We start from the raw sequence: 134,346 nt of genomic DNA, 5'->3' as shown, positions 1-134,346 counted from the left end.
AGGCTTGTAACAAACCAAATACAGACCATTTTTCTTTTGCTGTCTTTTCATATCTATTATATTTCAAGATTAATTTGTGAGCGATAATAAACCCCCAAAATCTATATGTATTTTCCAGAGTTATACAAATGTTCAAATGAATTGCTTTCAGACAAAATCAATCACTTTCTGCAATAAAAAAACTAAATCTTTAATTGACAGAATAATTTCTAATTCAGACACAGAACTAACTGTTATTTTCGAAAATATCCTTATTCCTTCGGCTCACGCTAACAATGTATGCATACATAATGTGTGAGGGGATGTTAAACACACAAACAAATTGTTTCAAAAACCTTGGCACGTATGATTGTAATTTGTACAGTGTTTATGAAATGGAGGCCTGTGCGCATGACGTCTAATCCTTGTGGCCGCCTTTCAGATTTATCACAAGGCCGAATATCTGCTTTCCACGTGCCTCTTACATGCGCATTTCTTACGCTGGTCAGCGAATGCGAAAGCAAACACTTTGCACAGGTGTATCGGATGGACACTAGCATCTTGTAATTTATTTCAGAAATTATAGTTTCATATGTTTAGAAAATAATAAGTAGGTATTTGTGTGTGCAGCCCCCATACACATATAATATGAACTATATACAAGACCATGATTAGATAGAATCAAGTAGCCTGTAGTCTGCACACGGATAATTATGTATCTGTTGTATCTGTTCATTGATGCAGAGAGAATTGTTAAACAGTTAAACAGTCTAAATTATGTGATTCAAAGTATAAAAAACATTTGAATAATAAAGCTACATAATTTTGTGGGTACTTCAAATCATTATGGATGTTAAGGTGTGGTCTGCCTCACATGCTATTTGCTTTGTTGCTCAGGCTATTTGTTTCTATAACACAGATGACCCATCGTTATACAAACGACAAAGACGTTCGGTTTACAGCCTTAAATTTCTGTATTTATATTTCATTTGCATATCATATAAATATAAGACTAACAAACATGACATTCCAGTTCTTATGTTGTCCTCACTTTTTCACGTTTTTCCACACAGGACGTCCAGTTGAAGAAACAGCGATTTTGCATGCGGGGACACGTCACACAGGTATACATTTTGTTTTAATGTCTATTGTAATGTATAGGCAGTAGGTCTGTATTTAGGGAAATATTTGTCAACACAACAAACACATACACCAAGGCAATATAGCCGGTGCTATGCATCCCAAAAACTGTTTGGAATTAGAGCGCATTATATTACAGTTTTGCCTTTATGCTTCATTTTATGAACAGACGCCGTTCTCTTTTTTATTTCAACCATATTTAAAGTACGACGTCGTTAGCAATACACTTAACCCACGTGTTAATAAGAGCCTGTTCTTGACAAAGGGCTAATCACTTCATAACATTCTAAAGCACTATCCACTAATAACCTTACAATAATATGTCGATTTTAATATATACAGAGCAATGGGTTTTTAAAAATCGTTTTACGCAGTTATTTTTGCTATTTTGTATACAATCTAAAAACCATAGATCAATTTATGTTTTCGTTTCTTTATAGGATTTGATAGTTTTTACATCGAGGTGTTGTGAGCACATCAATTTGGCTTCCCCATGTGAGCAGAACACCTGAAAAAAAGTCTGAACACTGGCTGGTAGCCCATTAAATATTTTCCTAGCAATTTGTAGAGTTTTATCGCCATTACATCTAGCTAATGCAGAAAGCTGAAAAGACCGCCGAAAACAATCGATAAAACATACATTTTCCAAATTGCATTATAGGCCTTTACACCAAAACTTTAGATCGTCACTTTATTCCTTATGAGTCAAATATATTGGAAGACGCAAATGGTCATGTATGATATTGTCCTAAGCCGATATAAAACAATTTATGACGCTCATTAACTTCATGCTAAATAGGCTACGACATTAAAATTGTTTATCATTTGTATTGCACCTTTGAAAGAAACTCTTTAACCAATTATTGCTATTATAAAATCTAATAATTTTAGTGATCAGATATATATTTGTTTGGCATTTGTTGTTTAAACGAATCACTAAGACAAAGAAAAACTGTTATACACAAAGGATGTAAATGTTAATACAGCTACTAATAATAATAATGAAATTAAAAATAAAAATAGTCGTACATGAATACCATTTAGATTAAAACTAATTCACATTGTATATTTACAGGTGTATAACCCTCAAATGTGATCTTCAATTAGGACACTATTTAGTTAGATCTGTATCATAAAATAATTTAGCAAAATGTGACTCGTGGCAAGTGTGTGTCTGTGCAAGTGTTAGTGAGGCTGTTTGTACATGTAATCAATATCAGCCTGCTGTAACTGTTCATTTAGGGTTGATTCCGGTGTTTTCCTGTGTCATTTAACAATATTCTGGTGCTCTTTGTAAAACAATTAGATAATGAGCCATGTGTAGAGTAAATAAAAGTGTTTGAACTCAACCCGCCATTTTCACAAGCTTGAAAGGCTGTAATAAGTGATAAAACTCTCTCTCTCTCTCTCTCTCTCTCTCTCTCTCTCTCTCTCTCTCTCTCTCTCTCTCTCTCTCTCTCTCTCTCTCTCTCTCTCTCTCTCTCTCTCTCTCTCTCTCTCTCTCTCCTCTCTCTCTCTCTCTCTCTCTCTCTCTCTCTCTCTCTCTCTCTCTCTCTCTCTCTCTCTCTCTCTCTCTCTCTCTCTCTCTCTCTCTCTCTCTCTCTCTTCTTTTTGATTGCAACACCTCTAAGAGTGTATGGGGAGGGGCTTCTCACACACAAAGGCGTTTAATTGGACAAGCTCCTTTTTTATTTGCATAGAATCAACCTAAAATCTTCTGAGAATCAAGAGAGAGACCTCATGATTTTACTAGTGCTGAAAGGCAACACAAAAACAGACTTGGGGAAAAATTGTGAAAAAACTAAACAACCAATGTTACTGTTTTTTCCTTCTCTGTCAACACAGTCAGGGGCTTTTTTCCTTTAAAAATAAATCCCAGCCGTTGCGTGATGTATCTGAAAGCATCTCTCACCCTGGGAAACCGATAAGGCTGAAAATAAGGCAAGACATACCAAGCAAATAACAAACCCCTTGCATCTCTAAAACCAGCTCAGACTGGTTAAACTGCATTAAAAGACCAAATTGTTTTTGACCAAGTCAAGGGAATTGTGGGCATGACCAGTCAGCAGTTAAAAGTTAAACATTAGTACCCTTGAGAATAATAGCATCACTTTTACGTTTTAGGTTTAATTACTGTTTGAAATGAACTAAATACAGTTGACTTTAATTCAGTTCTAATTACAATGTTAATAAAGCATAATTTTTTCAGGTCCCAGTTCAGCGCTGGTTGGGTTCTGCATTTGGAAGAAGAGGATGGGTGACCGGAGGGGTTGGCTGTTATCTTTGGTTATCTAGCTGTATGAGTGTTATACATTCTTCATAAAGCTAGATAACCGAAAGTAACAAGAATCCCATTACACACCTGAAAGGCATCAACCCCATGAGCTGTACTCCCTCTCTCTTTTTCTTCCCAAGTCTGTCTCTCCCCTTCAATCTCTGCATCTTGCAAGAGCAAGCCACAAAATGGCCTCCATCCGTGCTGACAGTGAAGGTAAGCTTACATTTTTAACCGTGTTCTTTTGTGCGACAAACAAGCTGTGTTTTAGCCCTCATCGAAAGCATTAGGCAGCATCGTCTTTCCTCCTAAAGCGCAATTCCTCTAATTATTCCTTCTTATATTGCATGTAAAAATAGCGTTTCCTCTGTGGAATATGGCTAATGTGATTGTAAACCTTTTGAATAAACCACCCTTTACAAAGTCGGTATAAAAAAGGCTCTCTATAGTCTCTCTGCTGTTATTTTAGAGTTCGTTCATATTTGTCATACTGTAGGTTTATAAAAAATTTGATCAACAAAATTGTAAGGCTTCATGTAGAATTATGAAACTCGGCTGGAGAGTCTATAAAAGCAACATCAATATACAATGAAAGGTGTCTAGTTCACTCGATTGTAATATGGCTAACATTAGACAGCTAAATGGGATATTTGATTGATGGCCACTAAGAATCCGGGAAAAAAATGAAGAGTAGACAGAAAAAATAAACATTCATGTCACTAGGCAACAACTTTCATTACAAATAATGCACTGAATTAAAGCAGTTTGCAATACCTGATTGAATGTAAGTTGTTTTGTGGAATAAGAACACAAGCCTTGCATATAAAATACTCTTCCTGTCTGTAGAAAGCAGGATGTTTTCTGTCATATAACAGTGTGAAGACAGAGTTTGGTATGGGTAAGAGATGTTTGAGAGCATGTTGTGCTTTGGTATGTTTGCAAAGCATGGTCAGATGCTGGTCGCTCGTCACTCGAGGGATCTCCCCACTAGCACCCAAACCCCAGACGGCACATAGGGTTAGTCTGCAACAAACACTCATTCATTCGGTACCTTTGTTTAGCAAGGTTAAGACCTCATTGTCTTTTCAAAACTAACCAGCATCATTTGATGCAACTCATGCATTCGAATAATTAATGGTCTGAAGCTTTCCCACGCAAATCTGGCCGCTGCTTCGGATGCATTCGAACCTCAGGCCGTTGCTGAAAAGAAAACATTGATTGTTTCAATGAGAATATGTTAAGTTTCTGCTGAGAGGTGCTTGATTGGATGTGACAGTTGGCTGTGTTATAAATGGGCTCAGTTGGAGCCAGCGCTGGGATGGATGCCTCTAGGTGGAAAAGCTTGTTGTGATGGTCCTGAATACAGATCTGTTCTTCACTGTGCTGCTGAACCTGAACCGTGTTGCCAAGAAAAGCCATTAGCAAGCCTATACCACAATCCTTTTTACTATTAAGGCTGCGATTGGGGCTGGACATCATCCAATCAGATCATTGTACTTTTGGGCATGTTAGGCAATCATTTATCTCATTTGGAAAGAACAGGTTATGTAGGGTTTATACAATTCTGTTAAAACTTTACATTCAAGTTTTTAGATTAGATTTATTTGAACAACTTGCTGTTTTAACTGGCTGAGAATTGCAGATGTTAGCTCTGTGCTCTCCATTAATGTAAATCTAAATGATTAATACGTTTACCGATTCACAATTAATTAGTGAATATCAATGCTCTAATAGGTGAAAGTGTTTGTGTTCTTTATGATAAACACGTTGTGAGGTGCTACCATTCTCTTTATGTAACAAGCCACAGACAGGGCTGCTGCATTGCAGGTGCAGGATTAAACTGAAAGCAAAAGACAAAGAGAGAGTATACCATATCAATGAAAACAGATTGAGTTAAGATGCACATGCTGTTACATGAGCAATGGCTTGATCATGTCTTAATTTCATACAATTCAATAACAAAATCAGAGATACTTATTCCAAATGACTTTTCGCTACATTTCCAAAAGTAAGTTTAGCAACAGATAGAAATAAATTTACTTTTATATTTGTGTGTTTGCCAACTTTTAACAAATCGCTTTTTTTAAATAATAAATCTATTAATAGTATAAAAGTAATTTATCATATTCAAATGATAATGTACATGTATGTCGTAAATCCTGAAAAAAAAGAACAAATATCAAACATAATTGTCTCAGCTAGATTTTGGCTTGATTTTGGCTTTCGCACCAGTCCATCATTACAGTATCTGTGTCTCTCACTGCATCTTTTACACCTACTGAGCAGTGTCTGCCCTTGCCGTGACAGAAGCATATGCTGTCTACACGTTTTGGCCTGGTTACAGCATCCAGTTGGCAAACAAAGTTACAAAATGTCTCCAAAAAATCCTATGTTACAAAAATGTTACAAAAAATCCTATATAAACATGAAAGTGTTTCTGTAGCTCAACTGGTTGATCTTGGTGCTTCCAATGCCAATGTCATGGGTTTGATCCCATGAACACCTAAACGGATAAAATATTAACCCTGAAACCTGCAGCTGTACCTTGAATTTAGGTTAGACGGGTCGAGTTCTCTGTTTGTAGGGACATATGAAACAGAAACGAAATGAGAAAATGGCAGGTTTCTTACTAAGGAGATTCCTACTCAAGTGTCAACTAGAAAAACAGGCACTGTGCAACTAACTTTACCACCATCCTCCCCTCTCCCATCGACTGTACCATCAATAGAGCCAGTCCACTTTTCACAGAGACAATGGATTTCATTACCAACCTTTTGATAGCGTTCCAGTCACATCAACCAGGCTGCTTTTGGTGAGCAGCGCTCTGATTTCTGCCCCCGGCTACGCTTCTCTTTCTTTGGACAGAACTCACCAACCGAGCCCTAAAATGGTTGCACTGTTGGAGAGGAAACTGAGGAATAGACGCTGGATTCTTTGACCCCCTCCTGCCCAAATGTCGCCCCAAAGAATTGCGAATCCCCTTTAGGCTGTTAGAAAAGTCAATGGGCCCACATACACAAAGGGGATTAAACACTCAGCAGTAACAGGTGTAGCCAAATGCCGCCCTGGCCACATGAAAGGCGCATTCATTACACAAGCTATATAGCGACGAGGAGACCACACCGTAATCGTTTAGACATTTAAATTTGGTCTAAAGGAATGAATGGGTAATTGAAAATGGGGTTGTGTTTAATGGGTCTGCAAAGAAATGAATAGGAATATGACATTGTGTTTAACTGATGTAACAGTGGGTTAAGTGAGTTAACTTTAAAAAAACTTTCATTATTTACTCACCATCATGTAATTTCAAACCTGCACGGGTTTCTTTTATTTGCAGAACACAATAGAAGATATTTTGAAGAAAGTTGGTAACCAAACAACATTGGCCCCCATTGACTTCCATTGTATGGTACACAAAACTGATTAAATGTTCATAATATCTTCTTTTGAGTTTTGAGTCATATACTGGTTTTAAATGTCACAAGGGTGAATAAATGATGACAGATATTTTTGGGTGAACTATCCCTTTTAATGCAAACTAAAATTTATGTTTTTCCCTTTTAAATGCATGAGTTGCATCAAATGATGCTGGTTGGTTTTGATAAGACAATGAGGTCTTAACCTTGGGAAGTTAAAAATGCAAAGCTACATGCAGTATAATTCCGATAATATTTTTCTTAATTCTTGCTGACCGTCCACCCTGAGACAGCATTTTATCCCAATAAAAATCAAGCTTTTCCAAAACATTCTTCCAAATAAATAAAGTTTCAGTCACTTAGTGATAAAAAAAGTTTGTTAGTGATTCCGAACCGTTTAAACAACTCTCTCAGTATCAAACAAATAAAGGTTGAATTTAAATGTTTTTCATCAAACACTTTAAGTGGAGCAGTTAAAGAAAACAAATATTCACACGTTGTAAAATCATACATCTGCCTGATTGTCCAATTTTTAATGGGCCATTTTGTCAAAAGCTTGGCACGCTAAACACGTCCTCACTCCACACACTTTTTTCATTGAAGCATCATCTGGATGGCTTTTCACGTGCGGTCCAGTTGCTGCAACATTGTTGTGCTCTCTCTTCAACACACCTACATGTCCAATGAAAGCACACAGTCCCATTGTTACCTCAGCTGTTAATGTCAGAGGCCTTACAATGGTTCCTATTTGCAGTATTTGCATAAGGCACTTTTCCAGCAAGCGTTTGGAGTGGTCTTGAGAGGAGTCCACTTTATTCCAGCCACAGCAAAAAAATGTCAAGTGCCAATTAGGGAAGGTTTGCTGCCTTTCAGCAGATCCCCACCCCTCCAATCCTACTCTTTATATTCCCCAGCCGACTCTCTCACACTCCGGCTCGCTCTCGCCCAGACACCCCGTACATGGCACCTTAAAACAATGACCTCCTCGGCCGGCTATCTCAGAGCAGTGAAGAAAACTTCCCACAGGAGTGGCTTGTTACACTGCGTTGTTGAGAGTCCTTACAATAAATAATCTCCATCTGTGAGCTTCTGAGATGATTAACAGAGGTTCATAGTCTTTGCTGCAGATTCGCCTTAAGATGAAGCGTTCAGAATGTGCACCACATGCATTTGACCTGAATCAGTTTTACCGCTAGGTATTTCGAATGTGGTGTGTAGGTCCTTTGACCCAATGAGAGTTTTTTTAATATTCTCTGTAGTGAGCAGCAAAATCAGGTGCACTACTGTTAGGACAGTTTTGTTAACATGTTCAAATATGTTTTTGAGGTTTGTGTTTTTGTTGATGTAAAATTTGACAATACAGCACTGCTAGCACACAAAAATAAAAGCACTCCTAAAAAATGTGTTCTTAAATGTCCAAATAAGCCATTTTTGTGCTCTCCGGGACACTGTTGTTCCTCCACAAAAACGTTTACTTCTGTTAGTTGCCCCCTGCCACCTGAAAGGATTTATTCTCCACTGTTTGTCTCTTTCATTCAATATCTCGGTGTAGATTTTTTCCCAGCCTTGATTCTCAGATGGTTGGGTCTGATTTGCATGCATTTGCATAATGAAAGTCATTTGCATGCTCAGGGCAGACTTTACCATGAGAACAGACATGAAAAGGTGCGCGTGCGCCGATGTGCGTGCACATGCATGCCCGATTGTGCTTATGCTGTCACATGCTGATGTAGCTGCAAACTTCATTCATTCCTTCTTCCCTTTTATCTCTCCATTTTTCCTCTCTAGCAGCAATCCAACAATCCTGTTCTCCATGATGCCAGGGAAAGGAAATGAAGAAGGGCAGGTCGCTTGTGCGGCTGTCTCCCACTCCGAGTCCTGCTGGCGTTGCTGTTACCCTCCCCTTCGTCGCCCGCCTGCCCCCTTCCTCCCGTCACAAGATGCAGTTCGCACAAAGCCACCATCTTAGAGCATGCGGGCATTAAATGGAAGTGAAAAATAAGCAGGTATGACCTACCATCACTCTTCCGCGCCACACACCCGCCTCTCGCTCCCTCATTTTCTTTATACACAGAGTCCCCTGCTCCCTTCGCTCTGAGGAACTGTTTATTGGAGCAGATGCGTTTGTTACTTGTGAATATCACACGTTCTGGTCGTGATAGCCGCTGAAGGGGGCTGGGAGATGTTTTGTAGTCATTCGCATTAAATCATTCTCCGGCACAATGGTGGAGGCAGAGCTGCATCTGCGGGCATCGGTCTTGAATAGATGGCCATTGGGGATTCCGCTGCCCCGCCGCCACACCATGCCAGCCACTGAGATGGCACGCTGCCATTATTGAGAGGAACAGCAAGACCTCTCTCCTGCTTTCAGCCGTAGTTGTCGTGAGAAGCAAGGGTAAATGTGTAAAACGGATGAGTGTTGTTGGCCCCTTTTGAGTAGTGGAAGTAAAGAATACTTTATGTGACTACCTTAAGTAATAGCAAGGGAGCGTGATGGGGGGTCTCGGTAGGGATGGTCTGCTTTGTACGTCTTGGTTTTCAAAGAGTCACAGCTCAGACAAATCCAGCATTGTTCTCCGTGGTGAGCTTGCTGCGATTCGCTGTTATTGAGGCCAGGAAGCTATAAGTTTAAAACCGCTTAACCAAAACACCAATTAGAGCGGCTGTGCGTGATTAAGTGAGGTAGCAAAATAAACAATACGGGCCATTGTACCGCAACCTCTCGGAGGGACGTCTTTGTTCAGGTCCCATCACCGAAGTCCAGACGATACCTTGATACAGTGAAAGAATAACGTTGCTCGGGGCTTAGTTTTTACTCAAGAAATGAGGAAAGTCTTAGCAAATGAGTACATACTTAGGAAGATTTTTTTGTCTGAGTCAATATCAACCTTGTCGGGTACACACAAAAAATATTGGTAGACCAATTTATAGAATCAGTCACACTGGACTCAGAATCACGTTATTGTTTCCATTTGCCTTAAGAGCAGTAATTTAAGTGTGCCACGGTAAACAGGTGGCAAACTGGAGACGAATCCAACTGAAAGAGACCGCACATTAAATTATGCACAGTAAAAACAAAGGCAAAGCACATCAGATTAACAAAAAAGAGGAATCTGCAGCAGCTTGCGTCTGGGAGTGTGTGTGTGGCTCAGAGGTGGCTGCGGCTCGGGTGAAGGGCCAGACAATCTCCTGTCTGCACACACACATACACAAGGCTCCTCTTTTCTGAGCAGCTGCTCTCGCCTCTCCATGCAGGCACTAGCCTTGGGAACCACCACGGCGAGGCTTCCCCAAAATACGGGCACCAGGGGCCCCCAAGTCTGAGTCTGTCTGTCTCCCCCCCACCCCTCCGTCTCTCCATCCCCCTCCTGATGATGATGCTGGGTGCCTGGGAAGAACTCGGAGTTCATGGTCAGACTGCCTATTGAGCTGACAGCCTGACTGTTTGCTCAATTCAGTCGTCTATTCAGGCAGGACAGGAGGAGGGAGACATAGACACAGTAACACTCCAATGAGTATTCATTTAGAGAAGACAACCGGAGGGAGAGAGGGAAATCACGAAAGAATGAAAGAAAGAAAAGGAGAGGGTGGTGTGGAGAAATAGTTTATTGTTTCACGTTTGGCTCAAAGATAACGGTGCTAAAGAACAAACACATACTGAACGTTTTGACTTGTATTACATTTGTATTACTGTCCTTGTTTTAAAAAGCAAGCTTTCACTTAAACTACTTTGCGTGATCTAAATTTATGACAGTTTAAAAGGAAACCACTTCTGACAAATGAATGTGGAGAATATGGATGTTTGATCAGCTAGCTCTGGCTTCCTTGTGTTCGTAATCACCTGCACACCTCAAGTTGTTTGTCTAAGCTCTAAAGTTGGATCACATGCCTCCTCTTTGCTTTAGTTCCACTTTGTACCAGGCACACATGCACCGTCAACTTCGGCCTCAATCTCTTAACCTGGCACTTGCTGCAGCCTGCATGATTCATGCACGACTGAGGTGTTTGTTTTCTGCAAACATTTTAACAAACTCTCAGTTGTTCAGTTGTATTGCATCCATATGTTCTGGAAAAATATTCAAGAAGACACATTTTCTTTTGTTTATTTACAGCTTTTTAGAGAGGAGTTGAAGATTACGAAATCCGGGAAATAGAGGACGATGGTTCACATACTATACAGAAGCAGCGGCTGATGGAGTCGCACGTCTTTACTATGCATGTTCCCCAGCATCAGATTCAAACAGCACTTTATAACTTTAACTGCAGCAATTTTTAAAACAGTTGTAGTGTATATTATTGAAGGGACCTTATGTTTCTTCAATTAAGTCATTTGTTTCTTAGTTTTACTGCTAGAAACTTGTAAGTTATTGTATGGGTATGGATAAGTGTACTTAACAATTATGCATTAGTATTTCAATTCTAAAAGAGTATAGAGTTCAACAAATGCTGTGTAGAAAACATTCTTGGAAAGCCAATAATTTCAGATGAAAAAGAAAAAATATGAAAACACTTGAAAGATCTAGGGTTTAAATATATTAATCTTTCAAATCAATTTAACCCAACACAATACAATCGAATATGTTTTTACAGATCGCCGAGTACAATCTATAGCATAGTGCACTTTACAAATAAATAAAATGTAGTTTAATAGTTTATATAGTTTCCAACATGAAAGATAAAGTAGCTGTTCTAGACACTGTTAATGTGTGTGTACATCCCCTGACTAATTACTAATTGATATTTAACATGAATTGTTAGAAATAATGTGTGGGGCTCTGTAGATTCTGCATGTATAAATGGGAGAGCCACGGCAGCAGTGAACGATACTGCACTCTGATTGGACAGCTCAGTGTGTTGATGGACAGAGAGCTGTTGTCTTTAATTTCTATGCAATTGCGTTGGGTTTGCAATCACCAGAGAGAGAAGGCAGATCAGAGCAGTTAACACTTAAACTACTATATTTGAGACATTCATTCACACCATACTAAATCTGGTTTAAGGTGATCAGATATTTCAATCCCACTTAAATTGGTTTAATTTTTTCTAGATCTACTTTTAAGGTTATTTTGAAGGCTATTACATTTACATTTATTCATTTGGCAGACGCTAAAAGCAACTTACAAGTAGTTTTATACAGCGGCACATTACTGCAGAGCAATCAGGGGTAAGGTGCCTTGCTCAAGGGCCCTTCAGTCATGACCTGCTGGCACTGAGATTAGAACCGGCAACCTTCTGATCACAAGCCCAACACTCTAACCACTAGGCCACGTGTTATGGTGTTTTAAATGTGACACATCAAATGTGAAGACAATGAACTGATCAAATATAACTTTTTGCTATGCAATTTTATCTATTTCCTTTGTAATTTTGTAGTATGTTATTGTGTTCAGTGGTGTGTGGTGCTGTTTTAACAGCAATTAAAATACGTTAGTTTAATTTCTAGTTATTTTTTATATTTATCTTTACTTTTCAGATAAATGTAAATGTGCCTTTCTTTTTTGAGTGATTTCTGTAATACCACATGTGCCTTTGTAATGATGTCCTGTTATGGATATTAATAAACGTTTACTTTGAAAACAAACATGCGTTATTGTCTGAAACAATTTTGGAAATTCCTCTGAAAACTATTTTGTTATGTGTCTGTTCAAATTCATATACTGCATATGGTCAGAGAGTGATATCTGCTTTGGAATGAGTTTTAGTATTCACTTCTTACACAACTTGTACTTATGTTTAATATCAGCAACTGTAAGTCAAATATCACAACATAAAATGTTGCTTAGAACATAAAACATGTAAATATAGACTCTTATGACAAAAATCTTATAGTAACCCACCGAAATCAAAATAATGGATTATCAACCATTTTCCAGAAAAACCCTGAAAATAAAATATCTTTTTTTAATTTGTTGCTCACAAAAAGTGTATAGCTACTGCAAATAAAATGATAGTGCCAGTTTAATAAAGGTAGTTTACAGGATTAAAATACACAATTTGACACACTGTATTTTAGTGGTTACTCAACAAACCGATCATTGTGATGAAAGCTGGGAAAGCAGAGTTCATGATAACTAGGATATAATTTATCATGCAGAACTTAAATCCTCATGAATCACTATTTCATTCTATCATTGACAGCTCCACTTCAGTCGTGTTCTGCTTCTAACTCGCCGTCGGCCTGCTTTGCAAATCACGTTCAAGTGACAAAGCTGCTTAAGTCACTTGCTAAAACAAAAGAATGTAAATGCAAGATGGAGGATGTGGGAAAGGAATTCTCACCCTGGACTTGCCTCATGGGAAAGCGAACTGTCCAGTGGGCGTGTGCAGTTGGGCGAGGTCACCGCAGCCCGCCATGCTGGTGTGAATGAGGAGGAACCAGAGAGAGGAGTCAATGGAGACAACTCAACAATGAGGGTTTAAGGGTGAGAAGGAGGAAAGAAACAAGATAAAAGACCCAAGGTCAAGTTCAAGGCCATTCTTACTGTCTGGATATTTAAATGAGGGTTAACGCAGACAAACACACACATTCGGATTAACACATTCACACTTTCCCAGCATGAAGCCCACACAACAGACATTCCCAATACATTGAAATTAGTTGATGTTTAAGTATCTGATATTATGATTTAATCTGCATTTTTTCACAGAATATTTTAGCTACAGTAATTAGAAAAAAGTTATTATTGACGTATAGGCCTATGGTGTTTTTTCTTTTGACATCGTCTTTAACATAATTATTACCTCATCCAAAATGGTTACGCTAATTGATGAAAAACATGATACTGGTCATAAAACCACATTAACATTCCATTCTGCATCTTTTCTGTGTGAGACAATTTTAAAGATACAGATTATGTATTTTAATTTCATTCAAATCATTTTTTTATTTGTCTGTGAATCAAAACGGAATAACATAAGTGTCAGAAAAAAGTACTCTAATGGTGAATTTCTGGCAAACTAAAAAAATAAAACACAACGGTACACAATGCCGAATCACATCCTACATTGATTCAAAGCGGCTATCAGAAGGATGGCTGTTATTTTGTTGAAACAATAGAGAGCACATGCTCAGAAACACTCATCCCTATATAAAGCATTATTTATGTACACTTGTGTAATACCAAGTGTAAAAAAGGTGCATTTTTCAATCAACAAAAGATTGTAAAACAGGAATGTTGTTTTTCAATATGATTTAATATGTGTGCTGACAGACAGGACCACACACACAGACACACACACACACACACACTGGTACAGTCTCTCACACACCAGAAGAACGTGCACAGCGTCCCAGTGCTGTTCCACAGCTGCTGTGAGTCGGCTTTGTGCCATGCTCCACCTCTCTCTCTCCCTTTGCCGTCTATCTCTAGCTTTCCTGCTGCCTTCTGGTTGCCTTGGCAACTGATGGCACTGACTCAGAGAGGAGAGAGGTCTGCAGCACACAACAACACTTGCAATCACATACCCCCCTTAAGCACGCAAATATATGCTGGCGCACAAATAAACATAGAACATACAGACGAGAATGCACACATTAGTCCCCACTCACATGTGTATGTTTTTCCAAGGAAGATAGAATGTGTGCTATATGATTCTAAACCAACAATTATATTATAAATGCAATTTCTTGGGATAAAATTAACCTGACTACATTATGTTACATCACCAAAAATAAGGATTTAATAGCAATAGATCATTAAATTAGCAATCAAATACTACCCCTTCTAGCAGTGTGCTAAAAAGCTAAGATTGTATGTGTAATACACATGTTTTCAAAAATCTATATTCTGAAGTTCACCAATAAAAGCTATTTTTAATTAGATCTAACTAATGGAACAATGTTAAAAATGAAGTGGCATATTGTGTACTGTTTATTTCCTCTGATTCTAAACCAAGAATGATTTCAACATTAATTTTAGGAAAACCCAAATTATGGGATCAAATGAAGTATGAACCATTTCTTTTGTCAATCAAATATGAAACAACACTCAATCAGATTTTACAACATGCTACAGTCATTTACTGTACCTCCACCTTCAGAATATGTGCAGCCTTTACATATCAAAGAAGTATCTTCAATACTTGAATAAATAATTTCATAATAACATTACCATTATTACTTTGTTATGCAAAAAAGGTTCTGATTTGTTTCAACAACTGGATGAAGCTAACTGCCATAATTCATTGGGGACTTGAATTAACCTCGGATGTCCAAATTCACACTTTTTCGGGAAGCATTGTATTTTTTAAATGATTAAATACGGTGTTGTCAAAGTTGACACCTTTTCAAACTTTTTATTGGTTAGATATTTGCAAAACCAAGTGACAAACATAAAGGGTTATTAATAAAATACAAATCACAAAATATGGAGAAACAAGGTTTCAAAAGAACATCAGCTACCTACTGGTTAAACATGGACCAAAAGAACATCAGCTACCTACTGGGTAAACATGGACCAAATGGTTAAATAAATGATCAAATAGAACCAAAATTAACAGAAAGAAAACTAGAGAAATTAATTACATTTTAAGTTCTTCTATCACGGTAATAAAACGTTCTTCATTTTAATATGTTTGAGAGGGAATCAAGAATCATAATAAGGGATAACAGAACAGAGAATCGCAGTCTTAAGATTAATATTTGCCAAGAAACAGGCATTATTATAGGAATTTAAGTAATGTAGTCAGAATATAGTGTTAAATGTCTTCTCATGGGAGACCACCCTCGTCATTTCTACAGAAATATCCCAGCAAAATGCCATCCGTGACTGATGTAAGGCTACGTTCGTTAACATGGATTGACGTGACATTTGATGTGAAATTTGATGATTCACAGGATACCACTGTGGCCCTGTGAATCAGTGTGGGTATGGCCCTTAATAGTGACTCTAATATATCACATATGGCCACTGGATTAAGCACAACACAGACACATGAACATACAAGGACTGAGCACTAACTCCACTCCACAATGACACTTTTAGGAGAATGAAACCCTTAATTAAAGTGCAGACGTGAAAAGAGGACGCAGACACTGAGGAGAGCAGAAGAAAAGCAAATGAGATGGACTTCTCCAGACTGTCTGGGAAAGAGTGTGGGAGCGTGTTGCCCCTTGTGCATATGTGCACGTGTTATCCGAATAGGCGGGACCGGGACTGATTTATGTACGAAACGATTTTAGTCTCAGCGTTGACTGAGATTTGGCTTTCCCTGTAATCTGGTTATGCGCACACACTTTATTAGTCGTACGATTTGTAGAATTCCATTTAAACGTACAAGGCTTCAGACTGTTCAGACCCAGCTAAGAACATCACGACTATGCATCGCCTTGTGTATACAAACCAGTTTTCTGTCTGAGAAGCACAAAGAGGAGAGGTGAAAGGTCAAAGAAGTGCACTAGGAAGGGTGGCTTTCTCATGCTAATTGCCATACCCACACACCCCCAGCTCTGTCTGACACAGAGTTCTGAGGCTCCCATGATGGCACCGAGATCTGTCCTCCATGAGCACTCTGGGATGTGGGTGGTGACTGATGGTATGTGATGCTTCAAGGATGGACAAAAGTGAAATATTGTTTAGCCTCATGGGGAAAGGAACAATGACAGGCTGAAAGACATTCGTGAAAGAATTTGTAAAAGCAGGGACGTCTAGACATGGATGAAAGATTATTGTGGAAAAAGTCTGTGTAATCAGATTGTTTGTTTCGTTTAAACAAGATGGCTGTGGCATCACTTTGTCCAAGCTCATTCGGCCCAGAACAAGCTCAGAGGTTTATGTAAGATTTAAGGTACAAAAATATTTATTTACTTTATTATATTTAAATGTTTTATGTACGTCAGAGCAAAGACACTGTTAGAGAACGAACCATAAGAGAAAGTGATTGTCTGACCAATGTAATGGCCAGAAAAGCCAGAAAATAATTTTGGGCCTTCTCCGTTGAGATGATGTGGCAAAATCCCTTCAGAGTGTGCAAGCAACTGCTGTGGAGGACCTTAAGTGTGTGAAGACACTAAAATTTTAAATACTCAAAAAAAAACAGCAGCTATGTTTAAGCATTGTGAAGTCCTGAAACTGAATGACTGCAAGCATCGATGTCACAAATGTACAGTGCAGTCAAATGTATGCGCCTTAAACAAGCGAGCATAGACTCACCATGAACACAGACACAGCCTAAAACATCTTCCTTCGCCCCTGAGCCAACCTGTCATTGCAGGCCAATCATTATCTAATAATGATAGTGGATGTACATTTTTGCTGACTTGGTGCCAACTTGAGAAAAAAAGCAAACCCATTAGCTTAAACTGTGTGGCAATTAAGCTTTAAACTGTTTGGAAAGGTAAACCCGACATTTGCCTAATGTCTCACATTTTCTTATTTCCTTTGTGAATGATATGCTTTCTCTAAACGTGTGGAAAAAGTTTCAACACAAGCTTAATTACTGCCTGTAAACGCATAATTATAGTCGGGAAACATTCAAACCAATAGTCCACGTAACGTCACGAGCAATTTATTAGCAGGTTTAGACGCTTCCATTCACGTGACAATCCGTGAAATTGTGATGAAGCGAATCTGCTTGCAGGCGCGTCTGGGAATCCACAAATCCCGCACGACTCTTATTTCATATCGCGGATGAAAGCGTCAATGCCACCACTTGGCAGACAATAATTTATAGCATGACACAAAAAGTGAGCGACCTCCACACTGCCCTTTAAAGACCACCAGCTAAGCCAGTGGCTTTACTTTTGTAGCACACAAAACTTTAAAATATTTGTGTGAAAGCACAAGCAACTGTTTACTGAACTGTTAATCCGCTAATAAGTTTTGACTATACAAATTTCTGTTTACGTGCATTTATTGGTTGTGCAATAGGTTTAACGATAAATCAAAGTGGGAGCATATTTTATTAATATTCAGAACAGTAGCCGAGAACAACTAGACTCCTAATAAAAACTATAAAACGAAATCTTTTAACAGTTTGTTTAGTTAGGCTTATTCTTGGTTTATTTTTGACATGCTATTATTTTGATTTCAAAGGTATCGTTTAGAATTACTTAAGGTGCATATATTAATTTCTTAAATAAAACTTGGTTTGCGTTGACCAAATTTGGACACAAATGTGTAGCCCTACAGATAGATCACCGTGTGAAGCTCCACGAATTTGTTCAGTCAGAGGGGACCTCGTTAGTGTGCGTGTTAGCGCCCATCTTCATGTTTCTATTATGTGACGTCAGCCTCAATTAACAACACGCAAGGTCAACAGGAGTAAAACGTTCTCACAGCTTTCCTCGCATCAAGGGGGCGCCTTTTGTTTAATACGCCTCTTCATCTGGCATTCTATAGGGATACACTGCAGGACCGGAAATGAAAGCAATGAGATCATTCACCGTCCTGCTGATATTCGTTCCAACCCCTCAGAGTAAGAAAAATAAGTGCCGTGATTTTTTTAAAGGCAACTAACAATTCTGATTGGGAGGGGAATGCGGAGTCATTTCCGAGTAGGACTAATTCAAACGGTAACACCCACTTAAAGGTATTTTCATTATAATATTCGTTTCATTTGGGCGATCCGACCTAGCTCTATTTAGCCATTTTTTATGTTCAGGGAATTTAGTTAGCCTGTTTATGCATTCGTAAATGTGATTTAAATTTCCTTATTTTATTATAGGTGTACAAATTCTAAAGTAAGTTTGTGGTCTGTCAGCAATAAATATTATGCGTCCCAAATCAAATTAACTTAAGCTATTTTAAATATAATATAAAAACATTGTTTATCTATAAAATAGACATATTTATGAAATATTTTATATTGTAATATATTATATAATATATTGTTATTAGTTAAATGTTCATGTTAACTGAAACATTTCTCATAAAAACTCAAAGGAAAACATAAATCCAAGAACATTTATATTTATGCATATGATAAATGAATAATGTAAGAGACTGCATACAAGCAAAGCAGTTACATAGGTGCATCTCTAAATTGTGTATTAATCATCATCACACTGACTCTTGTTTTGGTAAAAAAAACGAATGTTTTATTTCATTTTAGTTCAATCAAACAAACACAACAAAGGCTGTATTGAATAGGTATTATTTAATAGTTATTATTTATCCATGAACAGACCCAAAAGTGAAAAAAGCATTTCTAAAACAATCTGTACCAACAATGGCTACTAAAAGCCCAAGTGTAGTGCCTTGGAAATTCAGTGTTGCGTGGACATGAAACAGTCCTTTTAAAATAATCCAATTTACCTCACAGCCCAACAAAGTTGCATTTGACAGCTTTAATAGTTGTCATCGGTATATTCCAGATATTAAATTTATAACCGTTACATAAACGTTTTGATTTTGGTTCTGAGTCATGCATGTGAACCACTCTGTGCCATTGTGTGTCTGGATCAGACTTGTTTGACATGCACCCGAATTGACAGCCTATTTACACTTTCTCATTCGTTCGACATCCCAGTGCGCTATAGGAAATAATGTGTGGCTGGTTTCAGACATCGCTTGTAATGCAGGACGCTTCGGATTCTAAAGAGCATTTGATTGGACAGGAGACCTGTCGAGGATCTGAAATGCAGAATGATGTCATCAAAAATTTGGATTTTATCAGAAAAAGGAGACTGTAAGTTTTAAACGCTTATGTATTCTAAATTAGAAAATTTACATGGTTTTGAAGCACACACACATATAGATCTCATTAACACACGCATATTCAAAGCCCCAAAAATTTTTGATATTACGGAGGTGTTTTTAGGTTTCATGTTAGATGAAGGGGGGTTAATAAGAGACAACAAGCAAATAATGATGGGACAAGAAGTAATTGTCATGGAATCGTGGGAAATCATAAACAAAAAGCCAGAGGGAGTAGCAAACATCATGTCCCTCCCACTTTTTGGGAAACAATCAGTATGTTATATAAAAGTTTTGAATACCATTGCAGATGGCTTTAAGACCCAGCAGAAGCCTCTACAAAAACCGGTTGCTGCAGAACCACTGAGCAAGCATTTACTGACCTTGCACTCAGTTACCTGATGCCTACAGCAAGAATTGGGCGAAGGTTCTGTCGCCGAATTAATATTCATGAGCTGATAGTGTTTATTTTGTGCCCCCCAAAACACCCCCTCCTACACACACAAACAATCACTTTACAGATACATACTGCGAAAAGCAGCCAATGGCATCTTGATGTTTCTCATCTTTTATAGGCTACTGGTATCAGAGAGCATACTGGAGTCCCAAATAAAGCTTGAAGAATGCCACTAGACATTTTAGAATTTTCATCATTTTCAATGAATGACAAAAAGGACACTCCTAATTTTTCATCACTAAAAACGAGGTTCAGCATTGTTCTGAAAAATGAACCCATTAAAAAGTACAATATTTGGTGTTTATTATTGAATTTTAAAATATAGTGTACGTTTAATTACATTTCACAATTCCATTTTCTATTTTTTATGTTGAAGGATTTGCTTGCATTTGTTTACTGTTGTAATAGGCTAAACAACATGAGCGTACCCTTTTTCATATTTTTGTGATCATAATCAATATGTTAATCAATGATGTTAGTTTAAGCAGAATAATTCATTAAATGCTATAGCTGATTTACATGAATGCTTGGGGAAGCGATGAATGGACTGATATATGAATGTTGGTTTAACCTCACAGTGGGATGGATAGATCCTTAATCAGTCATAAGGTGGATGTTAAACACAAGCAGGGGTCCCTAAGGGCATCCCCTTAGGGCAAATCCCTCCCCTAACACACCCCACTATCCTTGTGACCTGCTTGTCCTAGCCTAACAGGGTCAAGCCTCCAATTAGCCGAGGGTCAGAGGTCAGGGTCCTCTCCTCTCACATATGGGTCGAGAGGCTGATGGCCTGCTCCGAAGTCTTCTAGAACAGGTCAATATCAGTTATACAATGTTATATAAGCAGTTTTACAGATGTGACCTAGTCTGTGAAGAATTATAATTCTGAGATCATCAAAGTTGGATTTCAGTCATCAATTTCACTATGATTTTAATCTTTGCCATGGGTTAAACACTTGATGTTAAAGATATCAAGGTTATATTTTCACATTTTACTTTATGTAGCATCATTTTACATAGAAAACAGCACATCGCAAGAAAATGACTTCTGCTGGGTTTTCACAGACTGGATCACAAATGTAAACTCTCATTTACCCCAAACTGATTATGTTCAATTGGTCCATTGACTTATATTTTTTCATAACAATTTCATTTATTAGCCTGCAGTTTTAAGCGTTTATATATTTAGTATGTGATTATTATTAATGGAATTTTAAATATATAAACCAAAGGGGTTTATGCTGTTCTTAAGCCAGTTCCAGTTAGTAAGTCTAACAATTATTGTTTCATTAAATTCATATAAAGACCCAGCTGGATTTAATCCAGTTCTTCTCTATGTGCTTCGAAAGCAAAACTCGGCTACAAAGATTTTGTGATCAGTGCCTTAGACTAAATTTATTAGAAGGACAGCATCATTGTTTGCAGTATTCAATTTCATACCTTTTTCAAAATAAAAAAAAATATCTATGCAATGGAAGCCCCACTGTTTGTCCTAGGATTAAAACTGCTGCCATTGCCCATCCCACCGTCACAAACAACATAGTTTGTGATATATCCTAGAGAAAAATGTTAACGGGCACAATTGAGCCAGTCATGCATGTTCTGTGTATTCACTCAGCATGGGCGTAATTCTCCAGAACACTTTTCCTTTGATTTCTTTCGGTTTTCACAGTGTCTCTCAAATGCCAATAATAGACTTGTCCATCAGCCTCTCCCTCCCTTGGAGTTAATTGGAGCTGCAGAGATTCAGAGCAAGCTCTGTAGTTTGATTCATCATAGGATCACTATATTATTAGATTAATCCTCTCCAAGATTAATACCCCACCTGGACCCCCTATGCCCCCCTGCCAGGCTGTCCTGCCCCTTCAATGGCCGCAACAGCCCCTGACCTTTGCCTGTTGAGGTTTCACCAGGGCACTCTGAGGTGTGTGCTCATGCCAAAACACCAGGATTGTTGGTTTAATAAAGCTTTGTGCAGATATGAGAATAACACCAAATAACACCATTTACATTACAAAAACTGTATATTAAATCTGTGAAATATATATATACTCTGAATTGTTTAATTGTGTATGTCATGCTGCTGTCAGGACTAAAGTGAAGTTGGACGTCCCTTCACGGCAGAGAACAGCATGGCACAAAGAGTCAGGCTAATGAGCTCTGAGTAGCATTGGCATATACAAAACACTTGTCATCTCTTGGCAAGCTTATCTTTCTATCTTGCCGTTCTCTCTTTCAGCCCTCTCTCTTTCTCTCACCATCGCATTTGCTGGGTCTTTCTGCCAGACCCACGGTTTCTTGGCAGCAATGCCCCTCTCTGTATGCCATCCCGGGAGGCGTCATATAGAGAGCTGGCCCCTGCGGCTGATGGAGCCTTTCAGTCCGGAGAATGGGGACATTGTGAGGGATTGCGGGTCATGGCCGGAGAAGGCGGAGGTTTGCTCATATACAGGCCCCTCACACACTCGCAGGGCGCTTAGAACTGAGAGCCAAAGATAGATCCAACCTCTCAGCCTTCAAATGTCTCCTCAGGAAGTAGCTGTGTGAGGGACTGATGTGGGAGAGAGTGTGTGTGAGGTGCATGATAACATTGGAGGTATGCTTGCAAATGTTTTCTCTTTATGCGATCGCAAGCTTGAAAGAAACAATTTCACAGCATTGTGGGATGCTGGGGTTGTGGATGTTTGCATGTGTGTGTGTCCTGTTTACATATACATGCATTATGTCTGTGAGACAGTGTTGCTAATTATACAGCATTCTTGGAGTCATTTTTTTATTTGCATAGAGCTTTTCACAAAACACATTTGAAGGCGGCTTGAGCTTGAACCACACTGAAATGTTTTGGGATTGTGTGCGTGAGAACAAAACATGTATTTGTCGCTTTGAAAAAAGTGTCACCTAATGAATAAATGTAAATGTAATAAATGAACTAGATATAAAATACAGTAGGTGAACAACTATATGTGACCATACCAGTGAAAACCTTGCAGAAGTCATGTTTTGTTCTACATTATATAAAGAACAATATTAATACAAATACAATCTTGGTATCTTTAATAAGGCCATGTCAAAGATTGAAATCATTCAAATGAATTAAAATCAAACCTACGAGACTTTATACATTTAGTTTTACTATTTGTTCAAAACATATATTAAACAGGACATGTAAAAACAAAGAGGGTTTTTTCATAGCCTATATAAAATAAAATATATGGGTATCATACCTGATTTTTGTTTATTTAGTAGAAAAGGAAAATGAAAGGTTTCATCACTTCAATAATTTACCGTACAATTCACCCAAATGTCTTTATTGTCTAAAATAAAGACAAGCATGTACTACCATTAAATAAAATTTTATAAAAAAATTATAAAAACAAAGGTTAGTCTTTACAATCTGTAGATGTGGAATGAACTGCCAGCCTCCACCCGAACTGCAACATTCTTCACGTCTTTAAAAAAACAACTCAAAACATACCTGTTCCGCATTTATTTGACTACCATTAACTGTCTTGTGTACATTTCTTTTTAAAGTTTTGTTGTTCATTCTATCCCTTGTTTAACCTTCCTAGTAGCAAGGCCTTTTAAACTAACGCTACTGTTCAGCGTGTTGACAAAATATTTATATGTTCTCCTACTTGTCAGTTGCTTTGGATAAAAGCGTCCGCAAAATGAATACATGTAAATGTTTGGTATCCATCACAGCAGTGCGTATCGCTCAGATATTGTAGATTAAAACAAATCAAAATTGACATCCCAACTGGAATCTGGTTAAAAAATAAACCAATAAATTTTAGAACCAATCACGCTGTATGGATGTGAGGTTTGGGGCCCTCTCACCAACCAAGAGTTCACCAAATGGGAAAAACACCAAATATGGACTCTGCAACAGAAAAAAAAACATTCAACAGGTACAGCGAAAAACTCCAAACAACGCCTGCGGCGCAGAATTAGGACTATATCCTCTAATAATTCAGATACAAAAAGGAGCTATAAAATTCTACACTCACCTTAAGAACATAGCGATACTGAGACACCCCATCACAGAGCCTCAAGAGCTGAACCCAGGGAGAAGTCTCTACAACCCAATACATGCCCAAGTGAACTCCAACCCCCAGACCCTAAACTAAGATAAGTCTTGACCGTGTACAGACTCAGTGAACACAAGCTCGCTGTAGAAACGGGCAGACACAGACAGACATTGACACCAAGAGAAGAGCAACTGTGTCCACACTGCACACAAAATCAACGGAAACAGAGCTGGACTTTTATCTCATGTCCAAATACACACATCAGAGAAACATTCTACCTCCAGTTTACAAACTTCCACAAAGATTTTATCCAGATTCAACAAAAGGACAAGATTTCATACACACATGAGAAAACTCAATAAGCTCAAACCATAGCTGCAAGATATGTCAAGTCCTGCCACAAAAGAAGAACAACCAGCACAACAGAAAAAAATACTGACACAACAAATACAAACTGACACTATATGACAGGATCCACATAGAGAACTTTAATCAATACTTTGCTCTTTTTCTGTTTATTTCTATATGTGTATACTTATACTTTTATTTTAATCTAAATTTGTATTGGTTTAGAATGTTTATATAAAATTTTCATCCACTCTGCTTTGGCAATGTAAAATATATTTTATCATGCCAATAAACCTTTGAATCTTGAATATAAAAACAAACATCAGCTCTGTGATGCCACCTAGTGGTAAGAGGACGCCAAACACTTACTCACCCTGCATTCTAAAACTCATCTCAAACACACAGACACCAGTAGCCTAGTTAGACCTCTTCCCTCAATGCATGATGCTCATTTCCCCACCTGGCATCCCTGTGTGGCCGGAGGTGATTTGGCACATGACGTATCCTTCCACGAGCGTAGGAGGACCGAAAATAGTGCCAGTGTTTTTCATTTCCTCTGCTCATGCAGCCCATCCACGGACACCCAGCCTCATTAATATGCAGCCACTGGACTCTTTTTTTCACCACGCTGCACTAAGACAAAAGAGCATTGTGGAGACACCTCCTGTTTTAATTACGAGAAGGTGCAGGGGGGTGAATCATGCAGTGTGTGTGTAAGTGCCTGTGTGAGAGAAAGACAGCCAGTGAATTGATTTGCTGGTGTGTGTCTGTTTTAGTCACACTTTGTGCTTTTTGTGTTTTATGTTCAAACGTGTGTTTGATGTGTATATGCTTTTAAGAATGTGTTTTTTTCCTATAGGGTTTGAGCACAAATTTGTCTGTATGTGATGCTCTCATGCATTTGATAAAAATAAATTCACTTGCTTCAATTGCTTAAAGGAATAGTTCACCCAAAAAATGCTTTTTTTCTTTGTTTACTCACCTTCATGTTACTCCAAACGTGTATGATATAATTTTTTTCTGCAGAATACAAATTAAGATATTTTGAAGAACTTTGGCAGCCATTGGACTCCATTGACTTACATACACAAAACCAGTGAGGTATTTCTCAAAATATCTTATTTTGTGTGTCACAGAAGAAAGTCATACGGGTACTGAACAACATGAGGGTGAATAAATGATGACAGAATTTTGTTTTGGGATGAGGAGGTAAATGGGGAAGAATTAGTTCTTAAAACACAGCAGTTCTCCATTTGCCTTCCACGTATAAGCAAATCTTTCCTATCTTCACTTCATTATTTCCTAAAATTGACCATAATATCATAAGTTCCTCACACAGCATATTGATTCTATAATGTTAAAATTTATGAATGGTATAAGTGTATATCTTTTACAAAGTCAGTGTATTGATATTGTGAAACCAGCTTGAAAAGTTTTACACCGAATAAACCTAGATTTGGAGACTTTGGAAATAAATTTAAAATATTTTCATATTATTTTATGAATCAATTTAAAATACCCTCCACTGTCACGTCCTCATTCAACAGCACCAACTCAATTAAGACTCTATGATGGGCTCACCCCACTTGACCCGAACTGACCTTTGACCAGGCTCACGCCTCCTGCAATGTCAAGCATGCGTGTGGATGCGGTTGACCGGGGATTGCAAGGAGGTCGGTAGAGGGCTTTTTGTCCCCTGTGTCCAGCAATCCTCTCTCCCTAAAGGACCTTGTCAGCCCCTTTGTTGTTTTCATTGAATGTAATGGTCCCAGAGGGAGGCCTTGTAAGACCAAAAATCCCTTAATAACCGCAGAATATGACTAATTAATATTTGCTATTGACGAGTAGATATTTATTCTAGTTTCCTTGCAATAATTCCGTCATTGCTTTTAATGGTATAATTTACCATTAGTTGGCATTTTCCCATGGCTTGGTTGTTCATTTTTTTCTTGCTCTGCTCTCTGCTTAATGAACCTCTTGAACTTTGCTGCCCGCGGCGGAAGCAGGTGTGGGCTCCACTATGCAACCATTATGCTGTTTTTCTCTCCCATTCAAATCGCAAACACCTCCACTAGCTAAGAAGAGAAGACTTCCGAACCAGATCTTCCATCAGTCTTTAGTAAAGCCAATAGCAGAGAAATACAGCAATCATATTGTTCTGAAGCTTTTACAGTCAAATACAAATTTCAAGTAGAATCTGCAGTTGGGTAGACTGGGAAGTCCTTTGTCCTGTATAAAATGTTAAATAAACATTTGTAAGGTGTCATTGTAATTGTAATCCACTGGTTCTCTCTCTCTATTTCTCCCGTTGTGCTGTTAGTGTGAGGACTTATCAGAGGGAGGCCTGCTGTTGAAAGGGACCATGGCCCCTGAACACAGCCTGCCTGTAATCCTGTTAATGTGAGCTAAAGACAAGCACTCTGACCATACAGACCGGCTTTCAAAATTCACACAGGACTTTCCCCTCAGCACACACTCCCACTGAGAAACAGCAAAGTGCATACTCCTACAATAATTTGAATGATTTGAAATATCCCCAAATTAGCTTAATGCTAATTTAAATGTCTTTAAAACGTCTCTCAACAAAACATTTTAAAATACACACGTTATCAAATATTAAGATTTGCTCATAAATTACGTTTACTTCAATATCCAGGAAAGTTTACGTTTTATTCTCTTAAATGCTTAAAACAAATCAAGTATGTAAATGCCCTATTACGCGCACTTGTTCATTTTGCTTATTATAAAGCGCAATTAAGCACTTCAGCGCTAGCGCCTATTCACGTCCCAGCTGTCCACCTGTCTGAGGCCTGGGAAAAGACCTTGGCGCTGGTTCACGTCTCTGTGAAACGCGCACTGAGCGAATGAAAAGGAGGCGTAGAACAGAACCCTTCCGCGCATCGCCTGCGAGCTCCCGGCGCTCCTAATAACGTGCTATCAAAATAAGACCCCCACTTATTCTTCTCCGTTTGATCCTCGAAAGTGAAACTGTGCTAATTACGCGACGGAGACCATCTGGACGTTTCGTTAACCCTTTACGGCGTGATGAGCGCCATTAAGTATTCATGAATTAAACGGCGCTTTCACTGGGAATCATCAGCGAGATATGATGTTTACCGAAACACAGACACCAATCACGACCACTACATACACACTGTATCTCAAGTCTCAACCTAGCACTCACACAACGACATGTTAACTATTACAATGAACAACAGATAAAATAAATAGCAATATTCAAACTATTTTATTTAAATAATTATTCTAATGATTTAAATGATTAACTGCTTGCTAATAGTAGGCCAACACGATTTGAAATATAACTGTTCATTTAAAATCTTTTTCTCTTTCTGGTTTTATTTTCTGGTTAGAAATTATGTGTTTCGCTGCATTTGTGAAAAGTTTGATCTGTGAAACAAATCAGATGGTCGACACTTAATCAATCTACGATCAGAGAAAAAGTAAGCTCATAGGATGCTAAATATAAAATAATTTGTAATTTATTCACGTGCTATTTTATATTGATTTAGAATTCATATTGTTTTGAATTCAATTGTCGTGTGTACTTCAGTGAATTAAAAACACATAAATAAATAAAAAGTGTTCCAAGTGTTTCCCCTTTTTGCTAGTATTCAATATTAAATAAAAATGAACCGTTCAATATTGCGAAACCATGTTATATTACAAGTATTTTACAGAGATAACCATCAGAATAATGAGCTTCGCTCGTCCTCTCGCATCACTGTATGGTCGTGAGTAGCTCTGTATCACCATCTGGTGGTTTCAAAAGCGATCGTGTTGGGAGATTGCTGATAAAACACACGGCTTTAAAACCCTTGTGTACCAATTAAAAAACTCACACTTATGCTAAAAATGGACAGAAATGTCCATGTCCAAACACGGTCATGAAAATATTACATATCCATATTTTTCCACACTTTCAATTACTTTTATTTTTATTCTTATCATAACTACCAAACATTCATTCATTTTCAGATTTTTAACCCTTTAAATGCGAGTTTGTTAACATGGTGCCCCTTTTGTTTTTTATTTAAATGTATGTATATAGAAAATGCAACATAACAACCAATACATGGGCAATTCTACCTACGACTAATAAATTCTAAAAATGTAAAGATAAAAAAATCAATTAATTTTAGGTTTAGCTCACATTTACAAGATTTTATGATTCCCACGTTTTTATGATAACTTTACTTTCTCCAATTTAATTTGACATTGAACCTCATTAAAGAAATATTAACTGGTACTATGATTATGTTAATTTAATAACTGGAAAACAAAGTAATATTGATGCATTAATATGTGCTATTCACATACCATTCTCTTGTCATTTTTGGCCTTGCTGCAGCTGACTACAAGCAACAGGCACTTTCTACATCTGTGTCAGCAACAGCCGACATCCGGTTTAAGTACCTGCTGGCAGTGGCTGCCACTTCTTTCTACCAGCAGATGTATTTTGCTGAGCCCCCTCTCCAGCTGTTTCTCGCAGCTAGACTCTCAGAAACCCTGATCTGGTTTTCGACCTAGAAAGGACTTTCTGACAATGATTTTAACAATAATGGAACAAATTTTGTGGGTTTATTTTAAGAGCATCAGATGAAATAAGTCACACCTGCAGAGAACATTACAGGCAACAGAATTTTAAACATATGAATAATATCATGAAATAACACAAAAAGAACAAGAAAACTGGTAATTTAGCTGTTCAGTTTTTCAACTTCGTTTGGTGTGGCTACCTCTGTGAGCTCATTGTGATCTTCCTCCTCACCCGGTAACTGAAACAGACACATTTCATTACAGCAAAAACCAAAACATAGGGTTAATTAAATACAGATAATTTTTTTTTAAATTAAAGCATTGTGAAGTGTTTACCTCCCAGTAAAGAGCATCCTCAAAGCAGTGAGTATCCGGAGGACCACCATAGATTGGCAGCCTGAGAATGAGTCCTAAGGAGTGCACACATATTGTTAGACATTTTTGGAATGTACAAATCACAATTCACTGCACACAAACACAAGCAAATACACCCATGTCTGCACAAACTCACAAGCATACACACAACTGAACACCCACCTGTAAGAATACCACCAAACAGAGCCATTCCGAGTGTGACAGCCAGGGAGAGAAACTGCATGCCACCCTGATGTGAAGCGCTCCAATCATCCTCTTCACTTGCAGAAAATACTTTTTTTAATCTGTTGAAGAAGAAAGCGTGACCAATAAGTGTCTGCCCTCACAAAGAATACTTTACATTATGACTTTTTTTATAACATTTTCATCACACTATCCATGTTAGACTTAATTTAATAACAAACACTTTAGGTGTTACAGATTAGTTTGATGATGAAATAATACATTATCATCATCATCATAAACAATTATATTATATTCACAAAGATATACAGTACTGACCCCTCTCCATAAACTTCCTTGGATGACAGGCAAGCTGTGACAGCACCTACCACAGCTCCCAGAACTCCTGGCATTCCATGCAGGTTATGAACACCACAAGTGTCCTGGATCTTCAGCTTTGATTCCAAAATCGGCTGGCAGAGTATGAAACAGCACACACATGAGACTGAGGCTTATGCATGTTTACATTTGTATGTCACAGCTGTGTCTGAAATGTAGGTACGCAACTGTGGGCAACTAACCGTGAGGTATTTGTATCCCAGAACTGAAATAGTTCCAGCCAGGAATCCCACGATCATCGAGCCAAATGCAGTCAGCATCATCTCGCCAGCTGTTCCCACAGCAACACCTCCTGCCAGAGCAGCATTCTGGATGTGCACCTGAAAAACACAAGACCAGATATAACTGAAGCATTTTATAAAGCATGAGAGCAATGAATGGAAACGTTCTTGTAACTATGCTGGTACAGCATGGTCATAGGTTATATTGCCAGAGAACACACACAAATTCTAAACTGTATACCTTAAATGCACGAAAAGTGCTTTGGGAAATGGAAATCCTGCCCTTCAAACAATGCATAAGCAAGTAATTTCAAAGCAAAACTACAAGGGGGTGCTCACCATGTCCAATTTGCCTTCATGGTTGAGTAGGGCAGAGAAAGCGAATGTAGCCAGTGTGCAGGCAGCCAAAGAGTAGTAAGTGTTCATGGCAGTTCTGTGCTGGGGATCCCCATATTGTGTAATGGCTGAGTTGAAGCTGGGCCAGTACATCCACAGATAGATGGTACCTGAACACAATAGAGAAAAGCGCAATGTGACTGATTTGTTAGACAAATGAAAAGCAACAGTTTGGTTTACCACAAGTCAAAATATTTACTTGTAAATGTAACTCACCAATCATTGCAAAGAGGTCAGAGTGGTAGACAGATGAGTTCCTGTGTTTGCTCTTTTCCAAGGTTGGCCTGTAGAGAACACGGGACACCACTAGGCCGAAGTATGCGCCAAATGTATGGATGGTCATAGAACCACCAGCATCATTAGCCTATAGATATAATTTTACATTTACATGTTATAACAACACCTATTAAATGTAAATCAGTAAATAAGCTTTCTCTGTGGATATTAAAATATAATTGATCTAACTAGCAGAAAAAGATTTACACAACTGATGATCATCGCTGTCTTTTAACAGCTTTATTAATACAGACAGGGAAATATGGAGAAAAGGAATCAAGTTATACAAAATATACTATCAATGCACATTCTGTTAATCAGCATATGTCATGATGACTTATTCATGTGTCAAACCTGTCCAGTGTTTCGAAAATGAATGTGTTGAAGAAATGAATTAATGTGAAACAGGATTTGAATATTCCAATAAACAATTTTTCTATCCAATAAGATACCAAGGACACTCACCCCAAGGACAGAGAGTAGGATGAACTCATTCACAGCAAACAATGTCACCTCGAAAATGGCCATAACAAGAAGTTGAACAGGACTGGTCTTTCCCAAAATGGCCCCGAAAGAGATCAGCACTGATCCAGTGCAGAAGTCTGCATTTATCATACTGCAAAACATTTATTTGCTGTGATTAAGTGTAATTAATGCAGTATACCGTAGGCCGCACACTATAGTAAGCTGTTGCATGTGGCATCCACTTGGTGGTGCTGTGCAACTGTAATCCAATTAAAGGCCACAGCAGAAGCAAATGTGTAGCAGGGTTACTACATTTAGTAGTTTCCAAAAAACTGTAACTCTATGCATTGTAGCATTGCTCTTTTTTGTGCACAAAGAAAATATTGGTATCAGCTACTGGTCTTGACTAAATTACTAAATGTCTTCAAACCCCTAAAAGGAACTGTGCAATTTGACTTTACCTTTCCACACCAACATGGATCTTGCCGTGATGCATGCCATGTAAAAAGCCCTGCATAAGAGTGGCCCACTGTAGGGAAAAGGCTGCGATGAGGAAGTTAAATCCCACACTGCTGAATCCATAACGCTGGAGAAATGTCATCAGAAAACCGAAGCCCACAAAGATCATCACATGCACATCCTGGAAACCTAAAACAAACAGTTTCAATTATTTTCCGTTATCTTCTTTATGATTCCGATAGGTTTACTTACATCATTAATAATAATTTAATAAAGTGTCATTTATCATTGATGTGAGTCTGTGCAGTCACATATAAAAGCTTGAAAGGAGTATTTAGTTGCACCGTTTACAGGAGCTATCACAGCAGCTATATCGGTCTGACACTATAAGCACACTGAACCTGAAATTAACCCCTGTGTTGTTCTTTGTGTAGACTCATTCATTCAGCTATTTCACTTCTTTTCACACAATTATACTGTTGCCAGGCAACTGGCCATTGACCTGGGCACCAATGAGGATGGCACAGCCCCAGTGGGCATGCTGCCCACATACCTTGTACACTCTTCTTTGGCAACTCATAAACAGTTTCTAAAAAGTTTTGTTTTGCCACTGAGACACCGAAATAAAACTAAGTAAAAATCTCAAAATATATTTTTTATTCATTGTATTTGAGTATGCCTAAAGCATTCAAAAATGTGTGCAGTCCATTGAGCAGTGGAACTTTATACTTAATGTAAGCACCCACTCATCTCTCCCAATTCATTCTCTACTTCCTAAAGTGAAGATCAGAAATATGGAAACATAAATCTTCACTTCACAAATCGAACACCTGCTAAAGTAAGGTTGTTGTTTTTATAAAGTTTTCGAAGTTGTTTTGACAGTTAATTTGAGTCAGCTTTCTTTTTTTACTCAAAGGTGTGTACTGTGCTAATAATACAGGCACAATATCAAATAAAAAAGATGGCTCTGGTTAGGCACTTAAGGTAGTACCTTTTTCCAAACAGGTATACAAATTGCATAGATTAAATTGAAATACTGCACATAAACTTGGCGATGGAAAATGTTCTGGAAATGTTTACAAAGACTTTGCATGTTGCAGGTCTAAAACTTCTCATACAAATACAATACTGAAATGTATCACACAAGTCCATGTCACACAGAGTTGTTTGTTGAATAGGTGCACACTGTGCAACTGTAGTAGTGAGTGTTTGTTTTGCCTGTAAAATTAAGACAGGCACAAAACAATCATTTAAAATGTATAGAACAATAGAATAGTCTGACCACTTTTTAACTCAATTCAAACAGTTTGAACTAGTTCTCATCTGCATTTTAGCCAATTTAACATTCATCAGATATCAAACTAAAAGGCACAACTCTTTGTTTCTACTGGAAAACATCCACAGATGTATTAAACAATTGACGGATTAATGCATGCTAATTTATTGCAATTATGATTATCACCCAATGTCAGAATTTTTGAATATCTTCTTAACAATCACATATTCTGTAGCCCCAAAACTACAATCTCTCAACAACTTTAATCACCTTGTTAATTTTCCTTTCCTCTAAATATGCCCACATTTCCCCTCAATGTTACTCTACATGCACTTCTCTTGTCTTGTTTTACTTACTGGGATAGCGATAGTAGAATTCATTCTTATACTCGTGCTCTCTATGGGTTCCATTTTCATTCCACTTCTTGGCATCTGTGTCATGGTTATACTCCACCAGTACTCCAAAGAGAATAATGAGAATGACCTCCAAGATGATGCACAACAGAGGCAGTCGTAGCCTCATGTTAGTGGAAGAGTCAGTCATGGTGATTCCTTTTTCAGTTTCCTTTGCTCACCCTCTATCCCCTTCACTCTTCTGGAGCGTGGTGCAGCGTCTAATGGGTCTGAAGGGGTAGAGTGCAAGAGAACATCAGCTGATACAAGTCTTTTTATTGTTAGTTTAGCTACCTGATGAGCTTGTTTACGCCCACCTTCTCTCAAGTCTACTGATTCGCAGCAGTTCTTTGCTCCACCCTCACCTTGTTTGTAATGAGGCGTGTAAAGAATGTTTGAAACACTTAGGTCATAAAGAGTATTTAAGCAAAGACTGTGTACCAATAATGCAACCGAGCAGTTAACATTAAAGATGACAGTGGATAAATGTAATGTGAAGTTTAAAATACTGTAATGACAACATTAACAACAGTTCAGAATCTGAGACATATTTTTGTAGCTAGGTGTAAATGCAGTAAATATAAATCTTTCTGGATTTTGTTTGTATGTAAGAATGAGGAGGTGGGTACAGTAAGTGTACATGCATTAAGGACTAATAATGGTCACTGCTCCGTTAAAGTTGCTGATGTGGGCTGTAAACACAACGTAGAAAGCAGATTGCCTCTGGCATTAGGTGTGTCTTGTTAATACTTGGATAGTGGTTTATGTTTTATACACAGTTAAAACTGTTACAAATGCACACAAACAAGCACAATTAAACAGGCTAGATTATAAAGTTTGTACTGATTGATGGCCAATTGAACTTAAGCTTTAGTTTAATGTAACATTACGAATAGATTTGCAAACAGCCTCACATGATGCAAACGTAAATTAATTAAATCAAGTTTTTAATCAATGACCTAGTGTCTGTGTGAGTTTATATAAACAATTCATAAACATGGATAAGAGCAATCCTGGAAACATCAGCAATCAGTGACATTGCTGAATCCACCATCTATTGGCTGGTTACATTTGTTTCTACAGTCAAAGGAATCCCACAATAGGAAACCGCTAATCCCGCTCTTCATTTGACAAGAGCAATTTAGAGAAAAAAGATAAAGTTAATCCCTCTTTGCAATACTTGTGGTTCAAATATAACAAGGGGATAAGAAGTGCATGCTTAATGCCATGTAAAAAAAAAATCTAGCAAAACATTTTTGTGCAAATTACTTACAGTTAGGCATGAACCTTTGCCAATAACCTGAGGGTAAAATATGAAACGTACTGATGAACACGTTTGATAAAAGTGATTATTGCATAAGTAATAAATAACGTATCCTGACATACATGATAAAGAAACACAAACACTTAGAAAGAGCTTAGGCATAGCTTTCAAGCAAATTTGATTTCGAACTAACCCTGAAGCCAATACCTCAATTATCAGTCTTGGGTTAACAATGCGTGACCTTTGATCTTTCACCTATGCTTTCATCTGAGTGTGCGTCTTTGATAAAAGATTCAAATTACTGCATAAACGACCTGAAGAGCACCAGATTGCCAAATGCTTTTGTGTGTACATAAACCCTGTCTAGGTAAACACCCTGACTAACTCCATCACTCTTCTCTTTCAGAATGAACCCTTGTGACAAATAGTTGTAAAGATTTGGGAAATGTTGAGCAATAATACATTTATTTATACAGATCTTTTAGCCTTGAATCAAGTCATTTTAAGAAAATGACAAGAGTAGTTTTAACAGTACAACACTCACTGTGTGAACCAGTGAAAAGTACCCCACAGGGAATTTCACGGTACAGGAGAAATCAAGTCAAACCTGACTCTTGCCACTGCTTCGGGTGCAAACAGCTTGAGGGTTGAAAGAGATGTCTCTGAACTTGGTGGCAAAAGCCTGTAGCTAAATCTGTATGAGAGATAAAGTCATTTCCAAGAGATCTCCTTATCATAAACAAAGCTACTGCCAAGCAGGGTCTTTTGAAGGATCTCGAGATCTCTCTACACTGGAATTCCTTAACATGCAGCTACAGGTCCAAGCAAAAACATATTCATCCAATTATATTGAACATGGGTGGAACAGTTAACTGGTCATTTAGGCACGTAGTGCATCTTTAAATGACATTTATTAATGATTCATCACTCTTAAACAGATCTCACTTTCATTTGTTATGGCATGAAGAAATGCCACATGTTTTTCCTTCCATGACTGCCAATATTAAACATCCACAACATCCACTAACTAACAATACATACATTCTGAAAAATTTGAACACAATGCTTTGAGTATTAACTAGGAGAGAGTGTTTAAAAACGTCAACAAACATTTACTATTGACAGTAAATAAATAAGAGCCATACAGTATTGGACCTCACTTTATCAGACAGCAGCCTGAGGGTAAGGACAGGTCTGTAACCAGGGCATGACAAGTCAACGGAAAAGGGTCAACCTTTCACATTTTCACCTTGAGGGGATACTTCGCCTAAAAAGAAAATTACTTCATCATTTACTCACCTTCGAGTTGTTCCAAATCTGTATAAATCTCATTGAATGCAGAGAAAGATATTTGGAAGAATGCTTATATTTCTTTGTTCTGTTGAACACAAAGACATCTTGAAGAACGTAGGAGAGCAAACAGTTCAGTTTGACTACCACTATATTTATTCCTACTATGGTAGTCAATGAAAGGCAAAATATGTCTGATTATAAGCATTCTTCACAATATATTTTTCTGTGTTCATCAGAACAAAGATTTATACAAATTTTATTAACTTGAAGGTGAGTAAATGGAAGTATCACTTAAACCCAGCCTTTATAAATTGAAATGTTTGAACATTTTTATTATTACAATCACAATACGTTTTAAGTAAAACATTTAACAAACTATCAGACATTCAAAGTCTGCTGAAATTTGGAAGTCAAACTTTTTTAATTAAAAACCTCCTGAGATTTTGCACTACTAGGGTTATTCTAAACCCCAGGTAAACAGAATCCTGGTTTATCTGTTGCACGTTTCAGACTGCTTATAAATTACCAGGGGTTAAAGGCTGTCGTACGAGTTCGCATGCGATTTTTTTCAATCGTGTGGAAATCGTGTATGCTCGTATGGTCGCGGCTCGTATCAAGTGCAAGGAATTACGATCCGAGCAGAGTGCCTTACGAGCACTTCCCGACCTCCCGAACATTTTTAAACATGTCTAAAAAGTTTGTGAGCTATCGGTTTGAATTCGTGGAGTCGATTTGTTGATCTATCTGAAGTTGACCAATCACGAACTAGGAAAACCAAAGAAGAAGATAGACAAAGATGGCAGCACCACAGCGAATGTGGACTATTGAAAAAGAGGACAGGGTCATCCGTGATGATATTTTACAGCGGATTTAACCATGTAACAAGGCCTGAAGGCAGTTTTCTGCATCATGCTGACTCTGCATCACTTTTCTCCCACAATACAATATGAACTCCATATCAAAGATTTGGCCTGTAAAAACAGTATGTATACAATTATAATACCTAGACTATCCAGCAATAACATTTGTTCAAAACATATATAAAAGCGACGTTACTATATGCACAAACTTGCGTGACACGCTATGGTTATATACTTTGCCATATCTTCCACGACCACATCAAAGCATGCGCTTTGAACTGAAAGTCCATGCTTTTCTCTGCTCTTCAGCCAAACTCTATGCCATGCCCTTCTTTTTCTTTTCTTTTTTATTCTTTCGCAAGCCATTGCTGCCACAAAAAAAGCTAATCTTCCTCTGACTCCATGTTTCTGGCGCGGAACTTTGTGCGATTGCTTCGGAAATCGGCAGGTCGTAAAATCGTGTCGTATATCACCTCGACCGTATGATTTTCAGATAAACTCACTCGTGACGTGTGCGTGGACATACGATCTTCCGACCATCAGAATTCGCACCGTGTACGCCAGGCTTACGAGATAACACTGGGTTTTCATAACCTGACAATACACGGTGTACACAACTTCTTTTCACACTGCACACGTTTGGCACCGCAATGCAGGAATAACCCTGCAAAAGAGTTACTAGCCCCAGGTAAAATGAGGGGATAACCCCGCTTCAAAATGAGAATTCTTCCAAAAATATATTGTTCTGTGTTCATCAGGACAAAGGTTTATACAGTATAATATATATATATATATATTTGGAACAACTCGAAGGTAAGTAAATGGAAGTATCACTTTAAGTATCACTAACAAGTGTGAAACGTTAGTTTAACCAGGGTTAAATGCGGGATTTAGAATGAAGATAACTCCTGTTAAGCGCAGTGTGAATGGCACCTCACCCTCAAACGCATCAGAGTTCCGCAAACTTAAACATGTTAACTTAATAAATGTACAGTAACAACCACACCACTGGGGCAATGAAACTTGTGTTTTGTTTGCATAAATCGTGCTGAGAGAGAGACCAAACGCCGTTCTGGGCCACTGTAAAGTGTACAGTAAATCCATTTAGTGTGACACTTAAATATAGTAAATGATTAATCTAATTAAATTACATTCTATGCAGTATGTATCATTTACATGTGAGGTTATTGATTACAGTATATAAGTGGTTTTACATATTACATACCTGAACTGACAGTAAAGGGTCCTTAAGTGTTTTCTTCAAATAGGGATCTAGATGTGTGTATCTGACCAGGTTGACGGTGAGGAGGGTTGAGCTTCGTTTAGCAAGCAAGCAAGCAAGCAAGTAATTTATTGCCATATCAACAACAGTTGATTGGAATTTGTCTTAGTGCCACTCCAGTTAAAAAGGCAATACATAAACATACACATAACATACAGTACATTAAAAAAAAAAAAAAAAAAAAAGCATTACATCTTTAACATTCAACACGTTTTAGAAAACATTCAACACGTTTTAGAAGCAAAAGCATATATCCGTTTCTTATTTTATACCACCCAGCATGTCTAGAATGTATATTGTTATGCTAACAGCACGTGCGAGTAGATGGCACACTTGATGGGTGAGTGTGATATGTTAATATAACGTTAATTCATAATTCAGTACTTTCATTCCAAACCACTGAAGCGTAAAAATGATCATGTGCTGAATCTACCGCTTGACAGAACTTGACAAGAAAAAATATTTCAGGAATTTGTTTAGTTATCTGCCGAGAAATTGAACAGAAATACTAACTTGCCTAGCACACATACTTTATTAATTAGCGGAGATGTTAAAAATTATTTAGCAAACCTAAACGTGTTAACAACACAAATGCACAGTAACTGCAGCATTACTGTGGTAATAGTTGAGTTAAATGAATATTCTCACGTCATTTTTAACTATTGCGTTTTTGCAATTAGGTGACGCCAATAATTGTAAAACTCAATGTCTGTATGATAAACCCTAGGATACAATTAATTTAATACCGTAAATGCCACATACACTTGATTTCGGAGGAAATTGATTATAAATAATACATGTTTGATAAATTACCTGAACTGACAGAAAGGAGCCGTTATGAATTTTCTTCAGATATGGCTCGTGCTCGTGTGTGTGTGGGGGGAGGGGCGCGCGTCGTTGGTTGACGCCAGAGCAGATCGTGAGTTCTTGAAAATAAAATGAATTAATTGTAGGCTACCACAAGATACATAAGAAGTGACGCAATATAAAAAAATACATTTTATGAAATATTATGTATATAGTTTTTTTTAAATCTCATTTGTTTAGTTTTCTACCGTGCAATTTAATATAAATATCAGGCATAAGCCGCACCATCCTTCCCCAACATTTTGTTTATCAATGTTTGAAGAGTTTGATTCCAAAATTAGATAACAAAACAAATACAGGCACTTACACAATTTCGGAACAAAACTCTTCAAATATTGCTCAACATGCATGCAAACAATTGCTGTGAAATGTAGGATTTCAGTCTTTGTATGATAAAAAAATGAAATGATCACTTAGATGGGACATGGTGGGATGAAATAACATTGGTAACATAAGGAGCTACAGGCGACGCCATGCAAGATCACATAAGATAAGAGCATGACTGGACCTGCATACATAACTTCAAGGTAGAAAGCAAGTCAAATTGAGGAAAAGGGTAGCAGAAAAGGAGAAATACAGATAATAATTTATAACACCATATAGATGTCTGCCACTAGAATTCATCTCAGCACTTGATCCCTCCTCAATGAGCCACGTATGTTAAAAAGAAAATGAATCAGAAATGTTTACAGATAATCAAACCCCCTTACTAGACTTGTGCTATTGCAATATATTAAGGGTCAATTGAAGAAGTGATTGCAGGGATAGCATATTTCATACTGTATTTATGAGGTATTAATAATCGAAGTGAGAGTCCATGTACAGTAGATGACAAAATATACATGACTTTTTTATTGTTGATGATTGTTTATTCTCCTTTTCACACAGATGTTCAGTTCTGGCTTGGTCAGTGAGTGCATTCCCTCTTAAAAAATGAAATTTGCCTCTGGGAGCAATAGGCAAATTGATATATGAGTGTGTAAGATTCCATTCATGTTTGAGCGAGCAATAGATATAGTTCACTGCGTGACTGTCACATTGAAACACAAATTTTGTGCCTCACAAAATTCTCAAAAAATGTCAGCCATCTGCAATTTTACAAACAAAGGTTGGGGTGACAGTGTGGGACATTTGGCAGATGCTTATAACTACAAAAGCATTAGGTAAAAAAAGATGAACAACCACTTTATAAAAATGGACAAATTACAATAATGCTAAGAAACTGAAACCAAAACTGTCCTCAGTAGGCAAACAAACAAATATAATTTTTTATGTTTGTTTGAGCGGCCGACTGAACCAGACATAATACCATTGTCTCTACCAATGGCGTGTGGTCGCTCAGTGTCAGTGATTTGATCTTAGAATGCACGCACAAGAACTAAAACAACTTTTTGATTTTTTTCTGTGAAATCCTTGTTGTGGCATCATTACGCCCAAGCACAACATTAGCGCCACAGTTCAGCATGTTCATCATGGGCCCTTCATAGTATCTTGGCCTTGTAAAACCTGAAATGGTGTGATCACACACTTAAGACTTTGCATGCGAAGAACGGCACACTTACTCTCCAGAATTTTATCTGATCAGTAGACCCACCGCCAATCTACTAACAGAATCTCAGACTACTCAAAGACAAAGGGCATATGACCAGAAAAGAAAGAAACAGCTATTCATATAAGGAATGTATGGAGATAACTTGTCTTATCAGTCAGCTTTCAGCAGGACTAGCAAATTCTGTTGAGTATCTCTGAGATGATGTATTTTTGTACAGGCAAGTTAGCATTTTAGGACTTGCCGCTCCATCACCCCAACTCTATGAGTTTTTTAGGGGTTTTTGGTAAATCGCCTGAAATAAGGTCCGACGTTATCAAAACCTCTAAATATTTTCGCGTTTTATTCTATGACATGGGTTTTCAAACTAGGGTCCATGGATCCCCAGGGGGCCTCCAGAATGGTTTAAGGGGTCCCCAGAAAATGCTCATACTGATAAAACATACAGTGCGTCCATGTAATGGAAAAGGCACAACAAATCCAACTTTGCAACTGTTAAGCTTTTATCAAGTTTTTAAATCTGTTTGACTTTAGTTTGACCCTAAATAGAATGAACCTGTTTTACAGTGTGTCACATGTACACATTGTCACACTTCGTGTTGGGTAACCTATAATGTGTTTGGATAGGACAAATCCTCATGTAGACATATGATTGATGATGGGTATTGACAAAGTCCATTTAGGAAAGTCATGTCACTCGGCGGCCATGTTTGCAATTCCTCCTTGCAGCTATTTCAGTCATAGCAAGACCACAGTAGTCCTATCGACTAGAATAGGGACAGGCAGATATTTCTGAAATCACTGGCTTTATATATTTAACTGCTCTGTTGAACAGAAAAAAAGAGGATATTTTGAAGAATGTGGGAAAGCAAACAGTTCTGGTGCACTTTCATTGTAATTTTTCCCACTATGGTAGTAAATGGTGGCCAAGGACAGTTTGATTACAAACATTCTTCTGAATATCTTTCTCTGTGGTCATCAGAACAAAGACATTGATATATATTTAAAGGCATAGAAAATTATATAATTGACTCACCCTTAAGTGGTTTTAAACCTGTATAAATGTGTTTATTCTACTGAATAGAAAGGTAGATATTTGGAGGGATGTCAGTAACCAATCAGATCTCATCCCCCATTTACTGCCATAGTAGGGAAAATAAATACTATGGTAGTAAATGGGGATAAGATCTGTTAGGTTAATACTGACATTCTTCCAAATATCTTCCTTTGTGTTTAGCAGAACAGAGAAATGTATACAGTTTTGGAACAATTTAAGGATGATCTATCCCTTTAATGAACCCAGAATTAAAATATTTGGGTGAACCATGCCTTTAAATATTCAGATTTTCTTGAACACAAAGCAATGCAATACTGACCGAACATGTTTGATTGTTTGTGTGACAAAATGGATAAAGGGGGTGAAAGAGGGGGCGCTGAGCCACAAGAGTACAACAAGCCGGGGCTTGACAGTTAAGCAAAACAAGTTATTCTCTGGGGCAAGTCTGTCATTTATCAAATACTTCTTGATGGTCATGCATCATTAGAACTACACAACCTTGGCTCAAACCCCTTTCTCCCAGACCTAACATGAAGTTGAAGCTTGAAACTGGGTATGTGTGTACATCATGTAAGATGGTTCCTGTGTGTGGAGGGGTTTCAAGATGTCATTCATTTGTCATTCAAGATGACAAAAAGGGCCATTGATCGAACAGTACAATGCAAAGTACACTGACAAACGCTTGAATTTCATTATCTCTTTTTCCTTCCAACTGCTTGTTTCCTTTTTGTGTTTGCATGCTCACTGCTTTCCTTGGGTTGACGTTGTGGGACTTTAGTAAACAAAGCTGTCTTTGTGCTCTCAGGTTAGAGAGAAAGAGCCCAATCTGCTTACTTTCTTCTATTTTCTATCTAGTCTAAAAATGCAACATGTCTCAACATGTATACAGCACAGAATGTCTAAATGGGACATATTGGTTAAGTGTGACATAAACAGGCAGCGATGACACATCTGAAGTTCACCTAATACAGTATGTAACAAAATAAAATTTTGATTGACAAAAATATGAAACTATCGCTATCATCTGAGTGAAGGTTTTTGTTTTTTGGCGTTCTGGATCCATTTTTGCGCAGTGGAGAGTCGCTGAAATTAACAATGGAGGTCTGTATGAATCTCATTAACATCTGGAACAGAGAGCAGAAAAGGCTCCATCACACATCCAACGCTTGTAAGATGAGCCTCTCTCATAGCAACCAGAACATCTGCCACTTTTGTGGATTTCCTTATTAAAAAATCATAAAATGATTATAACGTGACTTTTCTTTCCTCGTCATCATGTTCATTTAGGGAAATACCATCCATAGATGCCATCATGAACAGTATAGATGTCCTTGTGATGTCAGTCTGGTGTTTCTCTTGGATCTGTGCAAAACACCATCATCACAATCTAGGTAATCACAACGATCAAGGTAATGTCATTTTAAAGAGCATTTTTTGATAAAGACATTTGCACAGTTGAATGATTTATGCACACAATTAAAAGCATACTATTAAAGGACACAATGCTTTTACTGTTTTGTTTTAGAAAAAGACAAAGAACTGAAACACCTTTTGGAGCCACCAGTATATGCCGAGGTCACTGCTCGTCATGGACACATGACCATTTTGCCATGTATGATGATGATCAAACCAGCGCACTACAGAGTGAAGTGGACCAACATTGAACCCCTCAAAATGGGAGTGCAAAACATAGTGCTTATAACAAATGGACACGCAGATAAAAAGTACGGCTCACTTGGGCCTCGAGCGTCTCTTCTGCATGCACACAGCCTGGATGTTTCCCTTCGCCTTACCGACCTGGAGCTGGAGGATGACGGCAGCTATCAATGCGAACTAATCAATGGAATTAAGGATGAAAATGTCATCATTACTGTGAGAATTGAAGGTACAGTCAGAACAACTAATCACATGTGAGTCAACAGTTTGTTGAATGACACAGAAATGCTCACTGGATTGAGAGCTAGCTTGCTGTGATTTTCTTGTTATCTTCTCATCTTCTTATTGACAGCTTGATTTATGACTGTCAATATACTTAAAAGCTTTCCACTTACATAACTCATTTTTTAAATTCCACATGTTGCTTTACTCCAAATAATGTTTTAAATGATAGGCTCACAATGCATTTCAGGAGTTGTATTTCCTTACCAAAGCCAACATGGCCGGTACAGATTTACTTTCTTTAATGCTCAAGAGGCTTGTGCTGAGCAGGATGCAACTCTTGCCACATACAAGCAGCTTTATCGGGGTAAGAATCTTAAATTCATATTCACACCTTGTTTGATTTAAGATATTTCGGCCAATTTATTTTATTACGTGACCTTTCTTTAGGCTTTTCACTCCATAGGCAATATTAATCAAAAATGTATTTAATATTGAATAGCTGAGTCTTCTTTGACATGGGTGTATGGTGCATTGTATAATTGCTTGTATTCATTTTGGAATATTCTCATGTTTGATCCTTCACTGCAGCCTGGACTGAAGGGTTGGATTGGTGTAACGCTGGATGGCTGAACGATGGAACTGTTCATTACCCAATTCTGCACCCACGGCCGGCTTGTGGAGGTGGTCGCCTGCCAGGCATCCGGAGTTATGGGGTAAGGGAACAAGGAATCTGTTGTGCTCATTTTGTTTTTTGCATTTAATCGCTTTAACACCAAATTTATTTCTGGTGTGAAACAGATGACCGTTTTTAAGAGTACATTAAACTATATTAGTCTATATTAAACCCTTATAGATTTACAAATTGGGTCCAGTTTATTTACAGTTGTGTAAATTCATGACCTATTCTTCAATTCTTATGTTTACTGTACATACACATAAGGTGAAACTTTATTGCAACTGTCATTTTAACTGCAAATCTGTTTATGTTTAAAACAAAGGGTCATTAGAAACGTCTCGGTTACGTCTGTAACCTCGGTTCCCTGATGGAGGGAACGAGACGTTGTGAGAGACTGACTGGGGTTTGATCTTGAGAACCTACCTTCTCCGAGATAATTAATTATAAAACGCCAATGGGCTTGGCGAATGGCACGCGCACGCCAGTCTCCGCCCCGTGCATACGGGTATAAAGGAAGATGGCGGCGGTCATTCACTCACCCTTTGTACTGAGGAACCTGAGAGGGCACTCCCGTTCACTGCAGTGATTCGGTGCAGCGTTGTGGCATGAAGTCACAACGTCTCGTTCCCTCCATCAGGGAACCGAGGTTACAGACGTAACCGAGACGTTCCCCTTCAGTCGGTCTCTCGACGTTGTGAGAGACTGACTGGGGATCAATCTTAAACGCCACAGCGCTTGCACCGATATCACGACCTCTAGCGGAGCGACCCTGACTGGGCTAGCGAGTCACAAGAGTGCTACCGCGAGACGTAATCTTCCAGTCATATAGTATTGGTCATACTGAGAAGCCTCTACTGACGGCCTCACGGACAGTGGCGTACGCCTCTAGTAGCGAGGAGCTGGGAGAACCCGGCGGGGAGACCAACATGCGGAAAGGTGTTAGCCCGAATAGGGGACAATCCAGGTGGGATTACCACCGGCGGGGAGGTCACAGATTCACCAATCGGGAAATCCTGAGTGAGGAATTCAACACACGGGACGACCCAGTGGGGAGTCACTACGTATGGGGCACTAGTCCTAATACAGGGGTCTGCCTGAGCAGGGATGACTCTACCTATAACGGACCTGGTTCTAACAGACGGCTCCGCTCAGTCTGTTACCAAGTGCAATGATTAGTGATGGATGGAATGCCTATACTTCGCCCGAGAGGGGAAAGTAGGTAGGCTACAATAGCGCACTAGTCTCACCTGGTGAGGGGAGAAGGCGCTTTCACAGACGTACGCCCAAACCAGGAGCCCACCCTAAACGTTGGCGGCGTTTAAGGGCATGTGCTGCAACTGGTTCCACGTGGAGATTTTAAAACCTCGTGAAGGTACTGGGCGTAGCCCAACCCGCAGTTCTACAATGTCTGCCAGAGAGGCGCCCTGCCAGTGCCCACGAGTGGAGTGGGCTCTCACTGCCAGTGCCCACGAGTGGAGTGGGCTCTCACTGCCAGCGAGCACGTCGATCCTGGGATTGGTACCCAGTGCGCCACCTCTGTTTGGAGACAGCCCCCCCCGGGTGCTGTCTCCCAGAACAGACAAAGAGCTGCTTAGAGCTTCTGCGGCTCTGTGTGCGGTCCAGACCGAGGCGCAGCGCGCGTACTGGACACAACACATAAAAAGGTTGGGTCTTCCTCTCCGGAGGGGAGCGCCTGCAGGTTCACCACCTGGTCCCGGAAGGGAGTAGTGGGAAGCTTGGGCACGTCGTCGGGACAGGATCTCAGGACCACGTGAGAATTACCGATCCCGAGTTCCAGGCACCTTTGGGACACAGAGAATGCCTGTAGGTCCCCCACCCTCTTGAAGGAGGTGAGCGCCACAAAGAGTGCATCTTTCATCCAACTGAGGAAGATTGGCAATTCTAAGGGGCTCACCAGGGCCGTACCAAGGCCCTGTAGGACCACATTAGGGTCCCAAGAGGGTACGGAGCGCGGCCAAGGTGGATCCACCCTTCTCGCGCTCCTGAGGAACCTGGTGACCAGGATGTGCTGACGGGGATACTTACCTGCGGGTCAGCACTGATCCGATCAGGCAACTCCGCGGGTTCTCCTCCCGGGGAGAACACCAGGACAATTTGGCGCCACTATAAGCGTATAACCGCCTAGAGGCGGGGCTCTAGCCTGTAAGACAGTCTCCCGGACCGCTAACGGGCAAGCCCTCGTCCCGTCCAGGGGCCAGGCATGGAGGTTCCAGAGGCCTGCATTAGGGTGCCACAACGTGCCCTTCCCCTGCAACGGAAGGTCCTTCGTCAGGGGAATGGGCCAGGGGGGCCGTCGTCAGATCTACCAGATCCGAGAGCCAGGTCTGGTTGGGGCAGTATGGCGCCTGTCCGAGCAGAACCGCGACAACGGGACCAGAGGGACAATCTGCTTCACCGTGCCGGGGAAGGCTGGTGCGGTGGCTGACAGTACGGTCACCTCGCACAGGGGGGACCCCCCGGGAGGTTGACGGCTCTGTATGTTTACCTGCTTCAGGCGGCCTGACGCAATGTCCAGGGGAGATTGCGGTCGGCGGCCCGATCCATCCAATACACCGTCTGGACGAGAGTGTTGTGGAGGAAAACCCAGGGGAGATTTGTCTCTTTGAGAGTATGTGGGCGCCGGACCCTAAAAAGGGCCCAGACTCGATGGAACGCGGCAGGCAGCATCCTTCTCCGATCCGGCGTTGGAAAGGCCGGGATTCGGGCCCAGTAAAATCTCCCCCTGGTTCGTCCCGTCAGGGCCGCTTAAAGGACCTCTTGGCGGGCTGCTAACGGGGAACAGATGCCCTCTACCGCGGGGGTCTCTCTGGTGGGTCGTCCTCTGGGAGGTTCCTCAACTGGAGGGCCGCCGCGGGAAGGCAGGGCTGCTGGGAACCAGGCTGTGCCCGAGACCATGCCGACCTGTTGGCGGGCACGTTGCGGCGTGGCAGGATCTGTTCGATCGCCTCAGTCTGCTTCCAGACCGCGGAGAACTGCCGTCCTCCACGGTATCACCAAGCAGCCCTGCTTGCGAGATGGGCGCATCCAGAACGGGCGTTCTGGGCGCCGCTCACCTGTGCAAGACTAAGCCACAGATGCCTCTCTTGGACCACCATTGTGGACATCGACCAACCCAGGGCACGTGCCGTGGCCTTCGTCGCTCTTAGCGCGAGGTCTGTGGCAGTACGCAGCTCACTCATACGAGTTGGGTCGGACTTCCCGCCGTCCAAATCCTTCAGGACTTTCGCCTGAAAAACCCGGAGGACCGCCATGGCGTGGAGAGCGGAGGCGGTTCGTCCAGCAGCACTGCAAGCCTTCGACACGTGTCGAAGAGAGCTTACATGCTCTGGACGGGAGTCTAGGTCGAGCCCCCCCAAGTGGCAGCTGTCTGCGGGCACAAGTGGCCCGCGACTGCACGCTCCACGCGGGGGACGTGGACATAGCCTCTAGCCGCCCCACCAACCAGGGAAGTCACAGCCACCGAGCCCTCCGGCTGAAACGCGCCGAAAGGGGCGCATTCCAGGACTTGGCGAGCTCGTCATGCACCTCCGGGAAGAATGGTAACGGAGTGGGGCGTGGCTTTTGACCACGCCCCCGAAACCGCGCATCTAGCCGCGAGCGTTCCGAGGAGGATGTTGTTACACCCTGCAACCCGATGCACGCGGCTGCCCGGGAAAGCATGGCCGACATCTCAGCGTCAGTCTCCTCCGGAGCTCGACTGCCTGACGACAGGAGATCATAGGAGTCTTCCGTATCCGATGCCAGCAGGCAGCTGTCCGACGCAGCGACAGAGATAGCGTCATCATCCGTATGCGAAGTCTTACCACTATGAGACGGCCGTCTGCCGCTCGTAGGGGACGAACCAGGTGAGCGTGAAGGGGTATAGATGGTCCGCGAGCGTGAAACTGACGGAGCAACATCTATCGGCGTCCCTAAATCACCCCCGCCGCTCGCCAAAGCGGTCAACCTCGCCGAAACGGCAGCTGAACACGCCTGGGAAACAGACGGGGTGGTGGCAGCGCTCAAAAGCACGTAGCCACCGTGACCGCAACACCCTGATTGCTATGTCCGCACACACGGGACAAACCGCATCAGTGAAACCTGCCTCAGCATGCTTGAGCCCCAAGCAAGTGACACAGGAATCATGGCCGTCAGACTCCGGGATGAGTCTGTCGCACCCAAGGATACAGCTACGAGACATGCTCGTAGCCGGAGGGACTTACCTCTTAAGGTCTGTAGCCTTCTGCCGAAACGCCCAGGGGAAGTCCACCGAAAGGAGAAGTCCGCTGCTCCGCGTCATAAATCCAGCAGGTTTAAAAGTTTTCTCGAAGTCGAGTATCGCGTGTAGCATCAGCAAACACACAGGTTCCGAAGAACAAAGGATGAGTGAATGACCGCCGCCATCTTCCTTTATACCCGTATGCACGGGGCGGAGACTGGCGTGCGCGTGCCATTCGCCAAGCCCATTGGCGTTTTATAATTAATTATCTCGGAGAAGGTAGGTTCTCAAGATCAAACCCCAGTCAGTCTCTCACAACGTCGAGAGACCGACTGAAGGGGAACAAAGGTTTGCTCTTTAACCCTAATACACTATCAATGAGACACTCAGTTAGTTCGGTTGTAAAAAGTCACAATGGTTTGTAACTTGAAAAGAATCATGTTTGGCTATAATTTACAAAATCTTGTTTTTAGAAAAATCTAAAAATAATTTGTTAAAAACAAGAAAGTTTTCAGAATAGTTTTTTTGCTTAATTCTGCACTTAAAACAATTATTTGTTGTAAACTAAAAAAAGCTGCCTTAGAATTTTGAGTTATTTATTTAATATGTTAAATTATTTAATTAACATAAAAACATTAGTTATTACATGAATGTTAACTTAAAAGTTTGAGTCAATTCAACTTAAAAATATAAGGCAGCTAGGTAACTTAATTTAAATTAAAACAACAAATATTTTTTAATACCTTGATTGTGAGCATCCATCTTCTTCTAACTCTTCCAGGCTCCGTGTTCTACATTCCAGCAATGTTGAATTTTGTAGAGGCAGAACATGCCTGCAGAAAAGAGGGTGCCGGACTAGCAAGGGTTGGTCAGATCTTTTCCTCTTGGAAGTTTCATATGCTGGACCGCTGTGATGCAGGCTGGCTGCAGGATGGCAGTGTTCGGTTTCCCATCATAAACCCAAGGGAACGTTGTGGGGGAGTTTCAGAACCGGGCATTCGCAGCTTTGGCTATCCCAGCAAAACTTCCTGCCTTTATGGGGTTTACTGCTACAGGTAACTGCTGCAGGCTTTTCCTCCAGCAGGATACTGTATACTGGCTTACTGCTATGTTTTATGTTTACTGTGCCTTATCCTTCATCTCTGCAGAACATAACATTAAGGGGGAAATTATGGACACACAGCCGTACTACTCTGCATTCAGTATTGTTTTTTGGCTAAATTACAGCTGTAGAATGCAAGTTGCCTTTAAGCAGAAAATATTCTTGGAAAATTTCACTTCGAAGTTAAGAAATGATACAAAACCTACTGCTAGAATAGCTAGATATGCACTTGCCAACTCTTTAGTCCTGACTGTGTTGTGCACGTGCAGCATTGCATATGCGTTTTTAAGAACAAAAACAACAGGCACTAAACATTAGTAACAGTGTTTATCACACACAATGGGTGAGATGTTCTGGTAATACATTTTCTTTGAGTTAGCAAATTTACAGCATGAGTTATTAGCAGCAAGAACAGTATGTACAGTAAACTACACATAAGTCTAGCAATTTTTTAACAGAATATACAAAGCGGCCTTTGTAGTCTGTTTTACTTTAGAGCAATAGGCTAGAAATGCATATCATACATAATATAAATACAAACTTTTCTGTTTTTACTTTGTTAATTCTACAATCCAGAAAACCTTTTTCAAGGGTTTACATTTTAAGAAAAGTGACAGGCTACTTTTGTGATGTTAGTATTTTGTTTAAAACCAGGACATTTCAATGTTGTTTTGGGTGGGACCAGTTGTAACACAATGTGAATGTGAATATATTCGGTTGAGACTTTAAAACAAGACTTTGCATCATTTACAAATCACATAGGGGCCTACACATACAATGTGTTCCTCAACTACAACAGAAAGCTGTAAAGTCAAAATAGATTCATAAAAAACATTGTTTTCAAAAAGAAAGTATTTCACAAATTAAAAAAAACTAAGTTAAGTTAGAATGTTAACAACAGATGTGTTAATTTGATCCCTAATCAGTCATCAGGAATACACATATTTAAAAGCTCTTTTATTCACCTTTGTTTAAACTAGTTTCCCAAATTTCGTTGAGTTACATCTGACTGAATGAAAACTTGTAAGCACATTTTAAAGATTGCTCTGATTGCTTGCAATGTAATTCATCTGATGTTTCTAGAGTGTAGTATTCACTGGTTTCAGGACATCAAAAACTAAAATAGGATTTTGTCAGTGATGCGTGAAACAAACCATAGTATTGGGTCTAAAATTGCCATCCTCCAGAGTTACGCTATACCTGATAAACTGAGCACCAAGTCGCAGAATATCTGAAGTCTGCAAATATAAAACCTCTAGACTCATCTTGGGTCTAGAACTACAGTATTATAAAGTATCTTCCCTGCTTCATAACGCTTCATTGACCCAAACTTCTCACACACATGAACAAACAAATGGGATGGGCTGGTGTTCCTTGCCTAACTTGATCGGCAAGCTTTACAATGTCAAAGTACAATACATGTGGCTGCAAGAAAGGGTTTTCTTCAAACACACTAGATCATTTTTATGACATTTTCCTATACAGTAGCATGCATAAGAATATCCCACTATGTTGGGACATGTTAGGTCTATGAGTTCTTTATATCAAGCTGAGTTTCAGTTGGCAGACTATTTTGAGTGTGGAAAACACAGAACATGAATGAGTAATGTTGATGATTATTGCACTAAAGGGCTATAATGTCAAACAAAAATTGTGATTCAGACCAGCTGAGATTAGACAGGAGTTGTTTCATTTCATAATTTATTTGAAAAAGAGAAAGAACAGGATGAAATGAAACATGCTGGATGCTTGGTCCAACAGTTACAAGCTTTGTTTGGATGTTGCTTATTATCAAGTGTGCTTATTGTGTGCAAAATGAGGGTTAAATTGTATCTTAGAATTACAAAACTTGTAATTCAGTGTCATGTGTACATGGAGAGAAATTGAGTAGAAAGGAGCTGAGATGGGTATTATGAGTGTTAATGATTATTCGGCCCTATTTTCCTTCATGTGTACTGTTTTATCTGTACCAGTGTTGATGCCAAACTTTATAATTGTGCTTATGCAGCATTCGCAATAAAAAAAGTAATATTTGTTTACCCCAGATTGCTTTTTGGAGCTTCAAAGTGGGTTACTCTAATGCCATTACCACGCTGGGAAGAGCCCGGACATCTTTTAAAAATATTAAAATTGTAGCCGGCTAAAAAAAGGAAGTCGTATACACCTCAGATAGCATGAGGGTCAATTTTGGATAAATTTTGCGTACACTTTTCCTTCAAGTGGGACATATTTTCTTATCAAATATATAATGTTGTTATATAAAGAACGGAGTGAAGATGAAAGAATGTTATGATATAGACAAAAATGAAGGAAATAAATGCTACTATGTCAAATGCTAATTGTTCCATTTTATATCCAAATACTCTGGTGTTGTTTTTTCTGTTGTTGTTACTTCTATGATTATTTCCTTGTGACCAGTGGGCCATGTCACAGTTTCTCCATTCGGGTATGCAGGTCCCACTGTGAGCAGAACACAACACATAACCATGAGCTATTCAATGATAACAATTATGTTGTCATTTACTCACCCTCTTGTCATTTCAATTTGTTTACAACTAGCAAATATTATTTAATGAAACAAATGACCTGCCTACATCAATTTTATACCATTACTCTATTTTATAAGGATTACAGAAATCAAGCCAACACCAATCACATTTGCACATTTGACAGCAGTATTTTTCTAAAAATAATAATGATGTTACAGGACATCTGTCTCCGGGCATTGATCTCTCACCTGGTGTACATGTGATCTTGGGTTCTTCCCACTGTCCATTGTTCTGGCATGTAATAACCGGTTTCTGTCTCTGGATGAAGCCAGCCTCGCAGTAGTAGCGCACCTGGGAACTAGTCCTGTATCTTAGCTGCCGCTGTCCGAACATCTTAGTATGGAGCAAGAGAGGAGGCTGGCCACAGAACGCTGCTAAAAAAACAATTATGATGAAGCTTGCACCCCACTGGTCCCCACTACCCCTATAGATGGTGATGTACTCACTAATGCCCTTCTTGCAGGTATAGGAGAGCTGGTAGTTACATGGGATATCACTCCAACGTCCATCATCGTACCATACCATGACAACACAGTCCTCCCCTGACAGGAAGTAGCTGTCTGGTTGTCCACGATACCAATTCTCAAACAGCTAATAGAACGTGACAGGAAACATTGGCATTTAAAGAAATATGTTAACATTTTTGGAAACGTGTCTAATACTAACGGATGCGTACTAGGAGATGTCCGTGTCTCAAAGTGCAATACAGGACAGATACTCTAACATGCAAAATGACAAGTAAAACCAGACATCAGTAGACTCACCAATGGGCTTCCGTCTGACCAACGGAAATCTCCCTCAATGGTCTTGTCATTAAGACCCATCCACTGATACTCCCTGTATTTATCTAAGTAAAGAATAAAAAGCAAAAACAAGACACAGCATTGATATTGCTTCAGGTTTAACACCCGGATGTAGCGTACCGTGTACAACAGAAATCCGAAGGCCCTTTTACACACAGCCCGCATTCACTCGCATGAAAAGTCTGACAGTTTCAGAGCAGTTCAACGTTTCAGTGATTCTACACAATGCATGGCTTCCCAATGAAATGTCAACAAACCTTGTCCTTTTGTCCTTGACTCTTAAGCAACAAAAATGATTTCCCATAAACTGTGGGTGTAACTTTTAAATTATTTTCAATAAATTTATAGTTTAGATAAAATCGGATTCCATGTTCATCTGATTATGTAATCATACTTCACAACCTGACAGATTGAAATCTGTACCGTCGCTTGATAACATGTCAAGCTGATCAGATCACATTCTGACAGTGTCCCCGGACGTACCATTGATGAACTCTTGTTCCTCAGGTGACATAACAGACACCAGGTGACCTCCACACATGCGGCAGTGCTGTTCCGCCACCTCCCACTTCTGCCGTTTGGTGAAGTGTTTGTAACAGAACCCTTGGAACTTTTCCCAGCCTGGTTCACAGTGTTCAAGATCTTTGCAGGGGAGAGCAAGAACCATAAAAGCTATAAGATGATTTTTAAGTTTAGATTGAATTATTTTATTTTAAGAAAATGAGAAACACATTCTAAAGCAATATTTCACTGTATACCAGTGCAAACAAAACACAAACGATCACAGTGCAAGAGGAAACTAGAGCAATACGGAAGCTGAAGCAGATGTAAAACCCAGGGAAGTTGAGAAATGTGAAAACAGAAAAGGTTTCTCTTTATCCATTTATTTATGGTTGGAGAGGCTTATTCAACAACAGAAAAGCAGAGAGAGGTCCTAGCCATTTACTTTTATAAATCTTTTACATTCCAAAGCTTTCAAACATCACAGCAATAATGTTTTCTTAAATTAAAAATACACATGAATAGTAATAGTCCAGGCCTATAATGAGAACTATTATTGTATAGCATAACTCACCTGTCTGGCAGAAGTCTCCTCCATAGGTGGGTAGACAGAGACACTTAGGACCCATCCCTATGTCCACACAGGTGCCTCCATTTTTACAAGGGCTCTCCATACATGCGTCTAATGACAAGACCAGAAACAAGTTAAAATAGCTTCAAAAGATTTAGTGCTGTTTAAAAGTCCAATGTGTCATTTTTTGGAGGATCTATTGACAATATGCAATATAATATACATAATTATGTCTTCAGAGGTGTTTAAAGACCTTACATAATAACGTATTTTATTACCTTAAAATGAGCTCTTACTATCTACATTCACTGCGTGTCCCCTCACATGGAATTCACCATGTTGTTTCTATAGTAGCCCTAAATGGACAAACTGCTCTACACATTTCGTAAATACATTACCTCCTTCAGCAAAGAAGTGAAAATGTGACGACATCTCAGTTCTGTGTCAGCCACAGTATTTCTTTTAAATGGAGGGGTGAGGGGAGCCATTGTTTGCAATTCGCCAGCTCACCACTAGATGCTGCTTAATTTAATACACTGGACCTTTAAGAGATAGTTTACCCAATTCTGTCATCATTTATTTACCCCAATGTTGTCAAACCTGTATGAATTTCATCTTAGCTCAGAATAGAGGATATTTTGAGAAATGTCTCAATCGATTTATTTGTTCATACAATTAAAGCCATTGTGGGCGGATGTTGTTAGATTAGCAACAATCTTCAAAATATCTCTTTTTGTTTTCTGCAGAAGAAAAAAGTTAAACAGGTTTGGAATGACATGAGAGTGAGCGCCTTTCCACCATCGCGCTGAACCGTTCTAAGCACAGTCGAAAACGTGGAGGTATTTTTTCCACGTGAGGCTGGTTGGACACGGCACGATTACAAACTGTTCTCGGCTCAGGATTTTCGGCATGGTGGTCTAACCAGAATCGTGCTAATGAATGCACAGGGCCTTATAGCTCAGTCTCTTGTGTTACCAAGGCAGCGCGTGATGTGTGTGTTTACATTCAAAACATTTCCATAAACCATTTACTGGCGTGGATCGGCATGGAGTGGAAAAAATAGGCAACGAGAATGATTCGGCGCGATGGTGGAAAAGTGCTCGAGTAGGCCTACATGATGAAAGAATAAAAAATTTGGGATAGACTATATTTAATAAAACATGATAATACCCCAAGATGAAGTAAAATGAAAGCCTGCAATGTAACATTGCCTTTTTCCTTTGTTTGTGGTGTTATCAGTTTCTAGCCATCATGGCCCCACTAAACCAACACCTACTGTATGCATGACCGAAACTATTTATTGTGATAGGGGCTACAAACTTCTAAAACATTTTTTTTCCTTCTATCACTGTCTGCAATGTAATCAGATAAAAAGCAAATGAGCTAAGACAGATAAGTGCGCGTTAGTGACAAAGTTTCCTTGATTGTAGATATAGCTGCCTACTTGACAGGAGATGGCGCCCCCTTGGGAGATTATATAGTAGCAACAAATGAAACACCCAATAGATGGCACTCATTTCAAATGTTTTATGGGTCTGAGCCTTTTTGATTGCGATTATTCTACAGAGCAATGGCAGAGCCGATATTAGCATATATGGAATAACATTAATCCATAATAAAGGAAAGAAGTGTAAATAAGGAAAAAAATGAAATTTGGGAAAAAACAACAGGACCAATCAAAAAATGTAATAGTCTGTCCAGCTCATTTTTAAAGAAAGAATTGGAGATCCGTAAAGTTATTAATTCTCATAATAAGATGTGCTTACCTGAAATATTGCCTGTCCTCACCAACACTCTCTGTGTTGGTCTTGAATGTTGAGTGATAGCCTCCGATGGGGTTTTAACATAATTTTCATCTTCCATATTGTTTGTGTTTTCTGTAGTTATCAGGTCATAATCTGTAGTTGGCTCTGTTGTGACTAGAGTTTGCCCTGTTTGCTCTTCAGTGGGGGTGTCGGTAAAGTCAGATCCACCTAAGGTTGTGATGTCTTCTGTGGTAAGTGAGCTGTCACCACTGAATTCCACATTTGCTCTGAACTCCCCCGGCTTTGTGGAAGAGGTCAAAGTATGCCATTCTGGTGTCTGGGTCACAGCAGGCAACAGTGTAACCTCCAGAACTGTAAAGGGTCTCATAGTACTGTCATCCTTCTCATCATTATGAGCATTCGTAAGAGCTTCCATATTTATCAAACTGGAGGGTGTGATAGTTTCTGCATTTAAATTTCGATGCTCAGTAGCCGAGGACCAATTTTCTGAAGACTCCTTTGCTCCTGAAGACTCATCTTCATGACTGCCCTTCACATCCATAGTTAAAGTAGATTTATCGATCTCGGTGGATGTGGTGTAAGGCTGATTGGGTTTTCCCTCAAGTCCTTCCCGCTCCACCTTCTCCAATTCCTCCTCTACAGATCCAAGTACAGCCAAGGTGCTGCTTTCATGCATTCGTCCTTCCATCTCCCGCAGGGTATGCATTTCTACCTGTACAGGCCCTTGTGTGGTCAGTGTGTCCAACAGGTGAGGTGTAGGTGTGGTCAACAGTGTGACTGGCAGAATATCGTCATGATCACCGGAGCCTTCAGATGAATCAGGTTCATTCACACTAACAAGTGTTGTGCTCTCAGTAATGTGATGACTGACATTCTCATCCCTACCTAGAGACAGAGGAACAAGTGTGGTCCCCTCACCATCATCTTCAGAACTGTTCTGATGTCCTTCACTAGAGTCTTCATGTCTGAGTTTAAAACCTACTAGTGTACACATCAAACACAAAAATGTGGATTGAGGGATAGTTAAAAATATTTGATATACCTTGCAATAGGTATTTTTGTACTCTAACTTAATAGTAGTGGAAAAAGTAATGAATTTATTTAAATATTTGATTAAAAATGAAAATTCTTTACTCATTCTCCAGTTGTTCCAAATTGGTGTAAATGTATATGTTCTGATGAACACAGAGAATGACATTTGGACGAATGCTTGTAACCAAACAGTTCTTGGCCACCATTGACTACCATTAGTAGGAAAATTACAATGGTAGTCAAAAGTCCCCCAGAACGGTTGGCCTTAAATTCTTCAAAATATTTTCTTTAGGGTTCAAAAGATCAACTAAATTTATAAATTAGCGATTGGTTGAATTTCACAGGATTTCCTTTTTCATCAGAACAAAGAAATTATCCAGATTTGTAACAACTTAAGGGTGAGTAAATGATGACAGAATAAACATTTCTGGGTGAACTGTCCCTTTATGGCAAACGATTACTGTACACACCACACATGTGCAGATATAGGACTACTAAATATTACCATAAATAACAAATAATATTGTAGTCAATTTACAGTATGTTTAATTTCCTTTGACCTTTTGTTTGTCTAGTAATTATTATTAGAATAAAACAAACTCACACCTCTTGATATGCTGTAATTTGCCTTTTTGTTCATTTTCGTCCAAAAAAATGTGTTTTGTCCATGTAAATAAAAATTACAGTAGCTTATTAAATAAATATAATTTATTGTACTTACTCAAGCTAGTATTGTTAAGATACGTTGATGAGAAGCTCTCTGTGACAGTCTTAGATGTGGATGCTTCTTGCGTGCCAGATTCTTTCAGGGTGACCAGAGGATCTCTCTGTTCTGTGAACGGCAGAATGAAATCCTCACCTGAACCCTCCAATCCATCAGAATCACTGGTTGTGCTTACTGATGTGGACTGAGTTGTATAAGAAAAACCCAGGTCTTCATCGGTCTCTGGAACTTCTGTGAAATTCCCTATATTTTCTTTTAGTATACCACTGTGCTCTACCCAAGGAAGAAAAGTTGAGAGGCGTGTGGAGACTTCTTGTGCTGTGGTGTGAACACTTGTGCCGTATTCCAGTGTAGTGCCCTCAGCGGTTATGGTTATCTCCCTGTTTATATGATCTTCATCATCCAGGTAGGTAATCATGGGTTGGAAGTGTTTGGGTTCAGATGAGGGTTCCTCGGTTCCCTCAGGGTGAACTTTGGTAGGTGGGATGTAGTCAACCGGCTCTGCTGGCTCTAAGTTGGTGTCGGGCATTGGTTGGAAGTGTCTGGGATTGCTGCTTTTCACTACATCAACATTTGACACTTGCTGTACACCTGTTTCACTCTCGGGCATGGAATGATCCATGTAAGTCTCTGACACTGCATTGACGGCATTGGCATCCACTTTCTGCCACACGACCTCGAGGGACTCCAGATTTCTGTCTGTGCTGGGTGGGCTGGTGAGATCTCCATTGGTGCTGTCAGTGAAGTCTTCCTGAGGTCTTGATGTATTGTTGTGTTCCTCGGGTTCCTTTGTAGCGTGTGTGCTGTGAATGTAATAGGACTCAACAGCCCCCTGGACTTCATTTTCCGAATGCTGGGTAACCTGATCCACACTGAACTCTTCTTGAGGGTCAGCTAAAGTCAGAATATGCTGCTCTTTGTCTTCAGGTTCAGTGGCCATATAATCTATAGGGGTGACTGTTTGATAGTTGCTGTTACCTTCAGATGAAAAAGTAAAACAGACCTATTGAATTTTACAGTTCAAGTTTGTCATAACACAGTCAATCAGATTGTGAACACTGTGACAGCAGAACATTAAAACACATTAAGGGCAGTAGAGGTTGCAAAACCATTACAAATGCCTTGGTTGATGACACTATGATGAGTTTTTGATGGACAACAGGACTGTTCTAGTGGTTTTGGTATATTTTAATGTACTTGTTAACATCAGTAAACGTAACTAAAAAGGGGTAGTTCCCCCCAAAATAAAATGTCTGTAATCATATACATTATTTCAAACCTGTATGACTTACTTTCTTCCACAGAACCAGAACACAAAAGAAGATATTTTGAAAAATGTTGTTAACTGAACCCCATTCACTTGCATTGGTTTTTTTGTCCATACAACAGAAGTGAATGGGGGTCAGTACTGTTCGGTTACCAACTTTCTTCAAAAGATCTTCTTTTGTGTTCTGTGGAAGAAAGAAAGTCATAAAGGTTTGAAATGACAAGAGGGTGAGCAAAAAAAGATGACAGAATTAAAATTTTCACTTTAACAATGAGAAATATAGTTTTTTCAGAATTTATTCAACATTGATAATGTAGGTTAGTTCATGGTGCATTAAGAGTGTCAACATGTAATTTTGAAAATATATTATTAAATGCTGAAATTAACCTGTTCGTGGATTATCTTGTTCCTGTTCTAAGTTTGTGGATTTTGTTGATTTATTATCCAAAGGACTTTGTTTGTTTTGTCCCCCTTGTAGGAAGTTTTAGTTATCATTCTTGTCTTGTTTTAGTTTATGTTTTTCCCAATCGTGGGTCTTTTGTTTAAATAAAGTTTAGTTTTTTCTCAAGTCTGCCTGCGCTTGGGTTCTGTCCATAACTGTGACATCATGTTAATAAATGCATTAACTAATTCTTAAAATCCACCCTTATTGTAAAGTTTAACCAAATTGTACATATTGTGCCTTTAATTAAACAAAATGCGTATACTCAAAACAAATCTCTACATACCTCTAAAGCAGTAGGCGTCGTGGCGACTGTGTTGATCAGGGAAGCCTGTCTGGTTGCTAAAACGATAGACCGTCTTTACACCAGGCTCAGAGCCCCCACAACGCTCCCGAGGGGTCACAATAGGGTAGCGAACACTTCCATCGGCCAGCCAGCCTGGATTGCAATGGTTCAGACCATCATTCCAAGCAGCATATAGCTGACCGGTGGTCGCCAGCTGAGCTCCCTGCAGCTCACAGTATGCTTTAGCTTCTGCCAAGGTGAAGCGCTGTGGGGTCGATCCATGAAACACCTCACCTAAAACAGATTGCATTAATAATCAAATAACAAATTAGGCATGTCAAAAAGATTGACATGCTCTATAAGTGTTTTTTAAGGGGTGCCTGTAGCACCCCCTGATGGTAAATTATAGAAAATTATTACTATTTTTATACTAATTTATACAAAAAAAATTATACTATTTAAATGGATAAAAGAAGCTTTTTAGATCAAATTTCTAAAATGTAAAATACAGAATTGATATTTGCACAGTTTTTATAATTAACATATGTATTATTATTTTAATGAATTTTTGGATGGTCATGTGCAACCAAGAGCGAGAAAAGGCTACTCACTCAAATTATATAATTCCATCTAATCAAAATTCTACATCACTAATAAATGCACACAACAATAACTGCTATAAAATAAATATATCAATTAATACCCCTTTAATTTTATATGGTATGCATGTGATTTTCTATGGCGGTTCACGGGTGGTACTTGCGATGTCTAATTTGATCAAAGATGTCCTTGGCTTGAACCCTTTTATACAGTTGTTAACTATCAAAGATACATCCGATAAATATTAATTTGATAAGCAGCCAAAAAGGGCAGTTAGCTAGACACCAGTGATCAAAAGATCAGTTTACCGTGAATGTTTTCCACATAGCAGTACACATCAAAGAGCTCATCAGCATCCATTGTCCCGTAGTTTCTAACACCTGGTAATCCATCCATGTCTCCAAAACAGCCTTCACGAGGCATCTGGATTGGGTATCTGAAAAGTCATAACAGAGCAACAAAAAAAAATGCATTGTTATACTAGATGCAAGCATTTCTTGTCAGTAGTAAAAACCATCTAGACCAGCAGTATGTTGTTAGTCAACCTACCTAACAGAGCGATCGGAAAGCCAGCCGGCATCACACTGCTCATAGCCGCCACGGTACGCAGCCAGCAGCTGATCTGGAGAAGCAATCTGACCTCCAATGTGCTTACAAGCATCTTTGGCCTCATCAAACGTAAAGGCATAGCGACTAGAGGTATGGCGGTAAAGGAAGACGACACCTGAGAACACACAGCACGTCATATATCACAGCTTCATTTATTTTTGTCAATTCTAATAAAACTTTATTAATTATATGACAGTGGTAAAAGTAAGCAGCGATCACCTTTAACTCTGACTTGAGCCAGGCCTTGAGCATCCTCCAACCCATGCTGGACTTCACAGCGGTAGAAGCCTGTGTCGTTGTGAATCAGGTCATCCAGTCTGAGGGTGAGATCATTCGAAGAGGCAGCATAATTCAGCAGCGATGCCCTGCCCTTATACAACTCACTCACCTTTACCCTTTCCCCACGGGCCACTAGGATTTCTGTCTCTCTGTTTGATGAAAGAAAGCTCCATTTGACTCGTGGCTGGGTAAGTACTGCATGCCGTCCCAGAGAGGGCGTTTGCGACAGAGACACGAGGCAGGGTAGAGTCAAGGAGTGCCCCAAAATAGCAGACACAGGGGAGCTATTGGGAATGGTCACTTGTAGAACTGTGGTCTCATCTAAGGAAGAAATATGAATCAATGATATACTAATATTGTGACGGTTGTGAAATATGTCATGTAAAAAAAATGTTCTCTGTCCTTCTTAATGCAGTTTGAGAGGATGTGTCATATGGACTTAAGTGTGAATGTTTTATTTGAGCTTAAAAAGCAGTCTGTGACCAGTTGTGTGTCATTTATCTTTAATACCATCTCATAAGACACACCTGCGGCAAGACTGAGGACAGCAGAAGACGACAGGACAAAGAGGCAGATGGCACGCGGCAGTAGATGGAGGAACATCGCTGATCTGAGACCAGAACAGAGAGAGTGAGAGAAACAAAAGTAAAACATTGCAAAGTCAAACAGAAAGAGGTAAATTATAAAGTACAGAATCTGCGTTATTAAGTCACAAATTACAATATGCTGTCTACTGATTATGGAAATTTTGTTGATTTGGTCCTTTTAAATCTCAGCTCAGCATTCAATATGGTTGATCATAACGTTTGGAAAGTTATGTTGCCCTTCAGGGTACCGTTTAAAAATGGTTTAGGTCCTATTTAACTAATAGGAAGTTCTCTGTTTTCATTGGAAAATAAACTTCTTCAGTAGCACACCTCTCTTCTGGTGTTCAACAGGGATCAATCCTAGCTACTACACTTCTCTCCTTAATCATGCTGCCGCCTCTGATCTTTATTTTCCAAACATGGAGTGTTGTTTCATTATAATATGCGGACCACACCCAGTTGTATATTACACTTAAATGTAAAGATTTGATTCTTGTTCTATAAAGGGACAGTTCAACCAAAAACTCACTCGCGGGTTGTTCCAAATCTGTGTAAATGTCTTTGTTCGGCAGAACACAAAGGAAAATATTTGAAAGAATTTCAGTAACCAAACAGATCTCATACCTCATTTACTGCCATAGTAGGGAAAATAAATACTATGGGAATAAATGGGGGCTGAGATCTGTCTGGTTACTGACATTGTTCCAAATATTTTCCCTTGTGTTCAGCAGAACAAAGAAATGTAAACAGGTTTGGAACAATCTGAGGTAAATGTTAGTTAGTTACTTATTTTATTTAAAAAGCACATTTAAAAACAACCTAAAGGTTGACCAAAGTGCTGTTCAGAACATTAGAAACAAAAAATAAAAAGAGAAATTTACAATCAACAGAATAAACAAAAACACAATAAAATACATTAGTTGTTAAAACACCATAAATAAAAAATCTGATTAAAGCTTGAATTTTAACAAAGAGAGACATGACACCGATAAAATTGACAGTGGTAAGCTGTTCCATAGTTTAGGGCATACCCCAGCAAAGGTTCTGTGTGCTCTAAGTGTATGTACAATAGTCAAGACATGTGGTGATGAATATCTGTTTCAAAATTTCTGAGGGAGAGAAAAGGTTTAACTTTAGCTAGGCAACGTGACTTCACAACAGAATGAATCTGTTTATCGAGCTGAAGTCCTGAGTCAAATAAGACACCAAGGTTTATCACAAACGGAGTAACAAGAGAATTGAAGCAGCCTAGATCCAGATCATCATAAAAATAACTTTGTCCAAACAATACAACTTCAGTTTTGTCTCATTCAAGGCCAAAACATCCTGCGAAAGCCATGATTTTAGATCCTGTAAGCATAGCAATGCCTCAAATACAAATTAAAACAAATATTTTTTCATGAAATTCTGTCTTTAAATTTAACTGCTTTGCTTTCTGTTTCAGTGGATGTTCATTAATATTCAGAGGGAGAAAATTACACATTGCCTTGTGTGAGAAAGTGGGTTCTTTGTGCTTTTGCTGATGCCAGATTGTATAAATTCACACTGCATGATTATTTTTACAAAAATTTTATGATTAGATTATATGTGTCCCCTGCCGTTTCTGCTTGAAAAGCTTAATTTTGAAGACTGAACTAGGCAATAAAATGGAACAGAAACCCCAAAACACCACAGTAAACAAATTTTCACAGGAACATTTTTTAGAGGGTATGCTTATTCTTCACATGCAGAGACTCCACAAACGTATCATTTGTAAAAAATAACATTTTTATTTGTATTACTTATTCTTGAAAGTAGTTCAGCCTTTTCACAAGCCTATTTGATTTCGAAGTTAGTCGAGGGTTTGCTGGACAAGAGGGATTTGGCAACCCTTTGCTAAGTCCAGCTGGCACGATTCAGATCCTTGGAGTCTTTAGGCCCTCTTGTATGTGCTCAGAATTCAGACGATTCTCAGAAAAGACCAACTATCCTTCGCGGACATGAGTATCTCTTTACCACTACATCCATCTCCACTTGTGTCATCTTTATGCACCTGTCTCCACACACCCTTTACGCCACACAGAGAGTACATTATAAGCTGTGTTTAGCTTAACGCCTTAGTGAAAGGGAATGTTTTTTAGCGGCTAGATGGTTTCTGAGTGAGACAGGCAGACATAAATGAATAAAAGACCACCTGCTAGATCTACTGAAATACCGTTTGTAAAGACTGAATGAATTGCATAGTCATGGCTCAAAGGAAGAGTGAGAGAAGCGAACTAGGCAACACTGGTGCATAGGCATTTGCAGTAACTTTGAAAAATTGCGAATATTGTAAACTCAAAAATGTATCCTAGGAAAGTTAAAAAAAAAGTAAATGTTCAGGTACTGTAGGAATGGAGTCAACATTTAAATAAAAAAGAAAGGAGGAAATGGAAGTTGATGACATCAATTTAACATGATAACATGTCATTGACTGAAAAGTTATTTTAACGACAGGATGTTTACAAGGATGTCTGTCCAAAATAAGGGGTCATTTAAGCATTAAATTGTTACTTTTCTCTGTCTGCACAAAATCTTTACAACCAACCAGATGTAAAATTAAAGACTCCATTTTTGATGTGTAATGTTATCATATGGAGCACATGGCAATGAGTGGAGATGTACTGATCTAATGTAAGTTTTTAACCAGAGGGACATTTTAACTCTGCTGAATAATTTATCTTGTGAAGCATGTGAATAGCTTGGATTAAGGCCAAATTCAGGATTCTGTGGGGAAGACCACATCATTCATTATTGAGTTTATAATAAATACACTTTTTTTATTTAGAACTTTATTTTTTACATTATTAAATTATTATTTGGACGAATGCTTGTAACCAAACAGTACTTGGAACCCGTTGACTTCGATAGTAGGAAAAGTAGCTTTATATGTTTTTGTTCAACCAAACAAAGAAAATTAGACAGGTTTGGAACAACTAGTTGGGGTCAGCTGTGGCCTAATGGTTAGAGCGTTGGGCTTGTGATCAGAAGGTTGCCGGTTCTAATCTCAGTACCAGCAGGTCATGACTGAAGGGCCCTTGAGCAAGGCACCTTACCCCTGATTGCTCTGCAGTAATGTGCCACTGTATAAAACTACTTGTAAGTCGCTTTGGATAAAAGCGTCTGCCAAATGAATAAATGTAAATGTAAATGTAGTAAGTAATTCATGACAGAATTTTTGGGTGAACTGTCCCTTTAAAGTTACAAGCTCCATGCATGGCAGCATATTCGTGTAAACTAGGATAAACAACAAATGCACACATCCTTGACATAACCTTTAACCACCCGTTTTCAATTGAAAAGGAAATCTCACAGAAGTGGTTTACTGTAAGTACAAGACAGTAACTACAAAGCCCAGAAAAGCAGCATTCGGGGCACAAAAGCCTCAGACACACCAGGGCGGGAAGTTCCGACGCTATGGTGCATTTTTTTTTAGAGATGCAGAGCAATAGGCACATGGAAACGGTACACGGTTGGAATAAAAAGAAAAGAAAGAGAGGGAGGGAAACTGGGATGAACTGGATGACCGGAATTTGGATAGATGAATGGAAGTTAAATACTACTGCCATCCAGAAGCACTGTGTGTTCACATTGTGTACATTTGCTTCTCTAAAAGTACTCTTGGACTTTATTCTTCAATTTCAGCTTCAGATTATTTTAGGAAGCCTTCTAGAAAGGAAATACTGGGAAATGCAACACGGTAAGAATTTCGAATTACACTGGAATTCATAAGCCTCGCTATGTACAGTAATAGTTTTTGCAACACCTTTTTCAACTTCATACATTCTCGGTTTACCGGGGACCACGTTTATCTGCTGAGATAGGTTTGATCTGTATGTGTAGTCTTTTCTACTGTTCTTGAGTGCATTACCAACAGGCGCAACCAAATTTCCATAACCCAGGAGTGAAGCCAGATTGCCGTGAGGGCAAACATGGAGGACAAGGCCCAGCAACCTCAGAAGTGCTTATGCATGCAACTCTACAGATGCCTGCTGTCTGGAATACAGAATGACTTCACCTGAGATGAGAACAGATGAGAAGTGAGGTCACCACAGGGACGAAGAGAAAAAGAGAAAAAGGAAAGGGAGGCGGGGCTACTTTACTGACATCATCCTGGTGATTCTGCAGGCAGTATATGAATGTCACTACTCTTTGGAAAATGTTTAATTCTTATTTATTAGGGCCATGGTAAATCTTTTGCAAAGATTATGAAAATGTTGGCGATATTTTTAAATAGAAATTTAAATTAATTTATTTAAAACATTTAATTACTTTTAATGAAAAAAAATATTCTAAGTGTTAAATAAGGCATGTTTTATTATCTGGACCACTACAACAAACCATATTGGGACATCATAAATTACAAAAAAATACATTTTAATAATACAATAACACCGTGCTTACACCAGACGCGACCGGACCAGCGCGACACGACCCCATTAAGATCAAGCATGTTGTCATTTTTACGAGCCTGACGTAAAAATCCTAAATAAATAAAATCATACAGCAATACTAAAGATGCAAAAGAAGAGGTCAATCATTTTTAAATGGTTTACTGAAATGTACTGTTTGGATTAGCCATATTTCCCATCCATTCCACCAGTCTCAGACAAGAGACTGTAAAAGAAAGCGTACAGGCAAACAAGCTAAGCTTTCCCCCCCCCACACACATACATCACTCACTGTGGTATGCAGCTCTATCAAGTGCTTTCCCTGTACCATCTTGTAATTTCGTTTTTCTCTCACTTCCATGTGTCGCTACGGACACTACCACTCATCTTTCTTTTCTCCCCATGCCACACCCTTTGTCCATCACTGGGGGGACCAGCATTGCCTTGGGTACACATATTGGGAGAGAGAGCGAGAGAGCGAGAGAGAGAGAGAGAGAGAGAGAGAGAGAGAGAGAGAGAGAGAGAGAGAGAGAGAGAGAGAGAGAGCTAAGGTGTAATTAAGGCTGTGGTGGATCTGGCTTATTTGTGGTACAGACTAGCTAGTCATGTATGAAGTCATTATCTGAGCTCCATAAAGACCTAGAAAATAGGGATCTGAAAAGTGCAATTAGTTTCAAAACCAGATAAGCAAGAACTAAAGTTCATGAACATACCGTATAAATTATATAGCTCTCTCGCTCAATTTTTATTCTCTATTAAGTCATATACATGGGTTAAATGTCTTTTTTTACTGTAGAAACGCAATCTATTTATGCTTGACCTTAATAACATGTAGCCTAATCAATTTTTTTAAATCTGATAAATAAAATTCACTGAGGCTAGGAAAACTATATTTTTCTGTCCTGCTGACATTTACTTTCTCTGTGTGTTTTCACGATTGTGTCATTCCTCTTCAGATAGAAGTCATTCAGAATTGTAATGACTGCTGCACAGTTAAATTGGGTCAGATGTGCCCTCCAGGTATTTATGTGAGATTTCCAGCTATAGACTGTTAGACAGGTAATTGAAGCCAAGAACACTGTTAATTGGAGAGAAATTTCTATTGCACCACAACATAAATTAATAAAAGATATGAGTCTATGAGCAGTTATTAACAGAAACACATGCAGCACAAGGATAAGCGTAGATGCCTCACAGAAGAATTCAATTTGAGCTAATTTAAGCTTCAGCATTTCGTAATAAAACTTCTTCACAGATATATAAAGATGTGCTCCATCTCTATGGAAACAAGCCACTGTGATTTCTGTCCTGAACATTGTATTTATTGACTGAAGTGGAACTCTACGGCCAATAAAGCTTTGCAACTTCACAGCTGAAAACACAATCTAGACACTAACAGTCAATGTCTCAAAAGAAAGAAGTTGACTCACATAAGTATAGCAATAACTGCAGACATAGACCAAACAAGGACTCGTGAATCCTGTCTCTTTCTCGAACGCTAGAGTTGGCACCTGGAATTCTGCCTAGATTGTTCCATAAAGCAAAATCATCTAGCAGGTGTGTGCCAGACACACTTTTACCCAACCATGTTTTATTTTTTGCTTACAAAGCCACGTAGACTCGAAACATGAAGATGTACAAAGAGACTGTGCATTCAGGGGCTAAACTCAGCAAGCTATCATACTGGCATTTTAAACAGCAGACTCTGGGGCCATTAAGACAATTACTGTTTTCATTCCCACACCACAAGAACCACGCTGAAAACTGGGCAAAAATATTTCTGTAATATGTAAGTCTAAAATCATTATGAAATATTTAACCTTAACAAATATGCAGGTGCTTTTCATTCTGATTGGCCAGTTGCGAAATTTGCTGGTTCGTTATTACCAAATAACAACCTCAGTAACCCGGATGAAGCAAATCATTTTGACAGGTTTCTTTACAAATTAATGTGTCTTACATATATAACACATATGACATTATATATACAAATGATTAAAACAATTTGCCTGTTCGTAACATTTGGACGTCGTTTCTTACCTAAAAATCGAAAGTAAACGGCTTTCCTCACGGAAGGTCTGCAATAGGAAAAGATTAGCTAATAAAACATCTCAATTTCACATTTAATGTCTATATTTAACACATTTTTAAACAACTTAACCATTTTAACAGATACCAACAACTTTAACTATTTTTACTACTGGTTTATGCTATGTTTCAGCAAATACAAAATTGATCATTACGGCACTTTTAAGACACTCAATAATTACAAGTCTGTAGAAAACTTAGCCAAGCACTCCATATGCGCTGATGCAACATGAATATTCAGTAAGTAATCTCATTCATTACAGCAGCTCGTGCTCTGCACCGCGAATAAATTAGGCAAACCAAAAACGCACCGCGTTAGCACTCGTCTACTTATCCTAAAATAAACTTGCCAAAAGTCAAAATCACTCCAAAAAATGTATCGAAAAACACGAATCTATATGCCAAGCTGATTTTACCTAACGTAAAACGACTCATTTTTTCGAATAATGGAAAGCCACGCACCACCTGACGAGGGTGATCGTTGTGTTTCCTTTCTTAGTCCAGTTCTGATGAAGATGTGTAGGGCAGTTTCATAAAGGTGATGGATGCTGTGCTCTGTCCAGAGAAGGAGAGTAAAGAGAGAGATCGGAAGAGAGTGGAGGAATAAACGCGCAGGATATTTGATCAACCCACCCACTTCAACCAACTGTGTTCATTTTCTCATTTGTCCCATGGCGCGATATGTACAGTGGGATAGGACGTAGAAAAAGTTAAACGTCCAAAAGTGGAATATAGGAGGGAGAGAGAGGGGGGGGAGAGACTACACTTTCCATTAAAGTCATCATGAATAGTAACGCAATTTCAATTAAACCATTAAAAGTTCTGTAATGAAAAATTCTGTAAACATATCTATTGTTTATCAACAGTGAAAGCCTGTGCTCTTGTTCAGAATAAAGAGCAAGCAGATGTTTCGTTTTTGCTAAAACATTCATTTGCTGGGCTGCAAACAACCCACCATTTTCGAAATGTGAATAAATGGTTGTGTAAGCTCTTAAATAAACATTCTCAATGCTACATTTATCCTACAAATCAGTTGCTGTGCTCACTCTTTCCAAACAAGAGACGTTTGCATTAAGTTTGGTAACCTGTAACAACCACATACCTAAGTAATAAGACAATTGCTTAGAGAAATTACTAGTTTGCATTGGCTTAGATATATGAATCATTACTGTAAATGTGAATCTGATTCATTTGTGAGTCATATCTGTGAAGTGGACCGCATGTGAACAGTCTTGCTTCATGGTTGGTTTAGCAAATCACAGAGACTGGAGAAAGGAGAATGAATACTGTATGCTTCTCATACTCTTTGATACGGTCAGGTAGGCCCTTGAGAAATTTCCAGAATTAACACAGAAGTGCCTTTAAACAATGCTAAAAGTAAAAATTCCGTCTTTATTGCAGTCCAAGGCTTCAAGAAGAAATCGACTTTGTCCAGGTTATTTTAAAGGACTTTTAATTTGGAATACACTATTCCAATGTTTCGGATAACCACCAAATCAGACACAACGGATTTAATTCGGGCTTAAAAATAAAAGTTTCAAATATAGGATTGTGGATTTTCATCAGCTAGAACATTTGTCGTCACCCATCTGACAGCTCCAGTACATTATTTATTGGATCTTGCATTATGATATTTCTTTATTAATGAGCAAGGGTAACTTTCTCTTTACCACACGATTACATTTGTCTGCCAACCACTGAAAGGATTTTAAAACTTGATCCGTTTTACAGACATTACTAACTTGCAATCCAAGCCACAATTTGGAAAGTATGAAGTCATGCCGACCATCGTCTCTTTATGGCACACTTTAATAACTCAGATTTCATCGGATTTAAACAGTTCGATTCAATTTATCAGAGTGATTAAAACACATATAAATGTCAAACTACCAGATAACCGAATGTCTTCTCTGTTCCAGCATAGTCATATTATATCTACTGTGACATTTTGAACCTGCTTGACATCAATGGCACATGAGGGCTAATATTCGAGTAGAAATAGGAACATTACATTGGATTTATTCATTTATTTATTTAAACAAATTGACGGGATGGGTGGATTACTGATCTAAAGAAATCACTACATTTTCATCTATTTTCTATTGCTATGGATATAAAAAGTCTGTTGGATTTAAATGGCACTTCATGTCAAGGAGTTTTCTGAACCCAGTTTTAGTCTTATGGCTATTTGTTTGAGGTATCTCATTACACAGAAATAAACCCAAAGCAAGTGCATCACATTTTTACATGTTTACAAGCCAAGAGTGTCAGCAAGTCTCTGTGTTTGTAAACATTTTGATTAATCCACTGTGTCCAACTAGCAAATCAATAACTATGATCCTATCAAAATTGAAAACCGCAAATCAGTCTATAGCAGTCTTGTTACACTGCTGGGAAACTAGTTGGCAAGGAAGACCTGACTGCCTCCCAAACATTACCAAAGCGAGGCAACTGGATCCTAAACAGTCTCACTTATGATTGAGTGGGTTGGGAGGAAGAAGAGCTTAAACTATAATCTTAGGAATAGCAGTAGCCCTGTTGATCTTGACAGTTAAATACAGGAGGGGCTATAATTCATGTGGTTGTGTTGAATTCACAGTTGATAAAAAATGCTGACTCATCTTGTTCGTCAGACAAGAGAAAGAAAGACAGGCAGAGAGAGGAGCACTGAGGGCAGCTTTTTACTCACCACTTACTACAAAAAGTTTTGTCTGAGTTTCTGACCAGAACTGTATGTGGGTAGTTGTCAGACTTATATGCAAACTTGTCTTTTAATGTGACAAACATTTAGAAAAAAACTAACAATGAATTTATGTGATACTTCTAAATTCCAAATTTGCTGTGTCAAATAATTGGACACACATGCGATTTACTCGTCAACTACCCATGAACAGTAGACATCATGTCCAAACTTTTTGCAAAATAAACAAATGTTGCAAAGAGACAACAGTCAACAGATAAAATAAGTTAAAATTACTTGTTAGACTAAAACTGAAGAGCCCCCTAGTGGTGTTTAAGGCCAACCGGTTCAGCTGAGAAGTTGATCTGTTCTTAAAAAGGTAAAACAAGTAAGAAAGTCACTTTCGAAAATATCAAAGATAAGAAAATAATAAGACTGGTTGCATATTAAAAGTTACTTTTTCAAATTGTAGCACTATTGTTTTTTTCAGTACAAAGAAAGACCCTTTACTCCTTTTTAGCTAACAGCCTGAGAGGCCAGCGTTCTTTCCCATTCCTCCTCCACTAATTTGTACAGTTCCATGGTGGCTTTGGCATCTTCTACTGATGAATGGCCTCTTCTCCCAACCTGAAAAAAATAACAAGAGTTTTTAGTGGAAAACATGTGAATACAATGCTAAAAACAGTCTTGTACAAAGCTCTGAAACCAGGGCTTAATTTTGGCCTAATAAGCCGGATCGGGCACCTCTGAAATCCGATCCGGCACCTCATTTGGCAGATCCCTGGCATCTGGCAATAACTATTTTATTTTGGTAATGAACAGGCTGTGGAGTTTGAAATGCTGGAATATTGTGTGTTTGTGTAAGGCGCAGGCGCAATTGCTTGAGCTGTTACTTATAAATGGCAGAAACAACTTTAAAAAACTCTGTGATGATTTATGGTCAAACATATATGACTATGAGTACATCATTAGATACTGCAAAGTTAGCTACTTTTAGTCGTGTGCTTTTGCAAAATAAAGAAAACTTGAACTTATTTGTGGAGCGCTGCACCTCGCAAACTGAACCAAACTCATCAGCATACGGTCACCCTTTTTCTTTTTAGTTGTGTTAATCTTTGAATCTTCTGCGTATATTTATTTGCATCGCATGTTGTATTATTAGTCAACCTTTTTTTGTCACTTGGTTTTGGAAATATCTTAGCAAAAAAAGTACTAAAAAGTGCTTGTCAACTATGACTACACAGTATTAAATTATTTTAAAACTGTTTTTTCAATTTCCTGCAAAACTGTGAATCTGGACATCCAAGGTTTTGGAAGGACGGCGACGATATATTATATTATAATATACAGAGAGCGAAAACGTAATTCAAATCCCAACTTGTACTGAACTGTAAAGGAATGAGTTGTTCCAGATTTTCCTTATCTCTATTTTACAGCCAAACCATACTCAGCACTCAGAGTTTCGTGCAATATCTCACATCACATTATAACGTCTGGTTGGAATGTGTTTAACCCACTTGTATGCTTCTGTTGAAGAGAGCCATGGTGAGCCTCTTCAGAGATGCAGTTTCATGCTCAGGAAATCCAGCTTTCTGGTTTAGGAGTGGAATCCGTGCGGTATCTCGTGTTTGGCCAGCAGGATGGAAATATTTTAAGGCCTTGAAGTCATTATGGATGGCATGGCCCACGACCACTTTCCCTGTCATTATCTTCAAAATCTGTGTGCAAAAAATAAAATAGCACTTAGATTAGGGCAACAAGACGTCCACGTTTTATTGCATGTTAGTATGTAGCCTGAATATACACTGCAAAAAAAGCCTGACAGACATAGCCCAACAAACAGCAGTTTGTATACACGATTTAAGAAAACTGTATCTCTGTACTGTGTTTGTATCTTCTCTTTGCCCCGCCTCTCTGAAACATGGATTTTTTACAAAGCTCATCGCAGATGTAGATTTGTCGGGGTGTGGTTACACAAGGTGTTTCAAATAGATCTGGGTGAGCATTTGTTTTTAGATAGAATGTATCTTTTGTACAGACACTTGCATTTTTGCAATTTTACGTTTCTAATACATGCATGGGCAACTTATATAGCACACCAAAGACACAGAAAAACATGTATTCGCGCAATATGACCCCTTTAAGTACCACTGGTTGTTAATACTTACATATCTAAAACTGAAAAAAATTACACTGGATGAAAGCACATATATTGTGATTATAATTAGCTTAAAATTATGCGCCTAAAAGGTCCATTTCCAGAGCATAAAAAGGTTAATAGTTAAAAATGTTGTTAAAAACTACTGCACCCAGTAAATTCCCCATTTACAAATTAAGAAATAAATATAGTTTTAAAAATGTTCAGATATTACAGATTTTTTATACTAAATACACAGATTGAATTAGAAAGCTGGAAACAAATTAAAAAACATACAAAAACTACCTTTCTATGTTCAACCATTCATCTGCCACTAAACACACAGTTGTTCATTTCTGTGTCAACAGTGTTTTAAAAATGACACTTCAGTCAATAAAATAAGGATTTTGGTTAAGCAGACAATGCAAATGTCAGAAAAACTTAGTTAAGCGTATTATTATTTAAGAAATATTAAAGCCTAACATTAGTCTTGATAAAAGACATGAGTGGGCTTTGGTGGACCTGTAGCTCTGCACTAGCAAAGTCATGGATTTTTTAATACACTTTTCACAGTTTAATAAGAATGCTTTCCCATACCTCTGCCTGTGCCTGTCTGAAGAGTGTGGCATTGCGTAGATCCTGCCTCCTGATTCCACTCCAACGTGTTCGAAAGTCTGTGACAGGTCTAGTTGGTTGGATGAATTTATCATAAATGACATCGCCATCATAGGAGACGATACTACACCGCGCAAGCTCACCAGTGGACCCCTTTGGTCCCGTTCCTACCATCTCACAGTCCAATGCTATATATTTAAAAGGTCCAATAGTGGTGGGAACCAGTCTTTGTGCTGGTTTTCCTTGAGATGTACAGGCCGTGGATGAAACTGAAGTTGAGGAATTCTGAGAAAGCACCTGTGCAGAGCTGGAAGGCTTGTTGGTTTTATCAGGCTGAGTGGTATAAAATTTTGGAAAAACAGCACCTGGATTTGATTGCCTCTCTCCATTGATCTGCACGTTATTTTGCTTTCTTTCGTTTCCATTATAATTATTTTTATTTTGGGTCAAATGAGCATTTTTATCCACAAAACGTTTCCATTTATGAGAACATTTGTATTTGGCTTTGGATTTCCTCTTTTTCCCTGAATTTGGTGTTGGGCTAAAATTCAGGTTAAGCGAAATCCCTGACATACTTTCACCCACAAAGGTGATTTAATTCTATCAATACCTACAGAAATGGTTTTGAAATACAAAACTATGACGTACAAAACTGTGGTGTTAAAACAGGTGACTCCTCGATGTTCTTTCACTCTATAAAAGGAAAGAGAGAGAACATCAATAAAAATATATTTTAGAATTTACATTCTGTCCACAAACTCCTATTGGCCATGCGATTTATTGGTCGAAATTGGACTAGAATAAATTATACTACTTATACTGAACTATTTTTAATTTTATAATAATAATCCAGCTTTACCACATAGCCTATAAACACTAACTACAAACAGAGGGTAAACACACGCTTATAGCCCAATACGGACAAGACATTTCCACTGTAAATTACAATATCATTTAGTCGGAGTATTACCCAAAACAACTCGTTACCCTTTGTTCAATATATGAAACTAAACCATCACGGATGTTACCCTGATTTGATTTAGGCTACGCTAATCAACTAATACAGATTCAAAACTGTCTACCCACACTGTCCATAGAAATACATCTCGCATATTCATGTTATGTATAATATGCAATACAATATTACAAACATGAAATGATCAAATACATACCATTTTTTGTGGAAAATGAACAAAAATGTCATAAAACTACGCTTCTAATCCCCCACGTGACCAAACGTGGGGTTAACGGTGTGTTTCCAGGTCGAAGGGCAAGTAAAGAGGCGAGCTGAGAACACGTGGTTTATTTGCTGCCCGGAAACAAGCGACGTTGCGCAGGCCAATAAGTGTATGACCTCATAACACCGCGTGAGCTGTGCTTTTGAACGTTGCTCTCGCGGTACTTCGATATAATTTGCTGATCGCCCTACGCAGAACCGTGTGCCATTCCTAGTCGGATGTTGCTAGAAGGGATACAGCTACGGCCAGAAGTACTGCGAAATCTCGCCACAAATTAACAATATATTACATTAGATAATGCATACACCTACCTCAATCCTAAACCTACATTAAAAACATGTTTTAACTGTTGTCAGCATGACAAAGATTATGCGGTATTGCAGTGCGCATGCCCAGTGGAAGCAGCCGTATCCCTTCTAGCCAAAACCGTTCAAGTCGGACAAAATTTCTTACCGGCATGCACTGCTTCAAGTCAGGCGTTGGTCTGCGCAGCGCCGCATGAAGTCGAACACACCTATTCGCAATAACTATCACAATAAATCAATGGAAGTGAGGCGTTCTCAGGACCAGCAGCCCACACTTTTTAATCCTTATGTATTTTGTTTTTGAAATGTTTGTAGTGACTTTATCAGAGCAGGAGCAGAGAGGATTGGCCGTGAAGTTGACAACGCTACTGTCAAACTACAGACACATATCGGACTCCTACATAATAGTAAATGAATTTTTGTGCTTTATCTCAGTCACAAACTCTATGTGTTTAACATGTCTTTTAACGTATGTCCGAATTGGACCCGTAGCCATAGTGTAACGGTAAACGAATAATCTGCTCAACCTTAAACTCAAAGACGTGGGTTATTTTCTGTCGGATTAGCATCATGTTTGTTACGAGAGAATGCTAAAATATTCATGTACATCTGAAAGTGTATCGGTGTTTCTGTCCCCACAGGAGTTCTTCAGTGAGAGTTTGTGGGATACTCTGCCTGTGAGCTGGCAGAAAGCCCTCGGTGATCTTACACCCCCACAGATCGCTGACCTACTGCTCGATAGAGATTTAAAAGACAGACGGTAAGAGAAGGTCGGTTGAGAATAATGCACAAGGAGCATTAATTCACATATTCAGCCATTCAGTTACATTACTGGCACTGTATAGTCAGTAAAAACAAATGAACCACTCACAGAACTGCAGATGGAGCAAAATAATGGAACAATATTTTACAGGGCTTTTTATTTTTGTCTTAGTTACCCATCTGTGTGGCCTTTGTCCTTGCTGGCGCTGCAGACGGCAGCACATGCCCTGTCATTTCCACGTAAAGCACCAGCTGGAGACCCTCAGGATGCAGGTGCACAGATGCCAGACGAGTTTAATTCCAACCAGAGTCAAAGTTCTTTGTTAGGACAAATTTTCCGCAAACACGTTAAACCCAAGAAGCAGCATGAAATCCGTCGACTTGGAAAGGTATGTGTATTGTATATGAAAGTTGTTTGAATTTTGTTAATTGAAATGGGTTTATTCACTAGACAAACCATTAAACTTGCATATATTGTTTAAAAACCCCTTTTCCTAGCTGGTTAAGGATTTGTGTGACCAGGCTAACTGTAACTCTGTGGTTGATGTTGGGTCCGGACAGGTACAGTTGCATTGTGCTATGTTTCTCTATGATTTATTTATGCTAAACATTTGGCTGTTAAACTGTAGCCCACTTTGATCCCTGCAGGGCCATTTAACACGTTTTCTGTCTTTTGGACTTGGCCTTAATGTCACTGGAATTGAGGCTGATCCTGACCTGGTTTCCATGGCCACCAAATTTGATAGACAGCTCCTAGAGACACTGGACAAAGAGAGTCAACGGGTATGACCCTGATATTTACATATTTACATTATCTCGTTTGTAATTAAATGTAGACATTAGATGTGTTTTTGTAGATATACATGTAAGATCAAACTTCTTGACTCTTCCTTAAATCCACAGCAAATATAACAATTGATTATTAATTCTAAAACCAAACCACTACTGTGGCACAGTTTTTTCGGGGTTGAGAATTAACTTCTGTATTTCTGTTTCAGTCAGGTCTGCATTCTGAACATGGACCCGCTCCCTGCCATGTGGTGGGCTGGGTTGATCCAAAGGCATCATGGGATGTTTTTATCAAGCAACTCCATGTGACGGCAAGTAAAAGGGACAGTGATGGACCTATCACTGGGCAGTATGAAAAGAAACAGCTATCAGTGCCATCAAAACAGGAGATGGAATTAGAACCAAATTCCTACCAGGCCCATGCAGAGGAGTTGCGGACTACATGTGCAGCAGACCAAATAAACACTGTGGTTTCTCTATCTGGGGTGAAATCTAAAAACGATACACACTCTACCTCAGAACACATGTGCAAGCTTTCCAGTGAATCTCCTATTAACACTTTACCCTTTATTGAATCTGAAGTGACAATCCCAGATGTTGGTGTTGATCCCAAAGGATCTAGTAACTTTGTCCTTACTGGGCTTCATGCCTGTGGGGACCTTAGCTCAACACTTCTTCGACATTTTGCCAATTGCCCTCATGTTCAGGTTATCACCTCTGTCGCTTGCTGCTATATGAAAATCTCAACCCAGGATAACCCAAACCCTCCAGGGGTGATACAACCCCACTTCTCATCTGCCTCAATGGCCTCTCATTCAGAATATGGTTATACTATGAGTGACTGGGTACGTGGATTACCAGGGCACCAGCTGTCCTACAAGGCACGAGAGGGGGCTTGTCATGCAATAGAGGACTATCTCCACAGGCTGAGAGAGGAGAGCGGGCTACTGCGGACACATTGCTACAGAGCTGTCTTGGAAACCATCATCAGAGCAGCAAGACCTGAATTACGCAGGCCAGGGGTTCAAACAGTTAAGAAGGCCCATACACTGTCATTCTCTGAGTAAGTAAAACCTATTTTTTCCCTGTCAGCACTGACCAATGCATTAATCTCTGTGATGAGACGTGTCAGTGTTATGCCCTCATGCTGCATTATATCATTAAATCTCTGCGTTCTCACAGGTATGCTCGCATGGCACTGCCACGGGTGGGTTTACCCGCTGATCTCCACCTTGACCCTGTCTGTGTGGAGGCAATGCTAGCACAGCAGGGCAGGGTGGTGGTGTATTTCAGCCTGGTTCTGCTTCTTGCACCTGTGGTGGAGACTCTTGTATTACTGGACAGAATGATATTCCTCCAGGAGAGGGGTAAGTGGAGCAGAGCAAGAGTAAATGGAGTGTAAAAACAGATCTCACTGGCAGCTTCTGCTGGAGTGAAGCATTTAGACATCTCTGAATGACCTGCTGTTATATTAGTCAAGGTGTTTATTTGAAATTATGGATCATTTTTAGTGATCTTTACTCTTGTCTACAGAAATACGCAAGGTAATATATTTTTATTGAAATTTTCAGGTTTTCAAAGTAAACTCATTCCACTATTTGATGCTGCTTTTTCCCCAAGAAACCTTGTATTGGTGGCCATAAAGCCGGGCGCAGCACAGAGCTGTAAGGAGTGATATTTTTATTAGAACACCACAATAAATTTGCATGGTTTAAAAGGCACCTTCACAATCCACTGGAAATGTAATGGTGAATTTGAATTTTTTGTGAGTGATCTACTAGCGATTGTCAAATATTTGTTTCCCTTTGCCATTTCTGATTGTGGCCTGTGTGTATTTATTAAAAATACCTGTGACAAATTTTTGACATTTGTCATTTTTCTCTTATAGTTAACAACTAAATATTTATTAATGCATCCATTTTGGATACTTTTAGAAAGACCCAGCACATATTGGGACCAGGTTTGTGGTTGCTGTAATAACCTGTAGATGTCGCTCTTGCAACAATCAGATAATTCAACGGCATTAAAAGACAGCTTTTCCATACACAGTTTCTCAGTCACATGCAGAGCCTTTATTTCTCATGAATAGCATTTGCAAATGAGACATTCACTTATGAAAGTAAATACATTCAATTCTTCATGCTTTCTACGAAGAATTCATTACATGCCACTGTGAGGGCAGCCACCAACACAACAAACTCCTGGAAGTCCACCTCCCCATCTCGATTCTCGTCCAAATCAGACATGATCTTCTCCACGACCATGGGGTCTTTACTCGCCTACAAGAGAACAATTATTTACAATGTTCCAGCAAACATGCATGTAGCTTAAGCTGTAAGCTTTTTTTTACACTTACTGATAAAAAGTCATTGAGTTCTCCCTGAAGCAAGCTTTTGAGCTCCGCTTTGCTCAGCTTGTACTTGTCTCCTTCCTTAGATGAGTATGTGTGGAAGACTTTAATCAGGCTTTCCATTGCATTTTCCAGCTTCGAAACCATGGTGCTTTTTAATTAAATGACTACTACCCTGCAAAAACATGTTACATTGGGATTTTTCCATGGTAAATTTAGGTCAACTGGAGCAGTATTCTCATACAATGTACCCTTCAACTTGTGTAAACATTTTTACCCTTGAGCAAATATTGTTCAAATTCGTGTTCAACTGTATAGATTATAGAGCATGTATGCCTTTTGAGGGTAATGCCCTAATTTGAAAAAAAAACCCAAGTGATAGAGAATTTAAAGACGTGAATCCTGTAGCATAACACTTTTTGTTCAGCACAACATACATCACTCACATGCACGACCCCAGTGGCCCTTAACCTACCCCACTGACGGATCTAATATCTGCTCCACCAGGCCTTTTGGCCTTGGCAGGTAGATGACGATTAGCAGGTATGGGGAAGACAGGTATACATCAATTATTCAATCAGCCTTTTGTAGAAACCAAAGGCGCCAATGTTGACAATTCAGCATCAAAGCATGTAGGAATATATTTGACGTACTTTTAATAGGCTCATTTTAGTTAATTTAGTTTCGTAAAGAAACGTCGATCGTAACGGTTTACAAAACTACAGTACGCCTACTTTTAATAATGTTTAACGTGTTACAATTAATTGTGGTCAATTGGCTAGTACTTAAATAGTATAAACTACGTCGAGGCTTAATCTATAATGGTGGTCTATGTAATTTGGCAAATAAAAGACTGCTAACCAACATTACAACCGTTAAAACTTCAAGAATCGCACAAGGTAAATTTAATCTTACATCAACCCACAATTACGTCAGTGAAGAATTTACTCCAGCCTTGCAATGTATATTTTTGTAATCGGCATGGTTGCTTTTCAGAGCGCTACTATAAAAGACAGAAAAGGCAAGACTTGTTTCAACTTACCGAGTGAAATGAAGCAGCACCTTACGCCTGATGAAGTGGTTAAATGCGCCTGAAAGCATCTCATTAAATAGCGTTGATTCACCTGCGGGGGAATAAGGTGGAGACGCCTCCTCCAACGAGTAGCATCTCCCTGCAATCCCGGAGGCTGCGCATTCAGGACCGCATTTCTGGGACGCTGTTCTAGGACCCTAGGTTTTAGCTACAATTGCATCTGCGTGTTTTTCTGAAGTATGGACGACAAAAAGAGTTTGAGTAGCCTATCGAACGTAGTCGTATTGTTTTTCGTTTAACATTAAAAACAATTGCGAAAAATGTAATTCACTATCTAGCCACAATGTATTAATGCATTTAAAAGTCTCGAATGCACTATAGCCACAATAGACCTCTAATGCCGTAAAACGAGTTGTAAGTTGTTTAACGAAACCGTAGGACGACTGACAAGCTTATGTTGATTAAGTGACTATGATTAATCCTAGGCCTGGCAAGCAAGTAGCACTTCGTTGTGAAACCTTGTTTACATTTTGAGTTATTTAAATTAATCTTAATGGTTTCATTGTCACGTGCTTGAGTCAACCTGGTTACCCTACGCATGTTATGAGCAAGTTTCTTGCGATTTTATTTTTAGAATATTGATTGTTACATTTGACATCATTATAATTGACTGTTAAAATAGGTACTGTGTAGACTATATGAAGTGATTTCAAAGATAGAGCTCAGTGTAGCCAATAGTATGACAAAAGACTAATAAATACATTAACGTAATTAAAAGTAATGTTTCTGGCTTCAGCCTTAGTGGTCACTAAGATCGCTTTTTTCCATAATTTATTTGACTATATCCATTGCACTACTTTTATATAACCTATCATTGTATACACATTTGTACATTTCTTGTTTATAGTAATAGCCGCCTTGTTCATTGTACATAGACGAATGAACTACTTCCATAATACTGTTATTTCTTGCACTTATGTAACCACTGTATATCCTGCACCTGTTGATATTGCACTTCTGGTTAGACTAAACAAAATTTCGTTGCCCTGTACTTGTACATGTGTAATGACAATAAAGTTGAATCTAATCTAATCTTTTAAATATGCCATTTAAAATTAGAGAGTCGAACATGTTCAACTGAATGCTCATTATTTCATTCACTTCTCTCTCTTTCTCTATGCACTATTCTCTTTCTTAGGAGTCAATGAAAACATCATCAATGAAGTTGGTGAATTTAATAAAGTTGGTCATTGTAAACAATTTTTGTGTGTTCAACTGTTAATTTATTATTTTATAAAATACACACAGTCTTAAATCTACTAAACCTGTGTCTTCACTCTGTACTTAAATTGGCTAATCTAGTAATTGAAAAGGCTTTACCGTGATTTATTGTTAATTTGGTGTGTTGTTATATGCTAGTTAGTCACAATAATTACTCAACATTAAGCTGTTAGCAATACGGTTTAATTGTAAGAAATAAAGTAGTATTTGGGTGTAATAAACCTTTAAAAAACTATGGTGGGTGGAAATACTGTCTTGTGCACTTAAAAAGTAGGATCCTTGGGACTGCGGTTCTCCGAACTCCGCCTCGATAGGTGGCGCTGTCCCATAAAATAGGGACCTAGAAGTGCAGGTCCTTGGAATATTGCCTCCAACAGCAAACCACCCATGTGGCATATGCTCACATACAGTTTAACGTTACCTTTAAAAATAATGTGCTCAAACATTAAATTTAATCTTATGGTCTTTGTATGAGTTCACATCTTCTGTTAATACAATATACAACTAATAATAGACCTTTTTACACCATTACATATGAAGCATACAATAGCCTTTTGTAAACACAGTTGTACCTGAATCAGGGTAAAGTGAAGCAACATGGTAGCTTTGATCTGTGCTCACTCTGGTGTGATTTGGTAGTCATTGCATGCATTGTTTTGACTAATAGTCTACACTAAAACCCAATGAAGTAGTACTGAAGAAACCGATCAATATAACAAAAACATTCAGTATTGTTATTGTGATTCAAGTTATGTCAGTAAAAGCCCAATGATAGTGCATGCTTTCTTTCGGTATAAGAATCTGAAGCACAGCTCTGGTTTCAGAACAGAATTGAAGCCAACTAGTTGAAAGAACGGTAATCGTTTCCTGGCATGGCTCTTGCTCATATTTTACTTGAGTAATCACCTTTCTATTTGTAATCAATTTTTGGTTTTTCTAGGGCATTCATGTCACGTGATGTGTGATGAGAAATGGAAAAATGAGAATCTGATTGTTGTGCAATTTCGTGAAGGGGAAGTGGTGGGTATGTGATGGCACGAATAAAACTATTTCACATTCATTATGAGTCAGTGCATGTTCCCAACAGAGAAAAAGGCTTGTGACCTTGAAAATATGCAGCTTCAATCGTAAAGTTTCAATTCTTAAATTAAAGTATAGTACAACATTCTTACAGCACGGTTTTACTTTTTTAATTAATAAATGTACAGTAAATTATTTTTCATTAATAATGCAAATTATTTTTTTAACTACAGTAGGTCAACAACAAATTCTAATTATACCTCAGTATAATAAAAATTCACCCCAAAAAAGAAAATTCTCTCCTCATTTACTCACAATCAGATTGTTTCAAACCTGTATACATTTCTTTGTTCTGCGGAACACAATGGAAGATATTTGGAAGAATGTCAGTAACCAAACAGATCTAATCCCCCATTGACTCCCATAGTGTTTGTTTTCCTACTATTGCAGTAAATGGGGGATGAGATCTGTTTGGTTTTCTGACATTTTTACAAATATCTTTCTTTGTGTTCAGCAATACAAGGTCAGGTTTAGAACAACCCGAGGGTAAGTACATGATGACAGAATACATTTTTTTGTGTGAACTGTCCCTTTAATTTGAACTTTGTAAAACATGATTTAAATTCTGAGCCAAATATGGCGTGTTGTGAACATCATGGGTTTATTGCAGTAATACAACTGTTCAGAAAACATAAGTTGGTTGCAGTATCGATCTTCAGTGGCCTAATCATGGTAAGTAAATGAACTTGCATACTAATGTAAATAGAACAGATTGATTATCAGAGCATATGTGTTGTCATTATGGATCATTGGGTAAGTTGTTTCCTTTCTAGATAAGTCTGGTTGTTTGTCAGATTCAAACACATTACAACTAATGTGTACACACTAATCATGTGAAAATTTATTTTCATGTTTTTCCTCTTATGGCCACCTTAAACATGCCCTTCTACATGTTCTGCATGACCTCTATTTGAAAGCTTATTGTACACAATGGCCATCTTCATCTTTACCTTAAGTGTCTACACAACTCTGGTTTTCAAGTGGCACCTCAGTAAGACACATCGACCTCACTGAAGACAAACGACTATGCCGACTTGGCGTATGCTGTTTTATTGCATTTGGTTTGCCCAGAACGCTCCTCAGCTGGATCCAGAAGAAACTCTGCTCTGTGGGTTGCTGTGGCCACTCCAGGTAAGTTTTGGTACTGAGCATCTTTTTCAGTCTGCAAAATTTGCTGGGTAGCGAGGTGGGATCAATGGGTTCCTTGAGCACCAGGATGACATCACTAAACGTCTTGCCGATGGCCCGTTGTTGGGCGAAGTAGAGCTCGTAGTTGCACCAATCGCTGTTCACAAAATTCCTCGACAACACAAAGATGACCTTAAGAACAAAAACATGATGATGCTTCACAAAACTTCAGAAGGCGTGTCTTGCCAATCAGTATGTTAAGTTTTTCTAAAATGTGATGTTTTATATGTCAGATTTAAGATAAGAAGACATCTACCAAGATGTTTGGACTGCAGCTCAGCAGAAGGACTCATTTCAACCATACCTTGCGGCTATTTTCAATGTTGTCAATGATGTTGTCGATGATCCACCTCCCTGGAATAAAGTCTCTTTCATGGATGCAAAGTCGATAGGGAGGCCTAGCGTTCTCTAGACCGGGCAGCAGCTGCTCTCTAACCCAGTCTGCATCCGAATGGCTGTATGAGATGAAGGCGTGAAATGTGTAGTCCATAGCCTGATCAGAACCTTCTTTATGGGCTCTGTACTTAGCTCTGATAATGTGGTATGTAGCTTTAATGTACCAAGGCACGTGGAATATATAGCAGAGAAGCACCATACCGAGTACAACAAGAGCCGTCGTCGACACAGATATGATGATAACAAGTTTAATATCGCAGGCTAAATGACCAGGGAAGTATCTGGACACCATCGTATTGAGAAGACGCTCCGGGTGGTAACATTTGTAGTTATACGGCCAGTCTGTAATGTTTACCTTGCCCTTACTTGTGGTTTCCTGTATAAACTTATGAAGTTCACAGGTACAGTGGTACGGGTTATTCCCTGCGGTCAGCACCTGTAGCGAAGGCATGTCCTTAAAAGATGTCATGCTAATGAGACCAAATGAGTTCCCATCTACAGCGAGTGTCCTGAGAAATGGATTCCTCCAGCCGGAAGGGATGAACTTGATCTTGTTCCCGCTAAGGAGGAGCTCTGTCAGGTTGGACGCTCTATTGAAATAGTCCATGTCGAGCTGGTCCAGGTTGCTGTACGACAGATCGAGGTAAAACACAGAAGTGGGGAGGCACTTAAAACTGTTGCTGGTCATGCTGTTGTGATTAGCGATTACTCTGGTAATGGTCGTTATCCAGTTACAGACACGGTTCCCTATATATCGCAGTTGGTTGTGGCTCATATCGATCGTGTTCAGCTTGACAAAGTTCTTGGTCAGAGATGCCAAGTCACTGAGACTTATAAGGCGATTACGACTGACATTAAAGGTCTGAAGTAAAAGCAAATTTCTGTTGTCACATAGCGGGTAATAAAGATAGCTGTCCTTCAGCTGATTGTTGGAGATGTCGAATACCTCAACGCTTTTTAACTCCTGCCATGAGTCACAAGGCACAGTGTTGAAGTTGACGTTCCATATAATGATTTGACGGACATGATTGAGCCAGGTGAAGCGCCAGTCGAAGCGAATTATATCTGGATTACTGATGTCCCTTTAGAACAAAACAAGAAGATCATAATTAAGATGAGATTGAAATATGTTTATATTGATAAATGCATATCTAGATTTGGTTTTGTCATAATCAAGAAAGTTAGTAAAACTTACGAGAGCACCAACTTTTCCAAGGTCAGGTTTGTCACACTGGATCCCTGTGTTATGTTCTGCGAACGAGCAAAGTCAATATACACGAGTGCTAAAGCTTTGATTGAACTCTTTGCTACATTTACTAGAGCCATTCTCATGACCTGCTCATTGAATTTACCGCGATGGAAGAACAACGTGCGAGTATTAACATACTGCAGGCCATAAAAAATATCCTGATTACCAGTGTAGTACTGAAATTCAAAAAGATTGCGGAAACGCAAAACGTCAAATGTTTTGTTTGCTAGGTCTTTTAATATTTTAGGAAGCTCATCTGGTGTTTTGTCTATAGCTATATCGAGCCACAAGTTTTTTGTGTTGAGGGTCTTGAAAAACCCAATTTCATAACTTTTAAGACCAGTTCCAGTTTTGATGGCAAACTTGCCCAATGAGTGGTTTCTCAATACGTAAATGTCAAGGCTTCCCAAATTACTGACCAGTGGTCCACCAAGCGACAAAATCTTTAACTGACTGAAATTTAAAAAAGCATCACCCAGAAATACTTGTGTGTACATATTATTGGACAACTCTAAAACTTTCAAATTTGTGAGTGGCTCCAGAGCTTTGAGGGGAATTTGTGTCAAAGAATTGTTAAATAAATTTATATCCTCCAGCAGGATATTTCTCTGAAAGGCATCATCCACAATTAGTGAGATATTATTGTAATTAAGCTTGAGGACTCGCAGATGACTAAAATTGAAAAAATCTTGTTTGCGAATGACCTGTATGTTATTGAAAGAGAGGTCGAGCTGTTCAAGAGAAGCCGAAAGTTGTGTAGGCACATAGTGTAGCCAAAGACCTTTACAGTCTGCTGCACGCCCCTCAGCTGTTATTATACAAGACTGCTGGGATTTAACTGGCTTAATGTGCAGGAAGGCCTGGAGACTCAGAAGCAGAGCAAACAGGGCAAACATTCCCATGATCTTCATTTAAATCTGTAGGGAAACAGAGAGAAAAATATTAAATATTTGATATTATTTGAAACACTAATCTCAGTTTCAATGTTTGATATTGTATTCCTGGATTCATTTATTTTCCCTCTGAAAATACAATGCATGGACAACTGATAACACACCAAAGACCCCCTTAAAACCTATTCAGCTACACTTTAAAAAGAACCTGCAGTTTACTGTGACATCAGCTGAAATACACACTGAACCTTTTGATGTGATCTGCAGGGCAGAGAGGTCTCTAAGAGGCTTCTACTATAGTTCTTTTTATAAACAAAAGTTTCATTACAAGGTTTTGTCACGTGATTTTGATTTGATTTTGATTTGATTTGATTCAATTTATTGTCATTACACACATACAAGTACAGTGCAACGAAATTTTACTGCTTAAAGTGAGTTTTTTGTCTGGAACAGAAACAGGAAATAATTTGTTCTTGTAAAACAGAACAGTCTTTATCTTTGTAGTACCTCAATAAGTATTTCAGTGGTTTCCCTATAACAAACACTATTATTTGTATACACATACTAATATAACACATTGCCCCTATTTACTTCCATTGCATGCACACACAACCACTGTGACATTTCTCAACATATTTTCTTTCATGTTCCTCATCAAACTCATATGCAGGTTTTGAGCCACATGAGGATGCTTGGCACAGGTGTTTGTGACCAAATCCTACTTTATAACCCCAGAATAAATATTAGATTAGATAAAATACAGAAAGAATTTCACGTGAATCATGTTTTTAAGTAACAAGGTTTAAAAGTAATAATTAACCATGAATCTATGAAACATGTGAATGGAATGTGATAAAGCTACACATTATTTCAAGTGCATTATATTACTGTTGTTTTTTAAATCCAAATAAAAACGGTAAAATTCAAAGGGAACTTGAATACAAATCTGTAAAATGTTAATTACCACAGACCTGTGGCCATGAAGTCATTTGAAAGACTGGTGTTGGCTTATTTGAAGGTCATCGCTGACCCTTTGCTGGACCCCTTGCAGTTTGCCTACAGAGCAAACCAGTCTGTGGATGATGCAGTTAACATGGGACTGCATTACACCCTACAACATCTGGACAAACCAGGGACTTATGCGAGGATCTTGTTCGTGGACTTCAGTTCTGCCTTCAATACAATCATCCCATCACTGCTCCAGACCAAACTGACCCAGCTCTCTGTCCCTAGCTCTGTCTGTCAATGGATCACCAGCTTTCTGACAGACAGACAACAGTTAGTCAGAATGGGCAAAATCATGTCAGACAGCCGCGCCATCAGCACTGGTGCCCCACAGGGATGTGTTCTCTCCCCACTGCTCTTCTCCCTGTACACCAACGACTGCACCTCTAAAGACCCCTCCGTCAAGCTCCTGAAGTTTGCAGACGACACTACTGTTATCGGTCTCATCCGGAACGGTGACGAGTCTGCATACAGACAGGAGGTGGAGCAGCTGGCTCTATGGTGCAGGTACAACAACCTGGAGCTGAACACGCTCAAAACAGTGGAGATGATAGTGGACTTTAGGGGAAACCCCCCTGCACTTCCCCCACTCACCATCATCAATAGCACTGTGATTGCAGTAGAGTCATTCAGGTTCCTGGGCACCACCATCTCTCAGGATCTGAAGTGGGACGCTCACATCGACTCTATTGTAAAAAAAGCCCAGCAGAGACTTTACTTCCTCCGGCAGCTGAGGAAGTTCAACCTGCCACAGGAGCTGCTCGTACAGTTCTACTCAGCTGTCATCGAATCCATCATCTGCACCTCCATCACCGTCTGGTTCGGCTCAGCCTCCAAAACTGAAAGACTACAGCGGATAGTCCGGACTGCAGAGCGAATCATTTGCACTACTCTTCCTACACTTAAAGAACTGTACTCATCCAGAGTGGGTAAAAGGGCTCACAAAATTACCCTGGACCCCTCACACCCAGCACACTAGTGCGCTGTTTGAACTCTTACCATCTGGTCGCGCTACAGAGCACCGAGCACTAAAACATCCAGACATAGGAAGAGCTTCTTTCCTCAGGCCATCTACCTCATGAACAGTTAAATTTTCACCTTTTGCAATAAATGTGTGCAATATTTTTGTGCCAGATTTTTCGTTTATAGCACCTTAAAATGTGTATATTTTAAACACCTGTAGATATCTCATAGAATCTGTATATACATATCATACACCCTACAGTGCAATAAATGTGTGCAATACTTTCCCTCAGACATTTCACATGTATAAACTCATAACTTGTATATTTTAATATGTCACACTGCACTTTCACCTTTGTGTGCTTAACTTTTATTTTTATTCTGTACTTTCGTTGCCTTTGTTGATTGTTACTTGTCTTGTAACCTTTCTTGTGTACTGGAAGCTTCTGTAACCAAGACAAATTCCTCGTGTGTGTAAGCACACCTGGCAATAAAGCTTGTTCTGATTCTGATTAAATATATAATTGTAGCGTTAGTAAATAGCCTACATTTATTTATTTAATAAAAACATTTATTTAAAAAGCATGCACCCATGCTGATAATTAAATAGCCCTAACGAATGTACAAAACTTGCAAGATTTTCAAGTGGCCCTACCTCTAAACTAAAATCGTTTATTATTGCACTCTCTATATCATTAATGTATGAAACCGCCTTGATGTGCTCCCTTACATTTCTCTCGAGATTTTTTAAGTATAACTTTATTTGCATCTCTACAAATAGGGTATAGTACAAGAATAAGAATAAGCAGGTTGTTCCTTTAAACAAGTATCTGTTCGCGTGCGTGCAAACATTTTATAAATCAAACATTGTGGCGTCAGCATCCAACAGCGAAGCGATCACCATCCTGCTTGTAAAATCACACGAGAGAGCAAAGCGGTGTTTATGAAATAAGTTGTTTTATTTATGATAGTACACGCGAGCCTCTAAACTTTAAGGCTTAAATACACTACAAGACTATTGCTCAAATTTTGCCCAGATTTTCAGTCTGGTCTTGTTGCAGAAAGTCTGTGCCAGTCTGCAGATTTGATCATTTAGTGTGATTCTATCTGAAACTTTCAAAAAGTGCATGATGTTTAATAATCTGTTCACATTTACAAATATTGTAGTATTAGTGTGACGTCTGCAAGGCAAACACACCAACAAACACTGAATCTTAGTGACAGATATTTTTTACCTTTTCAAACGTTTGCAATAAAGGACCAAAGACTGTTTTATAAATACTGCTTGGCGAAATAACACGGATACACGCCTATTGATAATGTAAAGTCTGCTTACCTCTGTACGAACTGTAAAGCCGTATTTATACTGTGTTGAGCGGTTGCTACTTCCCTCAAAGAATACGAGAGCCCACAAAAACATTCAGAGGGAGTTCTGCATGCCGGTGAATTGAGGTAACGTTACATCGTATCAGGTTACTTGAATTTTCTTACTGAAGTCTCCGCATTAACATCTGTGCACAGTGATTAACAACCCCTCTTAATTATACAGTTAGGAGTTACGGTAATGCGACACAGCTATGGGTTTTCTGGGGAAAGCCTGTAAATACATGGAGAGGGACTACATAGTCTGTGGAGGCCGTTTTTTTTTGGCATCAGAGTGGATTTTTCGATAACGTGCGCGCACCCATAACGTTAAACCGCACCCTGTCGGTTCGCTGCCGTTGCATGTGAATCTTTCATCATCGCAGAAGTCCAACATTATCAGATTGCAATATCGGAGGCTGCACTCTCAGGACCGCACTTCTAGGACCATTTTACAGCACCACCTATTGCATCGGAGTTAGGAGAGAACCGTATCAAGGACCCTCGTTTTTGAGGACCGAAAAAGTGCAACTACTAGACACCTAATTAGGGTTTCCTGCACGAAGTGCTGAAAACCTATTGTATTTGTAAGGATTTTGATTATTCTTCTTTATTATTATTCCGCCATAAAACGCGTCGCCCAGCCCAAACCGTAAGTCGTAGAAACTGGAGACTTGGTCAGTTGGTTGTATCTGTGCAGGCTACTCAGATACAGTGAACCAGCCAAATCGACCCATAGGTGGCGCTATAGCGATGGTTAATGCGTTTGGGCTCAATGCTCGTAAACCGGATGTCGCACAACAAAGTGTTTGGTGTCATTGTGACAGCTGTCAATTTAAAAAATGGCTATCTCCGATTTCATTTCCGGTATGCAAATTTTTCCGCTAATTAGCATTTTATGGAAAAAAAATTAACTAGTTCCTGGATTTTTGCCCGATTGGAACCAAACCAACGCTGATGAATTCTGTGGAGTGTGAATGTAAATATTCATTGAAAAAAAGTTGAAATTTCGATTCAGGGTCGCTAGGGGGCATCAAAACGTCCGAACCGGAAGTAGAAAATTTTAATAAAATGGCCATAACTCGTGAACCGTTTGAGATATCTTCACGGGGTTTGGACCCTATTTGTAGACTCTCAGTCCAGGATCACAGTAAAAAGGAGTTGGCGTTTGGCAACTAGGTGGCGCTATAATATAAATTTTCTTGAAAAGGGCTATAACTACCCAACCGTTTGCCCGATCGACTTATTATTTGGTATGGTGTGTCTTTGTGTCATGCACCATGACTGTATAAAAGGACTTTGGCGTTTCTCAAAAAACATGGCCGCCATCGGCAGGGTTAACAGAGGCCGATCGAAACGACACTCGCTGGGCTTGTTCGACTCGTGGTCAAGAAGGTCTGTAAGAAATATGAAGTCATTCGGCCACTGGGGGCGAAATAACATTTTTGGAATGCTTAAACAATTGTGTATCACGTGAAATTTGACTTATACCCAAACTATTTACATAATATGATAGCTCTTCTCATTTTGAACAACTTTGCCTCTGGACACGCATCTGTCGATCAAACGGTTCGTGAGTTATCGCTAATGAAGTCAAAAACCTACTTTTGCGAACTAGTCCCTGGTTTTTCAACCGATCGGAATCAAACCAATGCAGATGACTTCTGTGGAGTGTGAATGTAAATAATCATTGAAAAAAAGTTGTAATTTGCATTCATACACTGTAGGGAAGGCCAAAAACTGAACTGGGCGGAGCCTATCACATTAAAATGGCCATAAATCCAGAACGGATTAACACATCATCATGGGGCTTGGAACATATGTGTAGACCCTCACTCCGAGGTCACCTACAAAAGAAGGTGGCGTTTGGACACTAGGTGGCGCTAGACCAGTAGAAATGGCAAAATTGACGCGTATTTCATTACTTAAACAATTGTGTATCACGTGACATTTGACAAACACACAAACTATTGATATCATATGATAGCTCTTCTCATTCTGAACAAATTTGCCTCTTGATCTATTGATGTCAATCAAATGGTTCAGGAGTTATTGCTGATGATGTTAAAAACGTACTTTTGCAAACTAGTTCTTTGATTTTCAAGCAATTTCAAAATTTCCACCACAGTACAATTCTCTGGACTCTCTAGGTCAATAATGATCAAAAACATGTTGAGTTTTTATGTTGTGTGACCATTACAGGGTCCTTTATTATAAAAACGTGAAAAATGTACGTTAAAGGTTGCTCCTCCTTAATAAATAATCCAACTGATTTGCAATTAAGTAGTATTATACATATTATGACTCAAAACAAGCATGCTCATCGGAAGAGGCATGCCTTCATAAAAGTCCAAAAGGTGAAATATTCATTCAAATGGGCTTTTCATACATGTCTTTGTAAGCATGCGTAGTCTGCATAGACTGTTACTGATCACCTAAGTCAAAATTTTGGGTCTAAAGGCTTATCATTCATTGAGGATGTGTGTTAGGGCCATTTCTGAAATGGATTTGACTAATTTATCCTGATAACGTGAGTCTCGCTACTGAATTGTCTGAATGACTTGATATAAGAAAATGTAATGTATGTCCTATATGTGCATGTGTGTTTGAGCATGCCTGGGTCTGTATGAGCCAATGCTGACCGTCTGACTCATTTTTCTGGGTGCAGGGTTGCATTGTCGATTGTGGACATGTTAGTTTGCCATCCCTGAGGCTGGTCGACGTTTACTTGCCTAAACTTCTCGAAACCCGATAATTGCTGCTTGCAGCTATATCTCTAATTACTTCGTTTTTAAAAGGTTTATTACACCAAAATACTACATTTCATGCAATTAAACCTTATTGCTTACAGCTGAATATTGAGTTTTTATTGTGACTAACTGGCATAATAAAATAAATATAAGCATTTATAATACCAAATCATAGTATTGCCTTTTCAGTCACTAGACCAACCACATTTCAAGTACAGGCTGAAGACGCAACGATGACTCTGGGCACAGATTTAAGACTGTGTTTATCTTATAAAATCACAACTGAACAGTTGAACAGACACACAGCACACACACAAACACGAAAAACATGTTTAAATGAACCACATTCATGCATGTCTTCATTGAATCCTAAGAGAGATAACAGCGTAGAAAGAGAGAGAAGTGAATCAAATAATGAAAATTCATTTTAAAATTTTCAACTCTATAATTTTTACTTGCATATTAAAAAGTTCTTAGTGACCACAGGGCACACTCACAATTTTTTCACTTTTACTGCCCTTTAAATATTTAAAGTGCAGATTCCAGGTGCAGCAGTACCTACAAATTGGATGGTCTACAAATTGGAAATACTGTAAAAGAAAATTATACTTTTACCTGTGATGATAATCAGGCCAAAGATGAACGCCTGCTCCGCATCCTGCAGGTAATTTTTTTTAACCCAGCCAGGCCATACATGATGGCCTATCAAAATAAAATGGTAAATTGAAGTATACACAGGTCTGTACATAATCAGCATACAGTATGATATACAGTAGGAAATGAAAGGACAGAAACACGCACAATACATTACATCTATACAAGGATCTCCCTTCTTGGATTGTTATGTGTTTCTTGAAAAAGAGAGTCCAATAGGTCAAATTATTGTTTTTATAAATAATTAGAATTAAATTATGCCGAAGCCTAGTACTTGACCAATTTATTTATTAATATTTTGTTGTACTATTGCCTGCACTGAGCTCTGTCCTTGAATATACTACACAGTAGCCCTACATTAAAAAATCTAGCACGTAGGATTTTAACAGTCAATTATTATGATGTCAAATGTAACAATCAACATTATAGAAACACTGTCAAAATGAAGAGACGTGCATTGTGGGATTAACAAATTGACTGTGAGCACACAATAATTAAAACATTCATTTAAATGACTTAAAATAGAAAACCAATGAGTACTTAACAAGGTTTCACAAAGAAGAGTGCCATAGTTTATGTCACAAAATGGCTTTGGACAGAACCCAGATGCAGGCAGACGAAGGTTTAACAATAAACTTTATTAAATAAAACACCCGCAATGGGGAAAAACAAGAACACACTAGAAAACAAACACTAGAAACAAAACCGAAACAGGGTAGTCCAACAAGACGAGAAACAGGGGATACTACCGTGAGCGTTGATACAAACACCAACATCAGACAAAAGACAATAGATATAAGACAATGCACCAACACTGAACAGAGAGAAACTGAGACCATATAAAGGGAGACACTAACGAGGAGTGATTACATGGGGAGAGTGGTGACAGCTGATGGGAATGAAACCCTAACGAGGTGAATTACAAAACAGACGATGGGAATGAAACCCTAACAGGAGATAGGAGGGTGGGGCTGAGAGACATAACAGGAAGACACGTGGCATCACGTAACAACATAAAGCCACATGTCTCCACACATAACACAACAGAAACCCGAAAGACGTGGCAATGTCATGACTCTGCCCAGGGAGCTTGAAAGCTCGAGACAGGAAGGACAGAGTCCTAACAGTTTATTGTCGTCCTTCTGCAAATGCACTCGACTCGTCACTTCCGTTGTCTTAGAAATGCGTGGCCATAAATGCGATATTGCAGTCAGATACTCCAGAAGTGAACCACTATTGATGGTAAGTGTACAACATGTGTGCGTCTGTGGGTATCGTTAACTGTCCTCCATAGCACTTGTTAGAGCTATACTTTTATGCTTATAACCTTTTGCTTACTTTTTCAACTTTATATTTTCATTCAAACTTAAGTTTAAAAGGCATACCTTTTCCTATTAACAGGTCCAAACAGGTGGTGGTGCTTGCGTTTATTAATTGTTCCACTCACACCCAATGCGATACATGTGTGACGTCATAACGTGCTTGCATTGTGCTAATTGAACTTTCTAGAAAGCCACACTTTGTTTTGTATTTTGAGACAAATTTGCAGTTTTCCTTCCAAATAACTGTAGGCTACACTAATCATCATAAAGATCTGTGCTGTTTTAGGGTTGCAAGACTTTAGAAAGGCTGGCTCAGACCTGCGTTAAAAAGTCTTGTATACTGACACTATTAAACTTCTTGGCTTCTTATGAATGGAAAATTTGTGATATGATGCAAAGAGATGCTTGAAAAGGATCCTCAAATCTTGTAAAATTTGATTTCCTTATTTAGGAATTTCTTGAGGTTGGAGAACTTGAGGATGTAAAAACGTTATGCCTTGGCAAGGCTGGTCTCAAAATAAGCATTGAAGTGATTCGCTTTATTAGTATTAGTACATAGAAAAAGTTATTTACAATAATAGATTATTCTCTGGATCAGGGATGGCAGAAACTGGCCAACTGCCACATGGCTATAGCGTTCAGCTGAAGTTTAATCACTGGTGCTGAATCAAACACACTGTCATTTAAACACTTCACAATAACAAGGAAGACCAGATACAGGAGAGTATTTTTACTTTTATTGTAATGCATATTTTCAGGGAAACAGTTAATGTAATTGTATATATTGTACAAGGTCATCAATCCCTTTAGAAAAAAAGGGTTACATTTTTGGTAACCATATGATTTATTAGGTGTAGACCTACACAAGATGCCTTGAGCTGTAAACTGTACTGCATGTACTACACAGAAAACACTCCACTGGGCAAAAGAATAGCTAATGACAGCATTTCAAACTTACTTAAAATGATCTTAAATGACCCTACAACATCAGTTACAGAGTAGAACACTAATAAACGAATACAAACTAAACGTTTGTGATCTACACAACTTAATGTCATACCGAAGGTTATTTACATTGACAAAAATGATTTGGAGTATGTGCACGTGTCTGTGTATAGGTTCCACTATATGTATGTCAGAAAGGGTAAATGTTTGGCAAAGAAGGACAGTGGAAAAGTTAGAAAAGCTCTCTAACAAAAATGAGACAACATCAGTTTGGCACTACAACTGTCCTGCGTTTAGTTCAATGTAGCACGTTAGGCCAAGAGACAAAGATACAAGTACACAGAGAGGGCGACAGAACTGTGGCATTCAGCATGCAAACAGAGGGTTAGCATGAGCTAGCATTAATAGCTAATGCAGTAATGAGTACAGGGATGTTGCAGTCCCTGGACTATTTACATGGCTTTCATTTAAGACACTTTTGCTTACATCGTCCAAACATCAACCCAGGGATCCACATAGATGTACAAAGCAATGAAGCTGCAGTAAACAAACACGGTTCCTGTCAGCATTTATCTCCAACATAAAGTGCAAGAAACAAAATTTAATTAAATGAGACATAAACAACTACAAACAAACAATTAAAGTCACCACTGTAAACACAATGCACTTCTGGTTAATTAGTGATCGGTTTTTCATTGCACTGATTCCATTTCTTCTCCCAAAATACAGTGAGGAAAGAACAAGGTTAAATACAGAATTGGCATTTGGGGTCAGTTGCTTTGAGAGAAGAAAAAATAAACAGAACATTTGTGGTGGGGTGGGGGTGTTTGTGGTGACCATTAGAACTGTGCTAGTTTTTTATGAGTATATTGTATATATATGTCTATTTGGAAATAGTAATGCGAGTACGATAACTATCATAAAGTTTTATCTTTACACCCCAATGCAGGATGTCTATTTATATCCATCAGAAATAGGCAGCAATGGTGAAGAACAGCATATGTAGAGTATACGAATTAAAATAACATTACAACAATAGACCACAAGCTGCTTTTCACTGCAACTACAAAACAACTCAATCACATCTGTCAAATTTTTACACTACTATCTTATAATGAATGTAGTGTATAAGTTTTATCTGAACAATTCACGAAAAAAAACAGACGCAATAGTGTCCATATCTATTTGTTAAACGCTGTGACGGACCATTAAAGTCTATGATGATGCTCTACATTTTGTCAACCTACCAAGCAAGAGGGGTTCAATCAGTTTTTCTGCATCCAGTTTTGTTATGGAATTTATTTTGAAATTTAGATTTATAATTATGATGCATTCCTAACCCTCTTTAGAAGCTTAAAAAAGCTCTGCTTTCTCCTACAGTCATGTTTACATAACATTCTTTGTCAGGCCAGAAAACAGAATGTTCAGCAGGTTTTGCAGCTTCTGCTCAATTTGCGAGTTGTGCTTAGGATGAGACCCTTACACCTATAAAAGAATCATCCTTATTTTAAGGCTTTAGAACTGTTTGCACGGCACGCAATGAAAAATATATTGAACGGCACGTTTCAACGACATGTAACTTAGCAATTCTGAATACTGACAATAAGTATGATTAAACACTAGAAAACTAACGAAAATATGATAATCCATGTCTGAGAGCTGGTTAGTAGAGCGCTCCTCTGAAACTTCTGAATGATGGCACAAACATTTTGCAAGCATGTACAATGCAATACAGATGTATTAGATATTTGAATATATAGTGTTTGCTTTCAGGCAGATGGCATGAAATATCACTTACGTAAGTTCATGTATACATAACACTTTAGTTTGGTACTGTATGATAAAGCATTTTGCAAGGTGAGACAACTTCAGGCATTTTCTCTGCCTTTCGAACAAAAACTAGAAACGTGTGGTAGCTCCAAATAAGAAACACAGTTTATACAGTGAACAGCTTCTCCCCTGCAGTTTAGACAGGCCTAGGTGCATGCTTTGCTGACCTCAACACAAAACTTCCACTCATCTGATTTCCTTCCTACTACAGGAGCCAGTGTGCCGCAGCAGCCAGCAGCAGAGCTGAGCCCAGAGTGGATGCTAGCGAGGTGGAGATTGGCCCACCGTTGAACACCAGCTTGTAGGAGACCACCTCCTGTTGGACACCGCTCTCCTCCGCCATGCAGCGGAACACACCCTCCTTCAGGGGTAGGTCTGGGGTCGGTGCCAGTACACAGGAGGAGCCAGAGATGGTGCAGGGATATTGCTTGATGCAGTTGTCTTTTTCCCAGCGGTATTTGGCATGATAGGAACGCACAGGGCACGGCAGTAAGACTGGTCCGTCTTTGTCCACTAACACTTCTTTGGGGACGGTGCTGCGTGCCTTTGGAGCTGTGCAGCAGGGTGAGAGAAAATATTTTAGTGCGTGTCAAAAAACTTGTGAAAATAAATTTATTTCTTACATTTTCAGCAATAAGCTTACTACAAGGCCACAACATGATTAGGTTCATTTTTTGTTTGTTTGAGTTTAAAAAGGGTAGTTCGCCCACAAACAAATATTCTATCATCCTGTATTCCCTCACAATGTTCCACGCTTTAATAGTACAGTGGAATCCAAAGTTAGATGTTAGTGACTGACAGCCTCAGTCACCATTTACTTTCACTGTCTGACAACAGAAAAGCATGAATATTTTAAATGTCTCCTTTTTGTGTTCTGTAGAATATACATGCATGCGTAGAACATCATGAGAGTGAGTAAATTATATTATAAATAATTAGTTAATTATGCATAGATCCAATGCGAGACTCGTTTTTAAAGGTCCAGTTTCAAGGTCTAAAGGTCCCCCCTTTAAACACTACAGTGGCTGCAGACACAGGACTAAGATGTCATCAAGTTTTCGCTTCTTTACCGAAGAAGATAACTTATTTACAAAACATGTAAATAAGTTTGTCCATTTAGTTTGCCCATGTAGGGCTACTTTAGAAACGACATGATGAATTCAATGTAAGGGGACACAAAGTGTATGTAGATAGAAACAGCTCATTCTAAGATAAAACAAAACATAATGCCTCATTATGTAAGGTCTTTAAACACATCTGAACACATAGTTATGCATAATAAATTGCATATCTGTCAATAGGTGGGAAGAAAGCAACTATTTTCAAAATTTATATGAATAGTTCGGATATAAGAAATACTCTATTGGTGCATTTTTGAGCAACCTACCTTTAACATCTCCACAAACTGAGGCATTGGAGTATTCAAGAGATTGAACAAGGTACCTGTTTGCAAAAAAGGATGGATATAATAATGAGAACATTATTCATTTGATTGGCCAAACCGAAATCTCCCGAATGGGCTTTCTTGATTATTTCATTGATATGTTTACGATCAAATATGTACCCGCTTTCTAAATGGTAACCTGCTGGGACAGCAGTACACTTTTTCTTCACCTTATCCCAAGCACAATACGGGTCACGTGAAAGAATACATTCCCTACAATTGACAATGTATCGACCACAGTCAGCCAGGGGGAGGCGTTGTACTTCCAGCTCTGTGCCAACATACAGATGACCCTGGCACAAAACAGAAAAGAGGTGAAAGATTCCCATCTCTTTCCAATCAGACGTCATTTTATATATCTGTGTGAACATTCTGAGTCTCTCTCTCACCACAAAGTAGAGTTAAAATAGTTGATGGTGTGAGAGAGAGTAAACATGGTTCAAAGTTAAATATAATGACACACTGTTGGCCAAAACTGCAAATTTTTCCTCTCTGTTATCTTTTTTTAATATGAGGATTTAAAAAAAGGTTACCTTTTTGGAGTCGATGGCCATGTTGGTGACCGGACTATCATCGTTGAATAAGGAGTACTGTGCAATGATAAAAGCTCCTTCAAAGGTATGTAAAACCTTCAGAATTTTACCCGTTTCTGTAATAGAGGTAAATAATTAATATTTTATAAATTGTATATTGTATAATATTGTGTAAATCTTGGTGCCCTCTTTCCTTTATTTTACATTACCTGTGCCCAGATAAATGACACTATAGTGCTCATCATTGACAGCCAGGACTGTGTCGGCCACAACATGAGTGAAGTGGTCTTCAACCGGCAGGTCCAGGGGAGCCTCTCCGACTGGCTTGATCATGTCATCAATCTCAGGGTGGTCCCGGATCAAAGTCAGGATCTTCTGGTTATGAGCTGCTGTGTTATTCTTGAAAGCACACTAAATAGGATTAAAGGGACAAAAAGGCGTTAAAGGGGTTGTGCAATGGTGTTTCATGCACCAGACAAAAGCATGCCAACACGTCAACCAGCGAGAGCGAGAAGAAAGAGCACGCCCAGGCATCAGCCATGGAGAGTGGGAGAAAAACCGCGGCCATCAATGTGTTCCTTCGTTTACGTTCAGTAAAATTCAGCTGTGCTTGTTTGTTTAATTTTGGTGAGGAACGTTAAATAATCGGTGGATATAACGCTGGATTTGGAGATCGTTTGAAACTGATAAATGGAGTGGTCCCTGCGCTAAAAGATGCCAAGAACCACACGTGGTAAGTGAACCTGAGGCCAATTTCGGTGTTTTGTTTTCAATCGGCACATATGTGCATAATGTAAACAACGTATAGTAAATCACAGTTATGCAGGGATAATGTGATAATGTATTGTATGCTCGTGCTTTTGTTCCGCCCCGCCTGCACTCGTTCAGGGCTCGTCTCATCAGAGCTTTCCTGTAGATCAGTGGTAAGAGCATTGCGTTAACAATGCAAGGTTGTGAGTTCGACCCCAGGGGATTGCACATACCTATGTGAAAATGTACAGGATAATGCAATGTAAATTGCTTTGGAGAAAAGCGTCTACCAAATGCGTAAATGTCTGTTTTCAGAAATAATCATACAGCTGTATCTGTCGTTTATAAATGTGATAAAACTAAAGACTTCGAAGATACGAAGTATGCAATACTACTCTAAGGTACTCAAGATTAATATGACATTGCCAGAATATGTGTGTTACATCCGCTTTAACTGTGAGATAATATTTTATACTGTAGATGTGCTACCTTTCCAGGACGTGGGGAAGCCAAAGGTGTGTTGTATCCCTTCAGTTTAGATGTGGAAAAGGCTTGATCAATGTCCTCAATGGAGTATGCGCACACTACTGTGGTGTTCCTGTAGAAAAACAGAAACATGAAAACCACATTGATTGAAAACTGAGATTCTTTAGTGCAATTAAAAAAAAAGATGCAAAGCAAGATTTTTTTCTTTTCCAGCAGCCTTAAGTTAAATGTGTCTGACTTCGACCTACCAGGCATTGGAGAAGAGACCGTAAATCACTCCAGTGCGAAGGTGAGAGGTCAGAACAAACGTCTGCTTGATGTTGTTGTACTGTACAGGAGTTCCTTTTTCCCCGCACATCACACGAGCCTTCAGGAACGTGGTCCAGGAGTTGGGCAGCAGATTTGGAAGTCCTCCCTCATCCACCTTTTCAGATACACACAAAGGGTTATCAGATACCTTGACTCCTTCTGGCACCTTTACGAACCAGAAATGTTCAAAGAAAAAGGTTGTTACCATGCACACTCGTCCTATCCGAGCTTTGTATGGTTCTTCATCTAGGCTCGCTGACGTGTTGACCTCACTAAAGAAGAAATAGATCTCATCTTTGATGTTTTCAATGTGCGGCATCACAGCAGCTCCTGCAAACTGGGGATCTAAAAGATTGAGAACATTTTATTGCTTTTTTATCGATTTGGCATCATTTTTGGTTTTTGTGTGTGTCATTTTGTTTTGATGTTAAAATACTCTTTCCTATCCAAGCTTAAGTAATTCATGCCAAGTCAAAAATGGAAACACTGTGGCTCTGTGGCATTTTCAGTATTGCTTTGTCTGTTTGAATTTTGATCTTTAGGTAGAACAATATGGTTCATCAATCCATTGATAACAGGTAGAGTGTGGAGAACAGCCATTATTTTTCCAATTCCATTTGGTGCTAATCATTTATACACATTTGTTTTTACTTTTGGTCACTAAGTTGCCTCTACCCACTAGAAAGAAATCACAGATACCATCAGCGAAGGGGAACTTTTGCACTCACATATTTCTCCTGAGAAAAAGAGCTAGAAATCTGACAACTCCTTTAAAATTTTCAAATGCTATCAACTCTGCCCACTCACTTTGTAACCATTTAGTCTCTGTCTTAAGCAGCTTTTTGGATCCATAGGTGCGGCGGATTGATCCAGCTTGTCCTGCGGCTGCTGACAGAGCAGAGTAAAGATTCCCATCTGAAAAACAGGAGAGAACGAGATAAGTCTATTTATCAGCCAAACCTGTACGATTGTCTTGTCAATCAAAGATTCTATCGGTGTTTATACAAACTTTGGTTGAAATTTAATATAAAGTATGTTGCCTTGACGTTTTTTGCAATCACAAACAAAACAATTACATGCGCTTAAGGAGAGAATTTAAACTGTGTGCTTTACATTTAAGCTCTGCTATGCTAGCCATGTGTTACATATGAAATACTTAACTTTGTAACTGACATTTAGAAAGCTGAAGGGGCGAAAGCTCTCCTTATTATATTCTACAGGGTATGTTTTTTTATTTTGGATATTGGATATATTTTACATTTCCATTGACACAAACTGTTTTCTAAAGAGATCTGCTTGTAAAATGACTTTCTTTAAATTACTCTTGTGTGTTCACTTTACTTAAGGTCTTATGACAGATCTGGTCTTTTTTTAAGATTGAAATATTGGCAACTTTGTTTCTTTGCTGACTTCCGTTTTTTATATTTTAGTCATAATTAGAGCTTCAGTATAGTGATCCAAAAGATTTCTGTTTTCATAGACAGGGCATATATGCCATTATGACAATAGAATTCAATAAATCATATAGCAGTTCTAAGTAGGCCTATGCTTTGCAAATGCTAAATGCAATACAAACATGAAAAGATCTACATGAATGGATGGAAAATGTAAATTTACATTTATTCATTTGTCAGACGCTTTTATCCAAAACGATTTACAAGTAGTGACCATATAAATATTTTGTCAACAAAAATAAATAAATATAGCACCTCTTTCTCCATGTTTCAGTCTCTCTCTCCCTACCTGCTGACAGGCTGATGGTACGCTGAGAGGGGAAAGGTGCCAAGATGTCATGTGCTGAAATGTCCTCTTGCATATCTGTCAATTCACTGCCATTTACCTGGGTGAGAGAGATGATGAGATTATTATACGCATCTCTAATGCGTCCATCATTTCCAGAAGCTCAAAGCTCAATTTAATTTAATGGCTTTCAATTCTGCCTGCATCTCATCCCGTTGGTGAAGAGATAGTTTGGTTATAAATCACAGCTGTTCCAGGCAGAATGAAATCACGCAACGGTTAAGAAAATTTATGAAATACTGTAGGAGTGGTTGAATATAGATGAGCTCTCACTTTTTAAACATACAGATTAACAAAACATTAAAATTTACTATCTGTTTGAAATATATTACTGATGTCATAACTATCACCTTTCTGTATCAAGTGATTTTAAATGAAACTGCAATTTCTGAATTTACAAAGCTGTATGTGTGTAGGGTTCAAAAGTAAAACATCTCAATAAGGACTGTGACGTACACATATATGATCACAAATAAGCTTCTTACCAGGTGCCAACATTTAGGTGAACCTGCTCTTGTCCCACACGCAATGAAAGAGTCACCGACCTTCTCAAGTACAGTGATGAAGTTATCACACTCGTGCTATAGAAAATGGAGCAACAAAGTATTAGGCCACACTTAAAAAAAGATTTCTTATCGTTCCTTATACTAAGTGACTTAATGACTTGTCTTATTGATTAATAACTAATGAGCATAAGCAATATAGCAGAATGACACCCCCACTAAACCACTATCTTTATTTTGCGCATCACTCATCAGTTGACTTCTGTCTTTGGCATTACCCTTAAAAAATAGCCTCATTCAGTCAAGTGTGAGTGATAATCTCATCATGAATGACTATTTCTGTCAAATCAGAACCAGGACAGCTAGGTTCTAGCTCACAAAATGAGGAACATACACACAAAGTTCAGGATTAATTTTAATCTCACTAAAACGATGAGTAAAATATCGACAGTAGATCTGTTAGTAGATCGAATCTCTCAATGTTCCAAGATTATCTTTTCTACACCTTTAAGATTATTTTGGCAATTTCTTGGCAATTTGATGCATGAAAACAGCAGTTGCATTTTGAAATGAAACTGGCAGCAGACTGACAGTTGAAGGGGAGAAGTTAAAGGATGCTCCGCCCAAGGGGTCAAACATAATTTAAGATGTATAGGCATTATAGGAAGTGCATTTTCAGATTTTAACTAGAAATTATGAGGGCACACGATTTTTAAAAAGAGAATTGCCCACACTGACAAACTTTTTACACTAAACACTGCAATATTTTTCACTTGTACTTGAAAAGTAGCACTTACACTATGAAGACATAGTGAACTGTAAAATGTATATTGTTTTACTGTTTACATTGTTTTAATATAAATTACAATTTTTAATTGAAGATTACATTTTTTAAATGTAATGTTCCTTGAGGTATGTCATAAATACTTAAATTCAGAGTATGTCTTACCTTCCGTACAGCTGATTTTGAGATACATGTCTTTTTTGTAGTCTCATCAGTCACCACAGGGATCTGTGTGCAGAAGCAATTACTTGTTGTACACACTATTTAAAATGTCAATATATACATAAGTGTCATTTCATAATGAAAACAGGGCATTTAATGTAATGGCAATGTAATTACGTATTTGTATAAGTTCATGGATTTTGTAATGCTTCTGTTCCATAAATAACAGCACACTTTTTTTTACTAGCTATCTAGGTAAGAACTTACATCAGCTAGAGCACATGCTTTGGCTCTGGGTTACGGTGTCACCACCTACCTGGGTATCATGCACTCCTTTATCACTGAAGATGAGTTTATAGATGACCTCTTGTCCCCCCACAAACAGAACTTCAGTTCCCTCTTGGTGGTAAACCGACGTGTAGTTCTCCGGTTTCAGGAAGCGAAACCGAGGAGCCTCTAAAAAATGTAATACAGCGTGCTTGACATTATATACAAATTCCCATATTATACATTTTAATATCATGCGTTTGCTCCCAAACCATATTAGTGCGCATTAACATTCTGAACTATATTGCTGAAATGTTCAAACAATAAAACGATTCACACTCAACTGTACAAACAGAAGCTTCGCGAGTGTTCTTTAAAGCTAAGACGTTGCAACAGGTGTTTGTTTGCTCTACCAGAGATTTCCTCTCTATCGGTAATTTTGTATTCCGGATGACGCGTTGGAAGATGTCGAGTAGGCCTACGCCTTCTGACTAATTTGATCCGGTTCTATTTGCAAATCAACTTGTCGCTTTTCATAACACGGTGGACCTTAGTGCATTAGATTTGTCTCTCCTATCGTGATTGTGGGAGGACGTGCGCTGAATAGATGATTTCAGAAACGTCGTTATCCAGGGTGCTGAAGCGGCGCTCATAGCATAACACCCAAACCACACATTTAGCTACAATTCAATCAACCGTTTGCGAATGATTGTCATATAACGTCGCTACGAGAATTACCGTGTTAACAAGTTGATGTTTTCAAGCAGTTCGTTCTGTCTTGAATTGGCTGAAAACAGACGAATGTGAAAGGTGTGTACGTGCTTGGAATAAACAGCAGTGGAGGGTTTCGTGGAATTTTCCATGGGCCATTCGGCTTTTGCAAAAGTGTGTGGGTTTTGCGGGATCGCATGTTCTGCCCTGCCTTCTATCTTGGAAATGCATCCGTTGCTGCAGTGCCATCATTCCACTTTGCTCGTGCGCATTGCAGCTCTGTAGATTGCGCTATGCTTTTTCTACAGCGAAACCACATGATGCGCATTCTATACGAATTCGCTTCATAAACAGCGACGGCTTTTTTGTAATTGAATGCGTTCACGCGTTTGGATAAGAGTAATTGTTGAAAGAATATATCTCCTCACTCGGCGATAGAACACGCGAGCGACGAATGGGCTTGTTTACACATTTATTCCAACATTGTTCGAACACCGCAGGTTCTGGTGACACTTTACTACACCGCACTAACACATCTTTAGCTGTTACTATGGCTACTCAACCATTCCAGCATCCTCGTTTAAACCTTCAGTTTATTTGATATAGATGCGTACGCATCTGTAGGAAACACCAGCGTTCTACGCCACGTTTTCATTCCGCAATGTTGTTAAGCGTGTGTGTGATGCCATATATCATCAGTGTATCTTGGTAGTTTTATAGCAGTATGATTCATTTACATGTTTGTCGCGGACTATCAAGGCATCGAGACTGCACCCTTAATTATGATTTATATCACACGCACGACGTGAATCCGCCGAATTCTGTTTTGTCTAAATGCAACAACATAAAACAATCAACGGAACATCTGGGCCTACGTCTATTTACTAATATAAAATTGCTGTTTGATTTCATGCCTTTTTTCGGGTTCCACAGTCATAACCTAGAAAATGCAATTCTTAATACGCAGCATTTGTTTTCCCGAGAAATACATTATTTCTACCCTTCAAACGGCAAGCATGGCATCAATGACGAATTGTTTCCAGAACTCACCACAGACTGCTGAGGCTATTTTGACTACAACTGTAATATTGAAGAAAATGTCTTACCCACAACGGCGAATTTCAGCCGAGGTGATTTTTCGGCCAAAGCCATTGAAAAAAGTGTCGCTAGTATGAATAAATTCATGCTCAATGATGGTTACAATGCCTAATGCTTTGATTAGTCCTTCACTATTTTCTTTTTAAATACGGACAGCTCTTGTTTTGCAGAAGAGCGGGCTCCGCTTGTCTCTCAGACCTCTATGAGACTGTGGGGTAATTGCATTCTCGTCACACCCCACCGAAAGAGAAAGGAGAGCAGACACTCGCTCACAACCGCAATCACAGACGGTCCATCTCATATTTTGCTAATAATCTTGTTTACAATATAGCCTTTCTATAACGGATTGTGTAACATACGTTGTTATTCAATGCATATACTGTGGGTTTCGTCTAACAGTTCTGTTTGTTGACCCCGCAAACCTAAAGAAGCTACACTTTTTTAGGCTAATTGCTTTTGCCTTTACAGACAGGAACGCATAGCTATACCTACACTTAACGTTTTTGAAATGACAAATATGATGTAGTTATTATCTGGACTAAATTGTAAATTTGACTTGTCTGCATGCTTTTCTGCATAGTGTTTTTCTCACCGGCTATACTGGTTTCAATTATACATTATCTCCATTTGACAGTTTTTCCCATGTTCATAAAGCTCCCAATAGCCTACTGCACATTTCAGATGTCTTCATTCTGACATAGTTCTGATAGACTTCCCCACTGATGGGTTAATGAATTGAATCAGGTGCGTTAGATTAGGGAGACATCCAAAATGTGCAGGACCTGGGGAACTCCAAGACAGGGAAATACTGCCAAATATAGTGGGCAATTACAATCCACAGGTGTCATCTGTTCTGTTTTTCACTTCAGTCAGGGCATTCAACTTTTCTTGTAATATCTGCCGAAACCCTAATTTCTTCATAAAGTCTGTGTTAAAGATAGATAACAGATATAGAAACATGATAAGGTGGGTGGTTTTGTAAATACTAACAAGTCTTTATTCTTACAGAAAAAAACTATAAATAACAGCCTCATGCAAAGCATTCTGGGAACAAGAAATCCAGATAAACCTTTTTCTATTTCTTCTCATCTGGTTCCCAGATTGCTTTGCATAAGGCTGTTTTTTTATAGTTTTTTTCTGTAAAAATAAAGACTTTTGTTTAATGGTCATTTATCTTTGAACAAACTGTTGTCAAATTACATAAATGTATATCTACAGTAAGTTACTGATAAACTGCTGCCTTCAATTTCTATGGAAATTCTTTACAGTGTACATTTCACAGTGGAATCCTGAAGGTATGTTGTCACCCCACAATATTTGTATTAATCATTGAGATATGGGGACAGGCAATTGCCTTCAATTTGCCTTTAGCGCCACCTTGTGGAATACTCTGTCCTCTGGTTAAGTGGTGGCATAAATATTTCTATGCACTTGTAAGTAAATGACAGAGAAATCTAAAGATATATAGACAGCACTTAATCACAAATTAATTGGGTGATGGGAATTTAGTTGTAAACAGTATCTGCATTCTTTTGTAATATGTTTACATTTACATTTAGTCATTTAGCCAAAGCGATTTACAAAGAATTCAGGGAGCAATAAGCGATATGTCATAAAAGAACAATAGTACGATCGGTGCTAATACAAAGTTACTAGTTTCAACAAAAGCTAGACCACTACCTGTTGAGAGGAGAGAGAGGGTTAGTGGTTTTTTTTTATTTTTCTGTCAAGTATTCACAGAAGAGATGGGTCTTAAGTTGTTCTTTGAAGGTTGTGACAGATGTGGTTGACCGGACTGCGTTAGGAAGAATGTTCAACCAGGAAGGAGTTTTAGAGCGGGAAAGCGTTGTTGTGGAATTTTCTTATTCCTTAATCAAGGTGAGTCAATTTTGACAAACGCAACACACAGAGACATCAGGTACTTTGCAAAGTATTTTATTGTCGTTTAATCTGCATCATAAGCAATGAGCATGGTGCAGAGCAAAGGCACTCTTTCCTTCTGCACCCAGAGTATATATATGATTAAAAATGTGACACCCCCTCCCTTTGCCCCCTAGCCAGAATCCCGAGCTGGTTTACGAGAAGTGATGCCCGTTATTCCAAACAGAACATCTTGGCCTCTGCTCGAGGGCAAAGGCAGAGTGGTATGACGCGTATAGAGAAAAACATGATAACATAGAGAAGAAAACATAGATAAAAACTTCATAAACATATAGATAGACACATCAAGAAGCTAGACTAGAAAATTTCCATTACATTCCCCCCTTTTATCATATATGATAACCAAAATCTTTATACTTTGACCCGTAAGATGAGCAACGCCCTTTCTCTTACAGGTTTCATTCTTCTATCTAAACAGTTCTTAAAATCCCACTAGAATTGGTAACACCACCTGCTTCAGCCCCACTCCCCAACTTTAGCAATTCCACCACTTCAACAGGCTGTTTAGTCATATCATCCGGCTTCCTGAATGTAGAAACAACAACTGACCCTGAGCATTTTACACACACACTGCTTAACCTTCGTCACTTTCCATATTTCCACTCTTATTTGGGAAGTTGCTCCCGTTCCCTCATAATTCAAATTTTTCTGAGTAAGAGCTAGTCTTTTTCCTTTTTATTTGGCCGTCCCAGGGGACATAATGGCCCACATTTTCAAATTTTGTTGCCTTATCCAGAACATCAACTGAGGTACACGTACCTCTACACAAATACATATTTGTTCCCCAGTACCTAGCAGAATTAGGGTAACACTGTCCCTCCCCATACCATTTTATTAAACTTGGAATATAGTGTTGCACAAAAACAAAATTCTATAATCTCTAATTTATAATTCTCGAACTGTGGATTCCCTTTGTGAGCACCAGCAGTGTCGCTCCTCTTGTCGCTTGCACGACCATTGCGAAGAGCCATTGTGGATGCCATTTTGATGGCCTACGGTTGGAGTTGCCACTCCTTGGACACCTTTTTGCAGTGGGAGGCATGTCTTTCCTACGACTTCCTGGAAGCTGTGTAATGATTTGTCAGCTCCATTTGCTCCTGCTCTTTTGACCTGCACAAACATTTTGAGAGCAAAAACACAAAAACACATTGCTTGTAACATCCCCCCTTTTGACGCGTGGTCTAGGCCATGCGTCAAAATCGCAAAAGCAGGGAAAAAATGTTTGGCAAACAGGTGAAGCACATTGTCTGTGTATTTACATGAGCACTTCTTCCAAAATGCACGCTCAGCTGGTTCTGCAAAATGTTTGCATCTCTGCAAGAGAAAGAGTTTTGTTAGTGATTTCTGGAGACAATCTGTCTGTCTCTGATGTTGCTTGCTTTGCTGCAAGGTCAGCTCGTCGGCTTCCTGCAAAAATTGTTTCAGATACAAAAGTGTGTGTGGCAGTCACACACAACAATGGCTGATGGGAGAAGAATGGCAGATAGCATATCAGCAACCGGTGTGTGATTAAGAATGTTTTTACCATCAGCTTTTACAAAGTTTCTGTGTTTACACAGTGTGCCAAAATCATGAGTTACACCAAATGCATATCTACTATCTGTGTGAATGTCTACATTTTATTCTTTGCTAATTCGCATGCGTGTGTGAGTGCAATGAGCTCTGCTGTCTGAGCAGAGAAATGGTCCCTAAAAATGAAATCAATAGCTTCTTTGCTTTTGGACTTGCGATGTCTGTAATTGCAGACACGCTTTGCGGACAGCTGTCTGCCGCGGTCAGTAATTTCATGACCCAAAAAAAACGAACAACTTGTTTTGCCAGCTGGACTTTAGAGACATTTACTTTGTGTTCTTTTCTCTTATCTTTTAAACTGGAAACAAAGACCTGCGCACCGGTAAATTTGGGCATGGCACAACTATGCCTTTATTTTTTAATATTTTTAAACTCATTAAATATTGGCCTTATGCCATTGAGGGCTTCTGGTTTGAGGCTTCTGTTTTGAGGGGGGTATTGCTGTTTGCGTGGATGAAAATTACCCTTGGGCGTTATCACAACAGGCTCACAGTTCCTAATCAACCCAACATAATATTTTCCTGTTACCCAAAGTTGTACGGGCACCTTCCCAAAATTAATCTTTTTGTGTGTGAAAACACTTCAAGTCCCCTTGTTGCTGACAGACAGGCATGATTCTCACGATGGGCAGGCAACAAATTTGAATATTGCACGTCATCCCTTTTAACCCATTCTATGGCGTGCGCATATTTGTCAGCAAAACACCCACAGCTCCCCACACCATTGCAATCAACGTCATGAGGCTCTGTGAGGCAATACATTCTACATCATACTTACGTAATTCAATATTACATCGTACAGCTGTACGAGCGCTGCACTCGGGTCGTGTTGGTATCATGCTCAATCTGTCATCATACACATTATGACTCTGCCCAGCAAATGAATCGGGCAGCAGTCAGAATGAGAAACCTGTGTTGAAATTTGACACTCCCCAACTCGCATTGCACCCTTTTGACATAAATTATTTTACATTAGAGCCACTAGCATTTAGGGAATAAACACAGCTAGTTTAGACTCTGGTAAATTTAAACACTTCTTGTGAATCACAGTAGGCTATTTGTTGCCCCTGAATCTATCAAAAATTCAAGCGGTTTGTTGCACACAAGCATTGTGCATTTTAGCAAAGTTCAGAAAGCGGTTTCATTCATCATGGAATGTGAGCTAAGCAGATCTTCATTGCAAACAGTAGGAAAAAGCATTTCTTCATTGCACATGCTAAGGGAAATCATACTCACCACCCTCGGAATGATGCCTCACCTCCTCACTTCCATCTACCTTTTGTTTTGACCTCAGTGGTCTCAGAGGCTCAGGACAATCATTTCGCCAGTGCCCCGTCTTTCCGCAATTGAAACATTTCTCTGGATCATAGGTGCTAGAGGGTTTAAACCCTCCTCTCCCTCTTCCATGTCCACGCCACTGACCGCCTCTCCTCCCGTTTCCTCTTCCTCCATGCTCTACTCCGATATTCATTAGAGCCATGTGGAGTTCTTTATCTTGTGTGTTTTTCTTCTGAAGCTCTTTCTTGCCTGTTTGTCTTTCGGCGTGTACAGCATGACGGACGATCTCACTCATTCTTGCGCGATCTGGCTCGATGCACGATTTTTCCACTTCTCGTCTCAGCTCTCCCCTTAGGTTTCGCAGAAAAGCGGATCTGAAATGTCCTTCGAACGGACCAATGTCCGGTCCGTCTGCATCAGGTTGAAGTCCAGAATGTTCTTTAAATACTTCCTCCACAGGCCATTTACCCTGTAACTTTCTCAGGACAGATGGTTTCAGTTTGACTTTCAACAGTCTCTCTAATTCTTTCATTGAGGGTGAGAATTCTTTGCAAAAGGTCAAAAGTTCTTTGTCTGTCGGTGCTAGATGCACTCTTTCTTGCTTTTAAAGCACCGCGGGCTGTGGCATGTGCGGCACTGGTGCTGGTGGAGATACTGGTGGGGGCACTGGAGCTGCCTCGATCGGGTTCAGATGTCGGTGAGGAGGGACACAATCATCCTCCGGTTGGTGTTTGTACTCAGTCATAGATGGGGGTAAAGAAGACAGAGGGGTTAAATCATTATATTCAAGCAAAACAGGGTACAATGGAGTTTTCGGTGGTGGCAGTTCTTCCAATGCCATTCCTTTAAAAACATAGTCACGTCTATTAGCTTCCCTCTCCCATAACTCTAAACATTTACACGCTTCATCATATTTTTCCCTTTCTCTTTTGGACATTTTAAATATGTCTTTTTTCCCCATGTGTTCTCTTATTTTCTCTAATTTTGTGGTACTAAATGTACCGTTTTCAGGAAAGTTTGCTTTTTCTTTCAGATAGGGTACACCTTGTAAACTTCCCGTTCCCCACCTTTTCCTCATTTCTCTGTATGTTGGTTTATCCATATCCATATGGGACCTTCTTGTCCCATTTTTAATTTAGAGTAGTCACTTCTCTTTTCAGACTCTTTAAAATCTATCTCGATTTAGAGTAGTCACTTCTCTTTAACCAGACTGTTTAGCGCTAAGTAGTCTCCCCTTTCCTTCAGACTGTTCAGAATATTTTCAACTCACCGTTTTTCACTTTTGTGCCTTGCACTGAGTTCTTTTGGGATCACGTCAGCTTGGAGTCCGGAGTAGAGTTCTCTCGTCCCTGTATGGGGTTAGAGCTGGATTTGCTATGTCCAGGATGATCAGTCAACTCTAGTCCGTTCTCCGTCAGCCTTGTGATCCCATACCTCGTCGCCAAATTGTTGTGGAATTTTCTTATTCCTTAATCAAGGTGAGTCAATTTTGACAAACGCAACACACAGAGACATCAGGTACTTTGCAAAGTATTTTATTGTCGTTTAATCTGCATCATAAGCAATGAGCATGGTGCAGAGCAAAGGCACTCTTTCCTTCTGCACCCAGAGTATATATATGATTAAAAATGTGACACCCCCTCCCTTTGCCCCCTAGCCAGAATCCCGAGCTGGTTTACGAGAAGTGATGCCCGTTATTCCAAACAGAACATCTTGGCCTCTGCTCGAGGGCAAAGGCAGAGTGGTATGACTCGTATAGAGAAAAACATGATAACATAGAGAAGAAAACATAGATAAAAACTTCATAAACATATAGATAGACACATCAGGAAGCTAGACTAGAAAATTTCCATTACAGCGTTTTAATGCCCTTATGAGAAGGCAATACAAAGCGCCACTCATTTGCAGAACGCCTGCAGGGTTGTTAATGGGGTGTAGGAGTGTAGGAGGGTGTGAAAGTATAGCGGTGCAGATCCAGTGATAGTCCTGTAGGCAAGCATCATTGACTTGAATCTGATACGGGCTTCAACCGGTAGCCAGAAAAGGGGTGACTCACGTGACACCCCTTTTCATCTCTCTACCATGTTTGTTCATTTGTGTAAAATGAATGAATAGTTTTTATCCTAAAACCTTACCAGCACTTAAGCTGTGTGCCATGTTTCTTTATTATAGAGATAAAACGCATTTTACTTGATTTCAAATGATGTAATTTTCCTTTTATCGGTACAAAATGTCTGTAGCCAGACAGACCTATATAACAGATTGAGACATCTAGGTAATCCTGAAGGGTTTAAACCACTGGTCATACACGTGATTATCATCTCTGTTTCTGGGTTATTCTGGGCAACAGTGGAAAGGATTCTCTCTCTCTCTCTCTCTCTCTCTCTCTCTCTCTCTCTCTCTCTCTCTCTCTCTCTCTCTCTCTCCCTGTGCACAAGTTAAAGCTAAAAGCTTGACAACAGAACTGCAAGCAGCCTAAAACATTACCGTCTCTTCCTGTAGTCTCGGATAATAATCAGTCACAAGAACAATGAAATATAATAAATTATTAGACAAAATGGCATAAATTACGTTAAATCATAAATAAAGCTTATCAGAGACTCAGCAGGACAGAATTTTTTTCTCGTTTAACAGGCATACAAGATGGTGACTGATGTACAGTTCTGTAAGATTTCTGATCATTATCTACAGCATGTCATTTACTCTTCGCAGGCAGATGAGGTAACGAGTAGCCGCAGCCAGTCAAGGTTATAGGTGCTGCATTGATGAAACAGATGGAGCTTACATATGGCCTATACCATACTGCAGACACTTAGAGTAACAGAGAAGTATGGTCACAGTGTCCTTTGCTTCTATTTAAGGAGAAATTAGAAAATATGTGTTCGTGAATGCTGCAAATTAATAAGAAATTAGCTTGAATTTTTATCACAGTTTCAAATGAAATACTTTATATAAAAATAGGCAGGCAAGATGGGGGTTTTTGAACAGGCAGATCTTTAATGACCCAATGCAAATTGTTAGAATATACAAATGCATTAGCAAAAACATAAAAATTTATAAATATAATTATGTACATTACATGTATAGCAAAGCATATAAGGTAAATATGCAGGTGTTGTACTTTGTGTTAGTGACATTTGTGCAGACGATAAGAGACGTGTGTGAGTCACTGGCATGTTACCTTGCTTAGTGTTATATTTATATAAAAAACACAGTCAAAAATGCATTTCTGAACAATTCACCAAAATCTCTGTAATCTTCATTTCAAAACTATAATCTAAACAATAAGAATTCCAACCTTAGCAGTAATGTACAGTATCTGAGGCCAAATACAGTATGTACATTTACATTTTCTAACCGTTTCTATTTATTTACAGTTGAAAATGTTTTCAGTAAAACGATGTGTATGTGTTTTAGCAAACATACATTTATTCATTTATTTTGTGTTTTAACTGTGGTTTGCGCACTGTACAGCAGTGTTGTACAGCAATGCAACAATAGCTATAGCTGCATTGACACTACAATCAGCTGCATCATGTACTGGTAAAATTTGGCAGCAAAATGAAATACAGCATCTCAAAAGGCTAACTGTGCCAGAAAGTGGTTGTTTTCATTATACTAAGAGCCGTGAGCCTAAAAAATAAACAATTTTCAAAAGCAGAGGGCACACAATAATAACATCCAGTTATTGAATGGCCAAATATGATTAAAATAACTATGCTTCATACACTTCAAATAAAATAAAATACTGCTGTTTTTAAAGAAACTAATAAGATATGTGATAATACAGGTTTTATGTAACCATGATTGCATACAAGCACCCAACATCTGTTAACTATTGCTGTTCTCTTTGCAGGGCTGCTGTTTGTGTATCAGACTCTGTGCTGTGGCGTTGCTCAATACTACCTGCTTACGTTTGGTTTGATATAATGGCTAATTGGCTGTACATCTAAAATAAATAGAAGTACCATAACTATGTCTTATCATATCTATAAAGCATGTAAAATATGGTATCATAAGGCATTGAACTTTTTCCATAAGCTCTATTGGCAAAGCTGTGACATAAATGAGCACTTGCCCTACTTCGAGAGTTACTCGTTCTAGCCTCCAGTATCGACTCCTTAATTGTTTCTGCTGTTTGCAGGTCAAATAAGCTTCATTGTAAACCTTCCTGTATCTGCACCATCTCCACCTCCACCCATGGACGACCGTGGCACAAAGTCTATAGTGGCATTGTGTTTGATCTGACCTTTGCTCTGACTCCAGAAGAACATAAACACGAAACAAATTGCCACGGAGCTGAGAAAAGACAGAAAACCCATGGTGGTGGCAATGATAAGGGTTTTAGCATCGAAGGGATAAGGGCTTGATGCTCGCGTGGAGGAATTGGTGGAGGGAGGTAATGAAGTTTCCGTCCATCCCACGTCTGAGAAATATGACGCTGTGCGGTTTTGCGGAAGACCTTCCACTTGAAGGCTCACAGTGATGCTGTCGTTACCGGCTGCATTAGCTGCGGTACACAGATACGTTCCGCTGTCTTGCACTTGAGCGTAACGCACCTCAAGGCTCCCATTAGCGAGCGCTCGAATTCTCCCTGCAGAGCTAAGCGCAGTCTGCTGGGCTGACAGCCAGGTTACCGAAGGTGATGGATAGCCATCTGCTTTGCAGTCAAACCGTACATTCGTGCCTTCCACCACACTTGCATCTTGCAGCCGTCGGTTTAAAATCTGTGCCTGTCTGCACACAAATATAACCGGGAGTTCGGCTTCTGAAAAGTCTCTGAATGCCTTCCTGTACACCTGATTAGGAACCGAACAGGTGGGTTGGCGACCATCAAAGTCCAGCCGCCGCCTGCGGCGCACCACCCAGAGTAGCCTGCAGTCACAAGCCAATGGGTTTCGGTCAAGCCGTAATGTTTGCAAGATTCCCACAGAGTGGAAGACGCTTTCTTCCAGCGTAGACAGACGGTTAGAAGACACGTTGAGCAGGCGAAACTGGACCAGACCCCTGAAAGCACCTGGTTCGATGCGTAGAAGGTTCCCACCTACCAGGTGCAACTCTTGCAGTCGGACAAGCTCCCCCAGCAAGTTGCCCTTTATGGAGCTGATGGGGTTGTAGGACAGGTCCAGGTATTGCAAATAGACCAGATGGCGAAGGGACACATAGGGTACAGCACTGAGATTGCAATTGGTCAAAGTTAAAGTTGTAAGGTTGAGGCCCACCAGGCTGTGACTGTTAAGCGTTTCTAGTGAAGGCCAATGAAGGATCTGCAGGGTACGAAGCTGGTTCAGCCCACGAAAGGCGTTATTAGGTAGGACGCCAATGGTCAGTTTGCACAGACGCAGTTTGGTCAGGCACTGCAGTTGGGAGAGAGCCTCTGTGGGGATAGAGGTCAGATTGCTACGGTCCACGTTAAGCTCCTTCAGGGCCTGCAACCCAACAAACGCCCGTTGTGAAATGAACACCAGGTCGTTCTCTCCAGCATCAAGCTGTTGTAAGTTAACCATGTCCCTGAAGGTGAAATCCAGAAACACTAGGATCTCATTCTCACTGATATCTAGACGGCGAAGGTTGGTGAGGCCAGAGAAGACCCCAACTGGGAGGATCTTGAGACGGTTGTTCTTAATTCTTAAGTATCTTAGATTCTTTAGTCCCTGAAACGCTTCCACCTCAATCATAGATATTATATTCTCACTCAGGTTCAGGTCCTCCAACTTTGACAACCCTGAGAACTGCCTCCTGGCTATCGTTTTCAGTTGGTTTCCAGAAAGGTCTAGACGTTTGGCGTTATTAGGCAGGCCATCAGGAACACCTGTCAGGTGTTTTGAGGTGCAATTGACCTCCAGCGTATCATGGTAACAAACGCATTTCTGCGGACAGGTGAAGCCTGCTGCTGAAAGGTTTAAGGACCACAACAGCAGGACTGTCCATCCACCCCACATGCCACACTGTTCCATGAGCATCTTACTTCCTTCCTGGAAAAAAACAGAAAGTATGAAATATGAATATTAAATATTATTGTAACATTATTATATCCAGAAGAAATCAAGAAAAGCTCATATCATTGCTCATAACATTGATATAACCATAACGTTAATATTTGGGGATTCTACTGGACAATTTTATCCAAGTCAATTTACAAGCATTTTATAAAACAAGAGCCAAAAGCTGCTGTAAGCTTACCAAGGGACTTTTGTATTGCCAGTTCTCATAACCAGATACTTTCAGGTTGGGTTCACACTGGGCTCATTGTAAACTGAAGTCACAATTAGACATCATACTTCCAAAAGTCCATACCCTGAGAAGGGAAAACAGGTTAAAAGTCTATATTTGTGCTCATCATCTAATTCAATCTTACACAGAATGACTCCAGACTGGCCCATACACAACTGAATGAAGAAAAGTTTTTCCATCCATTACTGGTGAGACTACTGTTGAAACTGTAACCGAAACTGTTACAACGCAACTGCTGGGGTATAAGATTGCAAAAGTTAGTATTTTCAAATCAATAATATTGGCTGAATGTGCACTCAATTGGGTGAATAAAGATGATGAGACATGTGGCAGCTACATACTGTAATGCAGTAAAATAGTCCATTCCCTCTATTGGATGTACATCTAGAGAGTCTGATGTGAGAGGATGTGTGCAGAGCACTTTCACTACAGCCAAGCTTAACCCTATAGTGTCACGGATTGTAGGTGTATATGTCTTGACACAGATTTGAAATTGCCAAACCAGCAAACAAACAGACATAGACTCTGCTTTGGTTTTATGAGTTGAGCAAAATGATATCAAAGCAATAAAAACTGTCTCAGAAATATACTGTTTTTTTCCACATACAAAATAATTCTTGCAAAAGATAAAATAATTTTTAAATACAATGTTTTTGTTTAAAGCACACACTCTAAAAATGCTGAGTTCTTTAAACCCTGGGTAATGTAAAATATGATAATTTTCTAGATTAATTTAAACCATTGGTTGGATTTTGTCCGAATTTTCAACTTCAAAAGTACTTAAAAATATGACTTTGCCTTAGTTTGACCTCAGACACGAACAAGGTAAAATGCTTTAACATTGATAATAGTATTGATTGATAGTATCGGGGGGAACGCGGAGCAGAATATGCAAACCTTTAGCAGTGTAATAAGAGAAAGCTTTTCGCGGGTATGTGAATCCTCTCTACTCCACTTCGCCTACCAAAGGGTGCCAGGCCAAATGGGCAGTGGAAGCCACAGAGCCACCCTGTGAACTCGTTCCGGTTCCCGTCGATAAAATAACTGGAATACGGGAGTTTCAAGGGGAAATAACAAAACAGGATAATAGTACATTCTCCCTATAGTCTACAAATAGCGGAAAAAAGCACTGTTAAATACAATTTTGGTTTAAAATATAAAAATATTTCTGACTGATGAATAAAATGGGGGAAAAATCGAATGACTTATATCCAACTCTGCAATCTTCAACCAAAGTTTACTTTCTTTAAGCTATACATATTCAAATTTACAAAACATTGCAAACCTGTCTTGTCTTGGTTCCTCACATCTGCAATGTTAAACAAAGCTTTTTTTTAACTCTCAACTTGAAACCACTCGAAAGGACGTTGACTCCCTTCAAGTACAGTGTTGTCGTCTGTCTCCACACAAAGGCCTTATACTGCCCAAATAAACTAACTCATAATGCTGTCCTAGGAAAAGGAAAGAGAGTCAATCCTTGGTTGGCCGTTTTGACACCATATTGGTTTTCCACACAGCAGAGCGCCTGGTTTACACAATTTTAAAGTGTTAATCCCTTACTACAGACTTGTGAAAGACGTAGTCCAGCAGGTGTACTGGACAAAGCTTGTGCTCTCTTCCACTGTCTCTCTCTGTGTATGTCTGTTTGTTGTTTTACCCTAAAGGCATTCATGCCGTCTGACAACTAAGCTCATTGATTGGAAGGGAAAGTTTTAATTCAAATTAAATTCAAATTTATTTCTGTAGCTTTGCAGAAAGAGAAACATGTGATCCGTAAACTCAATATTTAAATATTATCTTTTCATTATGTATTTAAAAGTTCACATTTTTATTGACACAGTCGGCTTGCTGACTAGCAAATATTTGGCCCATAGCAAAGATGCTTCATGGTAAGACTTTTACATAACCATCAACCAGTCTATATACTAGCTTTGGCAATGCTTTTATCTGGCAAACAAATACCCTGCCAAACACAGTCCACGTCCTTGATGATCTGATGGAATGTCGTCAAATTCTGTACCCTCACCAAGCTGAACACACTCAGTAATTCAGTGCAAACTGTTATTGTGCCTCACTTTCTTTCACATCAACAATCAAAACTCATTAGGGTTGGACAGGCTTCATTAGGTTACAGTAAATAGCATGGACCTCTGCCAGAGGCGAAGCGCTTTCTCTGCTTCACAGACACAATGTCGCTGTTGCCCTGAATGCATCAGTAAACCGCAATCCTAAAAGCCTCTGTAGATTGACTCCAATTTACACTTGACTTCAGCCTGAGATGAGCAAAGAGGTTCATAACAGTGAAAAAAATGATTGAGCTTTAACTTTCTGTATTCTAGTCTGTAAAGGTCAAAGGAGGGACATGCCCTGCAGCTTTTGGAATATGTGTATACTTTCACACAGAAGCCTCAAAACACATAGATTAAATTTTTTATCCTTTATTGCTTTTCTTACACTAACATTGTTTAAAGTTTCCGCTTCCCTTCGGTGACATCGTAGGAGGTGTCTGACCTTCATAGTTAACCTGACCTTTGACTTCGTGTGTACAGGGAATGCGCCCACCTGTCTTTGGGATTTTCTCCTCTGTGCTATTCCTGTCCCATCGGGGTGACAACACAGAGTTGCTCTCTGATCCCCAATTAGAATTCTTCGGATTAATACTTCACAACAACAGTTGCAACAAAGTGAGAAAATGGCCTGAGCTCTGCTTCCACCCCATCACAGAATGCAAGCATGAGTATCTAAAGCTTTCTGAAACAGGTGTTGTTTAGCAAAGGGAAAGATGGCTGATCTGTAGGACATGCCAAGGGAACAGAACAATAAGGAACAAGCAATTGAGAGAATGAGAAATTGATAAGAAAAAATGTATAAGGAAAAATTGCACACAATTTTCGCAAAGAACAAATGCTCAGCTTCTGTTTGACTTGAAGTCCACAGTTTATGCCAAGCACAGAACAGACATTTCTCCTTATTTGTATTTGCTGCAGGCCGTAAGGACAGAGTGCAAATACATCTGCTGTATGCCTGCATGTGTAGCATATAATACCAGCATTTATAGTCTTAACCCATGTTGAAGTTTGACTGATTAGGCTGCTGCTGTCTAAATGACTGGGAGAGGAAGATAAAGAGACTCAGTCTGACAGGGGTGGCAGGAGGCTTGCAACAAATAAGATTACCTGAGCAGTTTGTATTGTAAGCATCAGTGTACACTCCAGGCTGCTATACTGTATGTGGTGGGTTGTGTAAATGTGCCTTTTTCTTTACTTTGTTTTTGTGTAGTTGTGTGTTCCCTTGTGGTTAAGAGAGAGAGAGAGAACATTTTAGAATTTTTAGAAGTGATAAGAATGAGCTTCTTTCTTATGAATATTTATATATGCATCTATAAGGACATGAACAGAAACTCAGTTTTAGGTTATAAGTAAGGCCCTGTGGAATCTGCAGAACCTGCAGCAGAAATCAGAATTAAGCAGAAAGAAATTAATAGCTGTACAAAAATGGACAAGCACTGTTTACTTGTATGTTTCTAGTAGTACTCTCTTAATTCCATTTGCCACCTTTGAACGGACAGTTCACTCAAAAATGAAAATGATTTGATAATTTAACCACCCTTTCGTGTCTCCGCTTTCGTGAGTCAGGACAAAAATCATCCAAAGTTTGAAATGACATGAGGGTGAGTAAATTATGGACAAATTCATTTTTGGGTGCACTATGCCTTTAAACTTCATTCCACAGAATTACAAGTTTGTCAGTAGCAGGTATTCTTTAAATAAATACAAAATTCCTCTTTGTGTACTGTAGCTGATTATTTGTGTATATTTGTATATACCTTGGATTTGTTTATATATTTTGCATAAACAGAAAAAACTAACTGTTTGTGTCTCTGTTTCTTGCGATTATGTGGAGCAGCTGAGAGAGGTCACATCAGGGTTTAGATCACAACAGTCTGAAGGACAGATTATGATAATTCTGCTTTGTGCTTGTCACTTTTATCACTGCATGTACATTGTGTACTGCACGCACTGCAGAGAATGAGGAAGATGTGTGATGTATATATTAAGACCTATTTAGGCCTATATAAACATGCATATTACATATCCGTGGGTAAGAGTTTTTATCTTTAATGTGACTTCAACAGTAACTTTTCAAGGACAGAGAAGTGTGGTTACCGCAGGCTAAACTGAATGCATTAATGTAATTGGGTCATACATTGGCTCAAGTTCATTGTTACTTTGAGGTCTTGCAGGTACTTGGAAAATGGGCTATGAACATTAACTATTTGCATTTACATCTTATTAGACATGAGGATGGAATTTAGTTCATTTGTTTGCAAAAGCATTTTCAGACTCCAGTGATGGGAATGTACATCTATGCATTTGTATACATTTTATGTCCAAACCTTTGAACTTGGCATTGTTAGTTCTATATTCTAGCAGTCAAACAACTAGACAAGTACAGTAATGTGTACTGGAATTGTATAAATCAGCTGTGAGGCATATGATCCATCGCCCGTTTAGTGTATTTGTGGAGATGTATCAAATGTGAACAATAAGGTTTAAGCCCATATATCAAACACGCTCACAACCCTAAACCCATGGAGGGGTGAATATGGATTGTAATCCATCAATTGAGGTTAGCCCAGACAGATTGCCCTCTATCCAGGGTCAGAGATCCCGCTGAATTAAACAGTCTTGCACAAGCAGTCCTGTCTGTCTCTTGCTTTTAAAAGATGGGACTGATCTTTGGGGAAATCAACAGCAGTGACACCCAGGCTTGTGCTGTATTACAAGACTCCCATTAGCGGGGTCATATGGTGCCCTGTATAGTTTAGCATCTAGGCAGTCCTAAATAGTTCTGTTTTAGGGCAGGAGGATTACACAAAGGACCAGGATGTTGCTCACAATGTGAGGCAGATTTATGAGGGTACCAAATCCTGTGAGTCCAATCTCAAGACCAATTGATAAAATGGCACAAATTATCACACCTGGGCATTTGCACGAGTTCAGTTATTGTAAAGCCCTGCTAAAAATGACACTATAGGCCTATACTTCATAAATCACATAAAAATATGAGAGCACGATGAGAATGTTGATAGACTAGAGTGACCATGCAATACAAAACCAGTGATCAAGTAAGTGCTTTTACCGATCCGCCCCAACAATGTGATAAATCAAGCCCTGTATTGTGCATCATCACAACCCTTCTGATCAAAGTGCTCATCTGGACCGGCCCCAAAACTCGCGCTCCCACAGGAGAATGTACTATGCCGCACATCACTGGCTGGGCAGGACTCTCTTTGAATCTTCATTAGACCTTGCGCAGATTCATGTAAAGACGTTCTTTATGCTTAAGCAAACAAAGAACATGTAGTTATGATACAAGGGACTTTATGATCTATTTATAATGTTAAATTGGAGATCATAAACATGAATCGATCTTGTAAAGCGTTGATAACGAAAGAGGGCGAGAAAAGTAAAGGCAAGCATTGAAACATATACGCGTCGGACACTTTTATGCCTGTTGTTGAGGTAAAAGCAAAATGTGGGTACAAACATTTACGTCACAGTAAAATATTGGATTTTAGAAACGAGTAAGAAATCTAAACCCCATGATGAGTAACTTGTGAAATTGACAACGAACGAGTTATTTTCAAGTATAACGGCAACAGAAAGAGGAACTCACCCGCTTTTCTTCCCTTAAAATATCTGTAAACCAGCGATGCCATAGCACTCCAAGTCCTAGTCCATCTCGATTGGAAATTTCTCCCCTATGCACAACGTCCTAAAACGCGGTGCCGAGTAAAACGACGTCTGCCTGTCTTGAGACAAGACCCGAATGTTTTAATCGTTTTGCTCCTTCATGAATTCCCTGTGTCTACGACACATTCCTCAGGGTCTAGGAGGATAATTGCAGTCTTAATTTAGGTTGGCTGTTCCCGGGCACTCGTCTAACTTTCAGATGCACCTGTCCTTTCCGATGCGAGTTAATATGCAGGCACCAAGCGTTTAATAGAGCGCATCGTTGTTTACTGTCCCATTCAGCAGAAGCACAGCTGCAGTTTATCCTGGATAACACCTCAGTGTGGCGTTAGGGCACATGACAGATATTTGCGAGGCTTGGTCAAATCTGCAGATTTAGGAAAATTTTGTGGAAAGGGGAAACTTGGAATGTTGGGTTTGAAAAACATTTTTACCTTTTTTTTCTCCTAGATGTGCAGGAAAGGCAAGAAACCTCCAACATGCTGAACACCAGAGTCTGGATTCTCTGGGGAATCACTGAAATAAAATAGCTTGGTTTTATTATAACTAGTTTTTAGGATTTGTGGCCACTCACCTCTTTGTTATATGAACTTCACAAGAGTTCACATCTGAAACAACGTTATATAATTAGAGTCAAGGCATCTCTTTGTTCAAACAGATTGTATAGCAAACATTTTATCATTAATCTGGACCTCTGACATGTTATTTATGATAGCTGTACAGCTGACATCACACAACCTTGGCCAGAATTTGTCTTTATTAAAATATATTGCGCTCGAACCCTATTGTATTTGTAGGTTTTATTTTTATTTTTACTTAAGGCAGCGGCTTTTGGCTTTTTTTCATTCCGAACAATTTTGACACTTTAGACTGCTCGAACCTGGGAATCGCTGCTTGCAGCTATATTTTTGTTTGTTCTTTTATTGGCTTGCACCCTAATTTTGTGTGAGGAGGAAAGAGAGATGTTACACCCAATTGACTATAAATGTTAATTTGCATCATGAATAATAGTGCTTCTATGTACCATCAACATCAACAAATCAGACTGTTCCTGCCATTAAACATAAACATTGTTCACAAGCACCATAAGGCTGTTTGCTTATGAGTACATGTATTTACATTATTGATTCCTACAATACATGGATGTAGGGATGGAGTAAGTGAATGTTAAGTGAAAGGAGAGATATGTGCACTGAAGTGGCATACATTGGTGATTTGGGAGTACAGTGACACCCTCTGCATTGCCTGTAGGAATTTAATTAAATCTGGCCACTAAAGGGAAAACATTTCAAACGGAGGAAGGAATTGAGTGCAAAGTTTCTAATAAAGGAAACAGTCACCTTTATCCTCATTTAGTGACAAGTTCTTTAAACTCCATAAAAGTGACGTATCACAACAATACTGGCCTATTTTCCCAAACCCTTTGTCTTCTTATGTTACTGTTCTAATTAACTGTTGGTGTCACTAAAACCTTCCGTGTTGACTGCAAGAACTTACTAAAGAAGCTATGTTTTAGATAAACCTAGATAAAGCGTATTCAATGACTGCGTGAAGCTTATCGTATTAACTGTCCTAGGCTGCGTCTCCAAAAAAGTATTGTAAGCCTGTACATTGATTATATCTCCATTGAAGACAATGGTTCTAAGATCAACTTAAGGTTGCGATGCTTTTGGGAAACGCAGCCGTGTTTAATAACACATTTTCTGAATAGTATTTTTTCCTACAATATCACCTCTTTCTTTGATTTAGATTTGTGTAACTTATAGGCGTTAAAGGCATCATTTAAAAATGTAAAAAGAAAATATTTTGTCATTCATAATCTTTGACTCTTTTCCTGTGAAACACAAAAGAAGATATGAGACATTTCGCAATGGTTTAGTTTCCCACCAATGTTTGGTTTCCAGCGTTCTTCAAAATATCTTCTTTTGTGCAGTAGCAACTCATACAGGCATGGAATGACAAGACAATGAGTAAATGAGGACTGCACTTTCATTTTTGTCTTAACTATCCCTTTAAATAATTTTGATCACATCCATGAAGTATCTAACATGTTACAGTAAATATAACAAACATATTCCCACTATTGCTTACAATTACCTGTTTCTTAGATCAGAAAAGGCATCACATGTGCATTGGATCATTCATCTATATAATTTATTTATTTCTCATTCTTAGTACTTTCTGCCTCTTAAGATCAACTCAGCAGAGCTGTATTGGTGTTCAGCCAGTATTTATTTGCTTTAGTTTTTCTTCTGCGTTGCAAACAAAATCTGGATTGCTGTTTAAGGATCGTAAAATTATGTTTATATCTCGTTGCATAAAGCCAAATCTTCAACATTATTGCCAGCAGTTTATGTTCACTCGGTTTTCGGTATATAAAAGACAATCATCTTGGGCCTTCCCTTCAAACGTTGTAGTGATCTTGACTCATAGAGAGACACGCTGCACACTGATTTATGTTGGTCAAATAATACACTCCCCTCACAAACCCTTTGATCCCTGTGCACATGGCAGATGGCACAGTTTTTAAATTGTGAATGTCCTCTTACTCCTCAGAGACTGTATGTCACACTACAGCAATAAATGTCTGCCAGCCCTGTTTGTATGATCCTTAATCCCCAGCATGAGGACATCTGTTCACAAATAGTGACGGCACAGGAAACAGCAAGCCAGTGCCGGGATTTATAAATGAGTCTCTCTCCTGTAACATTTGTGGTTTCTACAGTATAGTCGATATTTCTCATTAAACCCATTAAGCAATCCTGATCCAAATGCATTGCACAACTCTCTGCAATTATTTAAATAGCCTTAAATCCGGGCTTGAACTCAGGTCTCTGGTGTAAGGGATAGACACTACACCAAACGAGCCACGTGGTATGAGGTGGAACCCAGACGATTTAGGCAAACACATCATGTTAAGCATTTCAGTTTATTAAACAAAAAGGGCAGAAGGCAAAAGTAGTATTTCCACTAAAGTAAGTAATCTAAAAGGTGGAGAGGTAAATCCACCTTGAGTTCCAAAAACTTCGTGATCAAAAACAGAAAAAGCTCAAAAGGGCAGGTTTCAGACGGGAACAAGCACATACCAAACATAGAGGTCACAAAAGTATCCAGTCTCAGCACGAGCGCACGCGTCCACATGTGTAGAATACAGACAGTTTACTACACAATCAAACTTAGTGAAAGGATCTAAGGTGCTTATTAGAACTCTACAGGAAAACAAGGCACAAGTGAAAACAACTACTCAAATTAAACCAGGATCCAAAACAGAACACCATGTGGGCTCCTAGTGGCAAAAACAAGACATGACAGGCAGAATAGTGACAAGTATGACATAAAATGTTTATGAATTTATATTTCTCATCATGTTAAAAATCAAAAGGGTTACACTTCAAAGCTAGGAATTAACATTGTGGACAACCATAAACTTTTTTACTTTTAATAAACGAGTCAGATCAGATAGGAAAAAGTGCATGGGAATTCCTTATGCCTAAAAGTAACTCACAGAAACTTAAAAGTATCACAGAAAGCATTTCATGAAGTTGGTTAAACTGTAAGCAAATATCAGCAACTTTAAGAAGTTAAATATGTTTTATTTGTTTAAAGTGTGTTCCCTACATTTTCAACAAAAACTATTTATATTGTTTCATATTTTAATGAGTTACTTTATGTATAAAATAGTCATGTTTCAAATGATTAGGTGCGTAGAAACCTTAATTGATAAGCCATATTGTGTTTACCAAAAGGGAAGTTTGATACATGGTTCTGTGATTCTCTCTGAACAATACATTGTGAGTTCTTTTTTCTGAATCAAAGGTCTCGTGATAGTCATGAGATCAGAACATGTGACTGCAGCAAAGGATTCTGGGTTTCTCCAGTGTGGTTAGACTGGTATGTAAAGTTACAGGAAACAGATATGGAGCTGGAATTTAATAGCACTGAGTAGAAGGGGTGGGGGTGGGTTGGTTCTGTGTCTGTAACCTGACTACACATCATAACGTTGAGTTTTTTTAAATTTAGGCCATACATTATTATTGTGTCACTGACAGATATTTAAGTATCTGTTTATTGTCTGTATTATTTCTATTCCATTAAGGATACTGGACGCTAAAAATACTGCCAGACACTGATGCCTATGAGCCACTAAAAAGTACCAATGCAAAGCTATTGTGTGTTACTAGAAATGCATAATGAAACTTCGTCAATCCTACCTCACAGGTTTTACAGCTTAATGTGTAAGGATAACAAATTAAAGCCAGAAAGAGACGCAACTGTTCAGTTACACTACAAAATCATTTTTGTTCTAGTGTTTAGTGTAGTTTAGTGTTTATTAAGGACTGGTAGTAATTGTTGGATAAATGAATGGTATGCAAATGAGTATCAAAGGTGTTTTACAAACCATGTGCATAAATTAAACTAATTTTAAACTAATGGCTTGATTTGATTGATTAATCTGAAAGTGGAATATGTGAATATGCTAAATAAAAAATGCTTTTGTCATCATGTCAGCTGTTTGTGCTGCTTTTAGCTTATATTTATAGACATGCTTGTATGTTTGTGAGTAATCTGCACATAGCATGAACAACTAACAAGGGGACTTTTCTTACATACATTTATATCCTTTAAGTGCTGACTGCATGCATATGCTGAAACCTCACAATGCACTAATACATTACACACGGAACTTAAGTTGTTGACTAATAAAGGGGAGCTTTTATGACAAATGTACTAAGCCAACAGAGTCTGATGTTCAGCTCAAAAATAAGATTTATTTGTCTGAACAAGTGAAATCTTTAGCGTTAATGTAATGACTTGTAGTTTAGTCTGTGACTAAAAGGTGATAAGACATCTTATGACAGTATCTCATGTTTGCAGGATAAAAAGCTTTGTGTTCGCTTCGGTGTGAAAGTGTAAAGAAACCATTTCACCGACCTTAAAAAACTCTGGTTTACCATCTGTTATACAAATCAGCATAATTTACCACTAGCTAAAAACCACCATGACCAACTTACTATATCAACAATTTAAAGTGTGACTTGAATACACTGTGAGCTGACTGGAAAGTTACTTACGAAAGGTCATAGCCTAGAAAGAGAAAATGAACAAAGTGTCAAAATACAGTAACGTATTGATTTACTTGCAGCCTATATGTTAATGAAATTGCAGACTAACCAGCCTAGAAATTCACTAAATTGGATGTAGGGGGACATTTTTTTGTCTTTTGTGGCCTTTGAATGAACATCTGTCATTTGTTTGACATAATTGACATATATTCATATTTTCTAATTCTTTGAAAACTTATTAGTCTTTAATATTTGTATTTATGTACATATTTGGCATTTAACTAGAGTCAAATGGAATGCAAAAACTTTGAAGACCGGTATCTCAAAACTGCGTAGAATGCAGATACCAATTTCAAGGCGACAAGTTGATAAAACGTAAAACCTGCATTTATATTTCTTTTACTTTTCAGAAATGAAATACTATAAAATCAAGTTATATGTTAAAGTTAGGCATATAGATAATAACATAGTTCAGATAGGAGAGAAAATACAATTCTGCATTATAAATAGTAGGCTATGCATCGTTGTAACCTGACATCATCACTCGGAGTTTAAGCGATTCCATATGCGCATCGTTTCTTCCCGTTTTTTCTTTTCTTTTAGGAGGAGCTTCCTCATAGCGGAAACATAAAAAGGATCGTCAACCGAAAAAGTTTCAAACCTTGATCTGGTCGCAACTGAACTTTAAGAAACCATCAAACCCAGGTAGGCATATACCTCGTCGTCCTAGACCTAGAGCAAAGATGAAAGAAAAACGCAGAGATAAAAAAATGATTTATTTTCCCAAATAGTTTGTATTGCTTATAATCAACGTGCATTGCAGCAGGATGTAATGTTTTATTTCAACGCTCTTAAGGCATTAAAGAAACTATGATGATGGTTTTAAATTCAGTTGTCTAGGCCATCACTTTCGCTTTCTGTTTAACGTTCACAAAACGTAAAGACTTAAACTGTGTGAAAATTATATCTTTTTAATATAGCATAGGACAGAAACTTTCTACATCAGGGCCTCATTTCAGAAATGACCACTCTCTGAAAAATAGGCTAATTATTAGTTTGCGCAAGTGGTCTTGCAGTTAAAACTACGTTGCACGACCACTGGGGGTCATAGGGCGTATATAATAAAACCTCTTGGGGCATATCTTTTTTTCAGGGCATAATGTTTAAAGTTGGTATACCTCTGCTGGTCGTGATGGTGTTGTGTGGTGTAGCTCACACTTTGACACTGGATGAAGCATGGGAGGGCTGGAAAATCACATACAGGAGAGAGTACAATGGTCTGGTAAGTCAGTTTTGTTTTTATAGGGCTTGGTAATTGTAAATGAAATCGAACTATGTTTGTGCTTTAATCCTTTTTGGTTAAATTCAATCTGTACCAGCCTCTGCTGAAAAGAAAAATACTGATCTTGTTATTTATTTATTCTGACAATTTTGATTGGCATTTCGGGGCATTAACTGGACAACGTTCCCTTTCTAATGGGCAGTGTTTTGCATGCAGAACCCAATTCAAAATGAGAGAAAAATGTTTTTGTTGTCATTTTGTTATGTTATATCAGAGTAGGAGTGTTGATAGCCCCTAGCCATTAATGCCTAATGGACTTTCAACCTATGATCGCCCTCTACTTAAGGTTTAATGTGCGTGAAAATGAACATCAGCCAAAACAGCCAGCACTGTCTTGGGTTTGTGACTTTATTTACAGTTATCCCATTCATCTTTCAGTATTACTCATATGTGTATTTTTGTGTGTGACAGAATGAAGAGTCTATCCGTCGGGCCATTTGGGAGAAAAACATGCTGTTTATCGAGGCACATAACAAAGAATATGAACTGGGGATTCATAGCTATAATCTGGGCATGAATCACTTTGGAGATATGGTTAGTTCTAAAACTCAACCTGGTAATATCTGAATGCTTTAAAATGTTCAACTTTATAAAATAGAAAAATATAATCATGAGTTTCAGAAGAAACTGTAGCTGTATGAGCAGTTTACAATGTGTGCAGGTGTCAAAATCAGAAATTACAATATGCATTATGTTTTTTTTTACTTTAAATTTCCTTGACAAAACTGTTTGCAGGCTACACGTGATAGCATGAACAATAAACCTCTATAGTGGAATTAGTTTTTAAAACTGCATGTTTACATATTTGGGGGAACAGTCAAGACATTTAAAACATTTATTTTTTCTCCAACTTTTAACTCTCAACAGACACTAGAGGAAGTGGCGGAGACAGTAATGGGACTGCAAATGCCCATGTACCGGGACCTCACAAACACATATGTGCCTGATGACACCGTGGAGAGGTTGCCCAGATCCATTGACTACCGTAAATTGGGCTATGTCACATCTGTCAAGAATCAAGTGAGCAAATCAAACATACTCATCCTTTTTTAAGATTTTATTAAATAAATTGTACCACAGTGCATATTATATTGACACTATATTGGTTGAATGTAACGATTACTCTGACAATATATTAATTTACATGTGTCTCATTTATGGACATTGAGATCTCAAGATCTGTACTTGGGCGCCATCTATCGGTGAAATGTACATTTATGCATTTGGCAGACGCTTTTATCCAAAGCGACTTAAATTGTTTGATTCTATACATTTGAATTTGAGTATTGTATAAATAAAGACATGTAATTTGTCTTGCATCCTCAGGGTTCATGTGGCTCATGTTGGGCCTTTAGCTCTGTTGGAGCTTTGGAAGGTCAGCTGATGAAGACCAAAGCTAAACTAATGGACCTTAGTCCTCAGAACCTGGTGGACTGTGTGACTGAAAATGATGGCTGTGGTGGAGGATATATGACAAACGCATTCAAATATGTCAGAGATAACAATGGCATTGATTCAGAGAAGAGCTATCCTTACGTTGGAATGGTAATAATAAAAGTCAGCTTTATGTTTACATTGGCAAATATCCAGTCCAAAAGAAAGAAATACATTTTCACTCTCACTACTGTCCCCTGCAGGATGAGCAGTGTGCCTACAACGTGTCAGGAAAGGCAGCTGACTGTAAGGGATATAAAGAGATTCCTCAGGGTAATGAGAGGGCACTGGCTGCTGCTGTGGCAAAGGTGGGACCTGTGTCAGTGGGCATAGATGCCATGCAGTCCACCTTCCTGTACTACAAAAGCGGTACATAACAACTCTACAACAACTGTTGTTTAACTTTTCTACATAGTACATACATCAATGTATTCTATTTAAATTGTGTTTATGTGCGTTGCCCTATATGTTATCTCAGTCTTGATGTTGTACTGAAATATTTGTAGTAAAGATCCAACACTTTACCTCTCTCTCAAAAACGGATTCTTATAGGTGTGTACTATGATCCCAACTGTGATAAAGTTGATGTCAACCATGCAGTGCTCGCTGTTGGTTACGGAGCCACGCCAAAAGGCAAAAAGTACTGGATTATAAAGAACAGGTGAGATTTAGCTGGTTCTCAATAGAATCAAATCAATTCTATTTACTACCAGCTTTAAACAATAGTCTTCTACTAACTCATCTGTTTTCCTACTCTTGAAGTTGGGGTGAGGAGTGGGGAAAGAAGGGTTATGTCCTGATGGCTCGTAACCGTAACAATGCGTGTGGCATTGCCAGCCTGGCGAGTTTCCCGATCATGTGAAAAATGGATGGCAAAAGGAAGTAAGGAACTCACAAGGGACCAAATCTGTCTGCTACTGAGCAACACCACAAGGGACCCAAACACTGTTTTTAATGCGCTCTAACATCAAATCATTGTTGGGTCAAATTTAAACATTTTTTAAAATATGATTTATTCCTTTTTTATTCATATTATCCCATCAAACACTGCTGTAGCAGCTCTTTTGTGCAATAGTTGATGCCTAAAGTGGTTTTGATTTTGTGTATACAGTGTTTAAACTTTTTATTATTTTCTAATGCCCCTGGTGTGATCTGTTTTCTGGAACACTTGTTTTATGATGCTTTGATTTCTAAATTAGTTTACGTTATCTGGGTATACAGTAAAAGTACCTTACAATAACTTTAATTACTGCCATAATAAGACATTATTAATAATTTCTGTAATGACCACCCAATTCATTCATGCAAGTCAGTACCATCCTCTGTACAGAAACACTATAAAAAAGAACGTTTTTTGAATAAATCTTTGTAGTTGTAAGTTTTTCTTGGTTGTGCATTTTTTGTCGCAGTTTGCTGAGATGGCAGAGATTGAGTCATCACCCTAATTTAGAGAAGGGCGAAAACCATGAGAAGCCAAGAAAAGAAATCACACAGAAAATACAACACAAAGACTGTCACAGCCAAACGTGCACAAGTGTATCTCTGAAAACCCGTTGAACAAAGCCTCTGCTTGTTGTGAATCATGGAAATGTATGTTTTCAGTGTGACAGCCTCATACAACAACAATATATGTTCCTTATTTAAGTTCCTCATTTCAAGCATTTGTTCAATAATAAATGCTTCATAAAACACACAGGGGACCAGCTATGGTGGATTCTGCACCTAATTTGTAAGTAGCCTGACCATAAATGTTACTAATTCTGTGGGGGAAAAATCATATGAAAAACTGAACCACTTCCTCACTGACAAATGTTTCTATGTACGATGCATGCAAGTTGTGTACAGAGGTTTTGAAAATATTATAGAACATTAGGCTACTTAAAATTATAAAAAAGAGGTTTTATTACTTGTAAACAATTACTGGTTGTGGCACATGAGGCTATTGGGCAGCAGCCTCTCAAAAAGCATTCCAGGACATAAATGTAATGCTATACAGATATTGATAGTAAATAAAAACATGCTCTCAAGCTAAAATAAATGGCATGATAAACACTGCACTTTTAATTCTGCATAGAATGTGCTTGTTTGTATACTGTCATAATTATTTCACAGTGTACTTCTATTTGTATGAACAAAATGTGATGTGCCACTATGGGTTTTTTCGACAGATGATTCCGAAATACAGTAATAACATTCATCTTATCCTAATTCAATACATTGTTACAACAATATATTGTTACATTCATGGAATTTACCAAAATTTTATGCGCACTGTAAAACTTTTCAGTCATTTTGCAGCAGGTTTAAATGTTTAGATGCGAAAAAAGCAGTAGTTCAATAGTTGCTTTAAGCCACATATAAAAAAGCTAACCATGAACATGTCGCTAGATGGCGCCGAAATACAGTGATGTATCTAGTTGAGCTGAGATCCAAACTGATGTACTGTAAATAATGTACATAGCTAAATAAATATATAGAGTAAGGATGAGCGTTATAGTTAGTCAATATGAGGTTAAATTCTTAATATAGGCACAGAACTGTTTTATAATATCTTAAAATATGTTATATATGATTTGCTCACCTGATCCTTGACAGATGTGACCAAGCCCAGTTCACGGTCGATGGATTCTCCATGGTGTCATCATGCACATATGTGTTTGTGGGGTCCCAGTATGGGCATCTGCAGTCCCGTTACTTTTTCCACCACTTCCTCTATAGTGTCTGTATGCAGATCTGTATACTCACTCTGTAGAGGGATTCATTTTGGAGAAAAAATATCTTTGCCGTAAATCCAAAGTATGTAAGCAAGCTGTTTCTACAATAGCCTTTCATTATTTACTGTTGAAGCCTAATTAATGTTGTCAAATGCGTAGTCTGCAAACCGGTTTATCAAGCAAAGAGAAAGTAAAAAATAAAACAATGCGCATCTGTGATCCCAGATTTCTGACACCTGCACACAGTGTAAACTTGTTTCTTGTGAAGCACATTATGAAACTTCTCTATTAAGACGAGCGTTTTAAAGCATTCAGGTATTCACCAAAACTCCAAAGTTATTCATGCCCAGATTATGTGAATCCCCATGCTCTTCTTTGTTATGAGCCTCAATAAACAGCATGTTCTTCTCCCAAATGGCTTGACAGAAAGACTCTTCACCCTGTCACACACAAACACACTAATACTGAATGATGAATGGAATAACTGTTCAGTACAATAACACACAAATAAATAAATATGTGCCGAGTCGGGAGTGAGGATGTGTTGCACACAAAGGCAAAAGTACTGGATTATCAAGAACAGGTGAGATTATGCTGGTTTTCAAAGTGAATCAAATCAATTCTCTGATTTAGATATGTTTGCATTATCACAATAAGCACTTAACAACAATCTTCTAATCCTTCTTTTTTTCCTACTTATAAAGTGAGAAATGGAGCACTAAGGGTTATGTCCTGATGGCTCGTAGCCGTAAAAAATGCCTGTGGCATTGCAAGCCTGGCGAATTTCCCTATCATGTGAAAATGGATGGCAGCAAGTAGAGAACTCACAAGGGACCAATCTGTCTGCTATTGAGCAACACCACAAGGGATTTTTTTTTCTAATGCCCCTGTGTTCTGAAACTCTTATAGTCTTCTCATTTATAAATTACTACATTTTTACAATTATCATGAAACATCCTTTATTTTTGTATTGTAAAATTATACATTTCATAATTCAGTACCATTTTGTGTGCAGAAATATATAAAAGAATAAAGAATGTTTCATAAATCTTTGTGGTTGTCCCACTGTTCTTTGTTATGCATTTCAATGCTGAGATAGCAGGGATCTAAGTCTAATCTCAGAGAGTCTAATTTAGCGAAGAGCCAAAACCATAAGAAGGCAAGAAAATACTGTCAGAGCCAAACATGTAAACACGGCTTAATGCCTTTGAACTTGTTGTGAATTGTGAAAAAGTATGTTTTAGTGTGAGGACCTCATATTTAATTCACAAAAAATAAAGTAAAGTTCCTTATTTAAATTCCTTATCTGAAGCATTTATTTCCCTTCATAAAACACTCACAGGCACAGTGTCCACAACTATCCACACAATGACACCAGGTATGATGCTGATTTGTTCTGTGGTTTCATACTATACCTAATTTGTACAGTAAGTGAGTAGTTTGAACAAAAATGATGACCAAAATGTTGATAATTCTGTGGGAATCATATGACTGACGGAACCACTTCCTTATTCATACAT

The 134,346-nt window shown here is 38.9% G+C and overlaps 10 protein-coding genes across 15 annotated transcripts; 3 read left to right on the top strand and 7 right to left on the bottom strand.

Moving 5' to 3' along the window:
- Positions 1-28,850: 28,850 nt before the first annotated feature.
- Positions 28,851-38,832, bottom strand: rhbg (Rh family B glycoprotein; the record flags this gene model as incomplete). 3 transcript variants are annotated; one of them, XM_079470389.1, is made up of 12 exons in its annotated part: positions 38,769-38,832; positions 33,221-33,486; positions 31,591-31,777; positions 31,130-31,280; positions 30,605-30,752; positions 30,332-30,498; positions 29,954-30,091; positions 29,712-29,845; positions 29,373-29,494; positions 29,172-29,245; positions 29,036-29,074; positions 28,851-28,911 (listed from the first exon to the last, which is right to left on the bottom strand). In XM_079470389.1, exons 2-12 carry the CDS (start codon positions 33,405-33,407, stop codon positions 28,906-28,908), a joined length of 1,353 nt encoding a protein of 450 aa, XP_079326515.1. In that variant the 5' UTR covers positions 33,408-33,486; positions 38,769-38,832. The 3 variants fall into 3 exon arrangements, with proteins under 3 accessions (XP_079326515.1, XP_079326514.1, XP_079326513.1); XM_079470388.1 differs by lacking the exon at positions 38,769-38,832 and having other exon boundaries at positions 33,221-33,514; XM_079470387.1 differs by lacking the exons at positions 28,851-28,911; positions 38,769-38,832 and having other exon boundaries at positions 28,997-29,074; positions 33,221-33,514.
- A 3,519-nt stretch (positions 38,833-42,351) lies between these two features.
- hapln2 (hyaluronan and proteoglycan link protein 2) lies at positions 42,352-51,344 on the top strand. Its single transcript, XM_079469840.1, has 7 exons — positions 42,352-42,398; positions 42,502-42,596; positions 42,716-42,837; positions 42,954-43,313; positions 43,557-43,673; positions 43,898-44,022; positions 48,986-51,344. Exons 3-7 carry the CDS (start codon positions 42,741-42,743, stop codon positions 49,013-49,015), a joined length of 729 nt encoding a protein of 242 aa, XP_079325966.1. The 5' UTR covers positions 42,352-42,398; positions 42,502-42,596; positions 42,716-42,740; the 3' UTR covers positions 49,016-51,344.
- A 270-nt stretch (positions 51,345-51,614) lies between these two features.
- Positions 51,615-67,804, bottom strand: bcan (brevican). Its single transcript, XM_079469007.1, has 14 exons — positions 67,772-67,804; positions 61,263-61,345; positions 60,676-61,056; positions 60,397-60,571; positions 60,156-60,283; positions 59,248-59,541; positions 57,250-58,230; positions 55,497-56,477; positions 53,734-53,841; positions 53,142-53,300; positions 52,620-52,702; positions 52,302-52,446; positions 52,053-52,226; positions 51,615-51,766 (listed from the first exon to the last, which is right to left on the bottom strand). The coding sequence occupies exons 2-14, from the start codon at positions 61,336-61,338 to the stop codon at positions 51,642-51,644; spliced, it is 3,810 nt and encodes a 1,269-aa protein (XP_079325133.1). The 5' UTR covers positions 61,339-61,345; positions 67,772-67,804; the 3' UTR covers positions 51,615-51,641.
- A 779-nt stretch (positions 67,805-68,583) lies between these two features.
- Positions 68,584-74,963, bottom strand: isg20l2 (interferon stimulated exonuclease gene 20-like 2). Its single transcript, XM_079469837.1, has 4 exons — positions 74,424-74,963; positions 73,234-73,944; positions 72,017-72,217; positions 68,584-71,126 (listed from the first exon to the last, which is right to left on the bottom strand). Exons 2-4 carry the CDS (start codon positions 73,822-73,824, stop codon positions 71,016-71,018), a joined length of 903 nt encoding a protein of 300 aa, XP_079325963.1. The 5' UTR covers positions 73,825-73,944; positions 74,424-74,963; the 3' UTR covers positions 68,584-71,015.
- mettl25b (methyltransferase like 25B) lies at positions 74,951-78,874 on the top strand. Of its 2 annotated transcripts, XM_079469835.1 has the most exons (9): positions 74,951-75,201; positions 75,436-75,554; positions 75,729-75,945; positions 76,055-76,117; positions 76,205-76,339; positions 76,555-77,408; positions 77,528-77,712; positions 77,917-78,009; positions 78,234-78,874. In XM_079469835.1, exons 1-9 carry the CDS (start codon positions 75,082-75,084, stop codon positions 78,242-78,244), a joined length of 1,797 nt encoding a protein of 598 aa, XP_079325961.1. In that variant the 5' UTR covers positions 74,951-75,081; the 3' UTR covers positions 78,245-78,874. The 2 variants fall into 2 exon arrangements, with proteins under 2 accessions (XP_079325961.1, XP_079325962.1); XM_079469836.1 differs by lacking the exon at positions 78,234-78,874 and having other exon boundaries at positions 75,436-75,564; positions 77,917-78,231.
- s100a1 (S100 calcium binding protein A1) lies at positions 78,389-80,326 on the bottom strand. Of its 2 annotated transcripts, none has more exons than XM_079469838.1 (3): positions 79,738-80,326; positions 78,702-78,870; positions 78,389-78,624 (listed from the first exon to the last, which is right to left on the bottom strand). In XM_079469838.1, exons 2-3 carry the CDS (start codon positions 78,840-78,842, stop codon positions 78,475-78,477), a joined length of 291 nt encoding a protein of 96 aa, XP_079325964.1. In that variant the 5' UTR covers positions 78,843-78,870; positions 79,738-80,326; the 3' UTR covers positions 78,389-78,474. The 2 variants fall into 2 exon arrangements, with proteins under 2 accessions (XP_079325964.1, XP_079325965.1); XM_079469839.1 differs by having other exon boundaries at positions 79,611-79,744.
- A 2,281-nt stretch (positions 80,327-82,607) lies between these two features.
- tlr18 (toll-like receptor 18) lies at positions 82,608-89,574 on the bottom strand. Its single transcript, XM_079468713.1, has 4 exons — positions 89,120-89,574; positions 84,869-85,839; positions 83,582-84,755; positions 82,608-83,409 (listed from the first exon to the last, which is right to left on the bottom strand). The coding sequence occupies exons 2-4, from the start codon at positions 85,831-85,833 to the stop codon at positions 83,041-83,043; spliced, it is 2,508 nt and encodes an 835-aa protein (XP_079324839.1). The 5' UTR covers positions 85,834-85,839; positions 89,120-89,574; the 3' UTR covers positions 82,608-83,040.
- Positions 89,575-94,587: 5,013 nt separating this feature from the next.
- Positions 94,588-105,703, bottom strand: LOC306901267 (semaphorin-7A). Its single transcript, XM_079468927.1, has 14 exons — positions 105,502-105,703; positions 103,734-103,873; positions 103,421-103,483; positions 102,454-102,549; positions 101,912-102,008; positions 100,976-101,083; positions 100,374-100,513; positions 100,108-100,283; positions 99,863-99,971; positions 98,833-99,034; positions 98,624-98,739; positions 98,211-98,383; positions 98,034-98,089; positions 94,588-97,198 (listed from the first exon to the last, which is right to left on the bottom strand). Exons 1-14 carry the CDS (start codon positions 105,578-105,580, stop codon positions 96,852-96,854), a joined length of 1,902 nt encoding a protein of 633 aa, XP_079325053.1. The 5' UTR covers positions 105,581-105,703; the 3' UTR covers positions 94,588-96,851.
- Positions 105,704-113,265: 7,562 nt separating this feature from the next.
- On the bottom strand, positions 113,266-122,556 carry lingo4b (leucine rich repeat and Ig domain containing 4b). The gene is made up of 3 exons (XM_079470625.1): positions 122,197-122,556; positions 116,467-116,581; positions 113,266-116,258 (listed from the first exon to the last, which is right to left on the bottom strand). The coding sequence occupies exon 3, from the start codon at positions 116,244-116,246 to the stop codon at positions 114,429-114,431; it is 1,818 nt and encodes a 605-aa protein (XP_079326751.1). The 5' UTR covers positions 116,247-116,258; positions 116,467-116,581; positions 122,197-122,556; the 3' UTR covers positions 113,266-114,428.
- Positions 122,557-127,671: 5,115 nt separating this feature from the next.
- Positions 127,672-132,336, top strand: ctsk (cathepsin K). Of its 2 annotated transcripts, XM_079470109.1 has the most exons (9): positions 127,672-128,041; positions 128,490-128,618; positions 129,090-129,212; positions 129,546-129,698; positions 130,005-130,223; positions 130,316-130,481; positions 130,665-130,773; positions 130,875-130,994; positions 131,522-132,336. In XM_079470109.1, the coding sequence occupies exons 2-8, from the start codon at positions 128,496-128,498 to the stop codon at positions 130,972-130,974; spliced, it is 993 nt and encodes a 330-aa protein (XP_079326235.1). In that variant the 5' UTR covers positions 127,672-128,041; positions 128,490-128,495; the 3' UTR covers positions 130,975-130,994; positions 131,522-132,336. The 2 variants fall into 2 exon arrangements, with proteins under 2 accessions (XP_079326235.1, XP_079326234.1); XM_079470108.1 differs by lacking the exon at positions 131,522-132,336 and having other exon boundaries at positions 130,875-131,494.
- The last annotated feature ends 2,010 nt before the right edge of the window (positions 132,337-134,346 follow it).

The sequence above is a fragment of the Barbatula barbatula genome, assembly GCF_947034865.1.
Source record: "Barbatula barbatula genome assembly, chromosome: 12".
In the NCBI taxonomy this organism is placed as follows: Eukaryota; Metazoa; Chordata; class Actinopteri; order Cypriniformes; family Nemacheilidae; genus Barbatula; species Barbatula barbatula.
Note: the sequence above shows the minus strand (reverse complement) of the source record. Positions and strands in the feature narration are given on the sequence as shown.

Bases quoted from the DNA above. Each gene is read 5' to 3' on its own strand.
- hapln2 (XM_079469840.1), top strand. From the start codon at position 42,741: ATGAACAGTATAGATGTCCTTGTGATGTCAGTCTGGTGTTTCTCTTGG. The intron at 43,314-43,556 runs GTACAGTCAGAA...AATGCATTTCAG, and splicing joins CATTACTGTGAGAATTGAAG to GAGTTGTATTTCCTTACCAA. The intron at 44,023-48,985 runs GTAAGGGAACAA...TAACTCTTCCAG, and splicing joins CAGGCATCCGGAGTTATGGG to GCTCCGTGTTCTACATTCCA.
- lingo4b (XM_079470625.1), bottom strand. From the start codon at position 116,246: ATGCTCATGGAACAGTGTGGCATGTGGGGTGGATGGACAGTCCTGCTG.
- bcan (XM_079469007.1), bottom strand. From the start codon at position 61,338: ATGTTCCTCCATCTACTGCCGCGTGCCATCTGCCTCTTTGTCCTGTCG. The intron at 53,842-55,496 runs GTAAGCACATCT...TCTTGTCATTAG, and splicing joins GAGGACAGGCAATATTTCAG to ACGCATGTATGGAGAGCCCT. The intron at 52,227-52,301 runs GTGAGTACATCA...TTTTTTTAGCAG, and splicing joins TACCTGCAAGAAGGGCATTA to CGTTCTGTGGCCAGCCTCCT.
- mettl25b (XM_079469835.1), top strand. From the start codon at position 75,082: ATGTATTTTGTTTTTGAAATGTTTGTAGTGACTTTATCAGAGCAGGAG. The intron at 75,202-75,435 runs GTAAATGAATTT...CTGTCCCCACAG, and splicing joins TATCGGACTCCTACATAATA to GAGTTCTTCAGTGAGAGTTT. The intron at 76,118-76,204 runs GTACAGTTGCAT...TGATCCCTGCAG, and splicing joins TTGATGTTGGGTCCGGACAG to GGCCATTTAACACGTTTTCT.
- tlr18 (XM_079468713.1), bottom strand. From the start codon at position 85,833: ATGAAGATCATGGGAATGTTTGCCCTGTTTGCTCTGCTTCTGAGTCTC. The intron at 84,756-84,868 runs GTAAGTTTTACT...TTTGTTCTAAAG, and splicing joins TTGGAAAAGTTGGTGCTCTC to GGACATCAGTAATCCAGATA. The intron at 83,410-83,581 runs GTATGGTTGAAA...TTTGTTCTTAAG, and splicing joins ACATTGAAAATAGCCGCAAG to GTCATCTTTGTGTTGTCGAG.
- LOC306901267 (XM_079468927.1), bottom strand. From the start codon at position 105,580: ATGAATTTATTCATACTAGCGACACTTTTTTCAATGGCTTTGGCCGAA. The intron at 103,484-103,733 runs GTAGGTGGTGAC...TTCTGCACACAG, and splicing joins AAGGAGTGCATGATACCCAG to ATCCCTGTGGTGACTGATGA. The intron at 102,550-103,420 runs GTAAGACATACT...CATTTTCTATAG, and splicing joins CAAAATCAGCTGTACGGAAG to CACGAGTGTGATAACTTCAT.
- isg20l2 (XM_079469837.1), bottom strand. From the start codon at position 73,824: ATGTCAGGGATTTCGCTTAACCTGAATTTTAGCCCAACACCAAATTCA. The intron at 72,218-73,233 runs GTATGGGAAAGC...TTTTGCACACAG, and splicing joins TCAGACAGGCACAGGCAGAG to ATTTTGAAGATAATGACAGG. The intron at 71,127-72,016 runs GTGGGTTAAACA...TATTTTTTTCAG, and splicing joins TCTTCAACAGAAGCATACAA to GTTGGGAGAAGAGGCCATTC.
- s100a1 (XM_079469838.1), bottom strand. From the start codon at position 78,842: ATGGTTTCGAAGCTGGAAAATGCAATGGAAAGCCTGATTAAAGTCTTC. The intron at 78,625-78,701 runs GTAAGTGTAAAA...GTTCTCTTGTAG, and splicing joins AACTCAATGACTTTTTATCA to GCGAGTAAAGACCCCATGGT.
- ctsk (XM_079470109.1), top strand. From the start codon at position 128,496: ATGTTTAAAGTTGGTATACCTCTGCTGGTCGTGATGGTGTTGTGTGGT. The intron at 130,482-130,664 runs GTACATAACAAC...GGATTCTTATAG, and splicing joins CTTCCTGTACTACAAAAGCG to GTGTGTACTATGATCCCAAC. The intron at 130,774-130,874 runs GTGAGATTTAGC...CTACTCTTGAAG, and splicing joins TACTGGATTATAAAGAACAG to TTGGGGTGAGGAGTGGGGAA.